This window comes from Notolepis coatsorum, assembly GCF_963971535.1.
Source record: "Notolepis coatsorum genome assembly, chromosome: 10".
Classification (NCBI taxonomy): Eukaryota; Metazoa; Chordata; class Actinopteri; order Aulopiformes; family Paralepididae; genus Notolepis; species Notolepis coatsorum.
Genome location: NC_140174.1, coordinates 107,962,342 through 108,069,451, shown reverse-complemented (window position 1 = coordinate 108,069,451; position 107,110 = coordinate 107,962,342). Strand labels below are relative to the sequence as shown.

The 107,110-nt window shown below is 44.0% G+C and overlaps 1 protein-coding gene across 1 annotated transcript; it reads left to right on the top strand.

Moving 5' to 3' along the window:
• Positions 1–14,165: 14,165 nt before the first annotated feature.
• On the top strand, positions 14,166–70,851 carry LOC311235138 (fibroblast growth factor 5-like; the record flags this gene model as incomplete). The annotated part of the gene is made up of 3 exons (XM_084322491.1): positions 14,166–14,415; positions 28,959–29,062; positions 70,480–70,851. The coding sequence occupies 3 exons, from the start codon at positions 14,166–14,168 to the stop codon at positions 70,849–70,851; spliced, it is 726 nt and encodes a 241-aa protein (XP_084178617.1).
• Between the last annotated feature and the right edge of the window lie 36,259 nt (positions 70,852–107,110).

Here is a 107,110-nt window from a genome sequence, read left to right as displayed (position 1 = left end):
TCCCCCTCCGGTCACAGTGCTCCCTGCTCCCTGCTCTCTGCTCTCTGCTCCCTGCTCCCTGATCCCTGCTCCCTACTCCCTGCTCTCTGCTCTCTGCTCCCTGCTCCCTGCTCCCTGCTCCCTGCTCCCTGCTCCCTGCTCCCTGCTCCCTGCTTCCTGCTCCCTTCACCCCTCGCCGCAGCGACAGGTGGTGTGTCTGCAACAAGTGAACAGGTGTCTCTTTGTGTCTCGGCCAACAGGCGGCGGGCGGCGCGGGTCGGGGTCCCTATCCTGCTAATTATCGTGTGAGCGCTTAGCTGATGGCGTTAGATGGGACGCTTTGATTAAATGCCTGGCTGATCCTGGAGAGGGCTGGGGGGGGGTTTAAAATTCAAGCATTCTGAATTATGACCCCCCCGCTCCCCCCCAACCCCCCCTCTCTTTCTCACAAACCTACTCTTCTCATTCCGCACCACTCCCATTAATCCCACGGGCTTCAGGGGGGAGTCTTTGAACTTGGTTGAAAGGGCCAGGTTTTCAAGTGTCCCGGGGTGGGGTGGGGGGGTTCAGGGGGGGGGGGTCTGTGTCCACTCAGAGAGGGGCGTCGGAGGACTCAGGAACATGGCCGCTTCACCCCTGCGCCAGGAAGGAATGCCAGACACTGATTTGTTTGGATGATTCTGGAGGGACTTCTGAGGGTGAGAGACTCTATAGTGGGGATCGACCGAGAGGTGTTCCTGTTTGTGAATTCAGTCACACGCAATTCATCAGCCATCCGCTGGCATTACTTTGTTTACGTTTGTGTATAAAAAGAAAAGTCCTTTTCAGACTTCATTGTTTTTACTGAGAGAGAGAGTTTTGTGAAGATAGTGGGCAGAAGGAGAGGCATAACTTAGATGTCCTCAATTATCGAGTAGAATATCTACACTCAAACAAAGTATGCTGATATAACACAACAACAGAAAATGCTACTCAGGTGTTTTAAGCTAGGCTAGTGGTTCGTATCCATTTCCATTAATTTGTGCTAAGCTAGGCTAGGTTGCCGCCAGATAGCTTTCTAATCTACAGAACGCACAGAGAGGAAACTGGCATCTATCTTCTTGTCTGGAGACGACGGTGATGTTGGCGCGTTGCTTTAACGAACCATCCGTCTCTAGATGGCGAGATGGGAGCGTTTCATCAGTGTTTGTTGGTCCAGACGGAGGGCCGCTACAGAACCCCATGTCTGCTCTTTGCTTAGACTAAGAAGCAGCTAAAAGCTGGGATCAGTTGGGTGGGAGAATCAATCAGGATCATCCATGTTTATACAACTCAGCACGGATTACCTCACTGTAACTGGAACGCCTCACAGGAATGAACAACCATTACAACACAGGGCCTAAACACGGCCCTATTGTTTACACTAAAGGTAATGTGGGCCCTAGTCACTGTGTCTGTGTGTGTGTGAGACAATTAAGCCTGGCCCCTACACTGCCCCCCCCCCCCCCCCCCCGCGGGCCCCCGTCCGGATCCACAGTGAGAGAGATAATCAATTCAGACATGAAAACAATGAGGACGGGGATTACAAGCCGAATACATGCAGAATGAATACATGCAGAATGAATACATGCAGAATGAATACATGCAGAATGAATACATGCAGAATGAATACATGCGGAATGAATACATTGCAGAATGAATACATGCAGAATGAATACATGCAGAATGAATACATGCGGAATGAATACATTGCAGAATGAATACATGCAGAATTAATACATGCAGAATGAATACATGCGGAATGAATACATGCAGAATGAATACATGCAGAATGAATACATGCAGAATGAATACATGCAGGATTAATACATGCAGAATGAATACATGCAGAATGAATACATGCAGAATGAATACATGCAGAATGAATACATGCAGAATGAATACATGCAGAATGAATACATGCAGAATGAATACATGCAGGATTAATACATGCAGAATGAATACATGCAGAATGAATACATGCAGGATTAATACATGCAGAATGAATACATGCAGAATGAATACATGCAGGATTAATACATGCAGAATGAATACATGCAGAATGAATACATGCAGAATGAATACATGCGGAATGAATACATTGCAGAATGAATACATGCAGAATGAATACATGCAGAATTAATACATGCAGAATGAATACATGCAGGATTAATACATGCAGAATGAATACATGCAGAATTAATACATGCGGAATGAATACATTGCAGAATGAATACATGCAGAATGAATACATGCAGAATTAATACATGCAGAATGAATACATGCAGGATTAATACATGCAGAATGAATACATACAGAATTAATACATGCAGAATGAATACATGCAGAATGAATACATGCAGAATGAATACATGCAGAATGAATACATGCAGAATGAATACATGCGGAATGAATACATTGCAGAATGAATACATGCAGAATGAATACATGCAGAATGAATACATGCAGGTAGAGAATGAATACATGCAGGATTAATACATCCAGGATTAATACATGCAGGATTAATACATCCAGGATTAATACATGCAGAATGAATACATGCAGAATGAATACATGCAGGATTAATACATGCAGAATGAATACATGCAGAATGAATACATGCAGAATGAATACATGCAGAATGAATACATGCAGAATGAATACATGCAGAATGAATACATGCAGAATGAATACATGCAGGATTAATACATTGCAGAATGAATACATGCAGAATGAATACATGCAGAATGAATACATGCAGAATGAATACATGCAGAATGAATACATGCAGAATGAATACATGCAGAATGAATACATGCAGAATGAATACATGCAGAATGAATACATGCAGGTAGAGAATGAATACATGCAGGATTAATACATCCAGGATTAATACATGCAGGATTAATACATGCAGGATTAATACATCCAGGATGAATACATGCAGGATTAATACATCCAGGATTAATACATGCAGGATTAATACATGCAGGATTAATACATCCAGGATTAATACATGCAGGATTAATACATGCAGGATTAATACATGCAGAATGAATACATGCAGGTAGAGAATGAATACATGCAGGATTAATACATCCAGGATTAATACATGTAGAATGAATACATGCAGAATGAATACATCCAGGATTAATACATGCAGGATAAATACATGTAGAATGAATACATGCAGAATGAATACATGCAGGTAGAGAATGAATACATGCAGGATTAATACATCCAGGATTAATACATGTAGAATGAATACATGCAGAATGAATACATCCAGGATTAATACATGCAGGATTAATACATGCAGAATGAATACATGCAGGATTAATACATGCAGAATGAATACATGCAGAATGAATACATGCAGAATGAATACATGCAGGATTAATACATCCAGGATTAATACATGCAGAATGAATACATGCAGGCGGAAGATTAATACTAAATGTGTGGCTCTGGGACGACCTCAAAGACATGACGTCCCACAGGTTGGTTTTCTGTCCTGATGTGTTCATCTCTACAGCCTTGTGTCTGTACTGCACCTCCATGTGTTCATCTCTACAGCCTTGTGTCTGTACTGCACCTCCATGTGTTCATCTCTACAGCCTTGTGTCTGTACTGCACCTCCATGTGTTCATCTCTACAGCCTTGTGTCTGTACTGCACCTCCATGTGTTCATCTCTACAGCCTTGTGTCTGTACTGCACCTCCATGTGTTCAGACTACAGCCTTGTGTCTGTACTGCACCTCCATGTGTTCAGACTACAGCCTTGTGTCTGTACTGCACCTCCATGTGTTCAGACTACAGCCTTGTGTCTGTACTGCACCTCCATGTGTTCAGACTACAGCCTTGTGTCTGTACTGCTCCTCCATGTGTTCAGACTACAGCCTTGTGTCTGTACTGCACCTCCATGTGTTCAGACTACAGCCTTGTGTCTGTACTGCACCTCCATGTGTTCAGACTACAGCCTTGTGTCTGTACTGCACCTCCATGTGTTCAGACTACAGCCTTGTGTCTGTACTGCACCTCCATGTGTTCATCTCTACAGCCTTGTGTCTGTACTGCACCTCCATGTGTTCAGACTACAGCCTTGTGTCTGTACTGCACCTCCATGTGTTCAGACTACAGCCTTGTGTCTGTACTGAACCTCCATGTGTTCAGACTACAGCCTTGTGTCTGTACTGCACCTCCATGTGTTCATCTCTACAGCCTTGTGTCTGTACTGCACCTCCATGTGTTCATCTCTACAGCCTTGTGTCTGTACTGCACCTCCATGTGTTCATCTCTACAGCCTTGTGTCTGTACTGCACCTCCATGTGTTCAGACTACAGCCTTGTGTCTGTTCTGCTCTGAAAGGTGTGTGTCAGTCTGCCATGTGTTCATCTCTACAGCCGTGTGTCTGTTCTGCTCTGAAAGGTGTGTGTCAGTCTGCCATGTGTCAGTGGCGGCCGGTGGGTATTCGCCACTAGGGGCGCTATACCAAACATTTTTGCAAACATGTACAGTACAGTACCACGCAACACTCATGGCAAGACGTGAGCGATTCGACTCACGCTCACGGCAATGAATCGGCTCTTATGAACGAGTCGCTCAGCTGTTACTACAACAACACACAACCAGTCAAATAAAGTATAGTCTAGACTCTAATTCACAACTTGAAACACAATATATAAATAGAAAAGTTAGAAACAAAACTCGCCCGTCTACAAACACAGGCAGATCTCTCCCTCTCTCCTTCTCTCTCTCACACACAGCGCGACGTGGAATCGATTCGTTACACAATCAGACCTAATATATGTAGTATTATATACCAAGAATAACTTCAGTATGAGTACAGGGCTGTACACATATTTTGCATATTGTTAAACGAGCCAAGGCTAGCTATTAAACTATCGATATGAATCGAAAATCTGGGACCCTGATGTAAACAAGACAAACGTCTTTCTCTGGTCTGCATCCCCTTAACAATTGTGTGTATTGAGCCGTACTGTATTGTACCCATTCTGCAATCTGTTAATAAAGTTCTCATTCATTAATTCATTCAAACATAGACGATATTGAACAAGCCATAATCCACGTATTTTCAATCCGAGAGCTGCAGTAGTTAAATCAATGAGCCATCGACACAGTCAGTGTGCGGTAACGTTATTATTGCATCCAAGATTGATACACGGCTGGCTAGGCAGTTGGTAGTCATAGTCTTGTGTTATAAAATAAATAAACAATCAGCAATGTCTCGCTTCATGAATGGCCAGCACAGCAGTAGCCTAACAGTACTGGTCTGCTCCTAAAAAAAACTATTTACAAACGTTAACGTTAAGCAGAGAGAGAGAGAGAGAGAGAGAGAGAGAGAGAGAGAGAGAGAGAGAGAGAGAGAGAGAGAGAGAGAGAGAGAGAGAGAGAGAGAGAGAGACTCACTGTTTAGTTGAAACGTCCAGGGCCAAGTTAGCAGTTAGCCAAGTGTTAGCTCAGCTGAGCTCGTTGCCACAACACTCAACAAGTACATTCCTTTGTCCATTTCCGCTCGAACAGACTGCAAACTACCTGGCATTCTATCGCCATGCTCTAAGACAAACTCTAACCTTAACCAACTTTGAAAGAGTGCCTAAGCTTAACAGTCTAAAGAACTTGCAGTCACGGCACGGCACGCTCTAAGACAAACAGCTGCATGCATCTCACAACAACACAACTATCTCAACCAAGCTAGAAGCTAGAATTGGAACATTAGAACATTAGAAATTGGATTCGGCCAATCAGAGATCGTCTCTGTGAAATTCTGCCATGGAAAAAAATACTGGCGTCGGCCAATCAGAGAGCGTCTCCGCGAAATGCGGCTATGGAAATTAGTTCACGGAAGTTCACGCTGCTGGCTAGACCGCTTCAAATCACGCTCGGATTCCAACATAATAGTCATATTTCAACGCACAACGCCGTATGCACTGATTGGCTGTGACGGAGACAGCGATCAAACTGTGACACGCACGCAGAGCGCTATCGCGTATTGCCCCCGAGAAATAAAAAAAAAAAAAAAAAAAAAAAAACGTGATGTCACTTCCTGCTCTGGAAAACGATGTTTTTTTAATTTAGATAATAACGTTATATTGTGCATTGGAAATACAAACATACTTAAAATGAGTAAATATTATTAATTTTAAACATGTTTATATTATTTATAGGGCTATAAAACACAAAAACGAAAAAGTTTTATTCTCTTCTTCTCTGATTTAACAGCAGCTGGCCAGCAGGTGGGTCGGCGCCCTAGCGCCCCTAGTGGTAGAGCCGCCACTGCCATGTGTTCATCTCTACAGCCGTGTGTCTGTTCTGCTCTGAAAGGTGTGTGTCAGTCTGCCATGTGTTCATCTCTACAGCCGTGTGTCTGTTCTGCTCTTAAAGGTGTGTGTCAGTCTGCCATGTGTTCATCTCTACAGCCCTGTGTCTGTTCTGCTCTGAAAGGTGTGTGTCAGTCTGCCATGTGTTCATCTCTACAGCCGTGTGTCTGTTCTGCTCTTAAAGGTGTGTGTCAGTCTGCCATGTGTTCATCTCTACAGCCTTGTGTCTGTTCTGCTCTGAAAGGTGTGTGTCAGTCTGCCATGTGTTCATCTCTACAGCCCTGTGTGTGTTCTGCTCTTAAAGGTGTGTGTCAGTCTGCCATGTGTTCATCTCTACAGCCCTGTGTCTGTTCTGCTCTTAAAGGTGTGTGTCAGTCTGCCATGTGTTCATCTCTACAGCCCTGTGTCTGTTCTGCTCTTAAAGGTGTGTGTCAGTCTGCCATGTGTTCATCTCTACAGCCGTGTGTCTGTTCTGCTCTTAAAGGTGTGTGTCAGTCTGCCATGTGTTCATCTCTACAGCCGTGTGTCTGTTCTGCTCTTAAAGGTGTGTGTCAGTCTGCCATGTGTTCATCTCTACAGCCGTGTGTCTGTTCTGCTCTTAAAGGTGTGTGTCAGTCTGCCATGTGTTCATCTCTACAGCCGTGTGTCTGTTCTGCTCTTAAAGGTGTGTGTCAGTCCAGGGGCGTCCATTTGGTATGGCAAGGTATGGCACCCGCCCATGGCCGTACCCAGCTATGAGGTCACCGAGGTCCGGACCTCGGTAACTATTTGTAACTATTAAAAAAAAAAAAAAAAAAAATTATAAAAAAAAATATGTATATTTTTTTTTTTTTTTTTTTTGGTCAACGACCGGCCCACTACTAGGCTGAGACATCGGCCCATTGGTACTGACTGACACTGGGCTGGCCCAATCACATCTCTTACTAAGCACCCCCCCCCGCCAGTCGTGCAGGTATATGACTGAGAGGGGGGCTGGTACATGACTGAGATGGGGCTGGTACATGACTGAGAGGGGGCTGTGGTACATGACTGAGAGGGGGCTGGTACATGACTGAGAGGGGCTGGTACATGACTGAGAGGGGGCTGTGGTACATGACTGAGAGGGGGCTGTGGTATATGACTGAGAGGGGGCTGTGGTACATGACTGAGAGGGGGCTGGCTGGTACATGACTGAGAGGGGGCTGTGGTACATGACTGAGAGAGGGCTGGTACATGACTGAGAGGGGGCTGGTATACATGACTGAGAGGGGGGCTGGTATACATGACTGAGAGGGGGCTGTGGTACATGACTGAGATGGGGCTGTGGTACATGACTGAGAGGAGGCTGGTACATGACTGAGAGGGGGCTGGTACATGACTGAGAGGGGGCTGGTACATGACTGAGAGGGGGCTGGTACATGACTGAGAGGGGGCTGGTACATGACTGAGAGGGGGCTGGTACATGACTCAGATGGGGCTGTGGTACATGACTGAGAGGGGGCTGGTAGATGACAGAGAGGGGGCTGGTATACATGACTGAGAGAGGGCTGGTACATGACTGAGAGGGGCTGGCTGGTACATGACTGAGAGGGGCTGGTACATGACCGAGAGGGGGCTGGTACCATGTATTGGGCATCATTGTAGGTCAAACCATTAAAAAGTTAATTTCCACGGCAGCCATTTTGGATTTTGGTCTCTCACAAATTTCCCCCGCCTTTTTAAAAAATCCATTGAGAAACGAAGTGCCACAGATGACCCAACTACTAGGTCCATATCGTATCATCATAATATTATTTTTTAAATCATTAGGATAAGGGTTCCCTTGATAAAGATGCATGAAAAGGCTGTATAATATACAACACCAGTAGCTCAACTGCAAAAACTGCTTTTTTATTTGATTAGATTTATTTGGAAATTAAAAACACATCATAAAAACAAATGATCTTGACCAATTTGTATTCCTGAGGATATCACCTAAAAGCATTCATTAACAAGCATTAACACTTATTTCCAAGGTGGTCCTCGATGGAAGACATAAAAACACAGCACATTATAGCCTACTCAACTGCAAATTTTTCCTCAACTGCAAAAATGTATGCCTACTTATGTATTAGCCTACAGGGAAAAACACATTCACAACAGGCAGCAAAGTTTGTTTTCAGCCAAGTATGGTAATAAGGTAACTATTAGGATATATATGGTATGGATTACTTACTCTTAATAACGTATTACTATCTGTGGTAGCTCTAGTCTCCACCTACACAAATTGTTTTTGTGCTGTCCATTGATCATGCACCTTCACGTGGTAGGCACATAGGTCAAACTCCCCAAACAAACACACCATTGATTTAATTGCCATATAAGATGAATATAAAACAAGAAGGTGATCTATTAACTGTGTAAACCTTATGCAATATTCATCATTGATATTTGAATACTTGAAATCTGTATGAACTGAGTAGTTAGTATCAAATGAAATAAGATGGAACTGCTCCATGCATTCATTGAATAAACAACTATTTTCTCATTACCAGTATGGTATTGTTTAAATTGTACAGCTTTTTGCACATCTTTGTCAGGGGATTCCAACAATTCTGGACCTGAATGTACCAGTTAATTGTAATCATCTCTCTCCTTATGTCTAGTCAAGCCAGGTTGTGGAGGAGAGAGACAGGGATGAACAGGCTATAGACTACGTTGCCCATCCTGAGCCTGCTATGATGCAGATGTTTTTACATCACCACCCAAAACAAGATTCAGCCAAGAGCGAGTGAGTACACTGGTCCACTTGTCCATGGCACTTACTACCCAGCTTTGTAATGGGTTAGGGGGGGGAATAGTACAGTAGGTACGCATATTTAAGGGGACCGTAAGGATGGTGTACTGGTGGGTGGTGTCCGACCGATTATAGTGGGCCGGTCTGGGCCAAAAAAATAAATGGACCTCCCTAATTTCTAAACCCTGGCTACGGCCCTGCACTCGCCATACCTTGGCAAATAAATATGTAAAAAAAAAAAAAAAAAAAAAATTACAATTTTTTATGTTGATTTAAAATTCGAATGTCAACATTATGAACGAAGCTTCGAACTATTCGGTACAGACCTAGCATGTTTTGATATTGTCAATTATCTCACTTTTACTAGGTGACTTTTACTGTGACTAACTGAAATATGCCCAAATAAAAAGGAAAATGGACATAGGCCCTAGGGACGTTTTTTTATCAAAGGGCAGCAGAGACAAGTGATACAGGGACACAGGTAAGGTCTGGCTTAGTGATTATAACAGTGCAGTTCAGCATTCAGTAACCCATACTTTTTGTGAACATGTTTTTGATACTACATTCTGTTGAACACACACCTCAAAACCGTACCTAAGGAAAATTGGCTCAATTGCAAGAAAAGTAATAGATAGTTATGATATTACATTCTGCATAATTTGTATGCAAAATATTGTTAGTTCCCTGCTTTAGTCTGTTGACACATTTCTATACTAAAAATGCTTGTGTAGTCCTGTGTCATACCTAAATGTCATATAACTGAATTGTATAGAAACAACTCACCAAAAGTGACTATTGCACAACTGATTTGACAAAAAAATCCACCAAGGGGGGGAAACACCCCCTTCACACCCCCCCCTCCTCGCCATACCTTGCCTTTTAGTGAAAGGACGCCACTGTGTCAGTCTGCCATGTGTTCATCTCTACAGCCGTGTGTCTGTTCTGCTCTGAAAGGTCGACTCTGAACGGACCAGAGGAAGAGATCAAGCAAACCAACAGCAAGGTCATCACAGTTCAAATACAAACAGAAGAAAATTATTCAAGAGAAACACAGAAATGAAGAGTCAATCAAATTGTTGATGCTGATTTAACCATGAAACGGTTTGCAAGCGTACTGCATTGTGTGATGATGTAGAAATGATGTAAATATTTAACTTTTTTTTTCTTTTTTTCATAAGACATTTTATTTTATATGACACTGGTGATAAAACACATCCTTTGTTTTGTTTTGATTTATCTGTCTGTATGTTTGGTGTTTTATCTTTTACTGTTTTATTATTGAATGAATGAACCTATGTAGTTTGACTGATAGATACACAAAATGGGTTTATTTATGTTGATTTAATTTAGTTGTGTTGATGTTTCCATTTTTGCAAAATGGGTATATTCTGTTTGGTTTTACGCAATAAGTCTATCGGTGTGTTGTGTGTGTGTAGGGGCAGGTATATATAAGAATTTTTCTTCTTCCTGTTCCTTTCGGCCATGGAATTTGGTGAATTATATTAATATGTACTGTTGGACTGTGGTAATTCCATGTACGAATAAATAAATGATGATGATGATGATGATTGTATTTTAATGTGGATGTTTGAGACAAATAACTGAAATAAATAAAGATTTATAATTAAACCCTTGATCCAAACAACCATATGAATCCCCTTTGGACAGTGCATGTATTTGCAGTTTTAAAATCAACCATTAACTTGGAGTGTGAATGCGATATATCACCATAAAGTACTCAACCTCTACTGTCTTTAACTATGAATGAACATGGGCGGCTACGTGGCGTAGTGGGCAAGGCGCTCACCACGAAATCTGGAGACGCTGGGCTCGCCTGTTCGAGCCCAGCGCTCCACATTTGCTTTCAGTTTAGCTGGTCGTCCGTACTAATACACATTGGCCGTATTAGGGGGTGGGAAACTGATGGGTGGGGATCGGGCGTTGTGGACAGCGACTCCTACAGGTCGGTTGGTGCGCCTGCGCAGTGGAATCAGGAAGTGTCGGGGGCAGCGTGAGCCTCCCACGCGTTACTCCTCACCACTGAGAGATCGAGCTGCGCAGGTGAAAAGATGCGACTGCTGTTAACTCAAGTACCGGAGGGGACTTGTGCTATGTAAGTCCACATTGCAGCCGGCTTGTGGGAGGCAAGAAACAGCGTTCGTGACAGGGGAGGGTTGAATTGGATGATACGAAATTGGGATGGGAGAAAATATAGAAAATGGGAGAAAAAGTGGATCAAAAAAAACTATGAATGAACACAACACTCTAACTTACCATCTTTAGATAATAAAGTACTCAACTCTCTACTGTCTTTAACTATGAATGAACACAACACTCTAACTTACCATCTTTAGATAATAAAGTACTCAACTCTCTACTGTCTTTAACTATGAGTGAACACAACACTCTAATTTACCATCTTTAGATAATAAAGTACTCAACCTCTACTGTCTTTAACTATGAATGAACACAACACTCTAACTTACCATCTTTAGATAATAAAGTACTCAAGCTCTACTGTCTTTAACTATGAATGAACACAACACACTAACTTACCATCTTTAGATAATAAAGTACTCAACCTCTATTGTCTTTAACTATGAATGAACACAACACTCTAACTTACCATCTTTAGATAATAAAGTACTCAACCTCTACTGTCTTTAACTATGAGTGAACACAACACTCTAACTTACCATCTTTAGATAATAAAGTACTCAACCTCTACTGTCTTTAACTATGAATGAACACAACACTGTAACTTACCATCTTTAGATAATACATATACTCAACCTCTACTGTGTTTAACTATGAATGAACACAACACTAACTTACCATCTTTAGATAATAAAGTACTCAAGCTCTACTGTCTTTAACTATGAACACAACACTCTAACTTACCATCTTTAGATAATAAAGTACTCAACCTCTACTGTCTTTAACTATGAATGAACACAACACTCTAACTTACCATCTTTAGATAATAAATACTCAACCTCTACTGTCTTTAACTATGAAGGAACACAACACTCTAACTTACCATCTTTAGATAATAAAGTACTCAAGCTCTACTGTCTTTAACTATGAATGAACACAACACACTAACTTACCATCTTTAGATAATAAAGTACTCAACCTCTATTGTCTTTAACTATGAATGAACACAACACTCTAACTTGTTATAATGTGACTAAGTCTCTACTTGATAACCTATCAGTATGTTATAATGTGACTAAGTCTCTACTTGATAACCTATCAGTATGTTATAATGTGACTAGGTCTCTACTTGATAACCGTTACCAGTATGTTATAATGTGACATACTGAAGGTCTCTACTTGATAACCGTTACCAGTATGTTATAATGTGACATACTGAAGGTCTCTACTTGATAACCATATACCATGTTATAATGTGACTACAGGTCTCTACTTGTTTGCGTTTGAGTCCCTTGATAAAACATTCAAGAACTCCTGTTCGAGGTTTAATCCACAATAGACCTACAACATCAGATTTGTCCGAATGTATTGGCAGCTATTCTTCAGACTGAGGGTAAATGTTAAAAATGAATGTTAAAAGTGAATGTTGAAAATGAATGTTAAAACTGTATGTTAAAAGTGAATGTTAAAAGTGAATGTTAACAGGAATCTGGCAACAAGTCAACAAAAAGTAAGGAAAATATTTTATTTCAGTGTGTTCAAACCTCTGTTTCTCTAATACATTAGCACGCAAAGTGATTTTTCGTTATTGACATAGCAACTTCAGAATGTTACCTTTCAAAAGAGACAGACCCATGCATGTGCTATAAGTATAAAATATAAAGCTAAGATTTGCAAAAAAAGGTATGCAATGCAGCAAATCGCTTTCTGCAAAATGGGGGGTAAAACAAAGGTGACGACAGTCGCTGACTGTCTGTGTTTGATTGAAATGATTTGGAAAGAGCAGTTTGAAGCACTTTCAAGGGACGCCTCTCTCTCTCCATCTGACCACTCCTCTGTCTGCTCTGCTGACGGTTATCTGGTTATGTCTCCTCGCGCGTAAAACGCTGCGCACGCTGCGTCCTGCTGGGGACATGCGTGCGCCGTCGACGGTCGCGTTCATTCTGCGCCTCGGCGCCTCGGTGCGGATCGATACTGATTATTGGGACTGGTGTGTGAGCTGAGGCGTCCTTCAGAATCGAGGAAGCACCGGGCAGGACTGGTGTCAGTGGTGTGAGAGTCCATCAGATTCAGAACCGAGGAAGCACCGAGAAGGACTGGTGTGAGAGTCCATCAGATTCAGAACCGAGGAAGCACCGAGAAGGACTGGTGTGAGAGTCCATCAGATTCAGAACCGAGGAAGCACTGAGAAGGACTGGTGTGAGAGTCCATCAGATTCAGAACCGAGGCGGCACCGAGAAGGACTGGTGTGAGAGTCCATCAGATTCAGAACCGAGGAAGCACTGAGAAGGACTGGTGTGAGAGTCCATCAGATTCAGAACCGAGGCGGCACCGAGAAGGACTGGTGTGAGAGTCCATCAGATTCAGAACCGAGGCGGCACCGAGAAGGACTGGTGTGAGAGTCCATCAGATTCAGAACCGAGGAAGCACCGAGAAGGACTGGTGTGAGAGGCGTCCAGCAGAACCAAAGGCGGCACCGGGCAGGACTGGTGTTAGAGGCGTCCAGCAGAACCAAAGGCGGCACCGGGCAGGACTGGTGTGAGAGGCGTCCAGCAGAACCAAAGGCGGCACCGGGCAGGACTGGTGTGAGAGGCGTCCAGCAGAACCAAAGGCGGCACCGGGCAGGACTGGTGTGAGAGGCGTCCAGCAGAACCAAAGGCGGCACCGGGCAGGACTGGTGTGAGAGGCGTCCAGCAGAACCAAAGGCGGCACCGGGCAGCAGTGAGATCATTGCTGGCGTTATAAATATCTCTCCTCCTCGCCGGCAGAACAACCCCAGCAGCTCCTGCGGCCGCGGGGGTAATAATGCCCACCACCACCAGTGCATGCGTGTCGCGCACGGAGCTCAGAGGCGACAACAACACGCTGGAAGCGGACTAGAGGAGGAGACGCATAATTAGACCGTTTGGGGAAGAATGAATGTTCCTCTCTGTCTTCTTCTAACAGTCGCTCACTTCATCTGCGCCGTCGGAGCGGAGCAGACGAGTAAGCAGAAACTGGTGGAGGACGGGACCAGGTCGAAACACCTCCTCGTGGAGCAGGACGGGACCAGCACCGGGTCGGGACGCAGGACTTGCAGGCTTTACTGCAGGGTTGGCATCGGCTTCCATCTCCAGATTCATCCCGAGGGCAGAGTCAACGGCAGCCACGAGCCGAACCAGTTGAGTGAGTTATTCTATATGTACCTGCTTTTCACTGCAGGGGTCCACTGCAGGACACACTGTCCACACTGCCTGCTAAACTATACACGTTAAAACACGTTCGAATGTATATGTTCCTACGTGGAAACAGTTGATTATGTCCGCGTCCCCAGCCTTCCAGTGCCTTAAGTCACTGTGGTCATTCAGTCAGTAGAGAGCCCGATAATCTAATGTAGGAGTCTGTGCACCAGTCCGCCTATACTTAGTCTGCCTGTGAAATGCATTGTTTGTGTATCCATTTACGACGTTGGCAGGTATACTGTACGTGTGTGTGTGCGTGTGTGTGTGTGTGTGTGTGTGTGTGTGACTGTGTGTGTGTGTGTGTGTGTGTGTGTGTGTGTGTGTGTGTGTGTGTGTGTGAATGAGTAACAGGTGCGTGAGGACACTAGGATGTTTTGGATTGGGGACGGGAACGACTGTCATCACAGCGATGCGGCGGGTTGTCATTATTAGTTGGGTTACTGTCCACCAATTTAGTACAAGTTTGACCCCCTTCTATGACAGGTGCCACGTGTTTGCAATGAAGGTGTAGAACTGGGTATCAAGATACTCCCTTATAAGATTTATAATAAGATAAGATACTCCTTTATAAGATAAGATACTCCTTTATAAGATTTATAAGATAAGATAAGATACTCCTTTATAAGATGAAATAAGATATCCTTTATAAGATAAGACAAGTCTCCTCTGTCAGTCTGTGGAGGGTGTAGACTATACCACATGTCTCCTCTGTAGGTCTGGGGAGGGTGTAGACTACCACATGTCTCCTCTGTCAGTCTGGGGAGGGTGTAGACTACCACATGTCTCCTCTGTCGGTCTGGGGAGGGTGTAGACTACCACATGTCTCCTCTGTCAGTCTGGGGAGGGTGTAGACTACCACATGTCTCTTCTGTCGGTCTGGGGAGGGTGTAGACTACCACATGTCTCCTCTGTCAGTCTGGGGAGGGTGCAGACTACCACATGTCTCCTCTGTCAGTCTGGGGAGGGTGTAGACTACCGCATGTCTCCTCTGTCGGTCTGGGGAGGGTGTAGACTACCACATGTCTCCTCTGTCGGTCTGGGGAGGGTGTAGACTACCACATGTCTCCTCTGTCGGTCTGGGGAGGGTGTAGACTACCACATGTCTCCTCTGTTGGTCTGGGGAGGGTGTAGACTACGACATGTCTCCTCTGTCGGTCTGGGGAGGGTGTAGACTACCACATGTCTCCTCTGTCGGTCTGGGGAGGGTGTAGACTACCACATGTCTCCTCTGTGGGTCTGGGGAGGGTGTAGACTACCACATGTCTCCTCTGTCAGTCTGGGGAGGGTGTAGACTACCACATGTCTCTTCTGTCGGTCTGGGGAGGGTGTAGACTACCACATGTCTCCTCTGTCGGTCTGGGGAGGGTGTAGACTACCACATGTCTCCTCTGTCGGTCTGGGGAGGGTGTAGACTACCACATGTCTCCTCTGTCGGTCTGGGGAGGGTGTAGACTACCACATGTCTCCTCTGTCGGTCTGGGGAGGGTGTAGACTACCACATGTCTCCTCTGTCGGTCTGGGGAGGGTGTATACTACCACATGTCTCTCTTTAGTTTGAGGACAATCCAGGCAATGTTTATGAGAAACCTAATTGAAACCTAACTGTAATAAGTTATGACAGCATTTTTATGTTTTCAGGGCGCGCATTAACAAACTTGTCCATATGAAACACCGGACGTACACACTACTTACTTAAAGGCCCAATCCGTGATCCAAATGTAAACAAAGGGTAAATGGTAAATGGTGCAATTATATAGCGCTTTTATCAAAAGCGCTTTACAATTTGTTCCTAACATTTGACCCATTCACACACAGACGGCGGAGGCGGGCATGCAAGGTGCCAACCGACTCACCGGGAGCAGTTAGGGGTTAAGTGTCTTGCTCAAGAACACTTCGACACGGTTCCCGGGAATCGAACCGGGAACCTCCAGATTAGCAGATGATTGCTCTACTTCCTGAGCCACTGTCGCCCGTCACCAAAATTGGAAAAATAGGAAGGGAGACGTGTCTTTATTCTACAGTGAAATGGGTTTTTGATACAAAGACCAACACTGGAAAACAGATACATACACATTTTTAACTGTGTCTGCTATATTTTGGGGCTATATTGTTTGTTTGTCTGCAATAGAATAGACCCATATCCTAGGGTTGACTGATATGTTAGTGTGTCGGTATTGGCTGATATGGAGTTGCATTGCGTTGCTTTTCATGCTAGCTCACATGGAAAGGGCCTCCAAATTCACAGGTATTTTGAAGGGGAAAATACTGTAATATTTTACATCCAAAGATTTGCAATACCGTGTCAGGCAAAAAGTAAACCTGCAATACTTGTTTTCTTACCACTAGAAGGCAGCAAGGAGACATGTAAACAAACAGCTTGTGGCACTTCCCGATTGTTAACACATTGTCTGCCACGCAGTATGCCCATCTTTGTGCCCAGTCTGCCAGCGCTGTAAGCCTATGGAGATGTTTACCTTCTTTGCAGGGCTATAACTTTTTAAATATTATAGCTATATCGACATTACGATGGCCCATTCAACATTGGGTATCTATCGTGCCGGATGTGGGAACGTTATATTTTTTCATTCATACATTGTTGTGTTAATACCGTCGTGAATATAAGTATGTTTTTAAGGTTTTCTGCAGTAATTCCTAAAATGCGAGTTATAGGCCCCGACGCATATGATAGATTATCGATTGGCGTTTCTTTCCTATACACGCTATATTAAAAAATTCAAATGTATATGATCGGTATACATTATGCTTCATCATGCGTGAAGGAAAGGGGGGGGGGTCGTTTATAATTCCTTGATCATCAGTGGCGGCTTTATTTAGTATGGGTTGATACGTTGATCAGACTGATTGCAAACAAAGAAATGGACAATCGGGCTGAAAATAACGTTAGATTCCTCTTACCGTTCGCCGATGAGACTGGAGGAAAAATATTCCAATTATTTGACGTCGATCTGCTAGACCCATTTCCCGTTTGTATGACGCAATAAACGCCGAAATCATATTGATTATTGCGTTTCGAAAGCGATCCCAATGCACTCGATTGTGTATCTAGACCCACGTTACAATATATCTCTGGCGGAGGAATTTCCCTGATGCACCGAGCGCCACTTCCGGTTTGGCGTGGAGTGTAACTCGCCCGAAATCCACCAGGCGGAGGTATTGAGGCGTTGCAATATCAGAACAGGGTCCAGCTGCATCCCGGAGGGAGGCTGGATGAATTATGAATGCCATGGTGAAAAAATGAAATATTGATCCCAAAAGCGAATTCCCTCGTTGTTGGCGCACAACGCATGGCGGGCAATAACGAGTATACTCGTTGTTGGCGTCCAAAGTGTTAAAGGTAGAATCTGTAATGCTGCCAAACAGTGACCTCTAGGCAAAAGAGCCCCGCTGGGTATCACACTTTGTTTACATTTTTTGTTTTGTTCTGATGTGTGGGGATAGGGGAGGGGTTGCTGGCCACGCCTCAGGCTCTGCCAAGAGAGGTCTGGACAAATGAACACTATAACCCTTTCACTACCACACTACCAAATGGTTAACCCTTTCACTGTGACACTACAGAAGGTTAACCCGTTCACTACCACACTACCAAATGGTTAACCCTTTCACTGCGACAATACAGAAGGTTAACCCTTTCACTACCACACTACCAAATGGTTAACCCTTTCACTGCAACGATACAGAAGGTTAACCCTTTCACTACCACATTACCAAAATGGTTAACCCTTTCACTGCGACGATACAGAAGGTTAACCCTTTCACTGCCACACGACAAATGGTTAACCCTTTCACAACTACACTACAGAAGGTTAACCCTTTCACTACCACACTACAAAATGGTTAACCCTTTCACAACTACACTACAGAAGGTTAAGCCTTTCACTACCACACTACAGACGGTTAACCTTTCACTACCACACTACAGACGGTTAACCTTTCACTACCACACTACAGACGGTTAACCTTTCACTACCACACTACAGACGGTTAACCTTCTTTATTACATGGTGTTTTAACATTCGCCGAAATGCTTGATTGTGATTGGTCAATAGCCCCTGACAGCGGTGAATAATTTTTCGATAACCACCGGTGATTATTGTTTTTCGCAGCTGTTCGCAATCAAGCCCACTGACACACACTGCAGCAGTGCAATCAGTCCACACACCTGCCGGCGATAATAATAACTTTATTTGGGCTGACAGCGGACGGAGCCACAGAACAACTGTGTCTGCATTTGATCTCGTCTTGTCGATGGTGTAAAATGAATTAGGTATATTGTTAGTAAGTTAGTCATGTAATAAGCGGGATAATGTATAGCTATACTCGGTCATTGTCGCAAAATAATTGACCTTCACTGACGTTTAAAACACCTCAGCGAGGCGCCTCGGTATTTTAAACTCTGTGTCGGTCAATTATTTTGCGACAATGACCTCGTAGCTATACATTATCCCTTACGTAGTGTGGTAGTGAAAGGGTTAACAAGTTACTAAACCTCTACCCACACAACAGACCAACACTAGAGGTCACTGTTTGATGTTTGCATTACAGATTCTATCTTTAAACAAGGTGACAATGGCCAAAATGACCAATAGTGAACTTTAGATACTCAATGTACAAACATAACACTGTTCTGACGCACAATATGGATGTAATTAAGACATTTACTGAATTTATTTTTAATGTATAGGTTTATTCAATCTTTACTTCATCTCGTAGGACCATTCAAGCTCTTTTTTTCTCTATTTACAATGACGTAGAGAAATACAACATAATAAATACAGAGACAATACAGATAGAGAAATGTCAATCAATTAAACATTTAAAATTAGGGCTGTCAGTTTATCGCGTTAATTAGATTAATTAATTACACAGGAAATTATCGCGTTATGAAAATTAACTCAAAATTAATTACAAAAAAACTTTTTTTTTTTTTTTTATAAATAACATTTTTTTTATCTCATTCATTCCATAAGAACGTAGAATACACATTACAGACTTTTTTTTATATGGTCCATTTGCATGTTCTTGGTATATGATTCTAGGGACATCTATGGATCTCAGGGAATGTATTCCCAGTGTCAGAAATACTGTGTCTGTTACTAGGCTTGAGTAAATTGTAATGAACCAAATGAGAATATCAATACAATTTTTTTTTATCTTTGACTGTGAATAACACCATGCTCAAATTGACCAGACCTGAAAAATCTAAGCAAATTAATAGATGGAAGATGATTAAACAGAAGGTTTTGTAGATACAGTACTGAATTCTGCCATCCGGACACATGCAATTTGAAATATGATTATAGAATATAGAATATCAGGCATAAAATGGTTATGCGATTAAAATGCGATTAATTAGATTAATTAATTACAAATCCTGTAATTAATTAGATTAATTTTTTTAATCGCCTGACAGCACTATTTAAAATAATTAAAAACAACTGCAGACTGTGGTGAAGTGGTTTGCTATTAACACATTAACTGCCACGCTTATATCCATCAATGTTTGATCACTGCCACCAGTCTAAGTCTATGGAGATGTTTACCTTCTTTGCAGGGCTATAACTTTTTAAATTGTATTGCTAAATTGACATTACTATGGCCCATTCAACATCGATTATCTATCGTTCAGGATGTAGGAACGTTTTACTTTTTCATTCACACATTCATACGAAAATACCGTCTAGAGCAGGGGTCAGCAACCTTTTTGACATGGAGTGCCTGTTTGAAATATAGTTGTAACTAGTGTGCCTCAACAATATTCCATGCATCGTAATTTTTTTTTCTCATAATCAGGTCTTTTTAATGATAATTTTTACATTATTACATCATTATTGTTATTGTTATTATTAACAATATTATTATGATGGTTGTATCAACCCTAAATCTGAGTTGGGGGGGGGGGGAATGCAATGCAGACAAACAGCTGCATACAGTGCGACCATTTCACTCACATTTGCCCATTCATTTTTGGACACATCACACACCATCGGTGAGTGTACTGTACGTGTGCTGTCATAGCTCCACCTACAGGCCTAATGGAGAACACCAGGATGTGAATGGAGGGTGAATGTGAGGTATATCGTGTAAATAAGTTTTGATTGATTGCAAGACTACACTGTAAAAAAGAATATAATAATAAGTTACCAGAACTTAAAAATATTTTGTTCAGTTACTGTGCATTAAGGTTTTCAGTTTTCAACCCATAATAAGTTAACAGAAAAATAAGTACACAACCACATTATTTCAACCTAATAAAACTATGTTTATTGTCATTGTTTTAAGAACACAAGTTGACTTGGTAATACTCACATTTTGAGTAAAAAAAATGGCTTTTAACATGTGCAATGTTCAATGAAATAGAAAAATAAATAATAAAATGTGTTGATTAATCCCACTGGTCACAATGGTGACCATAATAATGTTTTTGTTATAAGGCTCTGCAAATGTTACTGAATGATGTAGCAATGTATTTCCAGCTAAATTGAAATAATAAACAAATAAAGGGTCTCAATTAAATATGTGGTAGTAAAAAGAACCTGTGGGAGGATTTCAATAAGATAAATGCGACAACAGTGCAAAATATTTCACTATAATATTTAAAATCAAAAAAAACCAAAACAAATTTTTTTTTTTTTTCTTTTTTTAATGCTGCCCCCTGTGCCTATGCAAATGCCCCCGCGTGCCTATGCAGGCACGCGTGCCTAGGGTTGCCTACCCCTGGTCTAGAGTATAAATATGATTTTATCGTTTTCTGCAGTCATTCCTAGAACGTGAGATAAGCATAAATGCATATATTAGATTATCAAATGCTGTTTGATACCGATCCACGCTATATAAAAAATGTCAACTGTACATGGTCCTAAACGTTATGACTGATCATGCGCGGGTGAACTGGGGGGGGGGGGGTGTCGTTTATAATTCCGTGATCGTCGTTAAATGATTTATGTAGTATGTGTGATATATAGATCAGAGCAGTTTGCATCGATAATAATAAACAAAAACGCTGAAAGTCACGGCAGCCTCCTCTTACCGTTGGGCGATGATACTGGAGCAAACAGATCCCAGTTATTTGATGGGGATCGAGGCGATCCATTTCCGGTTTGTATAATACTAATACACGCCCAAATCATATCGACTATTGAGTTATGGCAGCGATCCATATCCACAGTGTGTGGCTAGAGTCCTGGGATGATATGCGAGTGGCCGGACGTAATTAGGAGGTGGCAGTATTGAAGCGTTGCAGAGTTGTGCTGAGTCCCACAGCATCAGACAAGGCTCCGTGAGTGAAATATGAATACCATGACGAAAATATGAAATATGATAAAAAATAACGTTGTACGCTGTGATCTGGCAGAATTAGCATGAACTTGAAACCTGTTGTAAGACGTTTTTGGCGCAGAAAGTGTTAACGATTTAAACGACTACTAGTATTACTAATGAATTGAGTTTTAGAGTGGAATATTACTATATAATTGCTATTTGATAGTTGCTGGGAACTATTGGAATACTAACCTCTCCTCCCCAAACATATGATTTTGCTTTTACTTAACACTTTGATTGCCTAAGGCTAAATTCATGATATACCATAGGTTGCCGGCTCTATTTGTCTATGGAGAAATTCCCCTTCTTTGCAGGGCTATAACTTTTTAAATTCTATTGCTAAATTGCCATTATTAGGGCCCATTCAAAGTCCTATATGTATTGTTCAGGGTGAAGCAACGTTAAACTTTTTCATTCACATATTCATACTAAAATATGATCTAAAGTATAAGTATGTTTTCATCTCTTTCTGCAGCTTTCTCCAGAACGTGATTTATAGCCCCAAATGCATTATATTGATGATCAAATACAGTTTGATAGCAATCGGCGCGATATAAAAAAATCCAACTGGACGGACTTCTGGAAGTTACTACACGTAATCTGATGTTGACCGGATGGCCGAGGGGGCGTTTATAATTCCGTGGGCAGCGTTATACCATTCATCTAATGTGGGTCAAATGTTCATCATAGCAGTTAGTATCGTACACATTGAAAAATAACGCTGAATCTTACCGTATCTTCCTCGCGCCGTTGGGCGATGAGCGTGGAACAGACATTTTCCTATTATGGGATATAGAAATATCCGGTCCATTTCCAGGTTGTATAATAATATATACGTCCAAATCATGTTGTTTTTTCGAGTTATTTGCAGCGATCGATGTTCACTGTGTGAAGACTGAGTCTCTCTAACACTAGCGAGTGCCCGGACCCCATATGGAGTGAGTCCTACCGGGTTAAAGGTAACATCCGTTTTTTCGATCTGCCGATCGGCCACCAGATGGCGGTCTTGAACCGCTAGAGGATTGAGAGGAGATCACACTTGTGTCTCAGGGCCCCCGGAAAGGAAATATGATTACGATCACAGATTTTTGAAATATTGATATCAAAGACGAGTTACGGCGTCTTCGGCAACTTGAGCATGGCGGGGAAGGATGCCTAAAAGCGTCTTCCGGCAGTTAAAGTGTTAATAGCGAACGTGATTGTTATGATTAGGGGAGTCCACGTGATTGTATTTATAATTGTTGTGTTTTGGAGAGTCCACATGGTCATATATACAGTATAATCTTTCATCCAGTGAGACTAGCGAGACCTTCCAGACACCAAACCAGGGGACAGTGTGAACCTTCATATCTGTGAGCCTTTATATCTGTGATGTAAAGGTGTAAAGGTACACGTATCCGTACCGAACCGTTTAAGTGTGTACCGTACCGTACCGAACGGCTGTGTAGTGTACTGAACGAATACAACGGTATGTTAACGACTACTTTTTTCACAATCTAATAGAATAATTATTATAAAAAAAAATTATTACAATTACAATTACTCCTACCGTGATGCACTCCAAGCTGCCAAATCTGCCCACTACTCCACCATCATCAACAGCAGCAACCGCAACCCCCGGACCCTCTTCTCCACTGTCAAGAAACTCCTACAACCCCCGGACAATAACTCACTCTCCTCCCCTGACCTCTGCAACTCGTTTCTCCTCTTCTTCAATAATAAAATATCTCTAATCAACAGCTCACTGACTGCCCGCATCGCCAATTCCCCCACCCTCGCCCCCCCCCCCCCACTATCATTTTCCCCCCACCTGACTCCATCCCTCCCACCCCTTTTACTGCCTTTGCCCCAGTCGACTCCTCCTTCATCACGGACCTCATGACCACCTCCAAGACCACTACCTGCTCCCTTGACCCCCTACTCTCACCAAAGCCTGCCTCCCTGCTCTCATCCCCCACCTCACCGCCCTTTTCAAACAGTCACTATCCCTAGGCCACGTCCCCTCCCCCTATAAACTCGCCGCTGTCACCCCTGTCCTGAAAAAACCCACTCTTGACCCATCCAACCTCTCCAACTACCGCCCCATATCCAATCTTCCTTTTTTCTCTAAAACACTGGAACGCATTGCTGCCTCCCAACTCCACTCCCATCTCCAGTCCAACACCCTCTATGAACCCCTTCAGTCTGACTTCCGTCCCGCTCACAGCACTGAAACTGCACTGGTAAAGGTCATCAACGACCTCCTCATCTCCGCTGATTCCGGTGCCCTCAACATCCTGATCCTACTCGATCTCAGTGCAGCCTTTGACACAGTGTGTCACTCCATCCTCCTCCAAAGGTTGCACCAACTGGGTGTTGAGGGCACAGCACTCCTACCTCACAGACAGACACCAATTCATCTCCCTCTCCGACCACACCTCCTCCCCCTCCCCAGTCACACAGGGGGTCCCCCAAGGCTCAGTCCTTGGCCCCCTGCTCTTCATCTGCTACATTCTCCCCCTTGGTCACATCATCCGTAAATACCACCTCAACTTCCACTGCTACGCTGATGACACCCAAATCTACATTAGTACACAATCCCCCCACAGCCCACCCCTCAGTCACATCGAATCCTGCATTACCGAACTCCAAACTTGGATGACTCACAACTTCCTCAAATTGAACAGTGACAAGACTGAACTTCTCATTATTGGCACCAAAACCACCCTCACCAGATCCGGACCCATCACACTCACCATCAACGACTCCACCATCACCCCCTCCCCCCTAGTCCGAAACCTTGGTGTCCTCCTTGACCCCACCCTCTCATTTGACCCCCACGTCCGCTCCATCGTAAAAATATCCTACTTTCACCTCCGCAACATTGCAAAAATCCGTCACTGCCTCTCCCCCCCTGCTGCGGAATCCCTCATTCACGCCTTCATCTCCTCCCGCCTGGACTATTGCAACTCCCTCCTCACTGGCATCACCTCCCGCTCCCTCCATAAACTGCAAATGGTCCAAAACTCAGCCGCCCGCCTCCTCACTAACACCCGGTCCCGCGAACACATCACTCCTGTCCTCCACTCCCTCCACTGGCTCCCGATCAAACACAGCATAAACTTTAAAACACTACTCCTCACCTTCAAAGCCCTCCACAGCCTGGCCCCCCCCTACCTGACCGATCTCCTTCTTCCCTACCGCCCCACCCGTTCCCTCCGGTCCTCCTCCACTGCCTCCCTCACTGTCCCGACATCCAAGCTTAAAAACTTTGGAGATCGGGCCTTCTCTCGTACTGCACCCCGACTCTGGAACTCCCTCCCCCAGTCCATCAGAGACTCCCCTACACTCTCCACCTTCAAAGCTCGCCTCAAAACCCACCTGTTCTCCCTTGCCTTCAACCCCCCCCACCCATAAACCCCCCCCCCTCCAACCTGATTGATGTCTGTCTCCAGTCTTTTTGTGCTATCATGCTGTCTTCCCTGTTCCCCCCATGGTCTCATGTTCCTTTTGTTTTTGTTTCTTTGTTGTTTCTTTGTTTTTGTTTCTTTGCTTTTGTTTCTTTGTTTTTACTTTTGCTCCCGACTATTGTCAGCGACTTCGGGTTATTGAGAAGCGCTATATAAATTAAATTAATATAATTATTATTATTATTAATTTCAATATAGAATATTCGTTGACAGCCCCACAAGTACAATTAGTTACTGCACACTACATCAGCCCTGAGTGGAACATGGAAAGCCAAAATTTCTCCCACTGTACCGAAAACCCGTACCGAACCTTGACTTCAAAACCGAGGTACGTACCGAAACGTGGTTTTTGTGTACCTTTACACCCCTAATCTGTGAGCCTTTATATCTGTGAGCCTTTATATCTGTGAGTCTCCTTTATATCTGTGAGCCTTTATACCTGTGAGCCTTTATATCTGTGAGCCTTTATATCTGTGAGCCTTTATACCTGTGAGCCTTTATATCTGTGAGCCTTTATACCTGTGAGCCTTTATATCTGTGAGCCTTTATATCTTTGAGCCTTTATACCTGTGAGCCTTTATATCTGTGAGCCTTTATACCTGTGAGCCTTTATATCTTTGAGCCTTTATACCTCAAGTTCAAGGAGCCTTTATACCTGTGAGCCTTTATATCTGTGAGCCTTTATATCTGTGAGCAGGGCCGCCTGGGAGAAATGCGAGGCCCTGTGCGAGATTTAACGCGAGGCCCCCCCCCCCCCCCCCCCAAAGGTAAAAAAAAAAAAAAAAAAAAATATTATTATTATTATTAATATATATTTTTTTTTCTTTTTTTTTTTTTTTTATATATACAGTCAACATATTCTTAAATAATAGCGCTGCCCGAGGCGGGGCATGATACAGTCAACATATAGCAAAAGAGAGAGCGAAAGAGAGCTCCCGTTCTACAGTCAATATACAGTGTACAGAGAGAGAGAGAGAGAGAACATGTGTTTGTCATGTGTGTGTGTGTTAGAGAGAGACTAGAGCATGTATGACAGATTCAAAAGGACAAAGATCAAAAGAGAGAGAGAGAGAGAGACACATTGGAAAGAAATTGAAATGCTATTTGGCCCTAAACAGAGAGTACACAGTGGCAGAATACCTGAGCACTGTGACTGAAGATCCTTGAGCACAGCCTAGCCATCGAGAAAGGCCGCCATAGGCAGACTGTGTGTGTTAGAAAGAGAGAGAGAGAGAGAGAGAACATGTGTGTTTGTCATGTGTGTGTGTGTTAGAGACTAGAGCATGTATGACAGATTCAAAAGGACAAAGATCAACACTTAAATCCAACAAGAAGAGCAGGGTATACCAGAGAAACCAAAGCAAGGAGCCAATGGCCGACATCAGCTAAATAGGCTAGCCAGGTACTCTGTGACACCAGGCCACACACAGCTTTGGCCTATGGCCCAACGCTACACAAGCTACACAAGCTACACAAGCTACACCATTCACACACAGCACATGTCGTATCTCCAAATGTTGTGAAGTAGCATATGTTTTGCCTGGAAAAAAACATCGTTATTAACAAAACATTCGGGAGGGGAAGGAAGTAAGAGTGGGGTAATGTCATGACATTTTCATTAATCTTAGTTACCTGGCTGCACGAGGGCGCAGGGCGAAAGGCCGCAACACAGGTCTCCACGTTGACGAAAGGCCTCAGCGCGCCTCCCTCCACCTTCGCTCCCCACCCCTCCCTCCTGGTATAGTACGGGGGGCCACGGCTCCGGCCGAGGAGACTGGGTGTGGGGAGGACGTGGTGGGCCGACAGCCAGCCAGCCAGCCCACACATGGCGTCTGGCTAACAGTTAGCTCAATCAGGCACGTGGCTCTATGTAGCTGCATACAACCAGGTGCTCTCACCACCAGGCACACACCGTTAGCGTTAGCTACTAGTAGTATTAGCTCGTCGACCAGTTTGGCTCCAGATAGAGAAAGACAGATCCACGGCGGGTATATAATCATATGTTGACTCACGGTCACTCACCATAACGCAGTATCAACGTGGAAGGAAACTTTCTTGGCCCCACGGTGTAATTTCTTCTTCTTCTTCTTCGAGTACTTTCCGGCAGACTGGACACCTTTCGGCGTATTGCTTCTTTTGAAAAGACATCCACTCGCCTCGCCGCGCTCCTCTGGATAGATTAGCTAACGTGATAATGACCGACCTCTTTCTTCGTCTTGGCTATTGGGCATAACTAAGCATAGTCAAAAGCTGCACGCGCGAAAATGTCAAACGCAGCCGACTCACGCTGCCGGCGTCTACACTGTCTACACATGATGAAGTAAAACCACTCCCTTCGTTGAAACCAATGCTGCTGCAGAACCCCAGAGGCTGAGCTCCAATAGTGAGTATGTCTGCAGCTGCAGGACTGCAGACCCAGGAACAAGTCAGACACATTCTACAAACGTGTCTAATGTGAAATATATAAGCATATAAGCAAAACTAGATTTTAGGTCTGTGATGAAAAAGGGCCTCGCGGGAAGGGGGGCCTCGCAAAAAAAAAAAAAAAAAAAAAATAATAATAAAAAAAAAATTAATAATTTTTTTTTTTTTTTTTTTTTTTTTGCGAGGCCCCCCTTCCCGCGAGGCCCTGTGCGACCGCACTGCTCGCACACCCCCTGAGGCGGCCCTGTCTGTGAGCATTTATATCTGTGAGCCTTGTGAGCCTTTATATCTGTGAGTCTCCTTTATACCTGTGAGCCTTTATATCTGTGAGTCTCCTTTATATCTGTGAGCCTTTATACCTGTGAGCCTTTATACCTGTGAGCCTTTATATCTGTGAGCCTTTATACCTGTGAGTCTCCTTTATATCTGTGAGCCATTATATCTGTGAGTCTCCTTTATATCTGTGAGCCTTTATACCTGTGAGCCTTTATACCTGTGAGCCTTTATATCGGTGAGCCTTTATATCTGTGAGCCTTTATATCAGAAGTGAGAGGCAGAGCAGTGGTTCAGATACACCACCAGTGTTAATTTTGTCCGCTATTTTACATTTTTGTTTGAGTCTTAGTCATGTGATTTGGTGAGTTATATTAATATGTACTGTTGGACTGTGGTAATTCCATGTACGAATAAATAAATGATGATGATGATGATGATGTCTCAAATGCTCTTTTTAGTTTTCATCATATTTTGTCACCTTTATCTATTTTTCATTTAGTAAATTTTTAGTCAACTACAGGTCTGAGCACTTTAGTTGTAGTCTTTTTTGTTTAGTCTCGATTTTGTCTTTTTTGTTTAGTCTCCCCACTCAACCTAATTCACCCACGGAACTATATGTTGGGGATAAGGGTTCCGCACGGACAATAGTGTTTGTTACTTTCCTGTCGACAAATGAGTTCCTGTTAGCTAGCATGTAAACAGAGTGATGACGTTGAAGGTGAAAGGTTGATTTGTTAAAAGTCTTTATTTTGTAAACTACATTTTGTGTCGTCGTTTTTAGTCAACGACATTGCATGAATCATTTAGTCACGTTAATTATAAGTGCCATTATCTCCATTAACGTGACGTCTCGTCTCGTTGTCGTCAGGGGGAGAAGCTTCGTTGATGACCATATTTAGTCATAATTTCCGTTGACTAAATGAACACTGTACACCGCCACACAGAGCCGACCCTCAGTGAGAGGCAGAGCAGTGAAGTAGCTTGTTGTTTGTTCTCCCAGGTGTCCTGGAGCTGTTTGCTGTTTCTCAGGGAGTCATCGGCATCAAAGGAGTCCATAGTAACAGATTCCTGGCCATGAATAAAAGAGGACGACTCCATGCCACTGTGAGTATCACACACCTCCAGGGAACGACACACTGCTAGTATATCACACACCTCCAGGGAACGATACACTGCTAGTATATCACACTGCTAGTATATCACACACCTCCAGGGAACGACACACTGCTGGTAGGGCTGGCTAAGCCCAAACGTTCGAACGTTCGAACCTTCGTTCAATCAACATTAGAATTTTCAATTTTTCATATATATATATATATATATATATATATATATTTTTTTTTATTCATTCTGTTTAAACCAATGGGGGTTTTATTCACAGTTGCAGATAAAGATTAGGCTACACTAATATTATAGTATTAACACTGATGAGTTATATTCATTAACACATTGAGTGCCAACGACGAGATTTGTCGTCTTAACTCGCCATGCGTTGAGTGCCAATGACGAGTTTTCTAGTTTTTTTCTCGTTATTTCTTTTATTAGCAATATCCATTCATTTTTTATCCATCCAACCTGACATTATCATTGGGAATGGCTCTGAGCTCGAAAAGGGCAAATACCGCCGTCTATCGTCTCCTGGATGGTATTGCACATCATTGGATTGGATTGGCTGAAAAGGTGCATCGAAAAAATAACTCCGGTCCACGTTTTACTTCTGGGGCATGCATCTGGATACTATTGCATTGACTGAGGGGACTGGAAGAAGCGTCGATTATCTGTTTCGGAGTGTAACGTTGGATCAATAAACGCGATCGATATTTGGAATGGCGATCAGGAATTGGATTAATCTCATCTGATGTGAGGTAAGGACTTTATGTTACCAGTTTTGGATTAATCAGATGTTTTTTTCACAGCGATCACAACGTGTGTGTATGTGTGCGTAACGTTAGCGCTAAGCACGGCATAGATAATCGATTTTTCAGCCCGCTTCTCTAGCGTGCATAAGTACACATATACTATCGATAATCTAGCATTTATTTGAAAACTATTCATAAATCAGCCGAAAAATTACAACGTGTTTTGTGTATTCCACTAAAGGGCTATTATCCCTGAATTTCTCTGAAATTACTAGAACTGAAATGACCAATGAAAAAACAATCTGTTTTGTACATGTTGACTGCAAGCAAGTCATTGATAAGCAAGGGGTGTTTTAGACCCATAGCCATAATTTAAGCTATAGTTTAAGCGTTCGCAAATATCCCTGACCTCTTATCTGGGCATAGGGGCGTGGCTCTCAATGTGTTAAAGAAAGTTGATTTAGTTGGGCTGGGTCTGGGGCTGGAAAGTTGATTTAATAAAAAAAAAATACTAATTTAATCAGATTAATCACCTTATTCAAATTGAGGATTTAGTTTGAAAAAAAAATATTTTAATATCTTTTTAAAATATATATATTTTTTAATTAAAAACGAAGTTTCGAACGTCCGTTCGAAAAACCCTGACGAAGTTCGAATCCCAAAAACAGGCTTCGGGGACAGCCTTCACTGCTAGTATATCACACCTCCAGGGAACGAGACACTGCTAGTATCACACACCTTTTAATGACGCCACGTGCACGGTCTCTGTTCACAAAAGCTTGGTTGCACGTCGTGCAACCCCGTCCCATGAGCAACGCACCTCTGGCAGTAACTAATTGTACTCGTAGGGCTGTCAACAAATATTCTATATTGAAATGAATAATCGACTTGTAAAAAAAAGAAAAATAATAATAATAATCTTATTAGATTGTATAAAAAACAGCCCCCGTGGGCGGTCGTTAGTGGTTAACATACCGTTGTATTCGTTCGGTACACAGCTGTTCGGTACGGTACACACTGAAGCGGTTCGGTACGGATACGTGTACCTTTACACTCCTACTAGTTACGGCCTGTACTAGTCAACCTCATGCCAGACAATGTTTACAAAAAGAAGAGAACCCGTCCTTGAATTTCCCTGTGACCAGGCTTTTCCAATGGTGTTAAACGCTCCTTACACAGCTTATTAAACGACACCTAGCTTGTATTCACTTTTCAGATATGATTCTTTAAAACAGCAAACGCATTTGATATTTCCATTCGTTTGGACAACATTCCAGCGGCTGCTTGGCTAAATGGCGTTTTTGTCTCAACGAGTGAACGTTTCAAACACGTCCAAATCCCCAACAAGACAACACAGAGTACGTTTTGCCCCGAGCGGCTGAGGCTGGTGAAGCTCGCATGTGGTCCGCGGAGGCCTGGCCGGCTCGCATTTGTGTTAATAGGACGAGTAGATTAGGTCGTGTCTGGGATGGATGATAACATACAGAGGAGCTGCCATTGGAGAGAAACTCAATATGTTGAGTAAACAATCAGCCGGGCAGGCGACAGATCTCACGAGTCCCAGAGAGTCTGTGAGAGGCGTCCAGCACGGCCGCAGCTGATCTAAGCTCCCTGTAGATCCTCCCGATCCTCATTGAGGGAGAGAGATGTGGCGTTATCAAGTGTGCAGCGAGCGCTTCTCCAGCTCGTTGTGGAGCTACCGACGCAGGCCGCAAGCGAGTCTCCACCCGCACCGCCTGCAGCCTCCACCTGGTGCCGCTGTTTCTGCCGCAGTGCTGCTTCCTGGAAGCTGCCAGGACTCTCCATCTGCTCCGCTGAGCCTGAATCTGGTGCTCCAGGACTATTCATCTGCTCCAGTGAGCCTGAATCTGGTGCTCCAGGACTATTCATCTGCTCCAGTGAGCCTGAATCTGGTGCTCCAGGACTATTCATCTGCTCCGCTGAGCCTGAATCTGGTGCTCCAGGACTATTCATCTGCTCCGCTCAGCCTGAATCTGGTGCTCCAGGACTATTCATCTGCTCCAGTGAGCCTGAATCTGGTGCTCCAGGACTATTCATCTGCTCCAGTGAGCCTGAATCTGGTGCTCCAGGACTATTCATCTGCTCCGCTGAGCCTGAATCTGGTGCTCCAGGACTATTCATCTGCTCCAGTGAGCCTGAATCTGGTGCTCCAGGACTATTCATCTGCTCCAGTGAGCCTGAATCTGGTGCTCCAGGACTATTCATCTGCTCCAGTGAGCCTGAATCTGGTCTCTCCAGACGAGGGTCTGGAGGAGCGAGGGTCTGGAGGAGCGGGGAGCGAGGGTCTGGAGGAGCGAGGGTCTGGAGGAGCGAGGGTCTGGAGGAGCGAGGGTCTGGAGGAGCGGGGAGCGGGGGTCTGGAGGAGCGGGGGTCTGGAGGAGCGAGGAGCGGGGGTCTGGAGGAGCGGGGGTCTGGAGGAGCGAGGAGCGGGGGTCTGGAGGAGCGAGGGTCTGGAGAAGCGAGGGTCTGGAGGAGCGAGGAGCGGGGGTCTGGAGGAGCGAGGAGCGGGGGTCTGGAGGAGCGGGGAGCGGGGGTCTGGAGGAGCGAGGAGCGGGGGTCTGGAGGAGCGAGGGTCTGGAGGAGCGAGGGTCTGGAGGAGCGAGGAGCGGGGGTCTGGAGGAGCGGGGAGCGGGGGTCTGGAGGAGCGAGGGTCTGGAGGAGCGGGGGTCTGGAGGAGCGAGGAGCGGGGGTCTGGAGGAGCGAGGGTCTGGAGGAGCGGGGAGCGGGGGTCTGGAGGAGCGAGGGTCTGGAGGAGCGAGGAGCGAGGGTCTGGAGGAGCGAGGGTCTGGAGGAGCGAGGGTCTGGAGGAGCGGGGAGCGAGGGTCTGGAGGAGCGGGGGTCTGGAGGAGCGGGGGTCTGGGGGAGCGGGGAGCGGGGGTCTGGAGGAGCGGGGGTCTGGAGGAGCGGGGAGCGAGGGTCTGGAGGAGCGGGGAGCGAGGGTCTGGAGGAGCGAGGGTCTGGAGGAGCGGGGAGCGGGGGTCTGGAGGAGCGGGGGTCTGGAGGAGCGGGGAGCGGGGGTCTGGAGGAGCGGGGAGCGGGGGTCTGGAGGAGCGGGGGTCTGGAGGAGCGGGGAGCGGGGGTCTGGAGGAGCGGGGAGCGGGGGTCTGGAGGAGCGAGGGTCTGGAGGAGCGGGGAGCGGGGGTCTGGAGGAGCGAGGGTCTGGAGGAGCGGGGAGCGAGGGTCTGGAGGAGCGAGGGTCTGGAGGAGCGGGGGTCTGGAGGAGCGGGGGTCTGGAGGAGCGAGGGTCTGGGGGAGCGAGGGTCCTGTCGGAGCGAGGGTCTGGAGGAGCGAGGAGCGGGGGTCTGGAGGAGCGAGGGTCTGGAGGAGCGAGGGTCTGGAGGAGCGGGGGTCTGGAGGAGCGAGGGTCTGGGGGAGCGGGGGTCTGGAGGAGCTCTGACAGCTGGCTCAGCAGCCCCTCCGTGTCGAAGGAGGCTGGGTTCTCCTCGACCCGCGGCTACAGTTGCAGGGTTTTATTTAATGGCTCTGTGGTCTCTGGGGGGGGGGGGGGGGGGGGGGGGTGCTGGCCAGACGTATCAGGTGACACAGCGTCTTTATCTCACTGCTCAGTCTGTCAGATTTCATATTTAGATGTTTTCACAGTGGAGTGGGCACAGAGACAGATGCTCGTTACACTGTGTGACCCGGCCAGACCCAACCAGACCAGACAGACGGACAGACAGACAGACAGACAGACGGACGGACGGACGGACGGACGGACGGACAGACAGACAGACAGACAGACAGACAGACAGACAGACAGACAGACGGACGGACGGACGGACGGACGGACGGACAGACAGACAGACAGACAGACAGACAGATAAAGTGAGCACTGTAATCACAACATTGACCCACGATGTCAACAGAAAGTGCAACATGACTTACTCAGTTACTGTGACTTTAACATCTTCTAGTATTAATATGAACTAAACTATACTGTGGCTCACTAGAAGTACTGTTGCATAGTTACTTAGTTACTTTTTAAACTACTATCTGAGTGGCTCACTAGAAGTACTGTTGCATAGTTACTTAGTTACTTTTTAAACTACTATCTGAGTGGCTCACTAGAAGTACTGTTGCATAGTTACTTAGTTACTTTTTAAACTACTATCTGAGTGGCTCACTAGAAGTACTGTTGCATAGTTACTTTTCAAACTACTATCTGAGTGGCTCACAAGAAGTACTGTTGCATAGTTACTTTTTAAACTACTATCTGTCTGAGTGGATCACTAGAAGTACTGTTGCATAGTTACTTTTTAAACTACTATCTGAGTGGCTCACTAGAAGTACTGTTGCATAGTTACTTAGTTACTTTTTAAACTACTATCTGAGTGGCTCACTAGAAGTACTGTTGCATAGTTACTTAGTTACTTTTTAAACTACTATCTGAGTGGCTCACTAGAAGTACTGTTGCATAGTTACTTTTTAAACTACTATCTGAGTGGATCACTAGAAGTACTGTTGCATAGTTACTTTTTAAACTACTATCTGAGTGGCTCACAAGAAGTACTGTTGCATAGTTACTTAGTTACTTTTTAAACTACTATCTGAGTGGCTCACTAGAAGTACTGTTGCATAGTTACTTAGTTACTTTTTAAACTACTATCTGAGTGGCTCACTAGAAGTACTGTTGCATAGTTACTTTTTAAACTACTATCTGAGTGGATCACTAGAAGTACTGTTGCATAGTTACTTTTTAAACTACTATCTGAGTGGCTCACTAGAAGTACTGTTGCATAGTTACTTTTTAAACTACTATCTGTCTGAGTGGATCACTAGAAGTACTGTTGCATAGTTACTTTTTAAACTACTATCTGTCTGAGTGGATCACTAGAAGTACTGTTGCATAGTTACTTTTTAAACTACTATCTGAGTGGATCACTAGAAGTACTGTTGCATACAGTAGTTACTTTTTAAACTACTATCTGTCTGAGTGGATCACTAGAAGTACTGTTGCATAGTTACTTTTTAAACTACTATCTGAGTGGCTCACAAGAAGTACTGTTAGTCTGTTACATAGTTACTTTTTAATGAGAAATGATGCAGACCTGTCCCCACAACATGAACTGGTTTACCTGACAAATCTTTGCTCATATTAACATATTGACAGTTTGTATCAATTGTTACAAAAAAGGATCATGGTAGTTTGATGGTAATTTCAGTTTTACCATGGTTGTATAAATAATGTACCATGGTACTATCATGGTAAAAGTCATGTATCAAAATGTACTTAAATAATACTGTGGTACAATCCAATGTAAACGAGGATACCAGAGATATTTCCACCATTTTCTTGGTCACTACCATGATGGAAATAGCAAGAAAAATATTTGCAAATAAGCTACCAAGATACTATTCCAAAATACAATCCTAGATTCTTGACAGCCCTCAGAAGAATAGAGTTCAAAGATTCAATGACGCTCAGGTGCTGAAACTAGAGACATTTAATTAGTAACTCCTCGTCTCTGCACTGGACACATCTAACGCTGAGGATCATGGGAAAGGTGGATTTTAAAATACTGTAACCAGAAGGTTACACAGCTGTGCTGCTTCATGCATTTTATTTAACAATACAATGTATGGAATCTGGCCTCAACCATTAAACCTGCAAAACATAGTGATGATTAAACTCTTTCTGTCATACGGGTTAAAAGAGTAACCCATTCTTACCCTGCAAGACCCACAGTTGCAAATGTGTAACATTTGTATTTTATCAACAAAAAAAAGGTGTGAATTGTCAGTAATTGGTCTTGGGTGGGGTAATACAGTATTGTGTGACCAGTGTATATTGTAATTAGGTTTATTTAGTACATTTATTGTACTGTTTTTCATTTTGTTGTTCTTTTAATAAAATCACAATTCTTAAAAATATGGCTAATTGATGTTATTATTCATAATGTATACTGTTCTGAGGCCAAATATTATTCATAATGTATACTGTTCTGAGGCCAAATAATAAACCATAACCATATTAGGGCTGACCCCTATTAGTCGAATAGTCGACTAATCGATCGAAAAGAGCCGTAGTCGACTGCCAACCTCTTAGTTGAATAAAAAAATTGTTATTATAATTTCTTTTTAATAATTATATTTTTTATCATTCTTTCCAAAAGAAAATAGGCCTAGAAGCGTGGCTAACGCTAATGGCACACATATAACTGCCTAAGAAAACAGGCACAGAGGCACTGAAAGAGGATTTCACCCATCTAATGAACACACTAGACTAGACAAATATCAAGATGTATCCATCAGTGGACCAATTGCATGCTTTTGCAGAGGACAAGAAGCCTTCCGTCGACTCCTTCAGACATTAAGCACCCCCCACAGCCCAAATGGAATGATAAAAAATGTAAAACAATATATATATATATATATATATTTTTTTTTTTCATAGTCGACTATCTGCAAATTTCGGCCAATCATAGTCGACTATCCAAATCCTTAGTCGGGGACAGCCCTAAACCATATACATGAACCCTTAAGTTGTATTAGTGAAGTATATAGACATTTGACATGTTATTCTGACAGTGAGTAAAAATGGCCTATAGGAAATTCTGCTACCAGATAGAACCAGCGTTGTAATATTACAACAATTCAATAAAACCATAAAAAAAAATGTAAACACTATATTTTCCTCTCCAAAGTACTCCTACAACACCATCTGAAAGGTTGAAAAAGAAATTGCAAGTAGAAATATATCCGGGTCTTGCAGGGTTAAGAATTCACTCTTGTTCTTCCTGTGCCCCAGGACAGTTCAGTCAGTATGTTCTTCCTGTGCCCCAGGACAGTTCAGTCAGTATGTTCTTCCTGTGCCCCAGGACAGTTCAGTCAGTATGTTCTTCCTGTGCCCCAGGACAGTTCAGTCAGTATGTTCTTCCTGTGCCCCAGGACAGTTCAGTCAGTATGTTCTCCCTGTGCCCCAGGACAGTTCAGTCAGTATGTTCTTCCTGTGCCCCAGGACAGTTCAGTCAGTATGTTCTCCCTGTGCCCCAGGACAGTTCAGTCAGTATGTTCTTCCTGTGCCTATCGGAAAATATCGTATCGTTGTCCAAAGAATCGATATCGTATCGTATCGGATGAAACTGGTGATTCCCACCCTTACTAGACAATAGGCCTAAACCTGAATATGAATATGCGTTCATATTTGGTATGTTGGTGGACTTTAGTGTCAAAACATCATGAGCCGCTCCCAGCCATCACGGAGGACTCTGGCGTATTATTTCAGAGTATTATTAGTAAGTATTATTCAGATAAACAGCCAGAGGACATCGTTGGTGATTCAGAACAACCTTCTAAAAAGGTTCCGCTGCTACAGTGTGACCGGAATGTTTACCAAATACTGTAATGGCATCATTTTCTGCTATGCTGCGCTCCACAGCAAAGCAGAGCGGCGTTGTTATTTCAGAACGCCAGAGGTCAGAGGTCATACAAGGAAATCGTACGGCAGGGAACGAGCAGGCGTCCCTCCACTACGTGGTTTCCCACCAACGGTATTTTTAGACATAATCAGGGAACGTTCAGCGATCCTGACACTGAGTTATGGGTTCATGTATGCCTTGCAAATGCAGCATGTGGAAACTACATGCACTACTGTTGGGCATCAGCAGTGTTGGGACTAACGCGTTACAAAGTAACGCGTTACAGAAACGAAGTTACTTTTTGCCGCAACTAGTACTCTAACGCATTACTTTTGAAATTCAGTAACGCTACTTACGTTACTGAATGGTTTGTTAGTTCGTTACTGCGTTCTTTTTATGTAGATTCATAGCGAGCGTCCTTATTTCGCCTGCGTTTGTTTTGTTTACTGTAGACTGAAAGGCGCTATATAAAACGAAGTATTATTATTATTATTATTTCTTTCCGTAGCCTCATTCTGGTTTCGCACTTCTGATTGGCCACTGACGTTCTGAAAGAAATAGGCGCTCTCTACAGTAAACAACAAGAGGACGCTCGCTATGAATCTACATAATAAGAACGCAGTAATAATAACGAACTAACAAACCATTTAGCAACTACTTGGAGAGATAATTAATATACAACATGGAAACGAGATAAAGAACATGTTTGAAGGGCTGCTGGAGTCAACTGGACTAACGTTACATCTCGACCACCGCAGACTGGTGACGGTGAGTGCAATGTGTTCACTGAAACTCAAGATCAACGGATTTTGACTGTACAAAATCTGCCAGGGAATCTCATAATACTAATCAAACAATATAAATATAGTCCTTTCATGCACAATTGATATCCTAACTATTCTAACGTTGCAATGCTTTGATAACAACGCTGCAAGATGGTTATGAATGAATTAATGAATGGATGAATGAATGAATGAATGAAAACTTTATTTAACAGATTGCAGAATGGGTACAATACAGTACGGCTCAATACATACAATTGTTAAGGGGATGCAGACCTGAGAAAGACGTTTGTCTTGTTTCCATCAGGGTCCCCCATTTTCAATTCATATAGACATTTATGACATACACAACATACATGACATTTATGGCATAGGGACATATAGGTATTTAGTACTGATACATTTGTGACATAAACGGTATTCCAATATACAGTACTGTTACCCCTAGATCCTGACAGAGTATATACATATGATGGGGAGGGGACTGTACATTAGGAGGGGGTGGGTGGGTGGGAGAGAAATATACATACAGCGGGGAGGGAATATATAATGAAACGCTCTAGACCACATTGCTTAGCAGAGTTCGGTGATGTGAATGGAAACTGTCAAGTTGATCAACCGATTTTGAGTATATGGGGCATGGGACTTGAGCAATTTTTTTTTTTTTTTTTTTTTTAAATAACTAAATAGTTACTTTTCACAGTAACTCATTACTTTTGGGTGTAAGTAACTAGTACAGTAACGAAGTTACTTTGAAATGAAGTAACTAGTAAAGTAACTGAGTTACTATTTTTCAGTAACTAGCACAACACTGGGCATCAGCATGTATCAGCCTCTTCCTCCTCTCAGCCTCTGTTTCTTCTCTCAGCCTCTTCCTCCTCTCAGCCTCTTCCTCCTCTCAGCCTCTTCCTCCTCTCAGCCTCTTCCTCCTCTCAGCCTCTGTTCTTCCTCTCAGCCTCTTCCTCCTCTCAGCCTCTGTTCTCCCAGGGCAGCGACTGACAAGGAGTGCATCATCAGCTGATAGATAGATGCCGTCTGCTCTACTAGTCAACTTCACCAGCTGATAGATAGATGCCGTCTGCTCTACTAGTCAACTTCACCAGCTGATAGATAGATGCTGTCTGCTCTACTAGTCTACTTCACCAGCTGATAGATAGATGCCGTCTGCTCTACTAGTCAACTTCACCAGCTGATAGATAGATGCCGTCTGCTCTACTAGTCAACTTCACCAGCTGATAGATAGATGCCGTCTGCTCTACTAGTCAACTTCACCAGCTGATAGATAGATGCCGTCTGCTCTACTAGTCAACTTCACCAGCTGATAGATAGATAGATGCTGTCTGTTCTACTAGTCAACTTCACCAGCTGATAGATAGATGCCGTCTGCTCTACTAGTCAACTTCACCAGCTGATAGATAGATGCCGTCTGCTCTACTAGTCAACTTCACCAGCTGATAGATAGATGCCGTCTGCTCTACTAGTCAACTTCACCAGCTGATAGATAGATGCTCTCTGCTCTACTAGTCAACATCACCAGCTGATAGATAGATGCCGTCTGCTCTACTAGTCAACTTCACCAGCTGATAGATAGATCCCGTCTGCTCTACTAGTCAACATCACCAAGTTACGGCTCTGGGTGACTTAAAAAAAAGAAAAAAAGTACATAATTAAAGGCCCCATGCATTATAAATAGCCTTTTCCAGTGTTTAGCATTATTTCCTAGCAATTGGGGATTATATCAATGTGGTCTGCGTCGTTAATTATCATATTGACTCATCAGTCTAGTCTCGAGTTCACGAGATCTTCCCTCACTCAACTAAGCTGTTCTGATTTGACTCGCAATGCGACGTAGCAAGTAGCTGGTCTGCAGTAACGCCCCCTTTATGGTTGTAGTGTAACCTGACACTTCCTCAAACGGGTTTTGACAGAGAGGCAGAGAACGAACGAGCGAGAGAGAGGGAGAGAGAGAGATAGAGAGGGAGAGAGAGAGAGGGACCGGCGGGACCGTGCAGAAGTGTGTGTAAAAATGTGTGTGTGCCATCTCTCTCCCTCGTCGAAGCATTTACACACAAACTTGACTGCGTGTGTGTCGGGGACGCATCTCTCTCTCTCTCTCTCTCTCTCTCTCTCTCTCTCTCTCTCTCTCTCTCTCTCTCTCTCTCTCTCTCTCTCTCTCTCTCTCTCTCTCTCGTATGTATCACGCTGTGTGGGTGACTGTCAAAGCGCTTATGGGCGGAGCCCATCCAATAACAGCCTGAAATCCTGAGGCTGAAAAATGATGCTTTTGAGTACTTCATTAGAAATATAAAACAAAGCATTTTTTTTTGAAAAAAACCTTACAGATGTCTTCCATAGACTCACAGGAATTGTGTAAAGTTGCCCAAATAGTGCAAGGAATAGCAATACATGTCCCCTTTAACTAAGTTATTAGAGGATATATTCCATGTTGAAGGTATCTTCTTCTTAATTGCATTACTGCTCTATGGGCCGTCTCTATGGGAAAATGCATTTCTGGGCCAGAGGGGATTTAGCTGCATTCTAGGGTTTGGCCAGCAGGGAGGATGTGCGTGTGGACTGAAACCACTGCACGAGGGGCTGACCTGTGCATAGGAAGCGCATCACCGCTGCTCTGGATGGAAATGGAATTTGGAAAAAAATAAAACAGATTTCATATGGCTCCAGTAGACAGCAGTAGAAGCGCAGTAGACAGCAGTAGACAGCAGTAGACAGCAGTAGAAGTGCAGTAGACAGCAGTAGAAGCGCAGTAGACAGCAGTAGAAGCGCAGTAGACAGCAGTAGAAGCGCAGTAGACAGCAGTAGAAGCGCAGTAGACAGCAGTAGAAGCGCAGTAGACAGCAGTAGAAGCGCAGTAGACAGCAGTAGAAGCGCAGTAGACAGCAGTATAAGCGCAGTAGACAGCAGTATAAGTGCAGTAGACAGCAGTAGAAGTGCAGTAGACAGCAGTAGACAGCAGTAGACAGCAGTAGAAGCGCAGTAGACAGCGGTAGAAGCGCAGTAGACAGCAGTAGACAGCAGTAGACAGCAGTAGAAGTGCAGTAGACAGCAGTAGAAGCGCAGTAGACAGCAGTAGAAGCGCAGTAGACAGCAGTAGACAGCAGTAGAAGCACAGTAGACAGCAGTAGACAGCAGTAGAAGCGCAGTAGAAGCGCAGTAGACAGCAGTAGAAGCGCAGTAGACAGCAGTAGAAGCACAGTAGACAGCAGTAGAAGTGCAGTAGACAGCAGTAGACAGCAGTAGAAGCGCAGTAGACAGCAGTAGACAGCAGTAGACAGCAGTAGACAGCAGTAGAAGCGCAGTAGACAGCAGTAGAAGCGCAGTAGACAGCAGTAGACAGCAGTAGAAGCGCAGTAGACAGCAGTAGACAGCAGTAGAAGCACAGTAGACAGCAGTAGAAGCGCAGTAGACAGCAGTAGAAGCGCAGTAGACAGCAGTAGACAGCAGTAGAAGCGCAGTAGACAGCAGTAGAAGCGCAGTAGACAGCAGTAGAAGCGCAGTAGACAGCAGTAGACAGCAGTAGACAGCAGTAGAAGCGCAGTAGAAGCGCAGTAGACAGCAGTAGAAGCGCAGTAGACAGCAGTAGACAGCAGTAGACAGCAGTAGAAGCGCAGTAGACAGCAGTAGAAGCGCAGTAGACAGCAGTAGAAGTGCAGTAGACAGCAGTAGACAGCAGTAGACAGCAGTAGAAGCGCAGTAGACAGCAGTAGACAGCAGTAGACAGCAGTAGAAGCGCAGTAGACAGCAGTAGAAGTGCAGTAGACAGCAGTAGAAGCGCAGTAGACAGCAGTAGAAGTGCAGTAGACAGCAGTAGACAGCAGTAGAAGCGCAGTAGACAGCAGTAGAAGCGCAGTAGACAGCAGTAGAAGTGCAGTAGACAGCAGTAGAAGCGCAGTAGACAGCAGTAGAAGCGCAGTAGACAGCAGTAGAAGTGCAGTAGACAGCAGTAGACAGCAGTAGACAGCAGTAGACAGCAGTTTGAGTAACAATGTTCATCAAAGTGTTGAGTGCTACAGTGTAGGTTAGTTTATTAGGACAAGTGCATGACAGTAAGGTTAGTTAGGGTTAGATTTTTTTTTATTCTTTTTTTTTTATTATTATTTCAGATAATGGTTGAAGAAGTGCGTCTTTAGTCGACGGAGAAAGATTGGCGGATTTCAGCTGTCCTAACTGGGGTGGGTAGTTCATTCCACCAGTGTGGGGCAAGGACTGAGAATAGGCGACTTCTCTTTGATGACCCTCCCGGAGCTCAGATAGGAGTGGGTCTGAGGCGGCCAGAAGATGCAGAGCGTAGGGGTCTTGAGGGTGTGTAGTTAGAGACCATTGACCGGAGGTAGGCGGGAGCCGTTCCCTTTGCCGCACGGTATGCTAGGTTGAGGGCCTTGAAGTGGATTCGTGCAGCAATGGGGAGCCAGTGCAGGTCCCTAAGAAGTGGGGTGACATGGGCTGACTTCGGTAGGTTTGAGATCAGGCGGGCCGCTGTGTTCGGAATGAGTTGAAGAGGCTTGGTGGCAGTGGCCGGGAGGCCAGCGAGCAGTGCATTGCAGTAGTCGAGGCGGGAGATGACTGTTGATTGGATGAGGAGTTGGGTGGCTTCTTTTGTCAGGAAGGGGCGGATCCTTCTGACGTTGCTCAGGAGGAATCTGCAGGTTCTGGTTATTGCTGCGATGTGAGCAGAGAAGTTCAACTGGTCGTCGAGAACAACACCAAGTAGACAGCAGTAGAAGTGCAGTAGACAGCAGTAGAAGCGCAGTAGACAGCAGTAGAAGTGCAGTAGACAGCAGTAGAAGCGCAGTAGAAGCGCAGTAGACAGCAATAGACAGCAGTAGAAGCGCAGTAGAAGCCCAGTAGACAGCAGTAGAAGCGCAGTAGACAGCAGTAGACAGCAGTAGAAGCACAGTAGACAGCAGTAGACAGCAGTTGACAGCAGTAGAAGCGCAGTAGACAGCAGTAGACAGTAGTGTTGTCACAATACTGGAATTTCGACTTCGATACGATACCTTGAAAAGTATCGATACTTCGATACCATTTCGATACCAAAAAAATAATAATAATAATAATAATAATAATAATAATAATAATAATAATAATAATAATAATAATAATAATAATAATAATAATAATAATAATAATAATAATAATAATAATAATAATAATAATAATAATTTTTATTATATATATATTTTTTTTACAAATTTTGCTTTTGTTGCTGGTTGATTCTCCTCAGCTTCTCTGGTACTATACGAGAAGATAAATACACTTTTAAAACCCTTTGTTTTAAAAAGTGAGAGAGAAGAAATGTGTGACTGCCACCTACTGAGCGCACCTTTCTAGTTTTGTACTATTGTAGTATGGATGGGCTCGACCTGACGTTGGAAACGGGGTAGCGTTGTGTCGAGTTCAGCGTGTATGGATGGGCTCTACCTAACGTTGGAAACGGGGTAGCGTTGTGTCGAGTTCAGCGTGTACTAGTGTAGTATGGATGGGCTCTACCTAACGTTGGAAACGGGGTAGCGTTGTGTCGAGTTCAGCGTGTACTAGTGTAGTATGGATGGGCTCTACCTAACGTTGGAAACGGGGTAGCGTTGTGTCGAGTTCAGCGTGTACTAGTGTAGTGTGGGTGGGCTCGGCTTGACGTTACTCCGTTTCCATGAAGTAATTATAAAGGTGGCCAGCTAGCTAGCATAAGCTAACGGAGCTAACGGACGGAGCTAACGGACTAGCTAACGTTAGCTAATAGCTTTGTTTACAAACTGAAGACAGGTCTGACGCGTCTGTGAGGGGGAGGAGGCTGCAGCAGCTTGTGTCTGTTGGTCTCTGAGGAGGAGGAGGACAGCAGCGTGTCTGTCTGTCTGTCAACAACTTGCGGGAGCAAGCCAGCTGGTATCGATACTGCAGAAAGTATCGGTATTTCGGGAAATGAGTATCGAAACCGTTTTAAATATTCAGTATCGGTATGTATCGATACTTCGATATTTTTGACAACACTAGTAGACAGCAGTAGACAGCAGTAGAAGCGCAGTAGAAGTGCAGTAGACAGCAGTAGAAGTGCAGTAGACAGCAGTAGACAGCAGTAGACAGCAGTAGAAGCACAGTGGAAGCGCAGTACACAGCAGTAGAAGCGCAGTAGACAGCAGTAGACAGCAGTAGAAGCACAGTGGAAGCGCAGTACACAGCAGTAGAAGCGCAGTAGAAGCGCAGTAGACAGCAGTAGAAGCGCAGTAGACAGCAGTAGAAGCGCAGTAGACAGCAGTAGAAGCGCAGTAGACAGCAGTAGAAGCGCAGTAGAAGCGCAGTAGACAACAGTAGACAGCAGTAGAAGTGCAGTAGACAGCAGTAGAAGCGCAGTAGACAGCAGTAGAAGTGCAGTAGACAGCAGTAGAAGCGCAGTAGACAGCAGTAGAAGCGCAGTAGACAGCAGTAGAAGCGCAGTAGACAGCAGTAGAAGCGCAGTAGACAGCAGTAGAAGCGCAGTAGAAGCGCAGTAGACAGCAGTAGAAGCGCAGTAGAAGCGCAGTAGACAGCAGTTGAAGCACAGTAGACAGCAGTAGACAGCAGTAGAAGCGCAGTAGACAACAGTAGACAGCAGTAGAAGTGCAGTAGACAGCAGTAGAAGCGCAGTAGACAGCAGTAGAAGCGCAGTAGACGACTTCCGGTTTTGAGATGTGTGGGTAGTTGACAAGTGTCAGAGCTCCCGGTCAACAAACATCGAAAAAAGGAAGTAAAACTAACTAAAACAAAAGAAAAAGTGCCAATTCACTTACGCTCGTTGTCGCATAGCTGTTTGCTAAAAAAGGCCAGTGGCTGCCAGGCACCGCCCACCCACTGCTCGCACACCGCCCCCACTGCATAGTCAGAGAAAAGGAAGGATGCACACGAGAAAGCGAGAGAAAAAAGGACCCCAGAAGAAGTACAAACAACGGAGGAAAGATCTCGGCACGAGGAAATGGCGGAAGAGGTGGATCAGGCGAGCATGGCGCAGGAAGACAGGGAAGTGGGGCCTGTGGAACCCGCCTGGATAGCGAAGTTGCAAGCGGCCATACAAGCTAGCGCGGTGAGTAACCAAGAGGCTAACCAAAAGCTACAAGCTAATATACAAGCGAGCATACAAGCTAGCGCACAAGTGGCTAAACAAGAGCTACGAGCTAGTGTACAAGAGCTACGAGATAGCATGCAAGCTAACGCGTGAGTAACCAAAAGGCTATCCAAGAGCTACACGCTAACATGCAAGCTAACACAAAGGATATCCAAGCTATACAAACTAGCATACAAACTAGCGTGCAAGCTAACACGCAGGACATGCAAGATAGCGCGATGACTAGCCAACAGGCTAACGCAACAGCTAACCAAGAGCTACAAACTAGCATACAAGCTATCCAGGCGAACATAGATGGACTCAGGGAAGAGTTGAAGAAAGGACAGGACGAGCTCAGAGAGCTCTCTCTACATTCAATGATTTAAAGTAGCCAAACGTTACAGACAGTATAAATACTAACTGGATAGTTGATGATATAAACATTTAATTTCATTATCTGAAATATTCTAAAATCATTAAGTCTGCTATAAGCCATTATACCTTTGTGTGTGATTATTATTTTCTCACAGTAGGGTGTGTATATATATACATATATATATGTGTGTGTGTGTTTGGCTAAAGTGGATAGAAAACACAGTACTGTGTAAAAGTCTTAGGCACCCAAGAGTTTTTATATAAATTGTCTTAGATGTAAATAATTTTTTTTATTAGTGTGTCAGTAGACTACTCTTCGTACATTTTCATTAAATAATTTTTTAAAGCATCTTCATGGTTTAATAATGCAAACATATGTTGCAGGGACTTATTATAATCATCATATTGGCGTGACTGTATGCATCAAAGGGTTAAATCAAGCATTTTTAAGTGATTTAGAGGAAATGTAAAAACATCGCGATATATATCGTGTATCGCGATATAGCCAAAATATATCGCGATATCATTTTTGGCCATATCGCCCAGCCCTAGGCTGAAGGCACAGAGGAAGGCTGCTCCCAGGAGCGAGTGTGGACACCGCAGCCATAACAAAACCCCAGCCGAAACGGCGCCCCCCAAAACACACCTCCACGAGGAGAGAACTGGCCAGTGCTGTGCGCACAGGCACTGGAAGCTGCCGCAGGAAAATGTGTGTAAACAGAAAGGAGGGATCAGCTGATCCCAGCACAGCCAGAATCTTCTCCATCAATTCTGATAGTTTGCCGTCGCCGAGGCCGTTGAGGGACAGCAGGTGGTCCGCTTTCTCCAGTTCTGATAGTTCATAAAGTTTCAGAAGGAATGTCTTTAGCGCATCGTACTTGTCAGCTGCTGGTGGATCCTCCAATAGCATCATCGCCTGTGCCATCATTGAAGCATCCAACGCCGCCACCACATGGAAGTATTTAGTTACGTCTTGTGTTATTCCTCTCAGCTGGAATTGGGCTTTGATGTGCTGAAACCACGGCCGGGGATTATGCTGCCAAAAGTCGGGCAGCTTGACGGTTGCAGCGTAAATGTTCGCTTGTAGCATATTAGCTTCGTTAGCAATCGGTGCGGGTGCTTGCGGTTGCACGACGCCGTTGTCTTGAGACATAAATGAGACAACAATTAAATGTTGTTAACGTTAAAAAATTTCTTCACAGGGTCACCAATGTGGCGATAAGAAAGTAGCGAGCCAGAGACATGGTTCGTGTTGAGGTACTTTACTTCTCACTGCACATAGCATTTACAATCACAACAAAACGTAACCCAGAACCGGAAGTGGTATTTACCCTTTACCCTAAACAGTAAAACCCTTGCCCTTAACACTTTGAATGCCCATCACGAGATATCTCGGGTTATCAGCCCGCCCCCTGAATGGCCATCACGAAAAATCGTATTATTTTTTTTATTAGCGATCTGAATTCATATTTCATCAACCGAGTCTACCGTTGGTAAACCAGCTCCACCAGGCGTTCAGATGTGAAAAAAGCGCCCCCTATCGTCTCCCAGATGGTAATGCACCCTTTTGGATTGGACTCAATGAAAAAAAACTCTGGAATCCACATTTTACTTCTCACGCATGTAACCGGAGCCGATCAGATTCATTGTGGACCCTCAGCACAGCGTGTAATATGTGTTTTACAGTATACGCGTTGGATCAATAAAAGGATAGATTTTTGGAATGGCGATCAGGAATTGGGATAATCCATTTGGATACCATCTAATCTCAGGTAAGGAATCTATTTTACCAGTCTTAGGATAATCAGACCTGTTTTCACGGAGATATAAGCTTTTCCCCTATATGTGATATGGCTGTTTGACTGTGCGAGCCATCAGGAACTAAGAGAATCGATTTTCAGCTCGCGGCACCAGCGTGCATACGTACACATATACTATCGATAATCTAGCATTTATTTGAAAACAATTCATAAATAGGCTGAAAAATGACAACGTTCTAGAATATTACAGTACAGGGCGTTTATCACGGATTCTTAATTTTTTCCCTTGAAAGCGAGGGCTTTTCAAAATGCTATAAAACGGAAATGAACCGATAAAAAAACAATCCGCTTCGACAATGTTGACTGGAAAATGAGTCATTGATAAGTGACGGGCAGATTAGACACATAGTCATAATTTAAAACATAGATTAGGCGATATTAATGCTAACATTGAAGTGGATGGTGGGCATTCAAGCACTAAATGTGCGCCCCCTGCTGGGCACTGAAAGTGTTAAAGGCACAAGCCCACCTTGGTGAATGTCTCTTAATATAGGTCACCACAATGTTATTGTTTATTATGGTTATATGTATGTAAATCAGACGGAGATAGCAGAGGCTACAACCACAAATATTATTTTATGTGACATGGGTAGAACGGGAAAACAATTGGAAAAGAAATATGACACAAGTTAAGGGTATAAAAATTATGTCGTTAAATGTGAATGGTATGAATAATCCGATCAAGAGGAGTAAGGTGATGACAAAACTTAAGAAAGAGGAGGCGCAGGTCATCTTCTTGCAAGAAACACATCTAATATCACAAGAACATGAAAATCTGAAGAGATTCTGGTATGAAAATCTGTTCTATAGTTTTTTATATATATATATATATATATATATATATATATATATATATATATATTAGTGCTGTCAAACGATTAAAATATTTAACTCGATTAATCGCATGATTGTCCATAGTTAACTCGCGATTAATCGCAAATTAATCGCATTTTTATTTTTTATTTATTTTTTACCTTAAACAGATCTTTTTCAAGTTCCAAGTTTTAATACTCTTATCAACATGCGAGTCAACAAATGCTTGCTTTGTGCAGCCATTTAACACAAAAGGATGACCCTCATGCATTGCAAATTTGCATCAAATTCAAAACAGAGTGATGCACAAAATAACTTAAAAGAAAATAATAATTTAAAACAATGAATAAAGTGTGCATGAAATAATAGGGGAAAGAAAACATTAGGAACTTGTTACATTCACACACACAAGGGCTGATTAATCACACACCCCCCTCTCTCCCTCACACACACTCTCCCAGATCTTTTTCTCTTTTGCCCCTTCCTCATCTCTCTCACCCCCCTCTCTCTCTATATCTCACACACACACACACACACACACACACACACACACACACACACACACACACACACACACACACTTCAGAAACAAACATAGTATCAATGAGAGCATCAATAATACACCTGAGTGAAGTCTAGTAAAAAAAAAAAAAAAAAAAATTTTTTTTTTTTTTTATTTTTTAGTTAATCTTGAGTTAAAAAAATTAGTGGCATTAATAGAATCGGGAGTTAACGCGATATTAACGCGATATATTTGACAGCCTTAATATATATATATATATATATATATATGTGCTGTCAAACGATTAAAATATTTAACTCGATTAATCGCATGATTGTCCATAGTTAACTCGCGATTAATCGCAAATTAATCGCATTTTTTTTTTTTTTTTTTTTTTAACCTTAGACAGATCTTTTTCAAGTTCTAATACTCTTATCAACATGCGAGTCAACAAATGCTTGCTTTGTGCAGCCATTTAACACAAAAGGATGACCCTCATGCATTGCAAATTTGCATCAAATTCAAAACAGAGTGAGGCACAAAATAACTTAAAAGAAAATAATAATTTAAAACAATGAATAAAGTGTGCATGAAATAATAGGGGAAAGAAAACGTTAGGAACTTGTTACATTCACACACACAAGGGCTGATTAATCACACACCCCCCTCTCTCCCTCACACACACTCTCCCAGCTCTTTTTCTCTTTTGCCCCTTCCTCATCTCTCTCACCCCCCTCTCTCTCTATATCTCACACACACACACACACACACACACACACTCACACACACACACACACACACACACACACACACACACACACACACACACACACTTCAGAAACAAACATAGTATCAATGAGAGCATCAATAATACACCTGAGTGAAGTCTAGTTAAATTTTTTTTTTTTTTTTTTTTTGTTAATCTTGAGTTAAAAAAATTAGTGGCATTAATAGAATCGGGAGTTAACGCGATATTAACGCGATATATTTGACAGCCTTAATATATATATATATATATATATATATAGTCTTTTTCCCCCTCCTTTTTCCTCAGTTTTTCTCCCATCCCAATGTTAGTCGTTATGCCAATTCCCAATCCCCTTCCTGGTCGCTGCGCACCTACCCCCTACGGTCGGTCTGGGAGAGTGGAGGCTATCACATGCTTTCTCCGACACATCAACCGCTTCTTTTCACCTGGCAGCGCGGACTCTCACTGAGAGGGTGTAACGTGTGGAAGGATCACACTACCCCCCTTAGATCCTTTCCTCGCTGAGCAGGCGCCCCAACCGAACTCTAGGAGTCGCTGTTTACAACGACCAGGACCCACCCACCAGCTTTCCCACTCCTAACACTGCCAATTGTGTTAGTATGAACGACCAGCCAAGCTGGTAGCAATGCAGAGAGCTGGGCTCGAACCCAGTTTAAATCAGTTTAAAATCCTCTCTGAGTTGGCGCGACCCAGAGTCAGTCGCCATGGGTTTTGCTCAGCAACGAATGTGCAAATTTTTAGTTATTATGTTTGTTTTTACTACTTTTTTTATCGAAGCATCCCTGGCGGGGACGTTGTACGACCGCCAGTCACTTATTGACCTAAACTCCGGACTCAAAGAGGAGTTTAGAGACACTTTATCATGCCAAGAATGGCCAACGGAGATCAGGTGGGACAAAGACACGGGAGACAAAGACGGCCGCAGGACAAAGAAGAAACACAGAGGAAAGAGGAGCGGGATCAGATTAAGATTAAGGAAATCTGCTTACCGCCCGGCTATTCCATCTATCTTCCTGGCGAATGCTCGTTCGCTAGAGAGTAAGATGGATGATTTACGAGCGCGGGTCCGATTCCAGCGAGAGATGAGGGAATGCAATATCCTTTGCTTCACGGAGACCTGGCTGAAACCAGTGACTCCTGATCACAGCATCTCTCCCTCCAACTCCTTCACCATCTTCAGAGCGGATCGTACAGAAGCCTCCGGGAAGAGCATCGGCGGGGGTCTATGCCTTATGACCAACAACGGCTGGACTAGCCCCGGGGAAGTGAAGATACTCTCCCGTTCATGCTCTCCCGACCTGGAACACCTCACGATCCAATGTCGCCCGTTTCATCTTCCGCGCGAATTTACTGCAGTGATCATGACTGCAGTGTACATCCATCCCCAGGCGAACGTCGGCAGAGCGCTAGCGGAACTACACGACCATCTGAACGCGCACCAGATCAAGCATCCGGACGCAGCCATGATAGTAGCCGGGGACTTCAATCAGGCGAATATGAAGAAAGTCATGCCGTCTTTCTTCCAGCACATCGTCTGCTCCACAAGGGGAGGAAATACACTCGACCACTGTTACACCCCGTTCAGAGCCGGATACAAGGCTGTACCGGCTCCACCATTAGCGGGAGCAACAAACACGTCGGATCACGACGCCATCTTGCTGGTCCCAGCATATAAACAGAGATCACGTGACGCCGTCGTGTCACGTGATGTAAAAAAATGGGACGACCAATCAGAGGCCACGTTTCAGGACGCACTGGATGACGCCGACTGGGGAATGTTCAGGAGGAGTAACAGTGACGTCAGCGATTTCACAGATGCTGTGGTGTCATTCATAACAACACTGGCTGATAGTATCGTCCCCACAAAAAAGGCGAGGGTGTTCCCAAACCAGAAACCATGGGTGGACAGTACTATCAGAGCAGCCCTGAACTCTCGCACCACTGCTTATAACCGGGGCAGAGAGTCAGGAAACATGGAAGAGTACAAGACAACAGTCTACACTCTGCGCAAGGCTGTCAAACTTGCTAAGAGGACGTATGCCGACAAGATGGAGGCACAAATGGCACAGAATGACACAAGAGGATTATGGCAAGGACTGAGGGCTATAACTGACTACAAAGTCAGCGCCCCCTCAATGGGGAGCGACGACGCCTCCCTTGCGGACAAGCTCAACACCTTTTACGCTCGGTTTGGTGCAAACAGTGGCACTGCTAGCCCAACGGCTAGTGACGTCACTGGTGCGCCGGCTGATGTGGAGGGGGGGGGGCATCCGCGGGGGGGCGGGGACGCTCTCTCATTGACGGTACACAGTGTGAGAAGAGCATTTATGCAGGTGAACACCAGGAAGGCTGCTGACCCAGATGGAATAACAGGACGCATACTTAAGTCCTGTGCCAACCAGCTAGCCCCTGTGTTCACCGCCATATTTAATCAATCCCTGGCGGAGTCGGTGGTCCCTGCCTGCTTCAAGATGTCTACCATCATCCCTGTACCGAAGAAACCCTCCCCAACATGTCCAAATGACTACAGACCGGTGGCACTCACCTCTGTGGTCATGAAATGTTTTGAGAGGCTGGTCAAGGACCACATTTGTGCCTCCCTTCCCAGTGATATGGACCCTATGCAATTTGCATACAGGACAAACAGGTCCACTGACGACACGGTCTCCCAGGTACTGCACAGCACCCTCTCCCACCTTGACCGTCAGAAGGGGGGCTATGTGAGACTGTTGTTCATTGACTACAGCTCAGCGTTCAACACCATAGTCCCCACCAGACTGGTGGACAAGCTGATCGAGCTGGGTCTGAGCTCCGCCCTGAGCGCCTGGGTACTGGACTTTCTGAGTGAAAGACCCCAGGCGGTCAGGGTGGGGGGTCAGACCTCCAACACCATCACCCTGAGCATCGGGTCCCCCCAGGGCTGTGTTCTAAGCCCCCTGCTGTACTCACTCTACACACACGACTGTGTGGCCAAGTTCAGCTCCAACTCCATAGTGAAGTTCGCAGACGACACAGTGGTGGTGGGGCTGATCTCGGACAACGACGAGAAGGCCTACCGGGAGGAGGTTGAGGTACTGGAACGCTGGTGCCAGGACAACAGCCTGCTCCTGAACATTGGTAAAACCAAGGAGCTGATCGTGGATTATAGGAGAGGACAGCAGGAGACACACACACCACTGATGATTAACGGGGCTACCGTGGACAGGGTGAGCAGCTTTAAGTACCTGGGGGTCCACATCTCAGAGGATCTGACATGGTCAACACACATAGACACAGTAGTAAAGAAGGCGAAACAGCGCCTCTACCACCTGAGACAGTTAAGGAAGTTCAGAGTATCGGGGAAGATACTCCAGTCCTTCTACTCAGGAGCTGTAGAGAGCATCTTGACCGGAAACATCACTGCCTGGTATGGAAACAGCACGGCACAAGACAAGAAGGCCCTACAGAGAGTGGTGCGCTCAGCCGAGCATACCACGCGTATTGCACTACCTCCCCTGTAGGTTCTATACAACAAGAGGTGCAAATCCAGAGCCTGCAGGATAATGAAAGACCCTCACCACCCCAATAACAGCCTGTTCCAGCTGCTGAGGTCAGGCAGACGCCTGCGAACCCCAGCTACTAGGACAGAGCGGCTTAGGCTCAGCTTCTTCCCCCAGGCCATCAGAGTCCTGAACAATGAACATTGAGTACCACTGTAACACTTTAGCATGAGCGGGCACACACTCAGGCCGCACGCACCCTCACTTATTGCCAAAAGGAAAGGCCACTTTAAATTAGTATTAGCAACAGTAACAGTGTATTGCACTACTATTACTACTACTGTTAACTGTCAACTGTTACCCGTCATTGCACAAATTTATTGTTACCTGCTACCTGTTATTGCACAATTTTATTGCACACATTTTTTGTATTGGATTCTATTATATGTTATATGTTGTACCAATTGCACATCGTTGCGGGCAAGACCACCCGCATTTCATTGTATATCCGTATGCCGTGACAAATAAAACTCTTGACTTGACTTGAGCATCTCCTGCACTCAGGGGGCGAAACTAGAGCCCTCCAAGCGCCATTGGCGGTCAGTTTTTACGTTTGGCGACTCCCACTGAGAGGTCTGCCCGCCGTGTGGCGGGCAATCAAATAGTCATGTGAAAACCGAAAATCATGATCCAATTCTTAGCAGAGTTCTCACTCGCTGTCTCAGCACAGACATGCAGCGCACCGCGCACTGCTCCTCCTACCCCTCCCGCACCTGTTTCTGTATGTTGCATGTAAACAGAGGCTATTGCCTCGGACAGTCACCGTGACGTTAGTCTAGTCAGAGGGACCTCCGTGAGATAATGTTAGCTACTGTTACAAAATGACCCAGTCAACTATTCACTTTTAGTTTAATACATGAGGCATTGTGTAACGTTATCCAGCCGGCTAGCTACTGATAGCTCCCGACATCAACAACTGCTCCAGCAAGTGTCCAGTGCATAATACCTCCGTTGGCTAGGTAGCTCATGTTAGCCCACGTTAGCTCACTAGTCACTATGAAATGTCCCAGTAAACTAAATAGTTCAGAGGCGTTGTCCCAACGCCATCCAGCAGTAGCTACAGATAGCTCCTGACATCAATGTCCTACAACATGCATATTCGAGCCCCTGGTTTACATCGCATGAGGGCTGCTGAATAGGGACCAGCTGCAGCGCAGGAGAATCCTTTCATGCTGAATGTAGAGTTTAGGGTCCAGCTGCAGCGCCGGAGAATCCTTGCTGGAGCTGGAGGCCACTCGAGTATTAAGACAGTGGAGCTGTTTGCAGACAGCGAGGTGGCGATGTCTCGCAGATAATACAACTACAAGTATCGGCTGCTGATGGAGGCGCAGTGTTCAGGGTAACAGAGCATGAGGTGAGGCGGACCTTTAAAAAAGTGAATATCAGGAAGGCAGCAGGTCCGGACGGCATCCCCGGCCGCGTCCTAAAAGTCTGTGCCGACCAACTGGCCCCAGTATTCACTGACATATTTAACCTGTCCTTAGAACAGGCTGTCATCCCCACCTGCCTGAAGAAGTCCACTATTATCCCTGTACCCAAAAAATCCAAGCCTGCTTGCCTCAACGACTACCGCCCTGTAGCTCTCACCTCCATAGCCATGAAGTGCTTTGAGAAGCTAGTAAAGGGCTACATCTGCTCCTCCCTCCCCATCAACATGGACCCCCTGCAATTTGCATACCGCCCCAACAGGTCCACGGAGGACGCCATAGCCCATGTGCTGCACACAGCAGCATCACACCTGGACAAGAGGCAGGGGAACTATGTGAGAATGCTATTCATCGACTACAGCTCGGCATTCAATACCATAGTCCCCTCCATACTCATAGCCAAGCTCAGGGACCTGGGCTTGAACTATGACCTCTGCCAGTGGGTCTTGGACTTCCTGACTGGCAGACCCCAGGTGGTGAGAGCAGGCAACTGCACCTCCTCATCCATCACCCTCAACATAGGGGCCCCCCAGGGCTGTGTTCTGAGTCCCCTCCTCTACTCCCTGTACACACACGACTGTGTGGCTCAGCGGAGTAGCAATACAATCATCAAATTTGCTGACGACACAGTGGTGGTGGGCCTGATCTCTGCCAACGACGAGAGGGCCTACCTGGAAGAGGTCAAGGTCCTGGCGGGATGGTGCCAGGAAAACAGCCTCTCCCTGAACGTCAGCAAAACAAAGGAGATGATTGTGGACTTCAGGAGGTCGGGGGTCAAGGACTACAGCCCCCTCAGCATCGACGGGGCACCGGTTGAGAGAGTCAACAGCTTTAAGTACCTCGGAGCCTACATATCCGAGGACTTGACATGGACCACACACATTGACAGTGTTGTGAAGAAGGCACGACAACGCCTCTACTTCCTCAGGCGCCTAAGGAAGTTCCAAGTCAGTCAGAAGATCCTTAAGAACTTCTACTCATGTACAATAGAGAGCATCTTGACCGGCAACATCACCTCCTGGTTTGGGAATAGCACTGCACAAGACCGAAGCAGACTACAAAGAGTGACACGTTCAGCCGAACGCACAATTGGAGGGGGGCTCCCCACCCTCCAGAACATTTACAACAAGCGTTGCAAGGGCAAGGCTAAGAGAATCATTAAAGACTCCAGTCACCCGAACAACTGCCTCTTTGAACTGCTGCGGTCAGGCAAGCGATACCGGAGTCTCAAGGCGAGCACAGAAAGACTCAGAAGAAACTTCTATCCCCAGGCCATCAGGCTGCTAAACGAACAATGAACACTACACAACAACAACCACCAAACGCACATAGCACACACATCCACACGCACACACTCACTTTAAACAAACACACTGTAGCACCCACTCCACACACTTTATAGCACACACCCACTTTAAACAAACACACTGTAGCACCCACTCCCCACACTTTATATTTATTGATGAAGGATTGCACTACAACTCGTACACCTTACTGTAAATTGTACCTAAATTGTACCTCATCCCATTTCTGCTTTGCACTATATAGTACTGTACATTAGTACACTGCATAGTATTGTATATTATATGGTAACTCAGAACATTGTACATATGTCTATACCGAACACTGTGACCTCATTTTCTTCTTCTAAATTACATGCTTTTGATACTATCTTGTCTAGCACAGTCTCTGGAGCGTAACAGTAAGAAGCATTTTGTATGAAAGTATTCTGTACTTCTGTATGACAACTATTAAAGAAACTTGAAACTTGAAACTATTTTATTAAAAAAAAATTATATAAAATAATAATAATACTTTTTTTAATAAAAAAAAAGTTGGCAGGTAAGAAATATGCTTGGCGGGTAGATTCTTCCCATCTACCCGCCACTGGCCGGTGAGTCAAAAAGTTAATTTAGCTCCCTACCTGCACTAGTGGTGAGCGCCTTGCCCACTGTGCCACTTAGCCGCCAGTTCTATAGTTCTTTTAAACAGAACCTTAGAAGAGGAGTAGCTATACTAATTAAGAACACAGTGAAGTTTGAAATGATCAGGGAAATAAGGGATAAAGAGGGGAGGTATGTAATGGTCAAGGGGAAAATGGAAGGTCAAATGGTAACACTAGTGAATGTGTATGCTCCACCAGACAGTGAGAAATATCTATTGGAAATTATCTTTGATATCATAGCGTTGGAAGGGGAAGGGGTCCTGATCTGTACAGGTGATTTCAATGTAGTACTGAACTATGACATAGACACAAGAAGCACAAAGAAATGGAGGACAAACATTCGCAAATATATGAATATACAAATGGCAGAATTAGGAATCATGGACATAATGAGCAATGCACACACTAGATAGAGAATACACACATTATTCACATCCACACACAACATATTCAAGGATAGACTATTTTCTCATGACAACAGGGGACAGATACAGGGTAGAAGAATGCAGGATAGGGGTAACGGACATATCAGATCATAGCGCAATATATCTGACAGTGAATCTTAAAAGTAGATGGAGAAATACAGTTTGGAGACGGAATGTAGGACTATTAAATAACAAAGGTTTGGTTAATGAAGTAAAGGAAGACATAATTAGATACAGAGAAGAAAATAATAACGGAGAGGTAGACCCAAACATTTTATGGGATGCACTAAAGGTAGTAATACGGGGAAAATTGATAGCAAAGACGGCATTACTCAAGCGGGCTAGAATCGTGACATACCAGAACTTGATAAAGAAACTGAACGAATTAGAGAAAGAACACCAAAGCTCAAAGAACCAAAAGACACTTAGGGAGGTAACCTGGGAACAGAGGCCCGACGAGGGGGGGTGGAGACAGGTGTAGGAGCCCGGGGAGGGAGACTGGACTTGGGAACAGGTGTAGGAGCCCGGGAAGGGGAGCTGGACCCCGGAGCAGGATCCCGGACGAGAGACCCTCCAGCCGCCGGACCAGGGACCGGTTCAGGAGAGCCGGAACGGAGGTGCGGCGGCGACGACCCCCGGAGCAGGATCCCACGCAGACCACGGCGAAGACCACGGCGAGGACCAGGACGCCGATCATGGCACAGAGCTGGACCAGACAGGGAGCCAGGATCCGTCGAGGAGCCGGGAGCTGGCACGGCAGCCGGACCAGGTGTAGAGGCCAGGCAGGGCGTGGAGACCAGACCGATCTCGGCGGCGAGGCATGGTGTAGGATCCGGGGATGAGGAGCCAGGACCCAGAGCAGAGGCTGGACTGGGCGTGGAAGCTGGACCAGCTGTGGAGGCCTTGCTAGCCATACTAGCATCGGGGGCTAGGCTAACTGTGGGCCCTGGACTCACTGTGGGAACTGTGCTAGCTGGGAATGCCTGGCTAGCTGCTGAGGCTAAGCTAACAGTTGGGGAGAGCCTAGCAGCTCCTGTCCTGATAGCCCTCCTAGGCCTGCTAGCTGCAGAGACCTGACTAGCTTGGGACATCTGGTCCGTCTCAGCTACTAGGCTCACCCTGAACCTGGAGCCTATTCTAGCAGTGGAGACTGTGCTAGCTGGGGACATCTGGTCCGTCTCAGGTACCAGACTCACCGTGAACCTGGTGCCTAGGTTAGCAGTGGGCGTCTGGTTAGCTACTGTAGCGGGGCTAACAGGCGGAGCTGTGCTAACTGGGGACGGCCGGTTAGCTATTGGCACGAAGCTAACGGGCGGTTCTGTGTTAGCTGGGGACGGCCGGTTAGCTATTGGCACGAAGCTAACGGGCGGAGCTATGTTAGCTGGGAACGTCTGGTTAGCTGTATGAGCGGAGCTAACAGGTGGAGCTGTACCAACTGGGGACGTCTGGCCATCTATAGTGGCGGAGCTAACAGGCGGAGCTGTGCTAACTGGGGACGTCAGAACAGCCTCAACGGCTGTGGGGGGCTCTAGGCTGGCCGTAAGCCTGAGAACAGTCGGCAGGCTAGCTACCCTAGCCTCCGACTTGTGCTTCTCCATGAGGCCAGCAACATGTTCAGCCATCTCCCACATCGCTGGCTCCAGTGTCGGATTCTCCATGGTGACCTGGTCGATCTTCCGGAGCAGGAACCCCCACTTGGCCAGTGAGTAAGCTTCATGTCAGACTCACCGGCCATCAGGCTCAGGACGACCCGAATGGTATCGCTTGCCCTTCCTGCTGCATTCGTTACTGGTTCGAATGCAGCAGTCCGCCACCTCTGTTACGGTGGAGGTAGGTAGAATACAGTTTTGCAGAAAGGGAAAGGTATGGAGGAGGCAGAGACGAGGATTGAAGCTTGGAGAGGGAGTTTACTGTAGAATCCAGTGCAATACAAAGAACATACAGAAACTACTTAACAACCTACTCAACAAAACAACAAACACTAACACTTACTATAGGATGACAGCACAATACGGCGTGGACAGGAAACGGGGAAGGAGACAGGAGGAATGTCGCCACAAGGAAGGGAGGACAGACAGACACCTAAATACCCCAACTAATTAACAATTAGAAACACCTGGCCAACACAGAAACACAACAACCTAGACACCAGTCAATGACAAACACAAAAGCAACTCATAACAACCCAAACAGTACACCAAATCACACAAGGGAAGGGAAAGTCAATGACAGCACACACCAGGACACCACATTGATCACACTATTAATTAATGTTAAAATAGTAGTCAGGATGTCCAGTGTACTGGACCGCACCGTCTGCGGATGGCCACCAGAGGGTAGGAGACCAATATTAGGTAGAGAGCCACTGTTGGGTGGAGGGCACTGCCCAGTGTTAGGTGGAGGGCACTGCCCAATGTTACCATCCTGCCCAGTCCAGCCAGGACCGGGCCTAGGATCATGACAGTAGTTAGAGGAAAGATAAACAAAGAGCTGCTGACAGAAATAGAGAAGAAAGCTAGATACATGAAGCAGACATACTATGAAGGGGGACCGAGAGCGACCAGACTTTTAGCTAGACGGATCAGGACACAACAAAAACTGAACACAATACACACAATAAGGGACACAAACACAAACAAAATACTGAGAGAACCAGCTGAAATAGAGAAGACATTTGAAGAATATTATAAGAAACTATACACACAACCGATAGTGGCAGGCGAAGAGGAGATAGAGAAATATTTTGAAAAATTAGATCTACCATCGATAGGGAAGGAACAGAACATCGATAGGGAAGGAACAGAACGAAATATTAAATGCAGAGATCACAGAACAGGAAGTATGGAATGTGATCAGTAAAGCAAAGAGTAGTAAGTCACCGGGTAGCAACGGGTTTCCCTCGGAATTCTACAAAACATTTAGACCGGAACTGAGCCCCATATTAGAAGCAGCATTCAGACACGCAATGGAAAAAGGCACAATGCCACCTTCATGGAAAGAGGCCATAATTACTACAATTCCAAAAGAAGGGAAAGATAGAGAACTGTGTAGCAGTTTCAGACCTGTGTCCATACTTAATGTAGATTACAAGATGTATACATCAATAATATCCAAAAGATTTGAGACATTCATGACAGATATTATAGACGAAGACCAGACCGGATTCATAAAGGAAGACAGACACAGGATAACATAAGGAAGACAGTGCAGGTGGTAGAGGAGATACAAAAGGAAGGAGGAAGTGCAGTATTAGTTAGCCTAGATGCAGAAAAAGCCTTCGACAGTGTAAGATGGATATTTCTATATAAAGTATTGGAGAAATTTGGATTAGACAAAAACGCTATGAAAACAATTCAAGTTTCAAGTTTCTTTCAAGTTTCTTTATTAGTTGTCATACAGAAGTACAGAATACTTTTATATAAAATGCTTCTTTCTGTTTTGCTCCAGAGATTGTGCTAGATAAAAATAGATAAGTATAAAATAAGCATAGTAAGTATAAAATAGAAGTCAAGTACGTAGACAAAAGTGTTCAGTACAATTAGGGCATTATATCAAGAACCGACGGCTAGGATTAAGGTAAATGGTAGTTTGACGGACCGGATTAAACTAGAGAGAGCTACCAGACAGGGTTGTTGTCTTTCGCCGACGCTCTTCGATGTATTCATCGAACCACTGGCTCAACTAATTAGACAGACCAAAGACATCAAAGGGGTGGAGATAAGGGGAACAGAACATAAATTGGGACTGTTCGCAGACGACGTGATAGTGTATATGAGACAACCAGACACAAGCTTTCCGACACTGATGGATTTACTGACAGAATATGGATACTACTCAGGATATAGACTCAACGTGACGAAGACACAGACTTTAGCACTGAACTACACGCCAACGATAGAGATCAAAGAAAAATACTAAATTAAATGGGACATGGACAGGATCAAGTACCTAGGGGTGAACATTACAAGAGGGATGGAGGGGTTATACGATGCAAACTATACACAGATCAATCAGAAAATCAAGAGAGACCTAGAAAGATGGACAGTAATTCCCCTAGATTTCAGCTCAAGGATCGAAATCATTAAGATGAACATATTACCAAGGTTACTATACCTATTTCAGTCTCTACCTATATTAATACCACAAAAACAATTCAGGGAATGGGACAGACAGATATCAAGATTCATTGGGGGGGGGGGAAAGGCCAAGGATCAGATATGTGACTCTACAACTACCAAAGGAAAAAGGAGGAATGGCAGTACCCAGTTTAGAAAGCTATTACTATGCAGCACAGCTTAGAACAGTAGCATGCTGGTGCAATGTGAATTATGAAGCCAAATGGAAAGATATAGAAACCAAAAGAGCGGGATTCAAAGTGCAGGCACTGATAGGAGATAGGGAGCTGGTCAGAAGACAGGAACAACTGCTATACCCAATTACCAAATTCACTATAAACATATGGAACACAATAGTAAAGAAATACAAGCTAGAAAAATAATCCAAGATACTGAGATGGATAACACATGACAACAAATTCAAACCAGGGATAGAAGACCATGGGTTCAAAAGATGGGAACGAGGGGGGGATAACAGCAATATGTACAATGATAGAAGGAGGGGAGATGCAGACTCTACAAACATTTTAAGAAAGATTCGGACTAGAGAATAGGGACCACTTTAGATATTTACAGATTAGAGACTACTATAACAAGGAAATAAAGCAAGACAGAGACAAACAACAGAATGGGGTAATTAAGATAATGGTAAAATCATACGAAGGAAGGAAGGGAAGGGTGATATCAGCACTATATCAGGCAATAATGGACAGTAAGGGAATTACAACATTGTATATAAAAGAAAAGTGGGAGAAAGAGTTAGAAATAGAGATAACGGAGGAGGAATGGTATAACCAGTGATGTACCTGAACGCGGTCAATGAACGATCGTTCATGAACGCGTTCGTATTTTGGGCGAACGTGAACTGAACGTACTGTATATCCGCTAAATGAACGTAATTGAGAACGCGTTCATTCTCAGCGCTGTGTAACGGAGTTCAAAAGTGCGTTCATTCTCAGCACTCTTATATAACGGCGTTCAAAGGTGTGCCAGATTTCATATGCATTTCAGCCGAAAACCCAGTTAAAACACACTGTAAACAGGCTTCAAAATGATGTGGAAAACCAACCAATCTGGCAACGCGCCTGTCACCCCCTGCTACGTCATCAGACTCCTCACAACAAGCAGTGGACCAGCTGAATCTGCGAGCAGAGCCGAGAGCTGCGCAGCAGCAGGTCGAGAGCAGCACTCGCTCAGAGAACTCTACCTCTAGACGTCGGCGTTTGAGCATTTAAAAGAGTTTAACGTTAAAGTCAGTACTGACTCAGACGGAAACAATCTAACGTTTGTCTGTAAACTGTCCACCCGGTTTGAAGAAGCAAGTCCGCACATCGACGACGTCGACAGCAAAGCTTAAACGGCACATTGAGAATAAGCAAACGTCCTGTTTTAGTTTTCATAATAAAGACAATTCAAGCAAAGTTGTTCCTCATGTTTTTGAAAATAGGAGGGGGTAGGAGGGGTGACACCCTTTACAATTCAAACTATTTGATAAACTTCTACTTTCAGCCCGGAAATGCATTCTGATAAACTGGATTAAGGATAAGCCTCCATTTTTACAAATGTGGTATAGAGAGATCTTCGGTGTGCTACCCCATGAAAGACACTGTGCAATGCAACAACGCTTCCTTTCGGGAGGTGTGGGCCCCACTATTAGACTATTTTCCTGCTGAAATTTCTCGGATCCTTCTAAAGGCCCAGTGCCCCATTGTATGGACAGACCTAGGATAGGAAAAAATAAATATATGTCTACATGTGAATGGGCTCGAGGCAAGTGCAATACTGTACAGTGCCTGTCTTGGTTTGCTTTCCTTTTTGCTTGTTTTTATTTTTGTTTTGTTTTTGCTTGCTTATGGTGTGGATGATGGCATAGAGATGAACTGGACCCCCCCCCCTTGTCCCAATGTGTGTTTTTGTAATGTAAGTAACTGTACGTGAAAAATATCTAAAAAATTTAAAATTTTCTTTTTTTTCAAAAAAGAACTAAAAAGAACTAAATTAGTTCATTTTTGAAACCATGAACTTTAGTTAATTTTTTTTTATTATGAACTATGAACTGAACTAGTTCATTTTAAAAATTGTGAACTGTGAACTGAACTAGTTCATGTAGAAAGTGAACTTTCCCAACACTGGGTATAACACATCTAAGACACAACAATCAACCACAGGATCAAGGATATGGAGGGAGTTTGGGTGGAAAAACATAATTAGATTCTTTATAACACCAGAAATACAGGGCAATTACACACCAGCAAAGAAACCATGTTGGAGGGAGTGTGGACAAGAAACAGCGAACCACACACACATATTCTGGAGATGTCAGAAAATAAGTCACTACTGGGAAGAGATAGGAGAGATAATAAATGAAATAATAGGATACGAAATACCCCAGGAAGGCCAAGTGTTGTATCTGGGGAACCTATCACAGGAAGGAATTCAAGGGGAAGACAAATACTTGATTAAGATACTAATAGTGGCAGCCAAAAAAGCTTTAACTAAACTGTGGTACAGGTTAGAAGTGCCGACGAAGGAACAATGGATAGAGATAGTAGAGGGGATACAGGAAATGGAGAGAATCACACATCTGCTGAGGCTGCAAGAAGAGAAGTTTGAATTGAAATGGGAAAAGTGGGAAGAATATAGGAGGGGAAGGAACGACATCACAGGGGATTGAAAAGGATACAAGGAAATGATGAAAAATGTAAATAAAGGATGCAAATATAGAATGGACCGAAGGACCCATGCCACACTTTTTCTTTTCTCATTTTTGTATGTTTTATTTTTATTTCTTGTTGATGAGCCTCGATCCTATTTTTTTAGGCGACGGCAGGCGACACAGCAAGGACAATGAGGAAATAACATGACTTCTACAGTAGAAGTAGTACAGAAGTTCTACTGGTGTATCATTTTTACACCATTAATTTATCAATACATTCATTGATCAATAACCTACGTATTATTATCATGCTACTTATGTTAATTATTATTAACAGGAACAATTTAAATAAATAACGTTAGTTGGAGAAGCTATAGTGGCCGCTTGTCATTAACACTTTAACTGCCGAAAACGCCGGAACTCGTCATTCCCCGCCATATTTCCGTTCCGGAGCCTTGACACACAGTGCTGATCTCCTCTCAACCCTCTAGCGGTTCAAGAACGCCATCTGGTGGCCGATCGGCAGATCGAAACCGGATATCAACCTTTAACCCGGCAGGACTCACTCCATATGGGGTCCGGGCACTCGCTAATGTTAGAGAGACTCTGTCTTCACACAGTGAACATCGATCGGTGGAAATAACTCGAAAAAACAACATGATTTGGACGTATATACTATTATACAACCTGGAAATAGATCGGGCATTTCAACATCCCATAATCGAAAACTGTCTACTCCACGCTGATCGCCCAACGGCCCGAGGAGACTGGGGTGAGTTTTAGCGTGTAGTATTACCGTGTTCGATATAAACTGCTATGATGAACATATGACCCACATTAGATGAATGGTATAACGTTGCCCACGGAATTATAAACGCCCCCTCGCCCATCCGGTCAACATCAGATGACGTGTAGTAAATTCTAGAAGTACGTCCAGTTGAAATTTTTGATCTCGCACAGATTCCTACCAAACTGTATTTGATCATCAATATAATGCATTTGGGGCTATAAATCACGTTCTGGAGAAAGCTGCAGAAAGAGATGAAAACATACTTATACTTTAGACCATATTTTAGTATGAATATGTGAATGAAAAAGTTTAACGTTGCTACACCATGAACAATACATATAGGACATTGAATGGGCCCTAATAATGGCAATCTAGCAATAGAATTTAAAAAGTTATAGCCCTGCAAAGAAGGGGAACTTCTCCATGTTAAATAGAGCTGGCAAGGGATGGTATATCATGAATTTAACCTTGGGCAATCAAAGTGTTAACTAATAAATGAACAATGCGCCACGATGCACCTACTAGTGTTTTTATACTCGGGTAACAAAAGAAGTTGTGGGTGTTGACAGAGTTTAATGTCCAGGCTCCAGTTGATGTAGTTTATAAGGTTTATTGTCCAAAGAAATTATGGTTGAGAACAGAACAGAGTCTTAAGAACCACACCCCCAGCTAGACAGAGCGACACATAATAGCTATTATACCTGTGAACGGTCGGATCTGGTGTGGGGGCAGTCGCGGACTGGGACCATAATTCCTACCGGGAATTTGACTCAGGCAGGCCAGGCCCATACCCCATACCCCCCCCCCCCCCCCCCCCCCGGGAAAAGAACTGCGTTTTGGATCTTGCTGCGTTGTATCACGTGTTGGCACTGTAGAGGCTGTATACACTAGTATAAATGTGACCTTCAGCACCATGGACAGCGACGCTGTCACAAAACGGACCATACAAGTTGAATACACTACACCAAAGTGTAGAATAACTACTTTCCAAATAATGGATTGTCCAAATGTCGGGTTATAATACGAAAGTGTCCTTTATAGAAGTTTCTCTACATCACTGGCGCTCTCTGTGATCTAGTCGATTCATTATAGTATCATTCACCCTCGCGCTGCTACCGTCAGTTCAACATAATGACGCAATCTCCATGGCTTCAATATCAGCATCAGCCTTATAGCTGTTTTTTTTTTTTTATATATATATATATCTTTTTCCCCCTCCTTTTTCCTCCGATTTTCTCCCATCCCAATGTTAGTCGTTATGCCAATTCCCAATCCCCTTCCTGGTCGCTGCGCACTTACCCCCCACAGTCGGTCTGGGAGAGTGGGGGCTACCACGTGCTTCCTCCGACACACGTCCAGCCAATCAACCGCTTCTTTTCACCTGGCAGCGCGGATTCTCACTGAGAGGGCATAGCGTGTGGAAGGATCACACTATCCCACTTAGATCCTATCCGCGCTTAGCAGGCGCCCCGACCGAACTGTAGGAGTCGCTGTTTACAACGACCCGGACCCACCCCGCCAGCTTCTCCACCCTCTAATACTGCCAATTGTATTAGTGTGAACGGCCAGCCAAGCTGGTGACAACCCCGGAGCTGTGAGCTGGATTCGAACAGGCGAATCCAGCCGCTCCGGGGTTGGTGACGAACGCAATCTCCGTTACGCCACCTGACCGCTCGAGCCTTATAGCTGTTCTATTTCACGATCAGGTTCCAACAAACTGTCTTCTTTAACTCCCAGCAGTACATCCAATAAAGTGATCAAGTGATCGACATCCGGAGTTTCCACGTCAATTTCAATGTCCATCTGATTCAAAACTTGTGTAGTAACACGGAAGAGCCCTTCGGAGCTAAACCAATCAGAGAGCGTCTTCGCAAACTGCGGCTACAAAAAAAAATCACGCATTCCTGCCTGCTTGCCTGAACTTATTATGCGCAAATAGAAACATGTATACCGACCTGGCCTGCTTCGGAGTTCAGTGGCCTGACTGCGGGCACAAACAAACACATTTTAAAATAAAAAAAAGCATTTGCCAGTCTGCCAGGGCAGCCAGGCCATGCCAGTCTGCCACCCGGTGGTCCCGATGGTCAGTCCGCTAGTGTGTGGGGGGCCAGGCGATTGTCGTTGAGCGACAGGCGATCGCATTGCCAGGCGACGTCGGTTGCCCGCTGTGTGCGGACCACTTTAGTCTGCTTCACATTGAAAGTGATCTCATAGACAAACTTAAAGCAGAAAAGATCATTGATGCCAAGACGAAACGTTGCATATTGCTGCATTAAGGTATGACAATGGTTAATCATATTGGATGCCTTAATTTGAACACTTAATTTGCACTATATATTAAATGAGTGGAGCTCGCTGTAGTAGCCTAGTGGGTGTGTGTATTGTATGAATGCAGAATCATGGACAGCACCGTTTGCAGGTGCATGCAGCGTGCGCAAGCTAAAAAGGAAAAAAAGTTCACGCTCGCGCGACTCCCAACTATAGCCTCCCCTAATGTTCGGCTCACCCGCCGCCTGTAGAAGCGCAGTTGACACTGTTCCTCAGGCACTTTCAGACATTTCGAGAGCTGTTTTGGTTCCTTGTTTCGAGAGCTGTTTTGGTCATAGCCATTTTCAATCCCTCACAACCATCAAACCCATACTTACACACACACACACCTTAACACTTTCGCGGCCACTGGGATGAGTCTAATTAATCTCAAGAGGACCGTGAAATGTAAACAGACGTGGGGCTGTTTGTAGAGCTAAATCTATACTTTATAGTATTGCTATTGATATAGTATCAGGGACCTGGGCTTGAACTATGACCTCTGCCAGTGGGTCTTGGACTTCCTGACGGGCAGACCCCAGGTGGTAAGAGCAGGCAACTGCACCTCCTCATCCATCACGCTCAACATAGGGGCCCCCCAGGGCTGTGTTCTGAGCCCCCTCCTCTACTCCCTGTACACACATGACTGCGTAGCACAGCGGAACAACAACACCATCATCAAATTTGCTGATGACACAGTAGTGGTGGGCCTGATCTCTGCCAACGACGAAAGGGCCTACCTGGAAGAGGTAGAGAACCTGTCACAGTGGTGTCAGGAGAACTGCCTCTCCCTGAACGTCAGCAAAACAAAAGAGGTGATTGTGGACTTCAGGAGGTCGGGGGTCAAGGACTACAGCCCCCTCAGCATCGACGGGGCACCGGTTGAGAGAGTGAACAGTTTCAAGTACCTCGGAGCCCACATATCCGAGGATTTGACATGGACCACACACATTGACAGTGTTGTGAAGAAGGCACGACAACGCCTCTACTTCCTCAGGCGCCTAAGGAAGTTCCAAGTCAGTCAGAAGATCCTTAGGAACTTCTACTCATGTACAATAGAGAGCATCCTGACTGGCAACATCACCTCCTGGTTTGGGAATAGCACTGCACAAGACCGTAGCAGACTACAAAGAGTGACACGTTCAGCCGAACGCACAATTGGAGGGGGGCTTCCCACCCTCCAGATCATTTACAACAAGCGGTGCAAGGGGAAGGCTAAGAGAATTATTAAGGACTCGAGCCACCCGAACAACTGCCTCTTTGAACTGCTGCGGTCAGGCAAGCGATACCGGAGTCTTAAGGCGAGCACGGAAAGACTCAGAAGATGCTTCTATCCCCAGGCCATCAGGCTGCTAAACGAACAATAAACACTATGCAACAACCATCAAATGCACACAGCACACACACCCACACGCACACACTCACTTAAACAAACAACACACTGCAGCACCCACTCTCCACACTTTAGATCACACAAACACACTTTATATTTATTGATAAAGGATTTGCACTACAACTCGTACACCTACTGTAAATTGTACCTAAATTGCACCTCATCCCATTTCTGCCTTGCACTATATAGTATTGTATATTAGTACACTGCACAGTATTGTATATTATATGGTAACTCAGTTACGTCTATTCTGCATCGAACATTGTACATATGTCTATACTGAACACTGTGACCTCTTTTTTTTTACTCTAATTTACATGCTATACTATGTTATTTTATTTCATACTTATCTTGTCTTGCACAGTCTCTGGAGCGCAACAGTAAGAAGCATTTTGTATAAAAGTATTCTGTACTTCTGTATGACAACTATTAAAGAAACTTGAAACTTGAAACTTGCTATCTGTCCATTCTCATTGTGAATTGAGACCATAAACCGTCCCTTCAAAATGGCTTAAAGAATAATTTTTTTCATCAATACGTTCTCATTTTATAGCGCAGTGAATATAAGCATTATACCGGATTTGGTCTAGTGTGACGGATCATACTGGTCTGCGTTGTGTTTTGATGTTAAATGAGAATGTCCCGAGGGGGAGTCGAACAGGGGGCTCCCGCGTCCGCGGGCGACGACACAGGCTGCTGCACTAAGAAGTGAATTCACTCCTAACTACCGTACCTATGCGTCTGTTAACCCTGTTTTGGGGAAGTGAGTTTAATTTACCAGCCCGCACTGCCACAGTCACTCGTCAACACACCTGTTTCCGTGACTGTGGACATACCCACGGGCTTCCCCGTTACACTCACCTCCCTAAACTCACGCCCCTCAGGACATCCGGGTCACTGGGCACCACTGTGACGGATCATACTGGGTCTGCGTTGTGTTTGATGTTAAATGAGAATGTCCCGAGGGGGAGTCGAACAGGGGGCTCCCGCGTCCGCGGGCGACGACACAGGCCGCTGCACTAAGAAGTGAATTCACTCCTAACTACCGTACCTATGCGTCTGTTAACCCTGTTATGGGGAAGTGAGTTTAATTTACCAGCCCGCACTGCCACAGTCACTCGTCAACACACCTGTTTCCGTGACTGTGGACATACCCACGGGCTTCCCCGTTACACTAGTATATTTCCTGGAAGCCGAGATAATGGGCTAATAGCTAATAACGTTAAATCCAATGGCATTTCAGTTATAGATACGCTCCAATTAAAACTCAAACTGCATATGATCGGCACGATCCTCACGCATGTATGCATGAAAGGGGGGGGGGGGCGGGGGACGTCGTTTCTGATTATTGATTACTAGGGATGTCCGATATTATCGGCCTACCGATATTATCGGCCGATATCGGCATTAAAATGTGATATTGTAAAATATCTATCGGTTTTCAAAACAAATTTTTATTTTTTTTTTACATTTCTATAGAAATGATGTCCGATATTATCGGCCTACCGATATTATCGGCCGATATCGGCATTAAAATGTGATATCGGTTGATATCGGTATCGGAAATTAAGAGTTGGACAATATCTGTATATCGGTATCGGTAAAAAAGCCAATATCGAGCATCCCTATGATTACCAATAACCGCGTTAGCCTCATAGGCCGAACGCCTGGATGGCTATCAAAACAAGGCCCGATCGGGATGTACTTTATGTGAAAAAGATCTTACCGTGGTCCGGTGGGATCCCCCTGAGCATTTCCCCATTATCGATCGCCATCTGGTAGATCGATATGTCCATTGGCTGATGATAAATCCCCTTATTGCATGGTGAAATCTGCGATGCAAAACGTAATCCAAGCTACATGCTGCACATCTAGAATCCTGCTAACTGAAATCTCCATTGAAAAGACTGATCCGTTCAGCCACAGGGCACACTGCATTATCGCGATAGCGCCCCTAAGAGGATCTGGCCGGTATTGCACTTTCTCGAATTCATAGAGTAGGGTAAATCTGCAGTGCCGCTCGACGACCTTGAATAGGTTATTAATATGGAATAAAAGCAATAACCACTTGCCACGGATTTATCCGTGCTTCTGTCCACAACGGGTGGAATCGAAACACGGAGATCTCCGTTGTTCGTCCCCATTGTGTTAACACACCTAATACACACACACACCTTAAAGGAACACGGCAACATTTTGGGAAATTAGCTTACCGTCTTCTCCAGAGAGAGACAAGAAGCTAGATACCAGTTTCCTCTCTGTGCATTCAGTAACTTGATCTCAAGAAGGTGCTGAATGTCATCTTTGGTCAATGTTAGCATGGTGTTATTCACCTTCTAAAATGGAAGAAACACCTAATAATAATTATTATTTATATTCTCCTTTGGTTCATTACAATTGACTCAAGCGTAGTAACAGACACAATATTTCTGACTTGGGTATGTACTCTTAGGCACATTTTATGAAAATATGACAAGGGGTTAAGAGGTTAAAGAGTTGTACTTCCTGGTAACACCTTGTTTCTCTTCTCATCAGGAGCGGTTCACAGAGGACTGCCACTTCAGGGAGCGTTTCCAGGAGAACAGCTACAACACGTACACCTCAGAGATCCACAAGAACCACAGGACGGGTCGCCAGTGGTTCGTCGCCCTCAACAAGAGAGGAAAGGCTAAGATGGGCTCCAGCCCGCGGGTCAAATCCCAGCATGTTTCCACACACTTCCTGCCCCGGGTCAACCTGCAGGACCAGGGCGAGCGAGGCTTCACCATCACAGACAGGAGCAAGGAGAGGCGGAAAGCCCTGACGCCACTCCCACCTAAACCTCCCGGGTCAAAGGTCAATGTCAACACAGGCTCTGTGCCACGTCGCACTCAGGTCAAGTACTGGCCCAAGTACCGTTTCGGATAGATGGCTTAAAGTCTGCTTTTATAGACAATGGACACATAAGGGCAATGATCATTATACGATATTCAATGCATTCCAGCTGTCTGTAAAGGGCTGTCAGCTACAACTATGAAGCTTCTACTGGTTGAAGCTGTGACAATAGTTTCCTTTCTCACAAGACGTTGATACACTGTAAAAAACCTTGTTATGCTACACATACATTGTGAACGTCAGTAATGCACCAGCTCAATTAAAATCAATCTATATCTATCTATAATTTATTTTATAACGGGAAAGCCAATTAACAGTGATACATCATTATATCGTACTTAGTTTAATAAGTTCTCCCCGATGACAGATTTTCAGCAACCAAGAGTGTTCTAAATTGGAATCCCAACTGATATTCTTCAAGCTACTTTTGAGATATGGAAAGCTATTTCCAACTTGAGATGAAACCAACTACCTACCAACTAAATGCTATAGGTTTGTGGTAATCTACTAAATGCTATAGGTTCATGGGAATCTACTAAATGCTATAGGTTTATGGGAATCTACTAAATGCTATAGGTTCATGGGAATCTACTAAATGCTATAGGTTCATGGTAATCAACACAAATTGAGGATCAGCGGTCCAGCTTTAAGCCCCGCCTCCTCCCTCCTCCTGGACAGCTGGCGGGGTCAAGGAGAAAACTGTCCATCAGAACTATCATTTTAGCAACCGGCTGTCACCCCAAAAATCCCCTGCCTTGACCCTGCAACCCCTGAGGTGCAGCACCGAGATGCCAGGGAGGATGAGAGCGTGTTCTGGAGGAGGTCGTACTGTAGGTGTATCGGGTGGCGAACAGCCGCGGTGAGGCTGCTTAGGAAAACACTGAGGACCAGAGGACATCACGCCCCAGAGGACATCACGCCCCAGAGGACCAGAGGACATCACGCCCCCCTGAACTGAACTTAAAAAAAGATATCATCAGAATCATGATTTGTTGGAAAAAAAGAAAAGTGAATGAAGTGCATGGTAAACAAGTTGTTTACTTTGTTTACATTTGTCCCATCCTAACTAACAGCCACGTCTTACTAAGTGCAAACTATCCCTAGTTATAGCATATGAACTAAATTGGAATGGGGTGCACCACTCACACTAGTTATAACTACTAAATATTTATACATACTCCTAAGGTGGTGTAAGTTATAACTAGTGTAAAAATAACCATAACCAAGTATATATATATATAGTCCATGTAACGTTAGTATGGTGATGAGAATGACCTTTACTTACTACAAGAAGCCCCCCACTTTATATTAACTCAATCAGCGCCAGACCCGAGGATAGTCGCGTTTTCATCGTTATTTCTTTTATTCAATATTTTTATTCATTTCTCTCACACGGACCTCGGGGTTACCATAGGGAACCACTCTGAGATCGCTAGAGTGCAATACCGGCCGCACCCAGGTAGTGGCAGTATCGCCCACCCTTCGAAACCTTTTTTTCACACACAGTGTTACATTCAAATGTCTCCGGGCGCAGTTTTCTTGGTCAGGCGAGTCTAGCGGTTCACTCGATGGCATTGGAACGCGTCCAATGCCCCCGATGCATGTGTTGTGGTGGATTATGTTAGCGACACGATGGACACCAATACTGGAAAATCGCGATCAGACAATTGGAATAATCTTTTTGGGGTACCTCCTAGTGAAGGTAAGGACTATATGACATCAATCCTGCTTTGATCCAACCATGATTTCACATTGATTGTTGCGACCATGTGTAACGTACTCCAGAATGTATGCCGTTGGTGACGATCAAAGCATCAAAAAATTACCCCCCCCCCTTTCATGCATTCATGATGACACATAATACCTATTATATACATTTGATTTGGAAATAGTAGCGTGTCCAGGCGAGCAACGCCAACGCTTTTAGTGAAATTCACGTATTCCTCCATAGCGCCGTTTTCTGGGATTAGCCAGGATCAATCTGAAACTATACTTATATACGCGAACGTACAGTGGCGTCGCGTGGGTAAAATAACAGGGGAAGCCAAAAAAAAAATATTAAAAAAAAATTTATTAAATATTTTTATTAATAATTTTTTTTTTTTTTTAAGTCAAGCAATCACCATGTACACTACAGTATGGCTCGGCGGCCAGTCAAACTTTCTTTTTATTTATTTAACAGATTGCAGAATGGGTACAATACAGTACAGCTCAATACACACAATTGTATAAGGGGATGCAGACCAGAGAAAGACGTTTGTCTTGTTTACATCAGGGTCATTAATACTGCTGGAGGGAGCATTGGTTAATTTTTGGTCCGATTTTTCCTTGCGCGATTTTGCGCGCCGCGTGGGAGCAAATTCGAGACACATATTTGGTTGCAAAAAGGTGTCCCACGGTCTCCTCTATGGCCGTGAATATTTTCACGCGGATCGGAATCACGGCGCGCCCGTGGGACACTTTTCCGTTTCGGCGAGTTTATTCCACGCTTTCTGTTTTCGTTTTCTAAGCATTTTAGGGGCTACATGTGAATCAGTAAAAGTTGCGGGACGCCCAGATGTTTCCACGATAGAAAGCTCGCGTGGATCCCATAATAGGCTCACTTAATACAGCGTTTTTAAAATCACGCAACATTTTCAGGGTTGCGAGCCGACCTTTTCCCCTCCTTTTCGATGATGGAAGTGATTTAGGAAAAGCTTCGGCACGCCGAGAGGTCCCCGTGGATTTAATCTCGCGAGGATCGGGGCAATATCCGGCCCGTGGGAGCAGTCACGGGTTAATACAATGTTCAGAGTGCAGAGGGGAGGTTTGCAGAGGGGATTCCACACTCATGATTCTTCTCACAGCCCCGTTTTAAACTTTTAGGGTGTGGCAGTCAGCTCGAATCTGATTGGCTAGGATCGGATTTGGACTCTATAATGCTGGAAGCCTGGAGAAAGAGACCTACCATCTGCCTCCTATCCTGCTGCAGTGAGCATAGTGAGGCTGACAGTGTGTTAGAGGGAGTGAGAAGGAGAAGAGGGAGACATTTAAAAAAAAAAAAAAAAATTATAACACAGATGCACAGATGAAAAAGAATGTAAACTATATTAAAAAAAAAAAAAATCATATTTCATATTTGATATTAATTCATATTTTAATATTAGGGAGGCATGGCTTCCGTTGGCTTCCATAAGGATTCGCCACTGCGAACGTATGCATGAAAACATTTATTCTTTTTCACATATTGAACGATAGATAGTTGATGTCAAATGGGCCATAGTATTGTATCCATAGCTATAATATAGAATATAGATATAGTCCTGCAAACACCGCCACTTATCCCTATCTCTTAGAGCGTTGGCCCAGTAGGAACTAAGATGCTCTAGTCCTCTGGCGCTGAATGAGTTAAGTGTCCCAGTGAATTTACATAATAATGTAAACACTTGTAAACACTTGTTGTCTCTGAGAAAAGCTCATGACACACTGGCTTGGGAGGTGACTGAGTAACGTTAGCTAGCTAGCTACGTTAACATTAGCTAGCTAGCTATGTTAACATAAGCTATAGCTAGCCAGCCACAGCTATATAAGTTAAAATTGGTATCTAACGTTATATCAATAACTGTATCAGTGTTTCAGGTAGCAAGGTGGAGAGTCTTGCTGCTGCTAACGTTAGCTAAACAGTAACGTTAGCATGTTGTGGTTCACGGTTAACGCACGCAGAGAATAACACACCTTATTAGCTAGGATGTCTATTTCATGGAGCAACTCATTAGCAATTAACCTTGCTTACATTTTGCTTTGCTTTCTGATTGGCTATAAAGTTTGTTACTGTCACATTATGCAACCATCTCTTGCTCAACAACTAGCTAAGATATTGCGTAGGTTGGCGTGGTGCAACTGAAATGAGTAAACAACTAGTGAAGCTAGCTAGTAACAACTATGGCTTCAGTAAAGACTAAATGGTACAGCCCAGTCCTGTGCCTGCCCAAGGGAGGCAGGGAGGAAACGGGAGTAGCCCCACAAATACATGAACATTCTAAAAGAAGAATGTTGAGTTTCTGTCATGTTAGTCTCAACTCTGAACATCAACATGTGAGGCTCTCCTACCAGTAAACATAAACACATGAGGCTCTCCTACCAGTAAACATCAACACACAAGGCTCTCCTACCAGTAAACATCAACACACAAGGCTCTCCTACCAGTAAACATCAACACATGAGGCTCTCCTACCAGTAAACATCAACACACAAGGCTCTCCTACCAGTAAACATCAACACATGAGGCTCTCCTACCAGTAAACATCAACACATGAGGCTCTCCTACCAGTAAACATAAACACATGAGGCTCTCCTACCAGTAAACATCAACACATGAGGCTCTCCTACCAGTAAACATCAACACATGAGGCTCTCCTACCAGTAAACATCAACACATGAGGCTCTCCTACCAGTAAACATCAACACACAAGGCTCTCCTACCAGTAAACATCAACACATGAGGCTCTCCTACCAGTAAACATCAACACACGAGGCTCTCCTACCAGTAAACATCAACACACAAGGCTCTCCTACCAGTAAACATCAACACACAAGGCTCTCCTACCAGTAAACATCAACACATGAGGCTCTCCTACCAGTAAACATCAACACACAAGGCTCTCCTACCAGTAAACATCAACACATGAGGCTCTCCTACCAGTAAACATCAACACATGAGGCTCTCCTACCAGTAAACATAAACACATGAGGCTCTCCTACCAGTAAACATCAACACATGAGGCTCTCCTACCAGTAAACATCAACACATGAGGCTCTCCTACCAGTAAACATCAACACATGAGGCTCTCCTACCAGTAAACATCAACACACAAGGCTCTCCTACCAGTAAACATCAACACATGAGGCTCTCCTACCAGTAAACATCAACACACGAGGCTCTCCTACCAGTAAACATCAACACACAAGGCTCTCCTACCAGTAAACATCAACACATGAGGCTCTCCTACCAGTAAACATCAACACACGAGGCTCTCCTACCAGTAAACATCAACACACGAGGCTCTCCTACCAGTAAACATCAACACACGAGGCTCTCCTACCAGTAAACATCAACACACAAGGCTCTCCTACCAGTAAACATCAACACACGAGGCTCTCCTACCAGTAAACATCAACACATGAGGCTCTCCTACCAGTAAACATCAACACATGAGGCTCTCCTACCAGTAAACATCAACACATGAGGCTCTCCTACCAGTAAACATCAACACATGAGGCTCTCCTACCAGTAAACATCAACACATGAGGCTCTCCTACCAGTAAACATCAACACATGAGGCTCTCCTACCAGTAAACATCAACACATGAGGCTCTCCTACCAGTAAACATCAACACATGAGGCTCTCCTACCAGTAAACATCAACACATGAGGCTCTCCTACCAGTAAACATCAACACATGAGGCTCTCCTACCAGTAAACATCAACACATGAGGCTCTCCTACCAGTAAACATCAACACATGAGGCTCTCCTACCAGTAAACATCAACACATGAGGCTCTCCTACCAGTAAACATCAACACATGAGGCTCTCCTACCAGTAAACATCAACACATGAGGCTCTCCTACCAGTAAACATCAACACATGAGGCTCTCCTACCAGTAAACATCAACACACAAGGCTCTCCTACCAGTAAACATCAACACATGAGGCTCTCCTACCAGTAAACATCAACACATGAGGCTCTCCTACCAGTAAACATCAACACATGAGGCTCTCCTACCAGTAAACATCAACACATAAGGCCATATTTGCCTGTTGATGTGAGGCGTTGTGAACCAGTGTGTGTGGCCAAATTCTGCTGTCTATACTTTACATCAGTGAAAACACCAATACCCAAACACAATGTTAACTATTGATTATCTATTGTAGAACGTTAACTAATGATTATCTACTGCAGAACATTAACTAATGATTATCTACTGTAACTTAATCACATTTGAAAGGTACAGGGGACAGTGTCGTGTAAAGCCACACTCGCAAAAGTCCCAAAACTAAAAACAGTCACAAATATATCTCTTTTCCCCATGAAATAAAGAAACTACAATATCAACAAAGAACTCATATCATATGGGTCCTCAGTATTGGTTACTCGTGACTATAATGACAGTAGTTATCCCTGTACAAAAAATGCTATTGGGGCATCTCTGGGAATCCTTCTCTCCACACATACTGGTCAAGTTTACAGGTTCCATGAGGCAGAGTGTCATGTCCCTGATCGCCAAGCATCCTTATCTGAGGGAATCCACAACTTCTTAATAAACTGACAGAGAATTGTGTTTATGTCAGGTGCATATTTATAATAAACTGCAGTAGGGCTGACCCCTATTAGTCGATTATTCATCATAAAGCATGCACGGAGAGGATGTAAGTAGAGGTATATTTATTAAACATAAACTCCGGTTGACTTTTCTATACTAAATAAAATAATATCGAACAGGATCTTGACAAAGTAAACTATATAATTGGTCTGGCTTGATGCGGTCGAAAAACGATTGCACACCAAACGCCGCTGTCTAACTCAGCTGTCAAACATTTCATTCACTGATTTGAAGACACCAGAAGGGGGGGGGGTGCATCTATGAATTAATCTATGCCACGCCCCCACAGTCATCAACAGATAAGTGTCCAGGTAATTATCCATTTCACGATTAATTTAAATCATACAGGTAAGTACAATTTCATATCAATTATTAATATAATCCATAAATCAAAATATATATTTTTGTTACATGTTTCCCATCAAACTCAAATTGGGTCAATATGGCTCCAACATGCCGGCCTCTAATTGGAGACGCTATAGCAAAAACAATTACAGTTATCAATAACATTAAATGGAGCCAGAGTGCACACGTAAAAATATAAACATGAAATATCAGAACGCAATTCATTGCATTAGTAATGTTGAATACAGTCATTATCTTTTATAATTTCATAATGTCCAAAATGTATCCCCCCCAGCCCCAAAATTCATACCAGTCCATCTTCATCATGCCCAACTTAACCACCACCCCACACCCCCAAAGTCCCAGCGGTATAAGTGTTCTTGATGGTATGACGACCACGATACGCCAGCCATTGGATAGGACAAAGTCCCATGGGAGTAGATGTGGTGTAAGATAGAACAGTTCATCTGTGTAAAGAAGTGCGAGAGGGTGGTGGTGTGTGTGCAGTGGCATGGGCAAAGTGGGCAGGGGAAATAAAAAATTTTCAGCTCAATCTTCGGCTTCCAGCAGCAAGCAGAGCTTATCGATGGGCCTTTGGAGTGTGTTTGTCTTGGTTCGAACTAACACACTCCGAACATGTCTTTTAGAGTCCAGCAAGGTCTTGACCACACGGGCTAGGGGCCATGAATTCCTTGGTGCAGTTTCGTCTACTATGACGACTACATCATTGACATTGAAGTTCTTTCTTGTCTTGAACCACCTTTGTCTTTGTTGCATGAGTGATAAATATTATTTGGTACACCTTCTCCAGAATAGGTCTGCAAGGTATTGCACCTGTTTCCATCTCCTTCTGGCATAGAGTTCATCTTTACGAAAGAGTCCAGGTGGCAAGAGGGGTTTGGTTTTTAACTGTAGCAGGTGGTTTGGCGTTAAGGGCTCTAGATCATTTGGATCCGTTGATACAGTCGTGATGGGTCTATCGTTGAGGATGGATTCGACCTCACATAGAGCCGTCTGTAGCACATCGTCATCCATCGTTTGCTGCTTTAGGACTGAGAAGAGTACCTTTTTCACCAGCCTGATCAGTCTTTCCCACACTCCTCCAAAGTGGGCTCCGGAAGGCGGATTGAACCGTACAGTACTGATCCTCTCCGACATAAAAATCGCTGTATGGCGTTGATGCAGGAGTCTGTGTCCAAAGTGCTCGACTCACGAGGCAAGTAAATATTACTCCCCATCGTTTCACATGTGCTCGACCTCTCTTAACTTCTATGGGTCCGAAATAATCTATGCCCACGTGAGTGAAGGGTGGGAGATCCGGAGCAACACGATCCTCTGGCAAGTCAGCCATCTTTTGCTCTCCAACTCTTGCTTGTATGCGTCTGCAAAATACACATGATTTTATGATCTTTCTTGCTGAAGAGTTTGCAGATGGTAGCCAGAATTTCTGACCGAGCCTGGAGAACATGTGGTTTCGTCCAGAGTGCCCAACCTGCTGGTGGATATTCTGCAAGATCAATTTGGATACATGAGAGTCTCTGGGCAGTATGATTGGGTTTTTCAAACTCACTGGCATAGCTGTTTTACTTAGCCGCCCTCCAATCCTTAGGATGCCTTCATCCATGATCGGATCCAGTTTGCGTATGGTGCTGTCCGCTTTGACTGGTTTGTCCTTTTTCAGAAGAGTGAGTTCTGAATCAAAGTAGCGCTGTTGTTCATAGCGGATGATTGACTTCTCTGCTTCATACAAGTCCTCCACAGATAAGCCTTGTTGCTCATCTTTAGGCTTGAAGGAGCGGGTCACACGAACCTTGGCTTTCTGACTTTGAAGCAGTAAGAGTTTTTTAAGTTTCAGCCACCAGCCCACAGCTCTTTGAAGTTTCTTCCATGAAGAGTAGTATTCAATTAGCTTGCTAGTAGCGCTGTTGTCCATGTTCAAGCAATTTACAGTGATGTCCTTTTTTACCTCTGGGTCACTTGGGGGGATGTGGCCAAGATCCTCAGGAAATTCAGGCCATTCCGCTTCCTCTTCTGACAGGAAGTCGGGGCCATACAACCATCTGGTAGAATTCAGAAATGATTCTATGTGCAATCCACGTGAGGCGTCGTCTGCCGGATTGTCCTTGGAACTTACATGTCTTCATTGATTTTTGTGAGACAGGTTGTGGATCACTGCAATCCTATTTGCAACGTACGTGTGGAATAGTTTTGTTTGGTTAAAAATGTATTTCAGTACTGATGTACTGTCTGTCCAGAATGTAGAATTCTCCAGTTCCATATGTAGCTCCCTTTGTAACATTCTGTCTGCTTTCACAACAAGCGTTGCAGCTGCAAGCTCAAGCCTTGGAATGGTGATTTGTTTTAGTAGAGTTACTCTGGCTTTGCCAAATACAAAGGTAACATGGACATCTCCCATGTTATTTGTGAGTCTGAGGTAGCTTGCTGCCCCAATTCCTGACTCACTCGTGTCACAGAAGTGATGCAGCTCAGCAGTACTTACAAGTCCAAAATGTTCAGGCTTTAAGCATCTGTCCACCTCGAATCTGCTGAGTTGATCTAGCTCTGTAATCCATCTTTGCCAGGGCTTTGATAGTTCCTCTGGAATGATGTCATCCCATCCACACTTTCCAATGCAAAGCTTCTGTAGAATCTGCTTGGCTTTTTTGGATAAGGGGAGAAAGGAAACCCAGAGGATCGTATATGGAACTGACTATGGAGAGAATGGTTCATCTTGTAGGAGCTCTGTTTTTGACGGAAACCATGAAGTTGAAAGTGTCTCTGTGGATGTTCCATTGGATACCTAGTACCCTTTCCAGCGGTGGCTTTTCTCTATCCAAGTCAAGTTGTTGCACTAGCTTGGCTCTGTGACTTTCAGGAACTGTTGTGAGTACTTCCCGGCTGTTGCTCACCCATTTGGTTAGGGTAAAGCCCCCTAGGGTGCATGCTTCCCTAAGGTCCTTTATTAGTTTGATTGCTTGCCTTGGGGAGTCCACATACTTGAGGCAATCATCTACATAGAAGCCATGCTTGATTGTATCAAGTACCTCCATGCTGTATTTCTCTGAGTTGTCATTTCCGGTTTGCTGCAAGGCAAAGTTGGCGATACTTGGAGATGACACCGCCCCAAAGAGATGAACACTCATGCGGTACACTTCCAGCGGCTTAGTAACATCTCCTTCTGGCCACCATAAGAATCTCAGGAAGTCTCTGTGCTCTTCATGTACTTGTACTTGGTAGTACATGGCTTCAATGTCTGCCATTATTGCAATTTGTTCCTTGCGGAACCTAAGCAGCACACCTAGAAGCGGGTTAGCCAAATCTGGACCTTGGAGAAGTTCTGTATTGAGAGATCGGCCTTTGTACGACGAGGAACAGTCAAAGACAACTTTGAGTTTTTTCTTCTGTTTGTGATAAACCCCGTGATGAGGTATATACCATACATGGCCGCCGTGCCTTTGGAGCTGCTCTTGCGGCACCTTTTCTGCATGCTCTTTAGCCAGTACCTTCTCCATAAAGGCCTTGTACTCTGCAGCATAAGCAGAATCTCTTTTGAACCTTTTGGCTAGGTTCATTGTGCGTTGCGCTGCCATTTGATAGTTGTCAGGCAGGACAACATCTTTGTCTCGAAAAGGTAAAAACAACTGAACTTGTTGCCAGGTCCATGAACCTCCTGTCCTCACATGACATCTCCCTTTTTTCTTCATGCTCCTTTTCAGGAAAGTCCTGGTTGTACTGCTTGATCAGCATATCCTTCAGATCTTCCATTGAGGTGCGATTAACTGACACTGACTTCGTTCCAGATTCCTCCATAGCAGAACAAGAGTTGAGCGGGCCATTGACCACCCATCCTAGCTGTGTCTTGACTGCATACGGTCCGTTTCCTTGACTATTTATTATTTGCCAGGGTTCCATGGCTTTCGGAACGTCCATTCCTATTAGGATTTCAATGTCAGCCTCGATCTCGTTTAATTGGATTACACTGAGATAAGGCCATTGTTCAGATCAGACTGGGTGAGTAGGTTTTCCTTCGAAACAGGAATCTTTGCTTGGGTGTATACTTTAGGCAAGTCAATCCATGCATCACCCTCTAAATTGCCTACCCCAAGTCCTTTGAGCTCATAGCTCTTGACAGGTCTTTCCTGTCCCATTGTTCACAGAAGTATTTGGGTTCTGCGTCCTTTGGCCTTCAGCTGATTCATGAGGTTTTCGGTGCAAAATGTAGCCGAGCTTCCTGGGTCAAGAAAAGCATAGGTTAAAATAGTCTTGTTGCCTTTAGCGACTTTTGCCTGAACCGGCACAATTGCTAGTGCACATTCCTGCCGGCCCCTGTTCCTTGATCTGCTGAGACTAATGCACTGTTGATTCTTGTTCCATTAGAATCTGTGGGAATCAGGTGTTGTGCAGTTTCCTGCTTTGAGCCTTTGCCATCAATATGCAGCAATGTTGGATGTATTCTCTGACATATCTGGCAATCTAGTTTCCTTTTGCACTCTTTGCTCATGTGACCTTTCTTTAAGCATCCAAAGCAGTGGCCATTCCTTTTTAGATGTTCCACTTTCTTCTCATGTGGCTCTGATTTAAACCGCAAACAATCCAATATTGCATGTTTGCTTTTGCAGAGACTGCATAGGGCCGGAATAGCAACCTGAGTGCTTGTGTGTTGCTGTACTTTGGCTGTTTGTTGTTTGGTACTGCACTCTTCAGCTGCTGCTGCTACCGTGGTAACAAAGCTACTGCCTCTTTTCTGTGCTCTCAAGTCGAATGTTTTGCTCTTTGAGATTAAGCTTTTAGTCGGAGTTGGGTCTTTAATGTCTCCAAACACAGGGTGCAGCAAGATGTTAGCCTGTGCTTCCATAAATTCCACCAGATGTATGAATCGAGCTCTTGTGTTTGTTTTTTGAAACTTTTCGTAACTTTAGTCCACCATCGTTCTCTGAGCTTGTATGGGAGCTTGGATAATATCAGTCTTAAATTGGATGTAACATCCAGTTCATCCATGTACTCCAAGTCTTGCATAGCATTGCAACATCCCCTCAGGTATAAGGCATATGAATGGAGTGATTTTCCATCATCTGCTTTAACAGTGGTCCAATTCAGTGCCTTATCCAGGTAAGCATTTGCGATCTTCATCTTGTCACCAAAATGTATCTTTAATTGTCACATAGCCTCTGGATATCCTCTTTGTCCATTCATGTGCATGCAGCTGCTCACTATGGCTCTGGCTGGACCTGATGTGAATTGTTCAAGAAAGTAGAGCCTATCCTGGAAACAACTAGTCTTGTCCTCAATTGCATGTTTAAAAGCCAGTATGAAAGACTGGTAAAATAGCAGATTTCCGTCAAACACTGGGACCTCTCTTTTGGATAGTAGGGAGAGCTTTTGCTGTCTGATCATTAAATCAGCTATTTCATTTTGTTTTTGTACCATTTCACTGAGATCTCCATGAGAGACATTACTGACATCATGATCTTCTAGCTGTGGAATAGATGCATTTGTGGCTCCATGAGAACTACTGCTGATGTGTTCCACTGCCCTCTGCAGTGGGGTCTTGGGTATTGCAGTCAATTGAATTAATTCCATAGAAGTGTCAGTATTAAGTGTAGATTCCACCTTTTGTGCAGGTTCCACAGTTCCATCATCATAATATTGATTCATAGCATCCATCTGTGATCCAGGCTCATCATTGCTTAGAAGGACTTTAATCCTGGCATCTGCTGCTGCTATTTGTGCATCCAGCTCCACCTTTTCCATTTTTGATTTGATCATTGTTTCTTCCTGTTTTAAAGCATGTATGTCCTTTAAAGCAGCAGACCTGGCCTTCAGTGATGCCTTTTCAGCGGCTTCCATTTTAGCTGCAGAAGATACCTTAGACTAGAGGATGCTTTAGATGATTTTGAGGATTTTGAAGATTTTGATGTTTTGGAGGATCTGGCTGTTGATTTTACAGAAGAGATGCTGTCCTGTGGACCAACATTGGCTTGGTAATGTTGTTCAATGCTCCATGCTTGAACTTCCTTTAAAAAGTTTGTGAAATTCATCTTTTTGGGTTCATACCACTCAACTTGGTCTTTCTCCTTTCCTTCCTCTGATAGCAGCTGTTGCACCTGCTGGTGTAACTCATTTCCACCGTCTACAAGCAATGTTTTAGTTTCATTTAATCTCCTTGTGCATGCTGCAAGTTTTCCTTTGCGAGTTGCAATCAGAGTCTTTAGGAGAGCCTCTGCCTCCTCTGCAGTTTCAGGTGGGCTGGTAGACATTAATATAACTTTGACACTTGCCACTTTTTATTCACAAGTTGTTTATCCACAAGTTGCCATCATAGCCTTTGACGTCACTTTAATTAATAGCCTGTCCATTGGCTCCTTAATCCTCCGCTATTTGCGTTGCATTTATTTACACAGACGCTGCAGGTCAAATACATATTATGCGCCGTTTTGCATGATTCCATTCAAACACATAATTGTTCCTTAGCGCGGATATGCGCTTCCAACAATGGACTTCACCGTTGTGAACTGCGTTGCACTTGTATACACAGACATTGCCTTAAATACATATTATGCGCCGTTACAGGTTTCCATTCAAACCCACAATTATGTGGTCCTTAGCGTGGAAATGCGCTTCCAGGTATGGATTTCACCGTTGTGAACTGCATCATTCATAAATCCATTATTTGGTTTTGTTTACTCACGACCGCCCTTCATGTGATAGCAGCTGATCGCGTCCTCCTGGGTCCACATCAAACAAGCAGCAAGCCTTCACCACGACCGAGCTTCCATTCAGTAGCTGGTCACGTCCTGGATCCACGTTTCCTCGTGTATCTTGAAGTCCAACTCGCTCGTCTTTGCTTAAGTTTTTCGACTATGAAGTGGCTAATCCTTCACAGATTTCCATTTAGCCACTGGAGTTAGTTGCAGACTTGGCCGACGCGCATTCATCATAAAGCACGCACGGAGAGGATGTAAGTAGAGGTATATTTATCGAACATAAACTCCGGTTGACTTTTCTATACTAAATAAAATAATGGAACAGGATCTTGACAAACTAAACGATATAATTGGTCTGGCTTGATGCGGTCGAAAAACTATTGCACACCAAACGCCGCTGTCTAACTCAGCTGTCAAACATTTCATTCACTGATTTGAAGACACCAGAAGGGGGGGGGGGGGTGCATCTATGAATGAATCTATGCCACGCCCCCACAGTCATCAACAGATAAGTGTCCAGGTAATTATCCATTTCAAGATTAATTTAAATCATACAGGTAAGTACAATTTCATATCAATTATTAATATAATCCATAAATCAAAATATATATTTTTGTTACATGTTTCCCATCAAACTCAAATTGGGTCAATATGGCTCCAACACTCTTAGTCGAATACAAATTCTTTCCAAAAGAAAAGAGGCCTCTAACGCTAATGGCACGCATACCAGATGCTAACTGCCTACGAAAACAGGCACAGAGGCACTGAAAGACGATTTCACCCATCTAATGAACACACTAGACTTAATATCAAGATGTATCCATCAGTGGACCAATTGCATGCTTTTGCAGAGGACAAGAAGCCTTCAGTCGACTCCTTCAGACATTAAGCACCCCCCACAGCCCAAATGGAATGATAAAAATGAAAAGATTTTTTTTTTTTTTTTTTTTTTTGTCGACTAATAGTCGACTAACGGCACATTTTGGCCAATCATAGTCGACTATCCAAATCCTTAGTCAGGGACAGCCCTAAACTGCAGTTACCTTGACAGAGTATTGTGTTTATGTTAGGTACATATTTATAATAAACTGCAGTTACCTTGACAGAGTATTGTGTTTATGTTAGGTCGTACATATTTATAATAAACTGCAGTTACCTTGACAGAGTATTGTGTTTATGTTAGGTACATATTTATAATAAACTGCAGTTACCTTGACAGAGTATTGTGTTTATGTTAGGTGCATATTTATAATAAACTGCAGTTACCTTGACAGAGTATTGTGTTTATGTTAGGTACATATTTATAATAAACTGCAGTTACCTTGACAGAGAATTATGTTTATGTTAGGTACATATTTTGTGTGTTATGTATGTTGTATAACCATCTTCCTCATACAAGTCCCAAAGAGAGGTTTTTCTACTGATTTTATAAGAACTTGTGTATGATACAAACACAGAATTTGTATGTGAAATATTGCAAATATATCTATCAATGATTACATGTATGTAGCAATATATTTAAACTATATTTTATAACAAGAGGCTATCTAATGTAAAGCAGAAATACAGCAGGTAGTTAGGCCTACACCATACACACAAATGTAAGTGGATGTTTTCTTATGTTTTGATTGTGGGAATATATTTGTACACAATGGTTTGTTTCCTATGATGCTTTGAATTGTATTGAAATGTCACTATTGCATCACTCTGCATATTGAATTTAGATCCTCAGCTTTACCAAATAAAATGCTGGATATGTTTTTGTGTTGAGCTCCAAGTACTGAGTAAGATGTACAGAGGTACCGAAGTGACTAACATTGATTGATTGATTGAAAACGTTATTAACAGATTGCAGAATGGATTGATTGATTGATTTTTATTGTGGAGTAAAAGACAGCATCCAAGGGATAAAAACATGAGAAAGTGCAAGCACTTATTTCCAGCATGGTCCCTGATTTTGGTCTTGGACAGACATCATAAAACAGAGCATCATAATAAAACAGAGCATCATAATAAAACATAGAACATCATAATAAAACATAGATCATCATCATAAAAACATAGAGCATCATAATAAAACATATAGCAACCCCATAAAACATTAACATTAACCTGTATTTCACTTCTACATATACTATCAAGAGACTAACAGATATGTGGCCAGTGGCTACTGCTCTACAATTCACTGGCTAGTCATTTCTTTGTGGCACGTCTAAATCTTCCCCCCTCTTAAATTTTTTTCAGGGCCACTGGAAGCTTGAAACTATTCGTGCCCATTAGTGAGTTGAATTTTGGAAGAACAAAATCAGTACTGCTCCTTCTAGTGGAATATGAATGATTGTCACGGAAGCGATTGAAGTAATTGGATAGATATTTTGGACCCGTATTTTGAACTATCTTGTGTGTAAGACGTAATTTGATGTGAATTACCCTTTCATTGACCGGAAGCCAGTTTAGTTGCCTAAAGAAAGTTGGCCCTAGGTGAGTGCGTGGAGGTAGCGGACTACTCTCATTAATTTATTTTGAGCTGTCTGAAGTTTGTTTTTCAGGACCTGTGGAGTGCCACTAAACCAGGAGGTGGCAGCATAGTCAAAATGACTTTGTACTAATGCACCCGCTAGCATTTTAAGTGTTGCCTTGTGAATGAATGAAAACTTTATTTAACAGATTGCAGAATGGGTACAATACAGTACGGCTCAATACACACAATTGTTAAGGGGATGCAGACCAGAGAAAGACTTTCGTCTTGTTTACATCAGGGTCCCCCATTTTCAATTCATAGTGACATTTATGACATACACAACATGACATTTATGGCATAGGGACATACATGACATACAGGTATATAGTACTGTTACATTTGTGACATATACGATATGCAAATATACAGTACTGTTACCCATAGATCCTGACAGAGTATATACATATGATGGGGAGGGAACTGTACATTAGGAGGGGGTGGGTGGGTGGGAGAGAAGTATACATACGGTGGGGAGAGAAAATATACATACGGTGGGGAGGAGACTGTACATTATGAGGGGGTGGGTGGGTGGGAGAGAAATATACATCAAGTCAAGTCAAGAGTTTTATTTGTCACAGCATACGAGTATACAATGAAATGCGGGTGGTCTTGCCCGCAACGATGTGCAATACAGTGGGTACAACATATAATAGAATCCAATACAATTTTTTTTTTGCAATAACAGGTAACATGGTGTGACATCAAAATCGGTATCTGTACATAGTTATTTACAGAGCATATAGGACATGCTAGGTAGCTTTGCTAGTGCAATACACTGTTACTGTTGCTAATACTGATTTAAAGTGGCTTTTCCTTTTGGCAATAAGTGTGAGTGTGTGCGCATGAGTGTGTGCCCGCTCATGTTGAAGTGTTAAAGTGGCTGCTAGTGTGTGAGCGTGCACAGCGTGCGTGTCGTGTGTGTGCTCATGTGTGCTTATGTGTGGATAGTTCAGTGTTCTGTGGTACTCAATGTTCATTGTTCAGGACTCTGATGGCCTGGGGGAAGAAGCTAAGCCTAAGCCTCTCTGTCCTAGTAGCTGGGGTTCGCAGGCGTCTGCCTGACCTCAGCAGCTGAAACAGGCTGTTATTGGGGTGGTGGGGGTCTTTCATTATTCTGCAGGCTCTGGATTTGCACCTCTTGTTGTATAGAACCTGCAGGGGAGGTAGTGCAATACCCGTGGTACGCTCGGCTGAGCGCACCACTCTCTGTAGGGCCTTCTCATACGGTGGGGAGAGAATACATACGGTGGGGAGGAGACTGACTATTAGGAGGGGGTGGGGGGGTTTGGACATTTACGGTGGCCAGTTTCGAATTGCAGCCTCCTGTAGGTGCTCTTTAACACTTTAATTACCAGCCATGCGGTGCACCTTACCCCCGTTGAATGCCACCACCCACTTCAATGATAGCGTTGTGAACGCATTATCTATGTCTTAAATTATGGCTATGTGTCTAATCTGCCCGTCGCTTATCAATGACTTGTTTGCAGTCAACATTGTCAAAACGGATTGTTTTTTAATTGCTTCATTTCCGTTTTATAGCATTTTGAAAAGCCCTCGTTTTCAAGGAAAATATAAAGATTCCGTGATAAACGGCATTTACTGGAATATTCTGGCATACACAAAAACGTCATTGTTCGGCCTATTTATGAATCGTTTTCAAATAAACGCTAGATTATTGATAGTATATGTGTACTTATGCACGCTAGAGAAGCAGGCTGAAAAATCGATTCTCTCATTTCCTGATCTCGCACACACACACACACACAGGGCAAACGCTGATATCTCTGTGAAAATAGCTCTGATTATCCTAAGACTGGTAAAATAAATTCCTTACCTCAGATCAGATGTTATCCAAAAAGATGATTCCAATTCCTGATCGTCATTCCAAATATCGATCGTGTTTATTGATTCAGCGTTGGGTACTGTAAATACATAATCCACGCGTTTTCCGGGCCGGCGATCACAATGGATTCTTCAGTTGGCTTGACGGAAAAGTTAAATGAGGAAACTGTCCCCCCCCCCCCATCAGTCTAAACTTAGTAATGGGGTGCAGTTACACAGGGAGAGACGATAGGGGGCAGTATCTTCCCAATTGAGCTCAGAGAGAGTCTGCAACACTAACCTGAGGCTCGATTGATGAAATATGAATTCAAATCACCAATAAAAAAAAATACGACAAACAAACTATATAGCGTTGGCGGCACTCAATGGTCGGCATGAACTAACGACAAAACGCGTGGCTGGCACTCAAAGTGTTAAGAGCGGTTTTGAATGTGGGTAGGGATTCACATTCCTTTACGGCTGTGGGTAGGGCGTTCCACATTATTGTGGCATAATTGCGAAACGTGTTTAGTCCCTTGTTTGAGCCGAATCTGGGTTGAACATGATTTGTGGAACTCCCTCTGGTGTTGTGGTCGTGGACTTCACTGACCTTTAGGAAGTATTTCGAAATGTACATGGGTACCTTAGTGGTGTAGTGTATCTTGTAGACCAGGCCCATTGCAAGTTGCTGTACTCTGTCGTCTATTCTAAGCCATCCTAGGTTGTCAAAAAACATAAGATACAGCAGGTACATAACTGACTAAGATGAATAATGTACAGTAGGTACAGTACTAACTAAGATCAGATGAATGTACAGTTGGTACAGTGCTGACTAAGATGAATATGTACAGTTGGTACAGTACTGACTACGATGAATAGGTACAGTACTGACTAAAATGTATATGTACAGTCCATTCACTATTTATAAATGCATTCCATTTATATACACTATGGTAGATCTCAATTAGACTAAAAGAAATAGGAAGTCATGAGCGGCTGGGTGGCGCAGCGGACATTGCACTCGTCACCAACGCAAGAGACACCGGGTTCGACTCCGGCTGTTGGCGTTGCCTCCGGCTTGGGCCAGCCGTCATACTAACTAAATTGGCAGAATTAGGGGGTGGAAGTCAATGGGTGGTAATCTGGACGTTGTGGACAGCGACTCCTACAGGTCGGGTGGGAACCGCTAGAGACAGGAAATGGCGGGGGTAGTGTGAGCCTCCCACACGTTACACCTCGCCAATGAGAGTCCGAGCTGGCAGGTGAAAAGATGTGACAGGCTGCCTCCTCGTGTACCGGAGGGGACACGTGATGCAAGGCTTCTATCATCCCTACAACCGGCCAGTGGGGGGCATATGCGAGCAACGTTCAAGACAGGGGAGGGAAGAATTGGCACATTGGAATTGGGATTGGAGGAAAATTGAAAAAAGAGGATAAAAAGTGGATACAAAAAATAAATAAATAGGAAGTCAGAAGCAAGAACCAAACAGCACTGTAGATGAAAGAATAAGATGAAGACCTTTCACTCATCCAGCCTCTTGACTGGTGTGTAGGAAGACTGGTCAGAGAGGAAGACTGGTCAGAGAGACTGGTCAGAGAGGACGTGTAGGAAGCACCATGCAACATCCTTGAATCTGTGGAACACATGTTTTATATATTTTTTTTAAAACTAGTCTAAATCACATTTTCCAATAATTTCATAATTTATTATCTAATAATGAAATCCTTTTCAATTGAATTGTTTATTTTGGAGCAGTCCTTTCTTCCCTTGTATTCAGCATGTCTGTTTAGTGGGTGTAGGCAGCAACAAACCCCATTTTTGATTTCCTTGCCTGCCTGGCTGACCCACGACCAAAAGGTAAAAACAAAACAAAACGTTTAGCACATTAGGTATAGGCAGTGTTTCTCGCTCCAATAAGCACAGCTAACATCAAAGTGAATCCACTGCTTGTGTCCCCATTGTGACATCACTAAAGGAAAGCAACTGTGAACAGCTTGTTTAGTTGTTGATCTGGAGACTTGAAACTCAGGCTAAACAGACTGAAGCCACATCCATACAGACTGACATCTCAGACTGAAGCCACATCCATACAGACTGACATCTCAGACTGACGTCACATCCATACAGACTGACATCTCAGACTGAAGCCACATCCATACAGACTGACATCTCAGACTGAAGCCACATCCATACAGACTGACATCTCAGACTGAAGTCACATCCATACAGACTGACATCTCAGACTGAAGCCACATCCATACAGACTGACATCTCAGACTGAAGCCACATCCATACAGACTGACATCTCAGACTGAAGCTACATCCATAAAGTAATGAGGATATCTAGACTAAAAGCAGCATTCGTTTTGGAACTCTGCCTTGTTTGATTTTAACGCTAATGAATTTCAATAGTAATTAAATAGGTGAATACATAATGAAAAAGGCTGTTGATTGTTGAGTAGATAGAAATGGAATATGTGAATATCCAATATCAAACCAACTTTACCCCATTTGATAGAATAGTACTCTGATAAAAGTAAAAGAACTCTATTCAAAATGATACTAAAGTAATAGCATAAAAGTAAATATTGAATGTATGTAAGTAACTAAAGTAAGTACACATTCTGTATGGTGTACTTGTACAGGATTATAAAGATTGAGAGCTCCTATATTCTCAATGCATCAACCTCTGTGTGATGTCAAACTGGTTGTGCATCCAGTTATGCTGGTTGTGATTACTTCCTTTTGACATCGACAGACTTAAACATTAAATGTACATTATGTTTTACATCACATATTTTGGATTAAAAGAAAGTACAGCAGGGTTTGTATAAATGTGTTAGAGGAAAATAAATTAGGAAACTTCCTTTAAAGTGTAGTATAGTAAATGTATTGAGATCCCTAAACTGGAAATACTCAAGTAAAGTATCATAAAAACTGTATTTAAATACAGTATTAAAAGTACTTTCTTTCCTCCCTTGGGTTCTCTACTTCCTGTGTTACTGTACCTATTAACTAATGCATATTTGGTAACATCAAGTTATCCTCTAGATATCCTATGCAACTGTCATGGGTTTTATAGGTTTTCATTGCATTATAATCTCATGTACATAACTTTGCTCATGAAATGAGAATGGCTGCAGATGTACTTTGACACCAATGCCCAGCAATGAAGTCACACAGTAAATGTTGCAGAGTAAATTTTACTCAAACTGAGTACATTTTACTCAAACTGAGTAAAATTTAACTCAAATTGTACTCAGTTTGAGTAAAATGTACTCAGTTTGAGTAAAATTTACTCTGCGAAATGTACTGTGCAGGTTCTTTCTGAGACATAAATGAAACTGGTAAGAAACCAGCCTTCAAAAAATCAGTGAGAGAGAGAGAGAGAGAGAGAGAGAGAGAGAGAGAGAGAGAGAGAGAGAGAGAGAGAGAGAGAGAGAGAGAGAGAGAGAGAGAGAGAGAGAGAGAGAGAGAGAGAGAGAGAGAGAGAGAGAGAGAGAGAGAGAGAGAGAGAGAGAGAGAGAGAGAGAAAGAAAGAAAGAAAGAAAGAAAGAAAGAAAGAAAGAAAGAAAGAAAGAAAGAAAGAAAGAAAGAAAGAAAGAAAGAAAGAAAGAAAGAAAGAAAGAAAGAAAGAAAGAAAGAAAGAAAGAAAGAAAGAAAGAAAGAAAGAAAGAAAGAAAGAAAGAAAGAAAGAAAGAAAGAAAGAAAGAAAGAAAGAAAGTGTTTTATTGAGTAACGCGGAAGCATACATGCGTTAGGATAAGAATAGACGCCCCCTGGACGCCTAAATTCTTATCCCAACGCATGTTTGCTTCCGCGTTCGCGTTTTGCGCTCTGATTGGCCACTGACGTTTCTGGTCGAGCCAATCGTGTGACGGCAAGTTCTTTCGCCGGTTAAGCTTAGGCACTCTTTCGAAGTTGGTTAAGGTTAGAGTTTGTCTTAGAGCAGGGCGATATCGTGTGACGGCAAGTTCTTTCGCCAGTTAAACTTAGGCACTCTTTCGAAGTTGGTTATGGTTAGAGTGTGGATCGTAGGCGTTAGGTAGTTTGCTGCTGGTCGAGGCGGAAATGGGCGCGTCACGCGATTGGGCGCACATGTCACATGACCAGAAACGTCAGTGGCCAATCAGATCGCACCAGAAATGGCAGTGGCCAATCAGATTCGCAAAACGCGAATGCGGAAGCAAACATGCGTTGGGTTAAGAATAGACGAGCTACAACCAGGAAGCACCTCCCACCCCGTGACGTGTCTATACTTTCCGTAGCCGCATTTCTGCAGGACGCTCTCTGATTGGCCGTCGTCAGTTTCTACACTGGTTAAGCTTAGGCACTCTTTCGAAGTTGGTTAAGGTTAGAGTTTGTCTTAGAGCATGGCGATAGAACGGCAGGTAGTTTGCAGGCTGTTCGACGCGGAAATGGGCAAAGACACAGCTCGTCACACGATTGGGCAAACATGTCAGTGGCCAATCAGAGAGCGTCAGTCAGTGGCCAATCAGAGAGCGTCCTGCAGAAATGCGGCTACGGAAAGTATAGACGCCCCCGTGACGCGTTCAGAGTTTACTCTATAACCAGGAAGTACCTCCCACGCCGTGACGCGTGGGCTGCGTGACATGTCCCCTTTCCCCTCCTCCACTTACGCTTACAATACTGACTCTGACAGCAGCATTTGAGTTATTAAATTTGATATATTATCTTCTACGCCTAGATCCCGAATTACTAATGTAATTTACTAATTAAATGATAGGAGACAAGTGATTTCACTTAAATATATGATGAATTGAAAATGGGGGACCCTGATGTAAACAAGACGAAAGTCTTTCTCTGGTCTGCATCCCCTTAACAATTGTGTGTATTGAGCTGTTCTGTATTGTACCCATTCTGCAATCTGTTAATAAAATGTTCAATCAATCAATCAATTAAAGAAATGGGACGCGTCTATTCGAAAGGCAACCGGTTCATGCTTCCGCGTTCGCGTTTTGCGCTCTGATTGGCCACTGCTGTTTCTGGTCGCACCAATCGTGTGACGGCAAGTTCTTTCGCCGGTTAAGCTTAGGCACTCTTTCGAAGTTGGTTAAGGTTAGAGTTTGTCTTAGAGCATGGCGATAGAACGCCAGCCCTGATTCCAAACTCTAACCTTAACCAACTTCGAAATAATCGCCTAAGCTTAACCAGTGATAAACTAGGCGTTAGGTAGTTTGCTGCTGGTCGAGGCGGAAATGGGCGCCTCACGCGATTGGGCGCACATGTCACATGACCATAAACGTCAGTGGCCAATCAGATCCGCAAAACGCATGAACCGGTTGCGTGTATCTTTTCCGCAACGGAATTCGGTTTCCGGGTTCCTCTGATTGGCCACTGACCCCACGTGACCCTACCCTATTACACGGCCCCCTTATCGACGCGCGTTATGCGACGCTCTACAGCTCTTTCGCTGACTTCCTGACTTCCTCGCAGAACAGCTGTTTCCGTATTTATAATATTGGAAACGCCGCGCTGTGAGCGCTGTGAAGCACCTCTGTATTAAATGCAGACAGCACCTCTGTATTAAATGCCGACTCATCAATCAATCAATAACAACATTAACGATAACGTTAACGTTAGCATTAGGCTAACGCCAAGCTGTAATGTTACCAGTCTCGCGTCTATCTGCTAACGTTAGCATTAGGTAATAACCGGTTTAAAATGGATGGTGATTACCTCACGTTGTGTCTATTCTGCTAGCATTAACGTTACTAGTACAAACAATCAAACCAAAACATTGACATCTAACTTATCTTTAGATATTTACTCAACCTCTAATGTCTAACTATGAATGAACACAACACTCTAACTTAACATCTTTAGCTAATAAAGTACTCAACCTCTACTGTCTTTAACTATGAACAAACACAACACTCTAACTTACCAGCTTTAGATAATAAAGTACTCAACCTCTACTGTCTTTAACTATGAACAAACACAACACTCTAACTTACCATCTTTAGATAATAAAGTACTCAACCTCTACTGTCTTTAACTATGAACAAACACAACACTCTAACTTACCATCTTTAGATAATAAAGTACTCAACCTCTACTGTCTTTAACTATGAACAAACACAACACTAACTTACCATCTTTAGATAATAAAGTACTCAACCTCTACTGTCTTTAACTATGAACAAACACAACACTAACTTACCATCTTTAGATAATAAAGTACTCAACCTCTACTGTCTTTAACTATGAACAAACACAACACTAACTTACCATCTTTAGATAATAAAGTACTCAACCTCTACTGTCTTTAACTATGAATGAACACAACACTCTAGCTTACCATCTTTAGATAATAAAGTACTCAACCTCTACTGTCTTTAACTATGAACAAACACAACACTCTAACTTACCATCTTTAGATAATAAAGTACTCAACCTCTACTGTCTTTAACTATGAACAAACACAACACTCTATGTTCTGGGCTTATGGTTTGTCCAGCAAGGCAATCACTGGACTGAACCTCTGCTGCAGCTTATGGCTGCTTGTATCGGGTCTATGGCAGGGTCGTAGCACACGTTAAGAGGGGGAGATGTGACAATCTGAGATCGTCTCAAGTTAAAGTCTTCTCGTGGTATGCTTTCACAGGGAGATCCTGATATAGAACTGAGTGTGCTTAGGGCTCAGACCCATGCTCTTACAGTAGGACGGAGTGTACTTGGGGCTCAGAGTGACCCATGCTCTTACAGTAGGACTGAGTGTACTTGGGGCTCAGACCCATGCTCTTACAGTAGAACTGAGTGTACTTGGGGCTCAGACCCATGCTCTTACAGTAGAACTGAGTGTACTTGGGGCTCAGACCCATGCTCTTACAGTAGGACTGAGCGTACTTGGGGCTCAGACCCATGCTCTTACAGTAGGACGGAGTGTACTTAGGGCTCAGACCCATGCTCTTACAGTAGGACTGAGTGTACTTGGGGCTCAGACCCATGCTCTTACAGTAGGACGGAGTGTACTTAGGGCTCAGACCCATGCTCTTACAGTAGGACTGAGTGTACTCAGGGCTCAGACCCATGCTCTTACAGTAGGACTGAGTGTACTTAGGGCTCAGACCCATGCTCTTACAGTAGGACTGAGTGTACTTAGGGCTCAGACCCATGCTCTTACAGTAGGACGGAGTGTACTTAGGGCTCAGACCCATGCTCTTACAGTAGGACTGAGTGTACTTGGGGCTCAGACCCATGCTCTTACAGTAGGACTGAGTGTACTTGGGGCTCAGACCCATGCTCTTACAGTAGGATGGAGTGTACTTGGGGCTCAGACCCATGCTCTTACAGTAGGACTGAGTGTACTTGGGGCTCAGACCCATGCTCTTACAGTAGGACTGAGCGTACTTGGGGCTCAGAGTGACCCATGCTCTTACAGTAGGACTGAGTGTACTTAGGGCTCAGACCCATGCTCTTACAGTAGGACTGAGCGTACTTGGGGCTCAGACCCATGCTCTTACAGTAGGACTGAGTGTACTTGGGGCTCAGACCCATGCTCTTACAGTAGGACATAGTGTACTTAGGGCTCAGAGTGACCCATGCTCTTACAGTAGGACTGAGTGTACTTGGGGCTCAGACCCATGCTCTTACAGTAGGACTGAGTGTACTTGGGGCTCAGACCCATGCTCTTACAGTAGGACTGAGTGTACTTAGGGCTCAGACCCATGCTCTTACAGTAGGACTGAGTGTACTTGGGGCTCAGACCCATGCTCTTACAGTAGGACTGAGTGTACTTAGGGCTCAGACCCATGCTCTTACAGTAGGACTGAGTGTACTTAGGGCTCAGAGTGATCCATGCTCTTACAGTAGGACTGAGTGTACTTGGAGCTCAGACCCATGCTCTTACAGTAGAACTGAGTGTACTTAGGGCTCAGACCCATGCTCTTACAGTAGGACTGAGTGTACTTAGGGCTCAGAGTGACCCATGCTCTTACAGTAGGACTGAGTGTACTTGGGGCTCAGACCCATGCTCTTACAGTAGGACTGAGTGTACTTAGGGCTCAGAGTGACCCATGCTCTTACAGTAGGACTGAGTGTACTTAGGGCTCAGACCCATGCTCTTACAGTAGGACTGAGTGTACTTAGGGCTCAGAGTGACCCATGCTCTTACAGTAGGACGGAGTGTACTTGGGGCTCAGACCCATGCTCTTACAGTAGGACTGAGTGTACTTAGGGCTCAGAGTGACCCATGCTCTTACAGTAGGACTGAGTGTACTTGGGGCTCAGACCCATGCTCTTACAGTAGGACTGAGTGTACTTGGGGCTCAGACCCATGCTCTTACAGTAGGACTGAGTGTACTTGGGGCTCAGACCCATGCTCTTACAGTAGGACGGAGTGTACTTAGGGCTCAGAGTGACCCATGCTCTTACAGTAGAACTGAGTGTACTTAGGGCTCAGACCCATGCTCTTACAGTAGGACTGAGTGTACTTGGGGCTCAGACCCATGCTCTTACAGTAGGACTGAGTGTACTTAGGGCTCAGACCCATGCTCTTACAGTAGGACTGAGTGTACTTAGGGCTCAGACCCATGCTCTTACAGTAGGACGGAGTGTACTTGGGGCTCAGACCCATGCTCTTACAGTAGGACTGCGTGTACTTAGGGCTCAGAGTGACCCATGCTCTTACAGTAGGACTGAGTGTACTTAGGGCTCAGAGTGACCCATGCTCTTACAGTAGGACTGAGTGTACTTGGGGCTCAGACCCATGCTCTTACAGTAGGACTGAGTGTACTTAGGGCTCAGACCCATGCTCTTACAGTAGGACTGAGTGTACTTAGGGCTCAGACCCATGCTCTTACAGTAGGACTGAGTGTATTTAGGGCTCAGAGTGACCCATGCTCTTACAGTAGGACATAGTGTACTTGTCTACACTCTACTCGGTTGAGTACTTTATTATCTAAAGATGGTACGTTAGAGTGTTGTGTTTGTTCATAGTTAAAGACAGTAGAGGTTGAGTACTTTATTATCTAAAGATGGTAAGTTAGAGTGTTGTGTTTGTTCATAGTTAAAGACAGTAGAGGTTGAGTACTTTATTATCTAAAGATGGTAAGTTAGTGTTGTGTTTGTTCATAGTTAAAGACAGTAGAGGTTGAGTACTTTATTATCTAAAGATGGTAAGTTAGAGTGTTGTGTTTGTTCATAGTTAAAGACAGTAGAGGTTGAGTACTTTATTATCTAAAGATGGTAAGTTAGTGTTGTGTTTGTTCATAGTTAAAGACAGTAGAGGTTGAGTACTTTATTATCTAAAGATGGTAAGTTAGAGTGTTGTGTTTGTTCATAGTTAAAGACAGTAGAGGTTGAGTACTTTATTATCTAAAGATGGTAAGTTAGAGTGTTGTGTTTGTTCATAGTTAAAGACAGTAGAGGTTGAGTACTTTATTATCTAAAGATGGTAAGTTAGAGTGTTGTGTTTGTTCATAGTTAAAGACAGTAGAGGTTGAGTACTTTATTAGCTAAAGATGTTAAGTTAGAGTGTTGTGTTCATTCATAGTTAGACATTAGAGGTTGAGTAAATATCTAAAGATAACTTAGATGTCAATGTTTTGGTTTGATTGTTTGTACTAGTAACGTTAATGCTAGCAGAATAGACACAACGTGAGGTAATCACCATCCATTTTAAACCGGTTATTACCTAATGCTAACGTTAGCAGATAGACGCGAGACTGGTAACATTACAGCTTGGCGTTAGCCTAATGCTAACGTTAACGTTATCGTTAATGTTGTTATTGATTGATTGATGAGTCAGCATTTAATACAGAGGTGCTGTCGGCATTTAATACAGAGGTGCTGTCGGCATTTAATACGGAGGTGCTTCACAGCGCTCACAGCGCGGCGTTTCCAATATTATAAATACGGAAACAGCTGTTCTGCAAGGAAGTCAGGAAGTCAGCGAAAGAGCTGTAGAGCGTCGCATAACGCGCGTCGATAAGGGGGGGGCGTGTAATAGGGTAGGGTCACGTGGGGTCAGTGGCCAATCAGAGGAACCCGGAAACCGAATTCCGTTGCGGAAAAGATACACGCGAACCGGTTGCCTTTCGAATAGACGCAAATGGCACGGGTGGTGTACCGCGTGTTGCTTATTAACAGCGGAAGAGTGCAAAAATGCTTCCGCATTCGTCACCGCACGCCACTACGGTAATGCGCCTTTCCTTTCACACCGCTCAGACAAATGCATATGGCATTTCCGCGTACATTGCAACGAATCACTTGGAACCTCGGCTGTCTTTAACTATGAGTGAACACAACGCAACATTGTAACGTTAACGTGTACTTTACTATGGAATATACATGTATATTATCGCGACGCATCGTCAGACTAAACAGTGTTGTGAACACAACACATTGTAACGTTAACGTGTACTTTACTATGGAATATACATGTATATTATTGCGACGCGTCGTCAGACTAAACAGTGTTGTGAACACAACACATTGTAACGTTAAAGACTAAACAGTGTTGTGAACACAACACATTGTAACGTTAACGTGTACTTTACTATGGAATATACATGTATATTATCGCGACGCGTCGTCAGACTAAACAGTGTTGTGAACACAACACATTGTAACGTTAACGTGTACTTTACTATGGAATATACATGTATATTATCGCGACGCGTTGTCAGACTAAACAGTGTTGTGAACACAACACATTGTAACGTTAACGTGTACTTTACTATGGAATATACATGTATATTATCGCGACGCGTCGTCAGACTAAACAGTGTTGTGAACACAACACATTGTAACGTTAACGTGTACTTTACTATGGAATATACATGTATTGTTAGAAAATGTTTTGGATCTAAATCACTTGGAGTTTGAAAGTGATATCAGAAGAAACTACTCAACCTCGGCTGTCTTTAACTATGAATGAACACAACACTCTAACTCACCATGTTTAGATAATAAAGTACTCAACCTCTACTTGTCTACTGTCTGACTGAACACAACACTCTAACTAACTTACCATGTTTAGATAATGAAGTACTCAACCTCTACTGTATTTAACTATGAGTGAACACAACACTCTAACTTACCATCTTTAGATAATGAAGTACTCAACCTCTACTGTATTTAACTATGAAGGAACACAACACTCTAACTTACCATCTTTAGATAATGAAGTACTCAACCTCTACTGTCTTTAACTATGAGTGAACACAGCACTCTAACTTACCATCTTTAGATAATAAAGTACTCAACCTCTACTGTATTTAACTATGAGTGAACACAGCACTCTAACTTACCATCTTTAGATAATAAAGTATAACCTCTACTGTCTTTAACTATGAAGGAATTACAACCTTTATTTAATGGTTAATATTTTGATAAAAGGTAATTTACTATATTTGTATGGCATTTACACTTAAAGTAGAAAAACAAAAGTAATCTGTAAAATAATAGTGAATTTCCTGTGAAAAAACATTTATTTTTTACAGTGTACGTTACACACACAAATGCTACATTATGACACATTTTACAAAGAAAGGCCTATGTTAAAGTGCAGCTTGGCTTAGAGGATAATGTCTTGTATGAACTACCAGTAATATAAATAATATTAACAACAAAAATGTGTTCCATCTTCATGTCAGATGATTTTCAAAAAGGAAAATGTACTACGCCTCTGTCGTCTACTCTAAGCCATCCTAGGTTGTCAAAGTGGGCAGGGGTGAGGTGGGTTCTAGACTTCATGTTAGCTCAGTAGTGCTCAATCAATCAATCAATCAATCAATCATGTACCTCGGCGCAGCTGAATAACAGTAGGAGTGATCGCCTGCTGCGTCCATCACGTGTATGGTGATTAATATGAACCAAAGCGTGATTAAATTGAACCAAAGCGTGTTAATGTGTCGAACCAAGCGGGGATCTCATGCGCATGCGCGAGCGAGCGCGGCGCGAGCACCTCGCGGGCACCTCGCGAGCACGCCGGTGCACCTGGGCGAAGGAAAAGGAAAGGCGCATTACCGTAGTGGCGTGCGGTGACGAATGCGGAAGCATTTTTGCACTCTTCCGCTGTTAATAAGCAACACGCTGGTGTACCAGCCCCTCCTAGAACTTGCCAATGTCAACCACACGATGGCGGTAGTTACACATATCAAAATCATAATAAGAGGCACATCGGAGGAGTCCTCAGCAAAAGGTGGAATAATGAATACCTTTTTTTTATTGAAGTTTATTTCAAATATGTAACAACAACAAACAAACATCAAGTAAGATATAGCCTTAATCCGTTCAAATAATAAATGTGAATAAAAAATAAACAAAAAACACAAAAGTCTAACAAAATGTTTCTTTTTATCCATTTACATATTTGAAAAAGAGTGGGAAGAAGTATAACTTCGGCCAGAGAAACAAATATACTAATTAAAATGGTTGGACCTGCGAGATTTGTATTTTGTAGGTCTGCATTTTAAATGTAAGGAGTAAAAAGTACAAGTATACAAACCTAATAATACTAGAGTAAAGTACAAATCCCCAAAAACAGTACTTAAGTATTGTAACGAAGTACAATTACTCAAGTACTTTACACCCCTGGTCACAAGGGCCTGGGAGATGTCCACGCTCCCACCCTCTGGAACTCCCTCCCCACAGAACTCTGCAACGCCCCAACTCTGGACTCCTTCAAAAAGCTCTTTACCTCTCAAATAAGAGCGCACAAATCACTAAAGATCCCCTCCACTCAAATGTGTATATAGATATATTTTCCTTTTGGAGGCATGACCTTGACTATACAGGTTATTTGTGCAGAACTCTTTCTATGTGAAAAGGCTCCTTTTTCACATTCCTCCCCTGGAGATGAGAGCTTCTTTAAAAATCTTAATTGAATGTGTGATGTCACTAATTGGTCGAACCTATCATGATCCAATATGTGGTAACTTGACACCTTCAATACACCGAAAGCAGATTAACAAATTGACATGTCGTGAAAGAATAAGCTGCCAACTTGGAATTCCTGGTAAATATCAATGGCGGTTGCCAATTTGCATATGCATAGATCTTTGCATTCTCTGTGACGATAAAAGTGTAGAGATGCTGTTAAGTATTCAGTAGCTTATTGAACAATTTGGTGGGAAACATTGTTTATATAAATTGTTATTCAATATAGAACAAGGGTTTAAAACTCCTCTGGAGGGGATATTTAAATGAAGCACATTCTGGTTTATCATGCGCCTCTATCTTTAACATTCTGCTCCTCCTGCCTCTCCACCTTCTTCCTGTCTGTCATGGACTGCCTCTCTCCTCCATCTCCCTCCTGTCTGCCTCTCTCCTCCATCTCCCCCTGTCTGCCTCTCTCCTCCATCTCCCCCTGTCTGTCTCTCTCCTCCATCTCCCCCTGTCTGCCTCTCTCCTCCATCTCCCTCCTGTCTGCCTCTTTCCTCCATCTCCCCCTGTCTGCCTCTCTCCTCCATCTCCCCCCTGTCTGCCTCTCTCCTCCATCTCCCTCCTGTCTGCCTCTCTCCTCCATCTCCCCCCTGTCTGCCTCTCTCCTCCATCTCCCCCTGTCTGCCTCTCTCCTCCATCTCCCCCTGTCTGTCTCTCTCCTCCATCTCCCCCTGTCGGCCTCTCTCCTCCATCTCCCCCCTGTCTGCCTCTCTCCTCCATCTCCCCCTGTCTGCCTCTCTCCTCCATCTCCCCCCTGTCTGCCTCTCTCCTCCATCTCCCCCCTGTCTGCCTCTCTCCTCCATCTCCCCCCTGTCTGCCTCTCTCCTCCATCTCCCCCCTGTCTGCCTCTCTCCTCCATCTCCCCCCTGTCTGCCTCTCTCCTCCATCTCCCCCTGTCTGTCATGGACTCTCTTCTCTACCCTTGTCTCTCAGACAAATGACAGAAATATAGTGAAGGGCGCCCTCTAATGGCCATGGCATGCCCACAATGACAAAAACATACAAAGAAGTGTTTGTAGGCGGTTAGGTGGTCGAGCGGAGATTGCGTTCGTCACCAGCCCCGGAGCTGTGAGCTTGGTTCGCCTGTTCGAATCCAGCTCACAGCTCCGGGGTTGTCACCAGCTTGGCTGGCCGTCTGCACTGATACAATTGGCTGTATCAGAGGGTGGGAGAAGCTGGCGGGGTGGGTCCGGGTCGTTGTAAACAGCGACTCCTACAGTTCGGTCGGGGCGCCTGCTAAGCGCGGATTGGACGTGAGGGGGATAGTGTGGTCCTCCCACACGCTACGCCCTCTCAATGAGAATCCGCGCTGCCAGGTGAAAAGAAGCGGTGATTGGCTGGACGTGTGTCGGAGGAAGCACGTGGTAGCCTCCACTCTCCCAAATGATCTGACTGTGGGGGGTAAGTGCGCAGCGATCAGGAAGGGACTGGGAATTGGCATACGACTAACATTGGGATGGGAGAAAAATCGGAGGAAAATGGAGGGGGAAAAAGACAAAAAAAAAAGAAAAAAAAAAAGAAAAAGAAAAAGTGTTTGTTTGATTGCTTGAAAACTTTATTAAGATTGCAGAATGGGTACAATGCAGTACAGCTCAATACACACAATTGTTAACCCTTTGTGGCAGTGAAAGGGTTAACCTGCTGTTGTGTGGCAGTGAAAGGGTTAACCTTCTGTGTATTGTCACAGTGAAAGGGTTAACCGTTTGGTAGTGCGGCAGTGAAAGGGTTAAGGGGATGCAGACCAGAGAAAGACTTTCGTCTTGTTTACATCAGGGTCCTCCATTTTCAATTCATCATAACATTTATGACATACAGATAGATATACAGTAATGTTAGATCCAGACATTTATGACATACAAATATACAGTAGTTTAAGAGACAGTTTCTTTTTTTTATCTACTTTTTCTCCCCATTTTTCTATTTTTCTCCCTTCCCCAATTTCGTTTTGTCCAATTCTACCCTCCCCTGTCTCGAACGCTGTTAGGCCATGCCTCCCACAAGCTGGCTGCAATGTGGACGAAACCTTGCATCACGTGTCCCCTCCGGTACACGAGGAGGCAGCGGCGCATCTTTTCACCTGCACAGCGCAATCTCTCAGCGGCGAGGGTCTGCGTGGGAGGGACGCGTCTATTCTTATCCTAACGGATTTATGCTTCCGCGTTTGCGTTTTGCGAATCTGATTGGCCACTGCCGTTTCTGGTGCGATCTGATTGGCCACTGACGTTTCTGGTCATGTGACATGTGCGCCCAATCGCGTGCCGCGCCCATTTCCGCCTCGACCAGCAGCAAACTAACGCCTAGTTTATCACTGGTTAAGCTTAGGCGATTCTTTCGAAGTTGGTTAACACATTCCCTGCCACGCAATTTGAGCATCTTATACCACTCTCTGCCAGCACTGTAAACCTATGGAGATGTTCACCTTCTTTGCAGGCCTATAACTTTTTAAATTGTATTGCTAAATTGACATTACTATGGCCCATTCAACATCGATTATCGATAGGTTATGTATATAACCTAGTTATATGAGTACTGGCTGAGCGTCCTGCTCTTAGCCATCGAGATATACCTCATCTCCAGTACCTAGTGTACTCCATCAACGAATAAAAACAATACACCCAGCACCTGCCAGGCCCCGCCCTAGTGACGTACTATATAGCACTAGGCGTGGTCACCACTCGCTCTTCCTCGGAAAAAAAACTTTTCCAAAGAAAAGTTTCCCCAAGGGACCTCAGGGCAAGCTAAGAGCAGGACGCTCAGCCAGTACTCATATAACTAGGTTATATACATAGTCGTTTATTTTTCTTTCTTAGTTTTTACGGGGGTATTTATGCCTCTAGATGGTAGTTTAATTCTGTTTGATGGGTGTGTTGCATGAAGGCATTCGCAGTTTTTGTAATTTTTTTTGCAATTTTCTTTGTTTTTGTTTATATTCTCTATTTTTTTAGGAACTGACTGGCTGGGAGGGTTCTCTCGCCGGTCAGGGGTAGCAGGTGGGGGTGACACAGCGAGACTGGTAGGAATGTCTAATATGATGGGCTGGAAACATGGAGGGTGGACGAGAGCTGGTTCATGATTTTGTTTTCCGCTCGTTGAGAGTCCAGATGTAGCATCTGGGAGGTTGTGTCGCGTTTTGGGGTGTGGTAAGTGTTGGGAAAACGTGTTTCTCTGTCCAATAGGTAAGCTCTGTAGGTTTTGGTCACCATTGGCCAAATAGTTTTCATGTAGGGTGCAGACATGTGTAATTGATAATTGGCTTATGGGGGACTCTGCATCGGCTTGTTGAAGGCTGGCGGAGTGTGTGGAGGATGTGTGTTTAAGGGGACTGTGGTTTGTTACCATGCATGTAGGATCTGTTGGTGAATTGGCCTCGTCAAGAGCTGGCTGTCCGGACCGAGGAGACTGTCTGGAAATAAGACATGATAGTGTAATAATTGGTTATTCCACGCTCAAGGGTGGATGTAGTTAGTGTTGTGTTGAACTTGAGATATTTGATCTAGTAATATAGTACAGCACAAAAATAAATGAGAGAATGGTGATTTAATTGAATATTAACCTAAGAAGCCGTGGAATATATAGATAACTAAATTTGGAAAAAATGTATTGTCAATGCAGAACAGTAGAGATGTATCTGAGTGAAAATGTGATCTTCCAATCAAAATTGTGTGTTTGTAAATAACAAATCCAAAAAGCAAAAAGGACAGAGGGAAAATCGTTTCCTTCTGTGGAAAATCGGAGCAGTACCAGGACTGCCCACAACCAAGAAGAAACTGTGGTTAGCACAAAATACAACGAGGAGCAACGGTCAAAACAATTTAGCAGTAAAGACCTCAGGAGGTTTGAACAGGGATAACTGACAGGGATGAAAGCTAATGATAATTGAGATCTCAGTGGTCCTTTCGAGGAGAGAAATTGTATATATGGTTTCTGGTTTAAGTCTCCCTCTGGATTTTTTAGAGTGTTAATCTTTTCGGGGTAATGTATTAATCTTTTCTTGCAGAGTCAATTACACAAAACAGACACATTGAAGCTAATTACATGGATAAAATAGTCTAAACAAAAAAGCTGATAACAATTTGGAAGCCAATTCTTGACTGATTACCTTCCAATAGAAATGGTGTCGTTAAACATAACTGATAACTGTGTGTGACTGGAGGAGTTTAACGAGGGTGGGAAGGAGTGAATGATGAATTTATAACTGTACAGACGAAAATGGATTTTGTAGTGCGATGTGTATTTTTTGAATTTTTCAATATTATGGTAAAAATATGGTTAAAGACATGTTTGATTTAGAAAATATTGGTGCTATATGTGGGTTATAAAACCCCCAAGGGTGGAATGTCATGAATTATCAAAATAAAACATGTAAAATCTCAAGGAAATGTACATGTGCAGGGGATCATGCTGTTGTAAGTTGTAAGGAATGTGGATCCAATATTCTAGCTGACTCTGGCAGAGGGGGCGACAATGGCTCAGGGGTAAATGGTGTCAGCTCTGGCACAATGTCTAAAGCACTGTTGTAAATACCTTCCCCCCACCACAGCACATTCCAAACTGAAAATGGCCTTCTGCAGACACTAGTATCTTTAAATAACAGATAGACTGGACGGTTTGAGGCAGTGGGTAAAACAGATGGGTTTGTCAGATAGATTAGTTATAAACCATAGAGAAAACGAAACTGAACTCAGCTATAAGGGAGGTCAGTGGATTACTTCCAAGGATACGGCCTTAGGTAAACATAAGGGTCTGGCTTTGTGAGCTTGTGTTTAACAGCTAAAACAATCATTGATCCTGAGAAAAGGGCCTGTGAGAAAATAGATCTGGGTTCAGCAAAGACCAGAGAATAATAATTTAGAATGTACTAGAACAAGATACTGTTATGGTTTGTAACCGACCCCAATCGCACAACACAAGACAGGTATGAGGGTAAGCCAAGAAACAGGCATTTATTGAACAAAAGGAAAACCGGCACTGTCCCTTTAAGGGAGAAACACAAAAATACTGGAAAACAACAAGAGGGGAAGGTACAGTGCCTTTAAGAGGCGAGCTGGCTAAGGGGAAGGCAAGGGAAGGCTAAGGGAAGGCTAAGGGAACAGGGCCGGAGCAAGGGAAGGCTGGAAAAACAGGGAGGAACTAGGAGGACCGGACGGGAGGACTAGGAGGAACTAGAGAGGGGAGAACTAGGGACAGAGGCCCGCGGAGGCGGGCTGGGGACGAGGAGGACTAGAAAGGGGAGAACAGGGACAGAGGCCCGCGGAGGCGGGCTGGGGACAGGGAGGACTGGTGGGAACATCAGGGCCGCTCTGCAGAACTCTCTCGGCAGATCTCCGAGGTGGGTAAACGGCGGCCGAGAGGGAGAGAGGAGAGGGTTAAAGTACAAAGGGGAAAACAGAGCAGGTGCAGGAGAGGTGACTAGTCCAAATACAAAAGTTATCCAAGTAAAAACTATCTTCGTGTAAAATACACAAAGAGCAAAGTTCCAAAAACAATCCAAAAGTGAATACTATCTTCGGTGTGAACAAACACACAGTGGGAGATGTAACGTCCAAAAATAATATCCCAGTGAAAACAAACAGAGGCACACGCTGGGTGAGTGACTGTCTGATTAAAAGGTGGTAATCTTCAGTGTT